The sequence below is a fragment of the Narcine bancroftii genome, chromosome 11 (assembly GCF_036971445.1).
Source record: "Narcine bancroftii isolate sNarBan1 chromosome 11, sNarBan1.hap1, whole genome shotgun sequence".
Classification (NCBI taxonomy): domain Eukaryota; kingdom Metazoa; phylum Chordata; class Chondrichthyes; order Torpediniformes; family Narcinidae; genus Narcine; species Narcine bancroftii.
In genome coordinates this window covers 11,378,222-11,522,400 of record NC_091479.1, presented here as the reverse complement: position 1 = coordinate 11,522,400, position 144,179 = coordinate 11,378,222, and the positions used below count along the sequence as shown (strand labels likewise).

The 144,179-nt window shown below is 44.3% G+C and overlaps 1 protein-coding gene across 2 annotated transcripts; it reads right to left on the bottom strand.

The window, feature by feature from the left end:
* Positions 1-29,590: 29,590 nt before the first annotated feature.
* On the bottom strand, positions 29,591-142,609 carry LOC138745519 (collagen and calcium-binding EGF domain-containing protein 1-like). Of its 2 annotated transcripts, XM_069902614.1 has the most exons (10): positions 142,587-142,609; positions 94,785-94,837; positions 84,247-84,381; positions 81,941-82,078; positions 67,960-68,066; positions 66,910-67,027; positions 47,475-47,623; positions 44,433-44,468; positions 40,747-40,782; positions 29,591-30,468 (listed from the first exon to the last, which is right to left on the bottom strand). In XM_069902614.1, the coding sequence occupies exons 3-10, from the start codon at positions 84,371-84,373 to the stop codon at positions 30,277-30,279; spliced, it is 903 nt and encodes a 300-aa protein (XP_069758715.1). In that variant the 5' UTR covers positions 84,374-84,381; positions 94,785-94,837; positions 142,587-142,609; the 3' UTR covers positions 29,591-30,276. The 2 variants fall into 2 exon arrangements, with proteins under 2 accessions (XP_069758715.1, XP_069758716.1); XM_069902615.1 differs by lacking the exon at positions 40,747-40,782.
* Positions 142,610-144,179: the final 1,570 nt, after the last annotated feature.

Genomic DNA, 144,179 nt, shown 5'->3' with positions numbered 1-144,179 from the left:
CCCATTATCTCTGGTGTAGCTAAATCTATTTCTCAATGATCCAGTATCTCAATCTTGTCTTATATTAAAAATAAATTAATGTCACAATTGTCATGATAATGACATTTCGGGCCACAAATGTGACAACAATCACTCACACGATGGTTACAATCCACAAGATGTTTCCTTGGCATTTACCTGCCACCTAATTTGGTGTCCGCTTCATCGGAGAGACTGGGCGACGGCTTTGTCGAGCAACTTGGCTTTTTCCACCTCAATAGTGTGGATCTTCCAGTGACTACCCATTTCACTTCCCCGACCCATTCCCTCGGTGATGTGTTTGTCCATGGTCTCACGCTCTGCCAGGCTAAGACCACACGCAAATTGGAGGAACAGCACCGCATCTTCCATCTGGCCACCCTCCAACTGGATGGCATTAACATCGACCTCCCATTTCTGTTCCACCCCCATCTTCATCCCTCTATCTCCTTTCCTTTAATTTTCTCTCTCTCACACTTCCTTCTGCCTCCTTTCACAGAGCCAAAATCAATTCTCACCTTTCCTCTTATCATATCCAATTAACACCTTTTGTTTGTTGGTCTGGTCTCCCGCCCCCCACCCCCCACACCCTTTCTCTCCGTAATTTTTATTCAGACGCCTGGCTGCTTTTTGCTTACTCATTAGAAGGAGGGCTCAGGCCTGAAATGTCCTCTGGATGCTGCAACACCAGCTGAGTTCCTCCAGCATTTACTGTGTGTTCATACCTAATTTGAGTTGGTTGCTCATCCCTCTAGTTGGAGTGTGGGAATTGGAGCTGATCTGAAGCTGACTTGTATAAGGGTCGGTCACGATCCAGTGGTTTCAAATCAGTCTGGTTGTAATGCGGGCCTCTGCTTTGTTGTTTTACAGTGATAAGTGTCATTCTTCTCATCCTACAAGCCTGTCTTGAATGCATTCTAGAAAGGAATTTCCTTTACCTTGGGGCTGTTACGATTCTCCCGGTCTAACAGAAGTTAAAGCTGCAAGTTCTCCTGACAGCATTGTACCACCAATCAACCACAATCAGACAGAGTTGTGATTAATAGGCTTTAATCACATTAAAGTCTCAGCACAGCTTGCATGTCGCTGGCCCAGTTCCAAGGCAGGTACTGAGGGAGGAGTTTGGGTGAGACGGCCTTTATGGGGATACCTGGGAGGGAAGAGTCACAGGTTCAGGGGGCGGGCCAGCCCCCACAGTACATATATACATAATGGTAGCACCTCAACCATTTCTACACGGAAGGAGGGAGATGTGAACTTCTTTAGGAAATTCCAAAGGCCTTAAAGCAAGCAGCTGAAAGCATGCCCCCTTTCCAGCTGCTTCTTGGCAACTTTTAAAAAGTGATTTTTTTTTTCATGCTACAACACACCTAGCCACAATTAGCAAAGTTTTTAATGGAAAAGATACTCGATTTTGGTTGATTGGTAAAAAGCCCCCAAGACTCATCTGATTTTCTGTTTGGGCCTCTCCAGATGACGTCGATATTTCCAGTTTCTGCTAACCTACTCTCCTCTTCACCCTCCCTCCTTCCCTTCCCCTTTCTGATTCTCCTTCCCCCCCCATCCCCCTCCCTTCACCCAGCCATCCCTCCTCCCTTGATCGCTTCTGTCTCCTCCCTCCCTTCTCCACCTCTCACGTCCTGCCTTTGCGATCACACCTCTCCCACCCCCCAACTCCTTTGTTCAGATGACGGCCAACATTTTTCCATACCTCGATAAAGGGCTCAAGCCCGAAAAGTCAGTTAAGTGTTTTTAACGATGCTAATATAAAGGACACTGTTTGACCAGCTGAGTTTCTCCAGCTTTGTGGTTTTGCATTACTCATGGCCAAGAGAGTTGCCAGGAGGTCGTTTACATCCACCCAAGATCTTCCAGCAGTTCTGTGTGTTTTGACTGCAATCGCAGCATGTTTCACTCTACATCCACCCAAGTGAACAGGTAGAATCTAAATTTTCCTTCTTCCTCATACCCAGGAATGCAATAAACAGATTTGTGCTCAGATTTCTCCTGAGGCTGAGATTTGCCTCAACATTTAAATACATCATTCCCTGAAAGTGGGGTCACAGGTAGACAGGGTTGTATAAAGAGAGCTTTTGGCACATTGGCCTTCATCAATCGTAGTTTGAGTTGTAGAAGTTGAGATGTTGTGGTAAAGTTGTATAAGACATTGGGTGAGGCTAAATTTGGAGGATTGTGTGTGGTTTTGATCACCTAACTACAGGAAAGATATCAATGACTGAAAGAGTGCAGAGAAGATTGACTAGGATGTTGCCTGGACTTCAGGAACTGTGTTACAGGGAAAGGTTGAACAGGTTAGGACTTATTCCCTGGAGCATAGAAGAATAAGAGGAGATTTGATCGAGGTATTTAAAATGATCAGAGGGACACACAGAGTAAATGCAGGTCGGCTTTTTTCATTGAGGTAAGGTTAAAGGTGAAAGGGGAAAAGTTTTAGTTTAAGGGAGGGATTTCTTCACACAGAGAGCAGTAGGAGTGTGGAAGGAGATGCTAGCTGAAGTGTGAATATGGGCTCAATTTTAACATTCAAGGTACACGGATTGGAGGGGTATGGAGAGCTATGGATTGGGTCTGTGGGACTAGGCAAAATAATTCGGCGCAGACTTGAAGGGCCGAAGGGCCTGTTTCTGTGCTATTAATATTCCCCTATTCTTTCTCTTTCAGCAGACTGCAGGTTTTCACTTTCTTAAGATAAGCGTGTGGCTTTATCTTTGAGCGAGATGTGTCACGGCACTTGTGGGATGATTCCATCCACCAACAAACATTTCGACGGAACCTGTTTAGCTGTACAATGGAACATTCTGTTCATACTTCTGTATTCACAAAGGATTTGATCCTGGAACGTTTCGGGTTTGCACACACGCTAACACACACACATATATATAAACACCCCCCCCCCCATATATGCACACACCCATATACGCACACATATGCACACACACATATATAGACACACACCCGCACACACACCCACATACACATATATATGCACACAGATCCCGCACATAGATACGCACACACACCCACACATAGATACACCCAAATGCACACACACCCACACCCACATGCACACACACCCACACATAGATACACACAAATGCACACACACCCACAGACACACATGCACACACACCCACACACACCCATGCACACACACATATATATACACACCTACAAATGCACACACACCCACACACACAAATGCACACACACCCACACACACACATGCACACACACATATATATACACACACCCACAAATGCACACACACCCCACACATAGATACACACAAATGCACACACACCCACACACCCACACATAGATACACCCAAATGCACACACACCCACACCCACATGCACACACACCCACACATAGATACACACAAATGCACACACAGCCACACACGCAAATGCACACATACCCACACGCACACATGCACACACACATATAGATGCACACACCCACAAATGCACACACACCCACACACACAAATGCACACACACCCACACACATATATATACACACACACCCACAAATGCACACACACCCCACACATAGATACACACAAATCCACACACACCCACACACACACATGCACACACACACATGCACACACACCCACACATAGATACACACAAATGCACACACACCCACACACACACATGCACACACACATATATATATATACACACACCCACAAATGCACACACACCCCACACATACACACAAATCCACACACACACACACACCCACACATATATACACACAAATGCACACACACCCACACACACACATGCACACACACCCACACATAGATACACACAAATGCACACCCCCCCACATGCACACACACCCACACACACACATGCACACACACCCACACATAGATACACACAAATGCACACACACATATATAGACAGACACCTACAAATGCACACACACCCCACACATAGATACACACACATATATTCGCGCAGCCATATTTCTGCACCCCCCGTCCACCCCGCCAGTGTTTTGTGTGAAAGGCTCAAGTCCTGTTCCGGGAATGCCGGTGAGCAGCGGTGGGGTCGGAGATTGATGGAAAGAGATTTCGTGTGTAACAAGATCCAGGAATGGAGTAATTGTCCGGCCTGAACAATTGGCTATCGTGCAAGGGAGACAAAAAAGCGGGATTGCGTGCGAACGTGACTGGAGGGGACGTGAGATGCCAGAAATCTGATGGCAGGTACAGCAACTGGAACTATGCACACTTAGTCACGCAACAGCTCCGGAACACGCCTCTCCCTCCCCGACACCCTTTCCTCGCCGCGGGCATCTGCAGCCAGTTGGTGCTGCAGCTTCCAACTTGTGAAACCAAGCTCTTGCTCTCCCTGGCTGCTGCCTGGACTGCGGACTTCCCACTCTCTTGCAGGGAGATCTTGGCATCAGTTCACTCTCTGGTCCCAGATTGACAGTTCCCTTGCACGTCAGTCATTCTCCTTGAGTTATTGCAACTCTAAAGTGACAGACAACATCACATCCAACCCTGAGATTCCTTCTTTCCTGAGGGTCCTACCACTTCTGGGCAGTGCAAAAGCAAAAAGGACCAAATGTGAACAAACTGTGCACACAGAGGGGGGGCGAAACGCAATAGAGGGCCAAGGGTCCTTAAAAGAGTGAGTTTGGGGTGGAGGAGTCTGACGGCGGAGGGCGAGCAGCTGTTCCTGAACCTGATGGTGCGAGTCCTGTGGCCCCGAGACCTCTTTCCTGATGGCAGCAGCGAGAACGGAGCGCGTGCTGGGGGTGGGGATCCTGGATGATCGCTGCTGCTCTCCGACGGCAGCGTTCCCCGTAGGTGTCCTCCATGGTGGGGAGGGTTTTGCCGGGGATGTCCTGGGCTGTGTCCACTACCTTTATGCTCAGGGGTATTGGTGTCTCCCAGACCAGACCATGATGCAGTCGGTTCACACACTTTCCACCACATATCTGTAGAGATTTGCCAGGGTTTCGGGTGTCCTACCAAACCTCCGCAAACTCCTGAGGAAGTAGAGGAGCTGAAGTGCTTTCTTCGCACTGCCGTTCGTATGTTGGGTTCCTCCGAGATAGTGACTCTTGAGAACGCAAACACCCTCTCCCCCAATGATCACTGGATCATATCCCTCTAGTTTCTCCTTCCTGAAGGCAACAATCAGCTCCTTGGTTTTGGGGACATTGAGCGCAAGGTTGTTGTTGGTGCACCGTTCAGGCAAGTTTTCAGTCTCCCTCCCGTACGCTGACTCATCCCCTTCCTTTATACAACCCACTACCGTGGCATCATCAGCGAACGTCCATGCTCCTCACTAGCTCCTCTCTTTGCCCTTCCAGACCCCCCCCCCCCCATCTCCAGTCCAGATGAAGAGTTATGACCCATTACATTGGCTATTCATTTCCCTCCACAGATGCTGTCTGACCTGCTAATCTTCTCCATTTTTTTTGTTGCTTCCTTACCTCCTCTTGCAAGAGTTATGCAATATCTCACTCCAGCAGGGCGTGGTTCCCATCTGTTTCAAATAGACATCAATCAAGAAGTGTGTAATAACCTACCTCAATGACTATCAACCAGTAGAACTTACATCACCAGTGAGGAAGTGTACTGAAAGGCTGGTGATGTAGCAGATCAGCTCCTGTCTGAACAGTGACGTGGATCCGTTCCATTCGCCTCTCGTAGCAATAGGTCTACAGCAGATGCCATCTCACAGGCTACACACAAAGCCCTCGAACACCTGGACAGCAAAGGTGTAGACATCAGGATGCTCTTTATCGACTACAGTTCAGCATTTGACACCATCATCCCCTCAAAACTGATCGGCAAACTCCAAGACTTGGGAGTTAACACCCCACTGTGTAATTAGATCATGGATTTCCTCACGTCCAGACCACAATCAGTGAAGATCGGGTAAGAACTTCTCCTCCGCAATCTCCATCAGTACCAGAGCACCACAGGGCTGTGTTCTTAGTCCCCTGCTCTACTCACTTTACCCCTCCGACTGTGTGACTTGGTACGACAATAACATTATCTACAAATTTGCCGACGATACCACAGTAGGGGGTTGTGTAAAGGAAAGCGCCGAGTCTGCATACGGGATGGAGATTGAAAACTTGGCTGAACGGTGCCCCAACAACAACCTAACTCAATGTCACCAAAACTAAGGAGCTGATTGCTGACTTCAGGAAAGGAAAGCCAGAGGTGAACAATTCAGTGATCATTGGTGGAGAGGGTGAGCAAATTATAAGTTCTTGGGAGCCAGTATCTCTGAAGTTCTTTCCTGGAACCAACACACCAATGGCATTGTGAAGAAAGCACATCAGCACCTAAGGAGTTTGCAGAGGTTGGGTATGACATCAAAAACCCTGGGAAATTTCTGCAGATGTGTGGTGGAAAGTGTGCTGACTGGCTGCATCACAGTCTGGTGTGTGGACACCAATACCCCTGAGCATAAAGCCCTGCAAAAGGTAGTGGACATCACAGGCAAAACCCTCCACATCTACAGGGAACGCTGCCATTGGAGAGCAGCAGCGATCATCAAGGACCCACACCACCCAGCACACGCTCTGTACTCGCTGCTGCCATCAGGAAAGAGGTGTCGGTGCCACAAGACTCGTCCCACCAGGTTCAGGAACAGCTGCTCCCCCTCCACCATCAGACTCTTCAACGACAAACTCAATCAGGGACTCATTTAAGGACTCTTACTTGTGAACTTTATTGATTCTCTCTGTACTGCACAATCAGTTTGTTTACATTCATTATCTGTTTACAGTTCTTTATTTACATTTTCGGACGCTGCGTGAACTGCCCCTGGTACGGACCCGTTGGGACCGAGGAGCGGAGATACAATGTTCCTGCAGGGTCCAACTGCCCGGTTAACTGCCATCATCTCCACCCAGTCTTTAATGGAGCTGATGGTAGTTTTATTGAAAATCCCACGATTGCAGGGTCTGTGCCCAAGATAGCGGCACCTGTGATTGGCAGCAGCCATGAGGGGTCGCAGTCTCCAGGGGGGTTGAGGACTCCAGACAATGGGGAGACCATCCTCCGTCTGAGAAGGAGAAGCAGAGGATGCGACCCAAGGGACGGTGACCACAGCGGCGGACCCGTGAGGGGGCTCTGCAGTTGAAAGACCCGCGCATGCTGGCGACTCGAGGTGATGAACCCACGGAAGCCGGGTGCCACTGGAGACAGCGCCGGGCTGCAGACTGCTGGAGACTGGCTGGAAACTGGTTGAAGGGACGGAATCTGGATGCGAGGGGGTGCCGAAGGCGCTGAGGGGTTCCTGACTGATCTGGAGCTCGGGTTGCCAATGGTGTTGGCTGCGCAAGCTGCAGAAGCACTGGAGAAGAATCTACAGACACAAGGTGACTCAGGTTGGGATGGCAGGGGGGGTGGGGGGAGACTTTCCCTTTGCTTCTATTTCTCTGTCAGAGGCGCTTCGGGCAATTTCTGCCTATGGTGAATCTGTCTGTCTTACAGCAGGCTGAAACAAATTCATGTTATATGACCCTGTTTTATTACACTGGCAATTAATTGAATCTTGAATGTATGTGCTGTGTACAGGTTTTTTTTGTACTACCAATTAGTGGTAATTCTGCCATGCCCTCAGAGAAAGGAATCTCAGGGCTGTATGTGATGTTGTGTATGGACTCTGACAATAAATCTGAAATTGAAATTATGCAGAGGGCAACCCAGCTCAGGAAGCTCCACTCTTTGATCAGGTCCAAAACATTCCCCAGATAAAAAGAAAATCTATTGATCTTGTAACATTTTTTTTCAGGATGTGAGCTTTAATGGGTGTTAGCATTTACTGTCTAACCCGAACTGTCCCTGTAAAGGTTGTGTAAAGCTATTCTCTTCAACCACAGTGTTGTTGGATTAAGCCCCAGTGGAGGAGACAGTGAAATACAGTTCCAAGTGAGGTGCATGTGAGTTTAAGGGGAACCTGCAATTTTCTTGCACCTACCGCCCTTGGTGTTGGAGATCACACGTTCAGGAGGCGCGACCTGGAATTAGATCATGGCCTGGGTACAGTCGTGACCTCTGTCACTGTGCGGAGCTTGCACAGGTTTCCTGTTACTTCATGGGTTCCTGTTACTGCATGGGTTCCCTTCCAGGTGCTCCGCTTTCCCTCCGTGTCCCAAAGACCAGTAAGTCGGCAGATTAAATTAAATTTTAATACAGGGCGGTAACAGGCCATTTTGGCCCATGAATCTATGCTGCCCAATTTATACCCAATTAACCTACATCCCCGGTACATTTCGAACGGTGGGAGAAAACTGGAGTCCCTGGGGAAAACCCACAGAAACGAACAAACTCCTTACAGACACCGTGAGATTTGAACCCCAGTCCCGATCGCTGTAACGGTGTTGCACTAACCGCTACGCCAACCATGCCGCCCTGACTGTGTTGGTGAGTGCTTGAATCTGAGGGAGATGTCACTCCACCAAGGGCATCTGCAAGAGGTGGGGTCTTAAAAACGCAGCCTCTCTCTTCAAAGACCCCCATCACCCTGCCCATGCCCTCTTCACTCTGCTACCTTCAGGAAAAAGGTACAAGGGCCTGAGGACGAGCACTTAGCGGCACAAGGACAATTTCTTTCCCGCTGCCGTCAGGTTCCTGAATGATCAATGAGCCAAAGACACTCCCTCACTCTGACTTTTCGTGCAATATTTTTATTTATTGTTGTAAGATGGTTTATGTGAGTGTTTGCCCTGTGACGCTGCCACAAACAACAAATTTCATGACTTGTTCATGACAGTAAATTCTGATTCTGAACCTTTGGAGATTAAAGAGTTGAGGATTAGTGTAAATGGGTGTTTGACATGGGCTGAAGGGCCCATTTCTGTGTTCTGTAGCACTGTGATTCTTTGTGTCACAACTATTACTGAAAACATGCATATTTTGCTGTATTTGCAAATTGGCTGAATAAAAAGACATTTGGAGGACGTCCACTTTTGGTCTTACAGTGTATTTCGCAAGTGCAATTAATATCTTCTCTCCTCAGAGTAGATCTACTTCAACAAATTTGGCCTTTTGGACATGCGGGGTAGCCAACCTTTTACCATATATTTCGGTGTATAAGTCGACCGGCGTATGTCGACCCCCATTTCTCAGCCTAATTTTAAGGGTTTTCTGGTATATCTGACGTACAAGTCGATCCTCATTTTTCAGGCTGTCTGAACCTCCCAGGAACAACTCAAATTTTTTTTTTAAAGCACCCTAATCGCAAAGCTGTAAATTAAGTAAACAAAACCCTCGGCCCACCAGGCAGCAGTGGCGACGGCCCGCAGAGCTGGAGCAGTGACATTGCACTCCAGGCGGGAGCAGGAACCTCGGCCTATCAGGCAGGAGTGGTGACAGCGTGCTCAAAGTCCCAGGTAGGAGCAGTTATAGCAGTGCCCATCGGTGGGGAGGTGTCAGGGGAGTGGCAGCGCCAGCAGTGGGGAGGTGCTTCCAGCCTCGACTTGTACACCGAATTGACGTCAGTCTATTTTCTTTTCAATGACTTTAAAGTATATCTGGTATATAAGTTGACCCCTCATTTTTGAGAATCTTTTTTGGGTTTCATGACTCGACATATGCCAAAATATACAGCAGTTTTTAAATTTAGACACACAGTGTGGTAACGGGCCTTTTTGGCCCACGAGTAAATACCGGGGGTGTAGGTTAATTGAGTGGCACAGACTTGTTGGCCGAAATGGCCTGTTACAATGGCATATGTTTAAATTAAAAGTTAAAAGGTTGGCCACCCCTGCAAGTCTAGATTATTTGCTGTTCCTTCAGCTGCCCAGATCCTGAGCTCTGGAATTCACTCCTTAAATTTCATGGACTCTGCTCCTTCACAACATTTTGTTTTAACCACCTACCTCTCTGGCCAAACATTTCGTCACTGGTCCAGTATCTCCTGTGTGTTTTGGTGTGAAATTCCATGCAGTAAAAACAGCCTGGGATATTTTATCTGAAATACAGACTCCATATGAATACTACTTGTCCCAGCCACAATTAGATCAGCTCGATGAGTGGTGTTACACCAACCACCCTGCACTCAATGTTAGAAAAACCAAGGAGATGATTGTAAACTTCAGAAGGAAGTCAGGAGAGCACGAATCAATCCACATTGAGGACTCATCAATGGAGAGGGTGAAGAACTTCAAATTCCTGGGTGTCAACATCTCCATTTCTCCTGGAACCATCACGTCGATACATTCACAAAGAGGGCTTGCCTTATGAGGAGTTTGAGGAGATTCGGCATGTCACCGAAGACTCTCGTGAAGAGCATATTGGCTGGTTGCATCACTATCTAGAACAGAGGTGCCAATCTCCAGGGGGTTGTTAACCAACAAGGAAAATCTTGGAATTAACTGTCTGCACGGATGGCATAGAGGGGGGCATGGTTGGCGTAGTGGCTAGCGCAATGCCTTTACAGAGCTGGCGATCGGGACCGGGGTTCATACCTTACGCTCTTTGTATGGAGTTTGTACCTTCTTCCCATGTCTGTGTGGGTTTTCCCTGGGGGCTCCGGTTTCCTCCCCACCATTCCAAACGTTCCGGAGCTGTAGGTCAATTGGGTGTAATTGAGCGGCACTGACTCATGAAAACTATACTTGATTTATCCTTGCGCAGAATGAAAGAAGGTTAAGTGTGTGGAAGCTTACCTCTGCCTGGTATTCCAAAGTGCTCTCTAGTAGCAGAATCAGGTTGTATTCTGGTTGTGGTAAATCAGAATGTGGAGATTTCAGATTTATTGTCAGAGTACATGCAAGATATCACATACAACCCTGAGATTCTTTTCCTACGGTTCAGGCAGAATTACCACTTATTGGTAAGGCAATAAAAAAAAAAGAAATGAAACAAACTGACTGTGCAAGACTGAGAGGGAAAAAAATCAATAAAGTCCTTAAATGAGCCTCTGATTGAGTTTTTCGTTGAGGGGTCTGATGATGGAGGGAGACCAGCTCTTCCTGAACCTGGTGGGGCGAGTCTTGTGGCACCTAGACCTCTTTCCGATGTCAGCGTTCCCTGTAGATGTTCCCGATGGTGGGGAGGGTTTTGCCTTGATGATCTGGGCTGTGTCCACTACCTTTTGGAGGGCTTTATACTCAGAGGAATTGGTATCCCTATACTGGACCATGATACAGCCAGTCAGAACTTTCCATCACACATCTGTAGAAATTTGCCAGGGTTTCCGATGTCACACAAAACCACCGCAAACTCCTGAGGAAGTCAGGGTGCTGATGTGCTTTCTTCATGATGTTATTGGAATGTTGGATTTTGGAAAGATTCTCTAAGATAGTGACTCCCAAGAACTTAAATTTGCTCACCCTTTTCACCTTTGATCTCCCAAGGATCATTGGATTGAACACCTCTGGTTTTCCCTTCCTGAAGTCAACAGCCAGCTCCTCATCAAGGGCTCAGTATTGGAGAATGTAAAGAAATTCAAATTCCTGGGTGTCTGCAAGACAGGAAAAAACTCCAGAGGGTTGTTAACTCAACCTACGACATCACGGGCACCAGACTTCACTCCATCGAGGACATCTACCAGAGGTGACGTCTTAAGAAAGCAGCCTCCATCCTCAAGGAGCCCCATCATCCAGGCCATGCACTCATCACTCTGCCACCATCGGGGAAAAGGGACAGGAGCCTGAATATGAGAACAGTGGCACAGGTTCCTCCCCTCGACCATCAAATTCCTGAATGAACAATGAACCACAGGCAGAACCTTATTCAACTTTTTCTTGCACTATTTTTTATTTATTTTGTAAGGCGGTTTTTATATAAATGTTTTGCTACTGCAAAAGAACAAATTTCGTGACACGTTCATGACAATTCTCATTCTTATTTGCTGCCTAGATCCTGAGCTCTGCAATCACTCCCTAAACTTCATGGACTCTGCTCCTTCACAACAATTTTTTGCCACCTTCCTCCCTGGCCAAACATTTTGTCAGCTGGTCCAGTATCTCCTGTGTGGTTTGGTGTGAAATTCCATGCGATAAATAGAGCTTGGGATGGTTTATCTGCAATACAGATTCCATATGTATACTATTTGTCCCAGCTATGACTTCATTGCTCTGGCAGAAGTTGGAATTGATCAGCTCTCAGCTATTTATGGTTCAGCTCATTTCGGATTTCAATTCACCATCGGCCAAATCTGGAAGTCTGAACCATCAGTCAGGTTGCCCCGTGAACAGATGGGGGTCATGTTCACTTGAATGGGTAATTTTCCTTGACAAATCCTCTCTTGTCTTCATCATTTTGTTCAGGCTGTCCCCCAGCTAATGAATGGGTTGGTTTCTGGACTTCAAGACTGCAGTGTGACCAGGTTGGTAGCAGAATGTCAAGCACCGTCCACACTGAGCACTGGCGCACCTCAGGGCTGGGTGCGCAGCCCGCTCCTGTTCATTCAACTGACTCGCGACCGCATCACCAGATCCAGCCCCAACAGCGTGATCAAGTTTGCAGATGACACAACAGTCGTCGGCCTCATCACCAGCAACGATGAGTCGCCCGGCAGAGAAGAGGGGGGAAAATCGCGTGAATTGGTGCGAGAGGAACATCCTGAGTCTCAACGTGGACAAGACAAAGGAGATGTTCGTGGACGTCAGGAGGACCAGGAATCAGAATCAGGATTTATTGTCATGAACAAGTCATGAAATTCGGTGTTTTGCGCTAGCATCATAGGGCAAATGTTCATATTATGAACATCTTATGACATGATATAAAATTATAACATTAACAGTTCACGAAAAGTGAGGTCGGGTCTGTGGTTCATTGATCATTCAGGCATCTGATGGCAGAGGGGAAGAAGCTGTCCTTGTGCCGCTGAGTGCTCACCTTTAAGCTCCTGTCCCTTTTCCCCGATGGTAGCAGAGTGAAGAGGGCAAAGCCTGGGTGGTGGGGGTCCTTGAGGATGGAGGCTGCTTTTTTAAGACACCGCCTCGTGTAGATGTCCTCGATGGAGTGAAGTCTGGTACCTGTGATGTCACAGGCACCGGACAATATTATAGTGGAATGACCAGCCTCCACTATATATTAACAATTCTGTAGTGGAGGATGGTCCTTGGAGATCACTTACCTAGTCACCTATTGTGGACACACAACATCTCCTCAGTTGTCAGGAAGGCACAACAGCAACTGCACTTCCTGCGAAGATGGTAGTGGGCCAGGCTACCCGCCACCATCACGTCAACCTTCTACAAGAGCTCGATCGAGAGCATCCTGGCCGGCTGCATCAAGGTGTGGTATGGCTGTTGCAGAGAAATGGATCCAAGGTCAATCCACGGGACTATGAGTGGCAGAGAGGATCACTCCCTCCCCTCATCCACATAATCTACAAGGATCACTGTCTGAAGAGGGGGCACAAAGTCGTCGAGGACCCCTTCCACCCCGCACACAGCATCTTTCAGCTGCTCCCGTCAGGGAAGAGATCCAGGAGGATCAGAGCCAGCACCACCAGGCTGAGGAACAGCTTCTTCCCACAGGCAGTGAGAATGGTTAATGACCAAAGGAACTTCTCACACTCACCTTCCAAGACTCTCATATTTACAAAGCATTTTTTTAATTTGTACATATGAATACACGTCCTGTGTATGTATTGTTTGTCTATATGTGTTAGGTCTGGTTCTGTGTCAGCATGTTTTGCACCGAGGACTGGAGAATGCTGTTTCATTGGGTTACACTTATGTAATCAGATGACAAGAAATTTGACTTTTATAATGTCCTTAAGTGGATTCTGGCCTTGTGTCAGAAAATTCACAAAAATCACTTCGTGGCATCCTTATCTCTGAAGTATCTGCTCGCCTCCTTACAGAAAAGATGTGTAAGCTTTGGAGAAGATGCAGAGGAGATTTACCAGGATGATACCTAGATTGGAGAATGTGCCTTATGAGACAAGGTTAACAGAGCTGAGGCTCTTCTCATTGGAGCACAGAAGTACGAGAGGTGACTTAATAGATTACGAGAGGCAGAGATAGCTTGGGAAACCAGGAACCTTTTCCAGGGGCAAGGGTAGCAAACACCTGAGGACATCTGTACAAGATGAGGGGAGGAATGTTTAGGGGAGATGTCAGGGGTAAGTTTTTAAAAAAAAAGTTTATTTATAATTGTAATATATTTAATAATCAACAATAATACCAAATGTAAAACATCAGGAAAACCCCTCCCTCCACCACCCTCCCCTCTACATGTCCTATTAAACAGAGAAAGAACAAAGATTATCCCATTGTCACTGTGTACATTGTCAAAATCTTTACAGAGGTTCTACTGGCTAGTCAGTAGCGATTGTAACTCTATACTGGCACCAATGAGGTGCTTATATGCTCTAAATAAGGCTGCCAGATTTTTAGGAAGGTGTTAATATACCTTTGTGAGATGGTATGTAACCTTTTCAAGAGGGATGCAACTATTCATCTCTGAAGACCACCTATCCATGAGTAGATGGGAGTCAGACTTCCATGTTTCTGCTACGCACTTCCTGGCCACACATAATGCAATTTCTGTGAATTTAATTGGAGAATTAGTTAGTGATCTACCAACTGTGGTAAAGTTCCCCAGAAGCCAAGGCTCCTGGGAAGTTGACTCCCGTGATTTTAGTTCAAGTATCGCATAGGTCATACCATAAGAGCCTCACCTTCATGCAAAGCCAGGTAGAATGTAAAAAAGGAACCAACCTCTATACCACACCTAAAGCACATCTCTGATAATTCAGGTTTATATTGGTGTAATTTCTGTGGGGTGATGGAGAAAATTATAATGGACCAATCTATACCTGGTCTCTGACCTAGATCTGACCAGAGTTTTTCGTCAATTGTTGTGTCTAGGTCTGACTCCCATTTCACCCTAGTCTTATGTTCTCATTCAACAATAAAAAGTACATTCTAGAAATAAACATATACATTTCCTACATGGAGTAGTCATTTCAGGGCCATAATTGGGCCCTAAGCAAGGATCACAATTCAAGGTAACAGAAAAAGATCTTATTGGACAATTCATATTTCTTCTTTAGATGTTCAAGTGACATGAAAAGTCCTTTTTCGTAACAATCCTCCAGATGTTGGAATCCCTTATGATACCAGGCTTACAAAATGTTATCTTTCAAAGTCATGGATATAAGTTCATTTTGTCTGAAAGGTGTCTTTGATGGCAATCCTCTTTTCAGTCCAAAGCCTCCACCTATATTTTAACCAAATGTTTTAAAAGGGGTTGAGGGGTAAGTTTTTCTACACAGAGAGTTGTGGGTGCCTGGAATGCCTTGCCTGGGGTGGCGGTGGTGGTGGTGGAGGCAGAAACATTAGGCGCAGTTAAAAGACTCTTGGACAGGCACATGGATGCAAGGAAAGTAGAGGGTTATAGGTGTAAGGTAGGGAAGGCTTAGATAGTTAAGTATGCTTATATAGGCCAGCACAACATTGTGAGCTAAAGAGCAGTGTTCCCTCTAATTTTTAGTCGTCAGTGTGCGCAAAAACCTTACGTTGTGCAGATTATTTTCCTGCGACAAAAGTCTGTGCGCACTGAAGGCTTGTGCAAATGTGAAATTGTTTCAAGATCACTTTGGCACAGCCTCTCTCTCATGGCTAATAAATCTGTATTGGCATGCTTTAATATGATTGCATGCTACGAAGTGACGTATTTAATTAATTTAGATTTTATTCTATTCTTTATTGTTCCATTAAATAAAACGTCAGTGAGTATTTCTTATTTTTAGTGATGCAATGTTGAAATTAATTAACAATAACACCCATCAATTCACAGATTGCAACCAGCACACGTTCATTTCCTTCGTGCGCTGGTTGCAAACCGCGGGCGCATGCGCCCGCGTGCACTGCTCAGAGGGACCAGAGCCTGCACTGTCCTGATCTGTGAATGGGAGGCAAAAAATGGGAAACTCTGGGTGAACAATTCAATTATTCTTTCTTTTATTTAGTATTTATGGCAATTGTAATTTAATTATAATCATTATTATTAAGTCTTTTGAAATTATTTTTAATTTGTTCGCTTTTTAAAGGCTGGGGCCATCAGAGACATCTACAATATTTCAAAAGCCTTTGACAGTGGTATAGAGTCATCCATGTGGAATGTAGCAGACATTAGATCATGGAATGGTGCATCCAAATTCCCTATCTAAGTTTGTTGGTAATCTTCTGCTCTAATGACCCCTAGTCGTGAGTAAGTTTAGTGTGAGCGAACATCTTTTGAGCCTTCGCAGTGAGGTTTTATAAATGAATCACTCCCATGTCTGCAGGTAATACTTTAGCAAGAACGTTTTTGGAAGGAGCTGCTATTTATCTCTGTCTGAAACTCTGCCTAAAGGTTTGAAATGGTTACGCGATAATTACCTGGTTGTAAGGAACTAAAACAATTCTCTTAAAGGAAGTATCTTGACATTTTGATTATTTTTACCATGAAGCACCTTAAATGTAGATGGATCTCAGTGGGGTTGAGCAGCATCAGTAGTAGAGAAAGAAAGGTCGACATTTCTGATTGTAACCGCTCATCAAGGGTTTCGTGTTGAGCTCATGGACTTATCCAACTTCCATCCTGACCTCAAATTCACTTGGTTCATTTTTAGCAACATGCTCTCTTTGCTCAGTCTCTCCATCTCCATCTCGGGAGACAAACTCTCGACAGACATCTTCTGCAAACCTACCAACTCCCACAGCTACCTTGACTAAACCTCTATCCCCTGTAAGGAGTCCATTCCTCTGTCCCCAGGGCAAGGTCTTCCATGTTAGATCATTAGCGATGTCCTCCTTCTTCAAACAGCATAGCTTCCCCGCTACCCGCGGCCCTCACCCGCATTCCTCCATTACCTGCACATCTGCCCTGGCCCCCTCCACCCCATTGTCTTCTCCTATAATCCCACCAGCCTCTACATCCAACATATCCTGCTCTATAATTTTTTCAACCTACGTGATACCACCACCAGGCACCTATTCCCCTCTCCTCCTCTCTCTGCCTTCTGCAGGGACCATGCCCTCCGACACCCTCGTCTACTCCTCTGTCCCCACCAATTGTCCCCTTCGCACCTACCTCTGAGACTGCACTTGAGTCCACAACTCCTCCCTCACCACCATTCAGGGCCCCAAACAGTTCTTCCAAGTGAAGCAACTCTTATTTTGTGAATCTGCTGGGGTCATCTAATGCATCCGGTGCTCCCATTGTAGTCTCCTCTACATTGGAGAGGCTGGACGCACACTGGGAGATCACTTCGTTAAGTACCTCGGCCCTGTCCGCTGCAATAGCAGGAATCTCCCAGTGGCCACAATTCTTCACCCTATTCCCTTGCAGACATATCTGTCCATGGTCTCATCCACTGCCAGACTGAGACAGCTGCAAATTGAAGGAACAACACCTCATTTTCTGTCTGGGCAACTCCCAACCGGATGGGATTAACATCAACTTCTCCAGTTTCTGTTAAAACCCACCCCATCCTTGTCCCTCATCTGCTTTCCTCTAGTTTTGATGTTTTCCCTTTTCCCTCCATTTCACTGAGCCAAAATCAATTCTTGCCTTTCCTCTTATCATATCAAATTAACACTTTTTGACTGTTGGTCTGTACTGCTCCCCCTCCCATTCTTCCCCCTATTTTACCCATCCTTAAATTCAGTCACCTGAATTTTTTCACTCATACTTTGAGGAAGGTCTCAGGCTTGAAACATCGGTAATATATCTCTACTTCTTATGGATGTTGCGAGACCCGCCTAGTTCCCCCAGAATTTCTGTGTTTTGACTGCAATCGCAGCGTCTGCAGATATTCGAGTTTCAAGCCTCTGACTCACCAGGCCCATCACTTTTTTTCAATACCCAGCGCTTCATTGCTCCAATCCAGGGAGACAATTGGCTGTAGTAAATGATGAGCTGAGGAGCTGGGATTGGGCAGCAAGTGATGACTGAGAAGAGGTTGAAGGCTCACTTAACTTTTGTCTGCCCTAAGGCAATAGAGTGGCCATTGGCATTGCCTGACGCCCCTAACAATAGGAGAAAGAGAAGCAAAAGGGAATACCTCCAGTCCTCCCACAGCCTCTGCAGCCACACAGATTCCTGTTCAATCCATCGGCCACCCAGGTTCCAGATCTGACATAATCAGGAGGCCTTTAGCGCCCGAAGCTCTTCTTGCCCTCTCAAATCCCAGCTTTAATATCTGGTTCCCATGTGCCAGTGACGAGCATCCCACAGCCCGTCCGTGACTTCTGGAGCAGACAAAATGAGGACCAAGTTGGACAATTGCTGCAGAGTTCAAAATATTGTCCCTGATATTCTGGAATGTGTAATATAATTTAGAGTGGCATAATCACTTTTCTGGCAATTATGGCAGATAATATAATTCATCAAGGGTTTCGCGTTGAGCTCATGGACTTATCCAACTTCCATCCTGACCTCAAATTCACTTGGTTCATTTTTAGCAACATGCTCTCTTTGCTCAGTCTCCCCTTCTCCATCTCGGGAGACAAACTGTGTTATCCTGAATTTAGTATTCGTTGTAACTTATTGGGATCCGTGTGTTAAAACAGGATGGCATGGTTGGAGTAGTGGTTTGCGCAATGCCTTTACAGGTTCGAATCCTGTACCGTCTGTAAAGAGTTGGTATGTTACACAGAAACATAGAAGATAGGAGCAGGAGTAGGTCATTCGGCCCTTCGAGCCTGCTCCTCCATTCAATGAGATCATGGCTGATCTTAAAGTTCAGTGCCCCTTGTCTATGTGGGTTTTCCCCCGTGGGGCTCCAGTTTCCTTTCACCATTCAAAACATACCGGAGTTATAGGTTAAATCGGTCGAAATGGCCTGTTACCATGCTGTATGACTAAATTTCAATTTAAAAATCCTGCTCCACCATGCAATGAGATCGTGGCTGATCTGATGATGGGCTCATCTCCACCCACCTGCCTTTTCCCTCTCTATGTAGAAATCTATCCTTCTTTTCTTCTTTGGCTTGGCTTCGCGGACGAAGATTTATGGAGGGGGTAAAAGTCCACGTCAGCTGCAGGCTCGTTTGTGGCTGACAAGTCCGATGCGGGACAGGCAGACACGGTTGCAGCGGCTGCAGGGGAAAATTGGTTGGTTGGGGTTGGGTGTTGGGTTTTTCCTCCTTTGCCTTTTGTCAGTGAGGTGGGCTCTGCGGTCTTCTTCAAAGGAGGTTGCTGCCCGCCAAACTGTGAGGCGCCAAGATGCACGGTTTGAGGCGATATCAGCCCACTGGCGGTGGTCAATGTGGCAGGCACCAAGAGATTTCTTTAGGCAGTCCTTGTACCTTTTCTTTGGTGCACCTCTGACACGGTGGCCAGTGGAGAGCTCGCCATATAACACGATCTTGGGAAGGCGATGGTCCTCCATTCTGGAGACGTGACCCATCCAGCGCAGCTGGATCTTCAGCAGCGTGGACTCGATGTTGTCGACCTCTGCCATCTCGAGTACTTCGACGTTAGGGATGAAAGCGCTCCAATGGATGTTGAGGATGGAGCGGAGACAACGCTGGTGGAAGCGTTCTAGGAGCCGTAGGTGATGCCAACCTTGTCTTAAATATATTTACTGAGGTCATCTCCACTGATTCAATGGGCAGCGAATTCCACAGATTCACCCCCCTCTGGGAAAACCAGTTGCTCTATAGCTTTTCCTGCAATGGATGACAAAGTAAAATTCTGAGCAAGCATTATCCATTGGCAAAATAAATAGACGTTGGGTTTCGGGTTAATTTGATCACTAACTGGTTTGAAAAAGAATTGCTCTTTAATTACCAGTCATTATCTGTGCCGTATCCTAATTCACGAGGAAACTTTCAAGATCGCTGACTTCATTCACAAGAAGACTGTTGCTTCAAGAATTTAATCGCTGTCATTCAGAAATAGTTCAGCTAGTTTGCAATCTGGTTCCCATTTGGGCTCTGCTTGTTTGAGAATAAAAAGCCCTAAATGCTGGAGGAACTCAGCCAGCCTCAGTCTCCATAGAAGGTAAAGATATATCACCAACGTTTTGGACCTGAGTCCTTCCTCAAGGTATCTTCAAATAATACCTTGTTTAAGGGCTCTGGCCTGAAATGCTGTTTATATACCTTTTCCTAGCTCTATTAGCCTCTATCCTCCACCATCCAGTCGTGCCCTCTTTAATCTGTTCCCATTGGGGAAAAGGTCCAGGAGCCTGAAGACGAACACCCAGCGGCACAAGGACGGCTTCTTCCCCGCTGCCATCAGATTCCTGAATGAACCGTGAACCCCAGACACTGCCTCACTTTGACTTTTCCTTGCATTATTTTTATTTATTTTTGTCAGGTGGATGAAATAAATGTTCGCCCTGTGACGCTGCCACAAAACAACGAATTTCGTGACATGTTCATGACCGAAAATTCTGATTCTGATTCTTACCTCCTGTGGACGCTGCAAGACTGGCCGAGCTCCTCCAGCATTTCTGATTTTCTTTTCATTACAATCACAGATTCTGCAGATTTTCGTGTTTCACTTGGGCTTGCTTTTGTGTTTTCTCTTTGAAAATTTTATTTATTAATCATAATAAATCATAACCCAACCCCCCTCTAAACTACCCCAAAAGAAAGATAGAAGAGAAAAGAAAATCAAATGACTTGGTTATTTGCCATGGATTGAGACAACACCATCAGTGTGTGGGAGAAAAAAAATATTAATGATTCAACCGCATATATTCCAAATACGGGCTTCAAGTTTAAACAAAAAAGGAATAATTATTACGTGAATTATATGTTATCTTTTCCAACGGAATACAAGATCTCATCTCCAAATGCCATTGTTGAATTCTCAAGTCAGTCTCATTTTTCCAAGTAATTGCCAGACATTTTCTAGCCACGGCTAGAGCCAGTCTCAGAAAAGCAATTTGAAATTTATCTAATTTTAGCTCCAAACTCAATTTCTTAATCTAACCCAATAAAAATACAAAAGGATCAAGTGAAATTTGAAAATAACTTCTAAAAATTCCCTAAAGGTTTAACCGTGTCACATAACCAAATGGAATGTAAAAAAAGAACCAACTTCCTTATGGCATCTAAAGCATATATCAGAAGAAATAAATTTCCTTAATTTCTCCGGAGTTGAATACAATTGATGAATAAAATTATAGTGGACCAATTGGTACCTTACATTTACAATTTTAGTCATACTACCCTCACAAAGATCCATCCAATCATCCTGAGAAATAGATAAACCCAAGTCTTTTTCCCACTTTAATCTAGATTTATGAACATCCGTCTTTAGCATTTCATCCCGTAATAAAGCATACATCTGAGATTTAAATCCTATCTTGCCACCATCAGTCAGTAAAATTTAAAATTTAGACCATCTCGGTAGCCTTAAGGTATGCCCAAAATTGCCCAACAGTAATGCTTTAACTTGATAATAAGAAAAAAGAGTGTTCGAAGATATTTCATACTTTCATTTTTTGAAAGGAAATAAAATATCCCGCTTCCACCAGGTTAATTCCTTTCGGTTTCCACAACTTCAAAAGTTGATTATTAACCGTAAAAGGAAAAACCTTATTTTGAAACAAAGGTGTTTTAGCCGAAATTTTACCTTGAGTACCCATAGTTTCATTTTTTTTATTCCATAATTCCATTAAATGTTTTAACACGGGCAAATTATAATTACTTAATAACTGAGAATTCCATCGATAAATAAATGGATCCATCTTCTTCTCACCAATCTGAGATCATTCAATATTAGCCCATATCAAAGGGTTATTCACTTGAAACATCCGAATGCATACTTCCAAGTTAACTTCTGTAATGACACCCTTTCCATTTTGTCTTTCCACAGAAACTTCCTCACCAAAGCATTCAAATCTTTAAAAAGTTTTTGAGGAAAAAGATATTGAATTTGGGGAAAGATGTTAATTTTATTACGTGAATTATATGTTATCTTTTCCAACGGAATACAAGATCTCATCTCCAAATGCCATTGTTGAATACTCAAGTTAGTCTCATTTTTCCAAGTAATTGCCAGACATTTTCTAGCCACGGCTAGAGCCAGTCTCAGAAAAGCAATTTATAATACCTAACCTTAGGTATACCTAACCTTAGGTATTATAAGGTATTATCAGACCATTTAAATTTCTCAACATGCCTCCAGTTTTTGAGTGTTTGTGAAGTTAGTCTTGCACTAGAGCCTTGATAAGAGCAGTATTGCCAGAATTGTACCTGCGTCATTCAGGATAAATCAATCAGGCCTCCAGCTTCTGCCCTCTAGTGACCCCTTCTGGACTGGATTATAGAGGAAGCCCATATACCTTCAAAACTAGTCTGGAGCAGTGAAAAAATACTCGAGTTATAAGGCTCCTTTATGGAGGAAAAAAGTTGACTGTAAAGGCTGATAATCTCCGCCCTCACCTTGCTGAAGCTACCTCCATAATTGCTCGGTACGCGGTTCCAAGATCCCAAATCCGATCCTTCCTCAGGGTGGTCGCAGAGGTGGAGTGGAGTGGGGCGAGCTGATGACATCGCGATGACACTGTCTGCCCGTGACCCAGGGGTGGCAGTAACACCCCATAAGTAGCAATAGCAGTAACACCCCATAAGTGCTGGAGGTCGGAGTCCCTTGGCGTTTCCCTCAGCTGGGCAGAAGGTGGTTCAATGGCCGTCTTCGTTACCCACAATACCCCCCGCAGCTGGAACCGGTCTGCGTTTCCCAGAGTGGTTCCGGCTGCGGGGGGGATTATGGGTAATGAAGACAGCCATTGCTCAGCATGTATGTTTGACCTCACAGCGATGGGTGGTGCTACTGCACCGCTCGGCCCCCACCTCCCTCTGCTCCAGAGGACGGCTCCCGATGCCGCTCTCCATAAAAGCAACGCTGGAGCAGCATTATAGGCCTTCTCCGTAAAAGGAGAGTCCGCCTTTTTATTTTCTTCATTCAGCTGGTTGCAACACGGCATCGCTCCATAAAAAGGGCTATAGAGTCTTCATTACAAAAATTCATTACTCGTTCAGAAAAGTGAAAAACTACTTAGCGTCATAGAGTCTTACAGCACAGATTGTTATGGGGTTTCCCACAAATCTTTTGAGATATTTCAAAGCACTTTACAGCCAATGAAGAACATTGGGAAGTGTGATTACTGCTGTAAGGTAAGAGAAAGCAACTGCAAATCTATGCCCTTTATAAATTTCTCCTTCGCTCCAAGAAAACAAAACTCAACCTGTCCAATCTCTTTTCGTAACTAAAGTCCTCTAATCCAGGTAACAGTAAAAACATAGTGCTGGACAAACTCTGCAGGTCAAACAGCAAAGATTAAGATAAATAATCAATGTTTCAGGATTGAGCCCTTCATCAAGGTGAGGAAAATGCAGACAGGCGCTCGAACAAAATGGTGGGGAGTGTGGGGGAGTGGGGGTGGAGAAGTGGAGAGGAGTACAGTCCTACAGGCAGAAGGTACTGTAGGTAGATAACCACAAAAAGGTTAGGTCAAGAGGATTTTGTTTTTTGGTTTGCATCTGGGCATCAGGTGAGAAGATTTTGGGATATGCAAGAATTCTTGGGGACCTCTGACCAGTTCACATGGCATTATAGTGCAACAGAGAAGGCCTTCTCTACATCAGAGAGACTGGGCACAGACTGGGAGATCGCTTTGTGAGCATCTTTGCTCTGCATCAATGACAGGGATCTCCCAGTGACCAATCATTTCAATTCTGCACCCCACTCATGCACTGACATGTCTGTGCATGGGCTTGTGTACTGTCAAACCAAGGCCACCCATAGATTAGAGGAGCAACACCTAATATTTCCCTCTGAGCACTCCCCAACCAGATAGCATTAACATCAACTTCTCTGGATTCTGCTAGACGTTCTCTCTCTCTCCCTCATCCCTCTGTCTCCTTCCCTCCAGCTCTCCACCCCCTTCCCTCTCCATTCACAGAGCAATCCTTCCTCCCCCTGTTTGCTGACATGCCCTTACCTCCTGCCTGTAGGACTGTGCTCTTTCCCCTGCCCATTCCACCCCCCCCACCATTTTGTTCAGATGCCTGCCTACATGTTGCTCATACCTTGATGAAGGGCTCAAGCCCGAAATGTTGGTTTTGTATATTTATCTTTGCGACATAAAGTTTGAGGTGCTGAGTTTCTCCAGAGTTGTGTTTTCACTTCCACCACAGTATCTGCAGACTTTTGTGTTTTACTCTAATCCAGGTAACATCCTACTGAATCTTCTCCATCATGCAATATCTCAATTTTTGTTTTCTGTGCCCTGACCCATGAAGACAGTCGTGCCATATATCTTTTTCACCACCTTATCTACTGTATCTGCCTTGCCACTTTTGGGAACTATCCTTAGTGCCCTACCACTTACTGATTGAGTCACCCCTTGTGACCATCCCAAATGCATCACTGTTCATTGGTCAGGGGGAAGAAATTCTTGTAAAATAATGTCATGAAATCGACTAAATCAATCTCAGTAGGTCATCAAAGTCTTGGTTTTAGCATCTCATTCAAAAGATAGCACCGGCCACAATGTTCTAGTCTCACATTGGGCTGGGCTGTACTGAAGTTACTGGACCCAAAGCATCCTTAGTGAAAGAACATAAGAAATAGGAGCAGGAGTCGCCCATCCGGATCAATAAGATCGTGGCTGATCTGATGATGGGCTCATCTCCACCTACCTGCCTTTCTCCCATATCCCTTAATTACCATACTATATAGAAATCTATCCAACCCTGCCAAAACTGTGGTAGTCTCCTCTGCTTCAATGGGAAGTGAATTCCATAGGTTCAGCACCCTCTGGGAAAAGCAGTTTCTCCTCATCTCTATCCTAAATCTACGACCCTGAATCTCGAGGCGATGTCCCCTAGTTCTAACCTCCCCCAACAATGAGAACAACTTACCTACCTAAGGAAGGAATGTGATCAGCCAAGGTACCATTAACACCATTGGTATATATTAGATCCAGTGAGCTGCCTTCCTGCTGGATTGATGTAAAAATACACACCTAATGCAGCCAAGTGCATTAGCAAGGTTTGACAACACTAGTAGGTGCAGATCCATTTCACCCACTCAATCTGTTCTGCCATTAAGTATGATCAAGACTTAGCTTTGTTCCAACCTGACAGAAGATGTGACATCAAGGAACTGAATCAGATTTGTGGAGCTGGGGGAAGGAGATGGGTAATGTTATGTGGAAATTGGCAGGTCTAACGATTGAGTAGTCATGTCACCTTGCAATCTCAGGTGATGAAAAGTTATCAGCTGACTTGGTTGTAATCATCAAAATCTGCTTCCAGATACGTGGAATCCTTCACTGGCTCACCACCAGACCATTATCCAACTACAAATTAACATCAAGATACCGTACAACTCCGATTAGCCAAAATAGTTGGGACTGGGCCTATTTTGGATAAACGATATTTTCAGAGAACCGGTCATTTTTTTAAAACAGCCCAGTAGCAACAGCAAATCACTTGTAAAAGTGTTTAAACAACACCAAACAACAAGGGAAGGCTTTTAAAGCATGAAATAATATTTAATTCTCACTAAAATAAGATCAATCCAACACCAAAAAACTCAAAATTCTACTCAGACGTTTTTCCAAATTTTTTCAACCAGAACCATTTGGCTCTGAAAAAGTTTTGGATAACTGAGGACTAATGATTGTTTCCGACATCTTCATTTATCCGAAAATTTTCTAGAGGCGAAATGACATAATTTCGGCTTCGAAAATTTTTGGATAATGAGGATTTCTGATTTTAATGAAATTCTCACTTATCTAAAAATATTTTTGGAGCTAGACAGACGGGTCACTTCCGGCTCCAAAAAATTTCGGATAACCGAGGAATTTGGGTAATCCGATTTCGGATAATCGGAGTTGCACTGTATTTAAATATATAAAATTGCTGGAGAAACTCAGGAGGTCCCACAGATTCCATAGGAATCAAAGATGCATAACCAACGTTTCGGGGCTGAGCCCTTCATCAAGGTTTGAGCAAAAAGCAGGCCGGAGTCTGAATAAAAAGGTAGAGGGAGAAGCACAGGCCAATAGCCAAGGGCCATGAGTGGACATGGATGGGGGGGGGGGGGGGGCACAGGAGAGAAAAGCTGAGAACTTCTCAGGGGAAGGGGGTGGTTCTGTTAATGCAGAGCTGGAAGGAAGTGAGAGAGACAGGGGAAATTGGGATTTCCTTTATCCTTCTGTCTCCTTTCTCCGAGCTCTGCATTCACCCTCCTCTCCCAATCAATTCTGAGTTCTTCTCTCTTGCCCCCACCTATCATAGGCTGTCAGCCTATGTCCCTCCTCTGTCCTTTCTTCCTTGCTCCCCCTACTTTTTTGTTCAGATGCCTGACTACTTTTTGCTCATACATTGACAAAGGGCTCAGGCCCAAACATTCGTCATAGACCTCTATGGACACTGAGTTTCTCCAGCATGTTTATGTATTTACTACAATCACTCTGGAAGCAGACTTCCTTGTTTCACATTAAGGTACTTAAAGATACATTCAACAAAAACCTTGGTCAAAGGCATAGGTCAGTGGTTCTCAACCTTTTTATTTCCTGCTCACGCACTACGGTTAGCGTAGTAATTAGTGAAGCACAGTTTCAGCGCCACTGATCCCAGATGGAATCTGGCGCTGTCTGTATGTTCTCCCCGTGTCTGCACGGGATTTCCCCCGGAGGCTCCAATTTCCTCCCACTGTTCAAAACGTACCAGGGATATCAGTCAATTGGACAGCATGGGCCAAAAGAGCCTGTTCGTGCTGTGTCAAAATTTAAAAAAATAATTAAGTGATCCCTTACTTACCACAAAGCACCTATGGCTCAGGTCCAAAACATTGGTTATTTACAGTGCTGTCCATAATGTTTGGGACAAAGACACTTTTTTCCTTTATTTGCTCCACTTTTAAATTTGTAATCAAACAATTCACATGTAATTAAAGTGCACATCCCAGATTTTATTCAAGGTTATTTGTATACGTTTAGAAAGTACAGCACTTTTTATTTATAGTCCCCTCATTTCAGGGTGCCATGGGACATTTGGCTTCACAGGATGCTATAAGTGCTCTGTGGTTAGTAAGGGATTACTTAAGGTGGTGTACAAGGGAGAAAGAAAGGTTGAGAACCACTGTTTTAAGTAAAAAAGATGGGAGGAGATTCAGGGAAAGAACGTCAAAGCTCAGAACCTTGGAAGCTGGAAATGGCAGAGGTCTATGTTTAGAACTAAGTGAGAGGCAGAAACATCTTCGTGGGTACAGGTCAGGGGAAAATATTGTTGAGCAGGAGGAACAACAGCAGGGAAGGATTTGAAAAGGTGGCCAAGAGTTTTGACCACTGAGCCAACGGAACTGAGAGCAGAATGAGGAATAATGACCAGTTGGGAATAAAAGCAGGAATACTCAGCAGATCAAGTAGCATCTGTGGAAAGAGACACAAGAGAAAATGCCTCAGGCCGTGAAATATGAAGGTCTGCAGATGCTGTGTTTGTAGTAAAAAATGCAGAAATGCTGGAGAAACTCAGCCGGCCTCACACAACGCAAAGATAGCCAATTACATCCATTTGACCTAAGACCCCCGGTATGTTTTGAAGGGTAGCTCCCAGAGGAAACTCACACTGACTCAAGGAGAACGTACAAACTCCTTACAGACAGCGTGGGATTCGAATCCCAGTCTCGGTCACTGGCGCAGTTACAGCGTGGCGCTAACCGCTACGCCAGCCATGCTCCCCTTATACCTTCTTCAAGGAATAAGCAAAGAATGGGAAGGTGTCAGAAAAAAGACTGAAGATGGCAGAGGGAGGTGTTCAGACCAACAAAAGGATGTGATGAGAGGTGAGAAATTGATTTTGGCTCTGTGAAAGGAGATAGAGGGAAAAGGGAAGAGAGAGAGTAAGGGGAAAGGCAACAGGGGAAGATCGAAGAGCCTTCATCCTAATGAATAGGGCCTGTAGAAGTGTAGTTAGCAGTATGGATAAAGCCTTCATCAGGAGATGAGCTGATCAGTGAATATGTGATTGGCAGTGGTTACTGATGTTTGGGCAGAGTTACGAGGGAGCTATAGCCTGTGTTAGTGATGTAATGATCTCTGGGCACTCTTGGCCAGCAGGTTTATACAGTGAATGTCTTAGAGTAATTAATTGAACAGCTTTTGCTTTTTTTGTGGGAGAAATCTCCCATACTCACCTCTCACCTGAACAGCAGCTCTGTTTCTCACGTTTAGTGGGTGCTGAAATTTGATAGCAACCTTGGAAGCTGGAATGGTATATTCCATTATATAACAAGGTTACCACTTAACCATTCGGAGATCAGACAGTCTGGCTCTTTTCTTTGCCCAGATTGTAAACCAGACACTTAACGTCTTTGTTCATGTTATCATCTGCTTCTGCCAAATTGAGTTGAATGTGGTCTCTAACCACTATTTACTGCATTTTCTCACTCTTTATTGGCTCAGTAACATGTCCTTTATGGCCAACCCTTTCATGCAAATTGGCACTATATTAGAGATTGAAACACGCCGCTTAACATCCACGATGCGTTCTGTGAAATTGGGCATTATGCAATGTGGATGTTGTGCGAACACCATGTTATATATTTAGCAAAGCTATATGGGATACTGTAGAGTACCTGTAAACTTTTTAATTTGTAAGTGGAGATCAGTGTGGCGACCGACTCAGGGCTGTGGAGAGAGACGGGGTAGTGGGATCATTGTGGGGACCGACACAGAGATGTGGGGAGAGCACGGGGCAGTGGAATTAGTTGGAACTGATAAGGTCTGTGGAGAAAGAGTGGGTCAGTCGGATCAGTTTCAGACCGCTGGTAACTGAAACTGTCGAATGCGAAATTGAGGATGGGGTCTCCACTTTACGTCCCTATGGATGCTATGAAACAAACTGAGTGCCTCCAGCATTTCTCTTTGTTTTTACTAATTAGAGTTTCTGGCTAGTCAATGGGTAAAGGTAAAGGTTCCATTATTGTCAACCTCCGTGAAATTCTTTAACTTTTGTCTACCATAAGGCAGACAGAGAGTCGCCACTTTGTCCAGCTCCCCTCACAGAAACCCATAGCGCCTGGTGTTCCCGGGCGGTCTCCCCTCCAAATACTGACCAAGCCAGAGCCTGCTTAGCTTCTGAGGTCAGACCACCTAGGCGCTATGAGTTTCTGTGAGGGGCGCTGGACAAAGTGGCGACTCTCTGTCTGCCTTACGGTAGACAAAAGTTAAAGAATTTCACGGATGTTGACAATAATGGAACCTTTACCTTTACCCATTGAGCTTAGACATATTAACCAACAATCAGCAAAAATCAGCCAGGAGCTATTTATAACAAGCTTTTTAATAAAATAAAACATACCAAGTGCTTCATCTGTACGGTAGAAGTGACCAAAGATGTGGTCAAGGAGTAAGGACATCGAGAAGGGTTTGGGTCAGAATCAGATCCAGGTAATTAGCCAAAGATGTAAAGGGTAAGTGACGCTGTGTGGGACTTTGTAAACAAACATAAGGACCTACAATGGACAACAATTTTTTTTTCAAAAGGTTTGGTTCCTGAAAGAAATTGGGGATTATGCTAGACAACTTCAAGCTGAACACAAAAATAATTTCAGATTTATGTCATGTAGGAAGTTGGAGAAACATAAAATTAACTTTTATTGAATTTAGCGTGTTTAATCCCATCGTGACGCTGACACATTGCGTTAGTTCAACCAACCTAAAAATGCTTTGCTGCTGGTTTTCGTTTGTACTCAGCATCTGATGCCTCTTGTGTCAGTGTCCAAGAATAGTCGCCCAGTGTCGATGGATTCCAATTGCCTGCTTTTCTTTGGTCGCAATGTCCTGGTGAAACCTTTCACCGTGTTCGCCACTGACCGCACCAGGATCAGCCGGGAAGGAGTCCAAGTGTGAATGCAGGCAATAGATTTTCAAATGACACTTGAAGTAGACTTAACATATAACAGGAAATCATAAAAAATAGATTATACACTGTATCTAAAAAATGCTACCTGACCGTGATCAGCGGCTCAAAATCCATAAAATACACCCAAAAGTGTTCAGGAAGCAAAATCTTCGTTGTCCAGAGTTATTGAAGTAAGCATTGGAGTACAGAGTGATAAACGACTGGCTTCTAAGTGGGAATGCATGACAGTAGAAAAGTTTAATGTTCCCTCCTTCAAACAAACAAATATAAGCTAAGCATAGCACGTTCACTTCATTTATATAAATAGTTTGTGGAGCAATCCGTGGATTGAGCTGACGACTTCTCACAAGAATGCAACGAGAGCAAGGCGTGCACTGTCAGGCCGAAGGGCTGGTCACCTATCGCGACTGGCTGATTCCACGGGAAACACCTCTTCGTGCCCGGATCCCGTGTCTTGTGCATCCAGGGGCAAAGTGTCGATAGTGATACCCCGTCGTTCACCAAATATTCGCTCCTGCAGTTCGATTATGTCGTGTCTGATGTCAGCCATCAACAGCAGGAGAAAATCAAATGACCCTGGGGGACCCTGCCAAATGAAAGGAACTCCAATGCAGTAACCAATAATATTCTATTAGCCATTTTTACAGCATTATTCTCCATATTGGCCATCGATTTAATGCCAATGAGTAGGAAGCGTGCCAGCATTTGTGGCAAACCCAGTAGGTTGATCAGGATGGACAAGATTAAAATACCTCTCGCAGAACCTTTTAAAAAAATCTTAAGATGCAGGCCCTTCCAGCCTACAAGACCATGTTGCCAAATTACACCCATGTGACAAATTACCCAACTAACCCCTAATATTCCGGCTGGGCACACTCCAACCAGATAGCATTAACTGACCTCCAGTTTCCATTAGGCCTCTTCCCTGTCTCTCTTTCCCAATCCCTCTCTTTCCTTTCCTCCAGCTTCCTGCCCCTTCCCTCTCCACACAGAGGCTACCCCCCTCCACTATAACTTCTCAGTTTTTTTCCTCTTCTACCCTTCCACTCATGACCTCTTGCCTGTTCACCTTCCCTGCCGCTTCTTCCCTCCTCTCCTACCTTTTCATTCAGGCATCTGCCTGCTTTATTACTCGAATCTTGAGGACTCAGGCCCGAAACGTTGGTTTTAACCCTTTGTCTCCTATCTGCCGTGCGACCTGCTGAGTTTCTCCACCACATTGGAGCATTGTCAGTAGTTATCTTGTGCTGTAGGCGGCACGGTCGGCATAGCAATGCCTTTAAAAAGCCAGAGGTCGGGACCGGGGTCCAAATCCCGCACTGTCTGTAAGGAGTTTGTATGTTCTCCCCCGTGTCTGTGTGGGTTTTCCTCGGGTGCTCCAGTTTCCTCCCACCATTCGAAACGTACTGGGGTTGTAGGTCAATTGGGTGGCACAGACTCATGGGCCGAAATGGCCTGTTACCGTGCTGCGTGTCTAAATTTTATTTATTCTTAAATTTAAAAACCCCATATGTCTTCGGAACATGGGAGGAAGCCGGAGCGCCCAGAGGAAACCCACGCAGGTCGCAGGAAAAAAACAGACAAGCTCCTCACGGGCAGCCCCAGAATTGAACCCAGCTCACTGGCACTGAAATAAGATTGCGCTCACTGCTAAGGCCACGCTCCATCCCTGAAAACAGATGATTCTGCAACACGTTCAGTTATACTTGAATTTGCATCGGCAATACACAGCTCAGCTGTTGAGCACAGTGAAAGCATTTTACCGTGCCAGCTCTTATTAACCTTTCAATCCTGCGGTAATCCACTTCATATATTATTTGTTCAATAAACGTCTGTTTTCCTCATCGTTCGTTAACTGAGGAAACGAAACTTGTATGCTCCCTGAATTTCAGCATACCGTTTCACAAACGCCAATGAGAAAGGTTAAAACAAACTTGCTGGAATTTCTCAGTAGCTTTTCATGGCCCCACAATTTCCTCTAGCACTTCAGAATCGACAAAACACTTTTTAAGTGTTGCATTATTATAACGTTGGGAATTGGGATATGCAGATTATAATCCCAGGTACATGCGACAAAGATAAGTGTTCCACTCCTTTAACCTGTTTGTCATTCCCGGAGATAAGTTTAATGTTCCCTCCTTCAAACAAACACATATAAGCTAAGCCTAGCACACTCACTTCATTTCTTTAAGAAGTTTGTGGAGCAATCCGTGGATTGAGCTGACGACTTCTCACAAGAATGCAACGAGAGCAAGGCGTGCACTGTCGGGCCGAAGGGCCGGTCACCTATTGCGACTGGCTGGTTCCACGGGAAGCACCTCTTCGTGCCCGGATCCCGGGAGATCATTTACTTGGTTATCCCTAAAATCCCACTTTAAAATGACAGTCAATCCAATATTTGAGGATTTCCAAATAGGCGTCCAGGAGTGCTTCCTCAAGCCACTCTTGGAAGCCAAGGCCCTGACTCTCCAATCAACAGAAATCATCTCTCTTTCCACTCGATCATATGATCTGAAGCTCACAGGAATATCTGCATGTGGTGGGGTTTGCTAATTTAGTTTTTCCAGTCAGAAATGCTGTTAAACCACATTTAGATTCCTACTTAATGATACACGGTCAGTTGCTAATGTGTTGTACGGGTCAGAATAGTTGGCGCAATACCTTTACAGCGCCAGCGATTAGGATCAGGGTTTAAATCCTGCACTGCCTATAAGGATTTTGTACGTTCTCCCCATGCCTGTGTGGGTTTTTCTCGGGGGCTTCCGATTTACTCCCATCGTTCAAAACGTTCCGGGGGTATAGGTTAATGGGGTGTAAATTGGGCGGCACAGACTCGTGGGCTGAAATATCCTGTTGCCGTGCTGTATGTCTAAATTTAAAATTAAAATTTGAGCCGCATTAGGCTAAAGCAAGAATTTAGGTTCCTTCATCCCTCAGTGCAGTAATTCAGATTTTGCCCTGCCTGCGGAACACACCATTGCAACTGCTATCACTGATCACTTCATGTCGCTGATACTGAAGGTAAAACCGCAATTAAAATATACGGGTAGTCCCTGACTTACAATGGGGTTCCTTTCCGGCACTCCCATTGTAGGTCGAAAAAAATCATAACTCGAAAAAGAATTCCGCACCTTCCTTTTTTATAATTAAGTGTTGAATACAACGTGTTGAGTGTTGAATGCAGCGACCGTGAGTGTAGTTGAGTCAGCATCGCAAGAGAGAATGCTGTACGCTACTCTCGTGCGTGATGCTGTCATCGCCTAAAATTGTGCGAGAGTAGCCTGCCTCATATCACAAGCACGGGGACGTCAGAACTTGAAATCAAAAGTACGGATCTGGACCATTGTAACTTCGAAAATTCAAAGTTGGACCATCGTAGATCGGCGACAATCTGTAATTTCGATGTGCGGAGTTGAGACAGCAATTCATTTTGCACGTGATTCATACACGGACAGACTGATCTTTTCTTCCTATTTCTTTCAAATTCCATTTCTGTTGTCGTTTCATCTCAATGCTTTTGTAGACTTCCTGTGTTGAAGTTAAAAGCACTTGTGCATGTCAGTAATCTATGCGGTGTACCATCAAAGTTGCATTAAACTGGAGAGAAAACAAAATATTTCCAGGTGTAGCAGCTGTTGCTTTTGTGCAAGTGCTGTTGAGACGGCATAAGAGGCTTCTCCCTACACGCAATTCTAGGCATGGGCATGAGTTAACATCTTATGCTGGAAACGCTCAGCACGTCGAGGTATTGATGGAGTGTATAGGTGTGGAGTCTTTAGCAGAATGGGGATTGCAGGACATACCACACACACAAAAGCTGTACAGTAAAACCCCTGTTATCCAGAATTCAAGCAACTGGCAAAAGAATAGGTACAAAATACAGCTTTAATTTGGTGGGCTTTGCCAATTAAGCAACACGCAATCTCAGACAACTGGAATATTCACTTATCCAGCACCTACCATTCCCCATAGATGCCAGATACCAGGGGTTTTACTGTATATAACACAACACACACATGACTCGTGTGACATATAGACACACGCATATTCATCCAGCTGCGCTGGATGGGTCACGTCTCCAGAATGGAGGACCATCGCCTTCCCAAGATCGTGTTATATGGCGAGCTCTCCACTGGCCACCGTGACAGAGGTGCACCAAAGAAAAGGTACAAGGACTGCCTAAAGAAATCTCTTGGTGCCTGCCCCATTGACCACCGCCAGTGGGCTGATAACGCCTCAAACCGTGCATCTTGGCGCCTCACAGTTCGGCGGGCAGCAACCTCCTTTGAAGAAGACCGCAGAGCCCACCTCACTGACAAAAGGCAAAGGAGGAAAAACCCAACACCCAACCCCAACCCACCAATTTTCCCCTGCAACCGTGTCTGCCTGTCCCGCATCGGACTTGTCAGCCACAAACGAGCCTGCAGCTGACGTGGACTTTTTACCCCCTCCATAAATCTTCGTTCGCGAAGCCAAGCCAAAGAAGAAGAACCTACTCAATGCACACATCAAAACAAAATATCTGGCACAGGGTTTAAATGAATAATAGTTGTTTTTTCCTTCCATACTGTAAAGGGTGCTGGGCGATATACTAATGGCGTCAAATGCAATTGACCTACGGACTCGGTATGCTTCAAATGGTGGGAGGAAACTGGAGCACCCAGAGGAAACCCACACAGACACGGGGAGGAACGTACAAACTCCTGACAGAAAGTTTGGGGTTCGAAACCGCGGTCCTGATTGCTGGAGCTGCAGCAGTGTGGCGCTAACCGCTACCCTAACCGGCCAGTAAACCTGATTCTGATTTTGTGAGTGATCAAAGCCCATGCCTCTCAACCACAACTTATGCAGATCACAACCACAGGGAGCATCTGTGGAGAGAGAAACCGAGTTAGCATTTCGGGCTCGCCACCCTTCTTCAGATGTTGCCTGATGTGCTTAGTGTTTCCAGCCCTTTGTTTCAGATTTCCACTGCCATTTATATAGCATAGGAGCAAAGATAAAGCAAAGAGCTTTATCAAACAAAACATGAAACAGAGAAACACAAATGTATATTCAAGTGAAGAACATTTAAAAAATAACTGGTGCAGAATTGGAACCTGATGCCTGATTTTGGGAGCTATCTATAAGAATCTAAGGAGGCTTGCAGAACATATTGAAGGATAATTATCAGTTTTGCAGTAAATATAAACCCTCTGAGAAGCACAAGAGGATGTTCATTGTTCAAGACATTTTTTAAAAATCAAAGCAGACTTAGGCCGCATGCCCGCTCTGCCACTCAATAACATCTTTTACTCTCAAGGGCCCTCACCACCCAGGCCATGCCCTCTTCACACTGCTTCACAGGGGCCTGAAGACGAACAGCCAGCGGCACAAAAAAACAGATTTCTGAATGGACAATGAACCACAGACAACATCTCACTTTCTCTTCTCTTTGCGCTAATTTATTTTTTAATGTAATTTATTGCGATATCTGCACCACAACATAATGAATTTTGTGACATGTTCATGATAATAAAATTCTGATTCAGCGTCAGAAACATGCCCCATATTTATTGGGCCAGAAAAAAGTCCATTTCCCAACTAATGCTTTTTCTCTGATCTCGTTCTCCCTACAAACCCGTCACTTCCACTATATCCTGCTATTCACTTGCACGACGGGGATAAGTTGGAGAAATACATCTTTGGATGCGGGAGCAGGCTCGATGGGCCGGATGGCCTGCTCCTACTTCTTATGAGAATAGGAGCAGGGGTAGAAAAGCATGCAAACTCCACACAGACAGTGTCACAGGTTGGAACTCCGAGAACATAAGAAACAGGAGCAAGAGTTGGCCATTCGGCCCATTGAGCCTGCTCTGCCTTTCAGTGAGATCATGGCTGATCTGACGATAGGCCCATCCCCACCTACCTGCCTTAATTTCCCTACTTGGTAAAAGATCTATCCAATCTTGTCTTAAAATATGTTCACAGAGGTCGCCTCCACTGCTTCAATGGACATCAAATTCTAGATTCATCACCCTTTGGGAAAAGCAGTTCCTTCTCATCTCCGTCCTAAATCTACTCCCCTGGATCTTGAGGCTGTGTCCCCTAGTTCTGGTCTCCCCCACCAATGGGAACAACTTACCTATCTCAATCTTATCTATGCCTTTCATAATTTTATACATTTCTATCAGATCCTCTCTCATTCTTAAATTCCAGCGAGTACAGCCCCAGACAACTCAATCTCACCTGATAGGTTAACAGGAAATAACCTCTAGAATCAACCTGACGAACCTCCTCTGAACTGCCTCAAAGCCAGTACATCCTTCGAGGCAGCCCCTCCACTCGCTACACCAGTGAGCTGCTGCCCCATTTACATACAAAACTCCAATACCCAAAAGGTTGGTCAAAGAGGTAGATTTGTAAAGAAGGAATGGGAGGTGGAGAGGTTTAGGGAGAAAATTCCAGAGTTTAGGAATTCGGCAGCTGAAAATACAACTTCCTTTGTTGACGCAATTAAATTTAGGGTTGAGGAGATGGTTGGAGTGAGAAGAGTCAGGGATCACAGAGATAGGAGGCCCAAGGTCATAGATGGATCGAGGCCTTTAAAGTCAAGTCATTGCTAATCAGAAGTCACCAAATGCCTTTTAACACAGGGATAATGGACACAAGAGTTGGCATGTTAGGACACAGACAGCAGAATTTTGGATGAATTCTAGTTTGCACAAAACAAAATGCTGGAAAAACTCAGTGGGATTAACAGTACACTTATGTAGCAAAGGTAAAAATTCATCACCGACGGCAGGCATCCGAACAAAAAGATGGGGGCGGGGGGGGGTGGCAAAGGCAGGAGATGGTAGGTGGAAAAAGGAGGTAGGGACAGCAGCGATTGGGGGGGGAGGAGGGATCACTGGGTTAGTAGAGGGAGGGAAAGAAGGGGAGAACTGGAAAGGGGGAGGGGAAAGAAAAGGCGAGCAAGTTTAGAGGAAAGCAGAGAAGCCATCTGGCTGGAGGGTGCCCAGATGGAAAATAAGGTGTTGTTCCTCCAATCTGCGGGTAGTCAGGGTGGAACAGTACATCAGGCCATGGAATGACATGTGAGCGAGGGAGTGTGACTCAGAATTGAAATGGTTGGCTACTGGGAGGTCTCTGTTGTGGCAGAGTGTCTACAGATTTTTGTGATTTACTTCTAGCTTACAGAATCTAGAAGAAATAGACCACAGGATGATGGCTAGAAATAGTCATTTCTTGAGGTAACAAATGCTTGGGTAAGGGTGTCAGCACCTGATGAGCTAAGGGAGTGGGAAGGGCAGAATGGAATTCTTCAGAGGTGGGGGCTTACTGCTGGAGTGGATACTTGTTGTGAAGTGGATCTGAAGATGAAATTTGATACCGAGATTGACAACAGACTGGTTCAAATTTAGAGTGTTGCCAGAGCAGTTAGAGGTGTGGGAAAAGAACTGCAAAGAGGGTTTATATTTTGTGGCATTGATGGTTACGTTTACTTATGCAGTTTATTGTCTGTCAAGGCTAGTTAGAAATAGATAGAGCAGAGCATTTATATTCGTCTCAGATATCACGGTTATAAAACATCACCACATGTTTTGCATGACTTTGCTCCCTGGAATGCTCTCACTTCAGTCTATTTCACGTCATTCTTTTCACCAGGCCCAGTTCGCTTGTTTCCCCCGCCTTCTGTCCCAATGTTCCTCACACGAGGAAGGCTAGTGAGAATCCGGGGAGAGTGTTTACTGAAAACACCACAACTGAGGTTGCGAGGCAAGAGTAAATAGAATTAGTAAACCGTTGTGAGAAATCAGGCATGATCCCATTAAATAACAAAATGGATTTTTTAAAAATTCATCAATGGATTCCAAAACATTGTCAAATTTTAGCTTCCCTTGAAGGTAATGCCGAGCCACCTTCCTCAATCACTACGGCAATGGCTGACCCATAAATTCCCTTTGATAGGACCACTGGCCCAATCAATATGGTGTCATGAGTCACCATTTTACAGTGAGTGTGGAATACAGTAAAACCCCTGGTATCCGGCACCTATAGGGATTGGTAGATGCTGGATAAGTGAATGTTCCAGTTGCTTGTGGTGAGACTGGTGAAATAACAGCAAGGTGCGCTAATTTTAAACCTGTATTTTTTTACCTGTTGATTTTCTGCAATTTATTTTTTGCCAATTGGTTGAGGCTACCAGTGCTTGAATTCCAGATTATAGGGGTTTTTACTACACCTGAAACAATGAATTTCCTCCCTGATGTTGGTGAGTGAAGTGGGTTTGACAATAATCTGGTCACTTTGTAGTCACCAATGCTAAAACAAGATTTCTTTTAATTAGACCATAAGACATAGGCCCAGAAATAGGCTATTCAGCCCATCGAGACAACCCCACCATTCAATCACAAGCTGATCCATTTTCCCCACTCAGTCCCACTGCCCGGCCTTCTCCCCATTACCTTTGATGCCCCAGCTCATCAAGAACCTATCAATTTCTGCCTTAAAAACCCCCAATGACAAGGCCTCCACAACCACCGTAGCAGCAAATTCCACAGATTCACCACCTTCTGGCTGAAGAAATTTCCCCGCATTTCTTCTCTGAGTAGACACCCTTCAATCCTGAAGTTGTGCTTGCCTGTCCTAGACTCTCCCACTGTCGGAAACCACCTTTCTGCATCTACTCTGTCCGTGCCTTTCAACATTCAAAACGTTTTAATGACTTCCCGCCTCATTCTCCTAAATTACAATGTTATTCTTGGATTTGAGATTTTTTTTTAAACTGTATTTAAATTGCACCATCCCATGGTGGGGGATTTGAACTTGTTTCAAAAAAAAATACCGCAGACGCTGGAAATCTAAACACAGGAAATACTCAACAGGCGAAGGCTCGTCTATATGAAACATCGGCCCTTTTTCTCTTCCCACCGATGCAGCCTAACTTTGTGAGTACTTTTAGGAATTTATGTTTTTATTTTGAGCCTGTTTCCCTGGATTGTTAGCCCAGACTTCTGGGTTGCATGTCAGTAACTTAATCACTGCACATCTTAAGACTGTGTCAATGGGACTAACTGAGGTGCTTAACTGTAAGTCAGCATGGGCAAGTTCTCGGAACAGCCAGACTCGAAGCTCTGTTTCTGAGCTGTAAAGCCCTAAGTGTCTACTCAATTGTCGTACAATGTTGCGGTGCTAATTCATTTCTCAAAGTGCCCCAACCGAGGACCTTCCCTTATCCACCTCCTACCTCCTGCCTTTGGGGGCCATGCTCTTCCTTCTGCCCCTTCCTCCCCTCCCCCACCATTTTGTTCAGGCGCCTGCCAACATTTTTCCATTCCTTGATGAGGGGCTCAAGCCTGACACGTGGGTTATGTATCTTTACCTTTGCTACATAAAGAGCTCTACTTGAGGTGCTGGGCTTCTCCAGAGTCGTGTTTTGAACTTTATGCTGTTTCCTAATTCTAAGTAAGATCTAAGCCAACCATTCTCAACCTCTTTTTTTGGCCAATTAGGACTCTGCTCAAAATTTACGGACTACTTTCCCTGTGAAGCAGACGTTTAGTTGGTCTTTTATGTACTTTAATCCTACCGACTGCAGAAAAAACATTTAAAAAATTTTATGATTTCAGTCTGTGACTCCTCCCCACCCCCCCCCCCAACTTAAGAATGGCTATGGTCCCCATTAAGAAGTGGCTGATATTTCAAAGCTATTCTGAATTATGTGCCACGGTCAGTATGCCTGGGCACCAAAACAGAGATGCTTTGTTTATTGTCCCAATGAAGACAATAATGTTCATTTATAGGTTCATGAACAACTCCAACATTCGAACTTGGGGATTGCGCAATTAATTTTACAAATATCTTGTCTAAATTCTCAAAAATCTTTTCATTAATTGTTGTTCCTTTCAAAGCCAACTTAAGAATATAAGAAATAGGAGCAGGAGTCGGCCATTCGGCCCATCAAGCTGCTCTGTTATTTAATGAGATCATGGCTGATCTGATGATAGGCTCATCTCCACCGACCTGCCTTTTCCCCATATATCTTAATTCCCCTACAATGTAAAAATCTTCCACTCTTGTCTTAAATACCATATAGACTTGTGTAATAGTTGAGTTTAGGGGACCAATTTTTCGGGTCAAATTTGGGTATTACTTTTGACCACAGTAAGTACCTGAGAGGTTCAAGGTGTTGCGAGCTTGGATGTCTGGGACCGGGGCATTAAGTCCGCATTCGGGGCATTGGTAGGTCAGCTGGGGCAAGGATCCACAGTCGGGCCGTCAGGAGCTCGATGGGCAGGCAGTCGGAGTGTCGGGAGCTCCGCTGGGTGGGTGGCCGGGGTGAGGATCCGTGGTCGGGGCATCAGGAGCTTTGGTGGGCAAGGGCCAAAAATGCGGGGGGGTGGAGACTCATACAGAAGACATGCTATTTTTGGGCCAAAAAAAAGGTGGGTCGACTGTTCCATGGGATCGACTATTACATGAATAAATACGGTGTATCTACTGGGGTCGCCTCCACTGCTTCATAGATTCATCACTCCCTGGTGCTTCCCTTGCTTCTTATTACAGAGCCACGGCAAATCTGGATGATGCCGTTCATTGCTGGTTTGCTAATTTGGACTGTACGTTAAAGGACAAACTGTGGTAATAGTATCTATGTCACCCAATTGCAGGTTTAGTTGCTGTTAACAGATGAATACTTCCTTTCAGTTTCCCTGTCATGTAACAATGAACCTGAATTTGACCCCCGCATGAAATGACTGCCTTCCTTTCAGTGTTCTTTGACTGGAGGGAATCCACAGGCATTCCTTTCCACATTTCTGTGCTGATCTTGAAGTGCACAAACAGAGGGCAAATTATTCTAAGACACTCTTGGTTCTCTTACTGGTAAGCCCCGCGGTCCAGGAGGTCCCCGCTCACCCTGGAAGAGAACAGTAAAGTTTATAAATTAATGGTTGGCCCTCAAACTAAACACCAGGTCTAAACTGCTCACATTTCTTCATGATCACTGAGAACAGAAATAGAACGCACTATGCAATATCACCACTGAACCATTTATTAATTGAAGATGCCGGTGTTTCCAAAGTTTAAACTGAAAAGGAAACCTCTTTGTAAAAAGAACAAAGGATTGAACCAAAAAACGTTTGTGATTGGCATCAGAAATTTCACTTCTGCGATGGTCCTCTTACGTTTTAAGGAGTTTAAGGAAAATCACTACGCTGTTGAATATGGTGGCGGACTGCTGGACACTGTCTCAAGACTGGCTGGGGGTGGGGGGGGGGGGTGGTTACCAGGTATCGGAACCGGGACACCAAAGGCGCTGCAGGCTTCCGAATCATGTTGCCGGTCTGGATCTGGAGCTCGGCTCGCCGATGGTTTGCACTGGGCTCCGTGTGGGCAGCAGAGGCTGCGGGAGCGCTGGAGGTGAATCCCCAGACACTCACCGACTCTGGGGGAGGAACCCTCTTTTGCTTCCCATTCTCTGACTGTAATATAACACTGTTTTTATTACATGACAATACAAGTGCTCCTTGACTTACATTCCAGCAAACCCATTGTAAGTCAAGAAAAGAATACCGCACCTACCATTTTTATAATTAAATTTATTCCACACTGAAAAGGAACCATTACCGTACACAGCTGAAAGCACGCTGGGCATGAGGAAGGTTTGAAACATCGAACTAAAATTAATGGCTGGATGGTGAAAGTAGGATTCTGCATCTCACAAGCGTGGGAACAGATCAGATTTTGAAATTGAAGGTATGGATTCTAACCATCTTAACTCTGGACCTTCGTAAGTAGGGGAGCACCTCACCTGTAAATTGAATCTTGAGCCTTGAATTCTCAAAATTCAAAAGTTCAAATTCTATCAGATTTCTACTGGCATGCCATGCTGTGGAATGTACTGCATTTATGCCCTGGTTTGGCAACCTCAATGGCCAGGAACACAAGTAGCAAACATAGCCAAGTCTAAACATGGGCACCGACTTCCCAGCCATTGAAGTCATCCACGTGAGGAGCTGCCTCAGGAAGGCTCTATTCTCGCTGGTACCTTCAGTCAGAAGGAACACCAGCTTGAAGTCTGGCACCTCCGGGCGCAAAGCTATCACTACCCTCATGGAAAGATGAATTCACGATCACCAAAGATCCAACTGCACCACCGACTCAGGCCATTTATTGTACTTTGGGCAACTGAGGATGTTTGTTAATCATTTTTAATTTTTTTTTCTTTTTTTTTCCAATCTTTTTTATTAATCATGTTATAGGGGGACAATATGAGGAGAAAAGGAGAACATAATCAAAAGGGACATCATATAATATAACATATTGCATTACAGCATAATGTTCTCATCTCAAACTGAAATCTTCAAAAAAAAGATAAAATTATGATATAAAATCCCACCTCATCTAAGAAAAAAGAAACTGGGCAGCCAATCCTGAGAATTTATTAATAAAAATTAATCACCAACAAAGAGAAAAGAAATAAAATTAAATATAGTCTGGGAAGGGAAGATATTTTTAAAAATCTCTGTCGTTACCGTGTGTTTTATGTACTTGGGAGGCTGCAGTAACTAAAGACTTTCAAGGTACTTGGGTTTATGTATTTATGTTTAGAAAAGGCTCCATAAGTAACCCAGGAAATTGTAGGCTGGTGAGCCTGACGTCAGTAGTCGTTAAATTATTGGCATCCTAAGATCAGATATACAAGTATTTGGAGAGCCAGAAACTGATTCGGGATGGTTAACGTGGTTGGCTGTGTTTAACCAATCGGTTAGAGTTTTTCGAGGAGGTTACCAGAAAATTTGATGAAGGAGAGGGTGTGGATGCTGTCTACATGGACTTTAGTAAGGCCTTTGACAAGGTTCCAGATGGAAGGTTTGTCAGTGTTCTTGATGAGATAGTAAACTGGATTCAATAATGGCTATACAGGAGAAGCCAGGGTATGGTCGTGGATGATTGCTTCCGAGACAGGAGGCCTGTGACTAGTGATATGTCTCAAGGATCAGTCCTGAGACCATTGTGGTTTGTCATCTATATCAATAATCTGGATGATAACGAGGTAAATTGGATCAGCAAGTGTGCAGACGACACAAAGGTTCGAGGCATCGTAGACAGTGAAGAAGGTTTTCAAAGCTGGCAGAGGGATCTGGACGGGCTGGAAAAATGGCCTGAAAAATGGCAGATGGAATTTAATTCAGACAAGTGTGAAGTGTTGCATTTTGGAAAGACAAATCAAGGTAGGACATGCACGGTAAATGGTAGGGCACTGAGGAGGGTGGTACAACAGAGGGACCTGGGAATACAGATACAAAGTTCCCTGAAAGTGGCAGGGTTGTAATAAGAGAGCTTTTGACACATTGGCCTTCATAAATCAAAGTTCTGAGAATAGGAGTTGGGATGTTATGGCTAAGTTGTATAAGACATTAGTGAGGACAAGTTTGGAGTACTGTGTGCAGTTTTGGCCACCGAACTACAGGAAAGATATCAATAAGATAGAAAGAGTGCAGAGAAGATTTACTAGGATGTTGCTGGGTCTTCAGGAACTAATTTACAGGGAAAGGTTAAACAGGTTAAGACTTTATACCCTGGAGCATAGAAGAATGAGGGGAGATTTGATAGAGGTATTTAAAATTATGAGGGGTATATACAGAGTAAATGCAAGTAGGCTTTTTCCACTGAGGGTGGGTAAGATAGAAACCAGAGGACATGGGTTAAGGGTGAAAGGGGAAAAGTTTAGGGGGAACATTAGGGTTAACTTCTTCACACAGAGGTGGGAGTGTGGAACGAGCTGTCAGCTGAAGTGGCTCAATTTACACATTTCAGAAAAATGTTACTTGGTACATGGATGGGAGGGGTATGGAGGGCTACACAGGTCAGTGGGACTTGGCAGAATAATAGTTTTGCACAGACTAGAAGGGCTGAAGGGCCTGTTTTCAGTGATGTAATGTTCTATGGATCTATGTATAGGACAATCAACAAACTTAACAATGGATTCGGTCCAAATAAAAAGTTCAATAAAGACTGATCATAAAGGAGCAATAAAGTTTAGAAAACATCTCAGCTTCTAAAAAGTCCTCCAAGCTAAATTCCGTAATTGGATGTTGGGTTTCCATTTGGTAACCATTATCTCGTGCAGATGAACATTGCTCAGGTCACTTCCAATCTACTTCAATTTAGTATTTAAATTAAATTTAAATTTAGACAGGCCCTTCCGACCCACAAGCCCGTACTGCACAAATACCCCAATCAACCTACAACCTCCTACATGTTTTGCAAAGTGGGAGGAAACCGAAGCGCCCAAAGGAAAGCCACGCAGACTCAGGGAGAATGAACGAGCTCTTTACAAGATTCAAACCCGGGTCGCTGGAACTGTCATAGCATCGTGCTGACTGCCTATTTCTCCAGGCCTCTAGATTACTAATAACTGGCCGTTACTAAAGATCTTTGCTGTGTATTAATTAGTCTGCAATATTAGATTTGGCAGCATTGATTGTGCAACTCCGAAGCAGGCTGCAAAGATTTTCTGTAACAATAAAGTTGCTAAAGTAAAGGAGCCAAATATGACTGTACCTTCATTCCATTCTTTCCTGGTGTGCCAGGTGAACCCTAGAAATAAAATAGATATATTTAAAGTGCATGATATTCCTATCTGGGCAGTAAATCAGAAAATTCTGCAAAATGTTTTACAATAGCACCAGGGAGCATTTTCACCAAAGGGACAGCCACGGAGGTAGCTGACCAGCACCTTCTTGAGGGAAAGGTAAAAATGAACAACTGAAGTTGGTGATGCACCCGTAACATTTTAAAAAGGTTGGACAAAAAAGATGAAGCCAGGGCATATTTGAGCTTTGTAGGCAATGCACGAAATGTGGGACTGTCTGGTGTGGTGCAATAAATTTAACAATTGAATATTTCCATTAAAATAATGATCAGAGGAGTGGCAAACATAATGCATGGAGCATTCACACTGAAAGCATCTTACCGTAAAAACACCACGCTGGAGAAACTCAGCTGGTCAGTGTACTTTGTGGAGCAAAGATTTCGGGCTTGAACCCTTCATCAAAGGATGAGCAAATGTGGGCAGGCACCCGAACAAGATGGTGAGGGGGTGGGGAGGAGGAGCACGGTCCAAAAGGCAGGAGGTAATAGATGGATGAAGGTGGGGGAGCACGCCAGCAAATAGGGGAAGGAGGAGGGATGGCTCGGCGAACAGAGAGGGAAGGGGAATGGAGAATAGGCTGGCAGGAACCGGAGAAGTCAAGGTTAATACCATCCAGTTGGAGAGTGCCCAGATGGAAAGTCAAGTGTTGTTCCTCCAATTTATGGTAACTCAATTTATGGACAGTCTTGTGAGTCTGGGAGTAGGATGCAGAATACAGTATTGTGGTGTTTCTATTATTCTTTCAACATTAAAAACCCACATTTTTGCCGTATACTCTGGAGGCCAGCTTCCTTGTTCACACAGATCAAAAGAAATGCCAGCTCAATTAGTCCTTTTACACAGCAATCCTGCTTCCCGGAGCAAAAGAGGCAGGATGTGTAGGACAGTAGCATTGGTGTCCCACAGTGTGTTGAGGGTGTGGGAATAGGGACCCCGATGTGTTGGGGGTGTGGGAATAGGGACCCCGATGTGTTGGGGGTGTGGGAATAGGGACCCCGATGTGTTGGGGGTGTGGGAATAGGGACACCGATGTGTTGGGGGTGTGGGAATAGGGACCCCGATGTGTTGGGGGTGTGGGAATAGGGACCCCGATGTGTTGGGGGTGTGGGAATAGGGACCCCGATGTGTTGGGGGTGTGGGAATAGGGACCCCGATGTGTTGGGGGTGTGGGAATAGGGACCACGATGTGTTGGGGGGATGTGGGTATAGGGACCCCGCTGTGTTGGGGGTGTGGGAATAGGGACCCCGATGTGTTTGGGGTGTGGGAATAGGGGCCATGATGTGTTGGGAGTATGGGAATAGGTACCCTGATGTGTTGGGGTTGTGGGAATAGGGGACCCTGTGTGTTGGGGATGTGGGTATAGGGGCCCCTGTGCGTTGGGGATGTGGGAATAGGGTCCCCGGATTCTACCTGGGCTGGCAACACGACTCGCCCTTTTACACTCGCCCTGCTTCACCTCTGATACTACCTCACTTGGTGGATAAAAGATGGGTCTGAATTGACCCCCCAATCCACCCTTGTCATATTTATACTGGGTAGGCGAGGCTTATTAAAGGCAGATTATACCTGGCTTGAAGTATCAGTTTAAAAATTATGAGGCATTGATATTCACTCCTAGAAACAGTCACTTTTGCCTTAAAACATGATGGACTTGATTCTCACTCCCAGGACCAGAGCACAAAACTCTGCGTAATCGCTGTGATGCCGAGGGAGGTCTCGTGTTTGATTTTATGTGAGACAACCTCTGCATTGTTTACAGTGGAGTTTAATCCACACTGTTCCCAGATCCAGGTTGAATCATCTGGAATACCTTGGTGTTGTGGCGGACTTGCAAGGCGGTGCAGGCATGTGTGGCAGCCAGAGATTAGTAAGGGATTGCTTAAGGTGGGATGTGAGTGGAAAGAAGAAGTATGAAAACCACTGTTTGAATCGTACCTCATTGACTCGTCATGTGCACGATTTCAGAGCTCCAAAGAAAATGGGCCAATGACAATTTTTCTCAAGCAAAATATTTCTGTAACAAATGGGTCCAGAGCAGTGGTTCTCAACCTTCCCTTCCCACCCACATCCCACCTGAAGCCATCCCTTACAAATCACAGAGCACCTATAATTTCAGGTAGGATGTAAGTGGAAATAAAATGTTTGAAAACCACTGGACCACATTAACCTGTCATTCTGAGTATGCTGGATTAACAATGAGACTGTACTCTTAAATAATCTTTGAGCTCAGCGAATGCTTTCGAATCATTATGAAATTTGCAATGGAAATTCAGGTCTTGGTTTTACAGGAGGGAATGATTCTTCTTTGCCTCCGGATCAGAGTCATGCTATCTCTTTTGCCTCTCTTCTGGCGAGGCGCGTGATTTTACTTAAACAGAAGGATGCTGCCCTGCCTACTCATGATCAGTGGTTGCAGGACACCATGTCGTGCTTGAACGTGGAAAAGATTCGTTTTTCAATTAATAAATCAGATACAAGATTCCAGATGTTATGGGGGGTCATTTATGACTCACGGTCTTACTTTATAATTTTACCCCAATGTACCGGTAATTAAATTGTTTGACTTGTATCTTTTCCACATTCCTTATATTAATTTTTTTTAACCTTCATTTTTCTTTTAATACCAGTCATATACATCTGGCCACGCGGTTCAGTAAGGGGTTTGAGTTTTTCCTCTACTATTTTCTTCTTTCTTCTTTTTATATTATTAATGTTATTTTCTATTATTTAGAATATGAATTATGCATATGATTTACAATTTATGAATGTTAGTGATTTACAGAATATCTTTTTTAGTTTATGTAACTGCCCATAATCTCTTTTCTGAACTGTACCCATTTTGTTTGTAGAAGTTCTTTATTAAAATCAATAAAAATATTTTAAAAATAAAGGTTTTATGACGAAGGTTGAGATGAGAACCTTTGTTGCCAGGCAACTGCAGCTCACTTACCACCGGACCTCGCCTTCCTCTCTTGATGGAGGGCAGATCTGGGGTGGGGCCCATGGGCCCCATGTCACCCCTGGGCCCCGGTGGGCCAGGGACTCCTGGCGCACCCACCTGCCCCATGAGGCCTCGAGCGCCTGGGTTTCCTGGTGGGCCTGGGAAGAGAGAAATCAGGACAAGGAAAGTTCACTGAGCTCAGCCTCTGATCATGTTTTCACCAAGGCCAGTCTAAGAATCGTACAGAGGCCACTGAATCTAACACTTTGCTGCCGGTGTTCCTACTCCACCCTGATCACCCCAATGCTCTCAAATTCCTGATGAAGCCAACTCCAAATCTATCCACACCTGCCCTCAGATTTTATCAATCTCAGAGCATTCACAGCCACTGAAACAACAAAACGGCAGATACTGAAAATCTGAAACAGATTGATGAAGGGGCTCAGTCAGCGAAGCATCAACTCGGTTTCTCTCTCCAATGATCACGCCTGACTGGAACGTTTCCTGCTTTCCGTGTTTACAGTTAAATGATTTGGTTAGATTTTCTTCGATGGTTGTGGCCGCAAACATTATTTATACAATATACTTTGAAAGTATTTCCATTATAATCTACTGAAGAGAGAATGCAAACTGTGAATGCAGCACTGCCCTATCATGTTCTATGGTGTTACATCTTGTCATGTTACATTCAAGTCTTATTATGTTTCACCTACTCATCTTTTGTTCTTGTCATGAGATGCTACACATTGTTAAATAACACTGCACATGCTCACAGCCCATCACGTTAAGGAATTCACTTCAGTCCTTGTGTAGATCAATCAACAGACCATGCTTTATTTCAAGCTTTACATAGAACATTACATCCTACCAAAAAATATACAAAACTCCTCCTATTTTTCTTTCATCCATGTGCCTGTCTAAGTCTCTTCAATGCCTCTAATATTTCAGCTTCCACCACCATCCCACAGGATTCCAGTGAGACTCACAACTCTTACCCCTGATGTCTCCCCTTCACTTTGGTATTTGCTATTCCTGCCCTGGGAAAAAGCTCTGGCCGACCATCTTACCGATGCCTGTCAGAATCTTGTAGATGTCTATTAAGTCTCCTCTTATCCTTCTAAGAGAAAAGTCCCAGCTCTGCAAACCTTGCCTCATAAAGACTTATTTTCCAATCCAGGCAATGCTCTGGTCAATCTCCTCTGCACCCTCTCCGTAGCTTCCACATCCTTCCCATAATGAGGTGACCAGAATGGAACATAATACTCTTAAGTGTGGTCTTCCAGTGCTTTGTAGAGTTGCCTCATGACATCAAACTAAAAAAAAAATGTGGATCATTTAAACATTTGGATGAAAAGGTTGACCAAGGTCTTGGGCAGTCTCCACAACTCCTTTTCAAGTTGCTTCATAGAGTCATAGGTTCACGCTATCCATTGGTCGCACATTTATATTCATGCCCATATATTTCGGCGTATAGCGACTCTTGAAATCCTCCAAAAGCACAAAAAAATCAGGGGTTGTCTTAAACGCCAGATATAAAAATGAGACATTAGATTCGGTGTATGAGATGACCCGAAACACCAAAAAAAGAACACAACCTACCACAAATTTTCAAGCTCCCAGTATATTAGAAGTAATTTTTTTAGTTTAAAATCACTAACATCTTCTGAGGCCAAACCTTAGCAAGCACACCTGGAGTCTCATTGTTTACACTGACATCATACGGGTCCCAGCCTGCATCTGAGGAGTCTGCTTCGTGGTCAGTATCCCACAGTAATTCGTCCTCAGTTCCATCCCATTGCACTAGAGATACTGCACATTTTGAAAGATTTTATTACAGTCTCTACTTTCACTTTATCCCATGCCTTGAGGAAGTGATACAGCACGCAATGCCTGCATTTTGCAAAGGAGTTTTCTACATTCGACATCCATGTATTCCATTCCTCACGCACATGAGCTTTAAATGGCTCGTTCAAGAAGTTGCAATGTCGAAGTCAAACCACCTGGGACAACAGCAATCACAGTATTATTTAGTGCTAATTTATTTTTAGTTAAGTGGCTATCCCAGTCCAACAAACGCCATTCCTTGCATAAACCGCCTGGCCGCTTGTTCCACACATTGTCTCTCCATAGTTTTACATTACTTTCACCCTTTTACATGAAAATGTACGAAAATGCCTGCTTGGAATTTTATTTTAGGTTTAAGCTTGTGCTTGAAGATTACCATGGGTCTTAACTTTGTCCCATTGGCCAAGCATGACGGTAAACCTGGTCCTTTTGTGGCCTGTACCTGGGGTTTGCACAGCTTTCCACCCACGGTTCTATTGCCTATCGTGCCAAAACTCATGGGGGTTTTGTCCACGGTCCCAATATTTGCCAATGCAAACTGGCGTTTCTGCCCCAGACGTATAATAAACTGATAACTTTACGATCAAGATCTTTCGGTAGTTTCTGAGGAATTTTTGCTTCTTGTCGTAATACCAGATTTTTCCTGTTCATGAAATGCCTGCACCAGCCGACTGCACTGTGTCCTGGGTGTATCTCGGCCCACTTCTGTGCATATGCTCTGATTTTATTTCTCGTGACTCTGTAGCGATCTCGCCTCTGTTCTGCAACGTGATTTTCCAACTCTGACCAACGAAGGAGTCCTCTTCTCATCAAACATTGTTTCTTTGGTGTTTTTCTTAAAACATCTTCATTCTTTCTCCAATCTCTCACCATCTTCTCACTTTTCTCAAATGTCCTTGCCAGCAGCACAATTGGTAGATTCCTTGGCCACTTTCTATGACTTTTAACTTAAGACTTGCTTCATACTTTCCTCATTTCTTCATACGGAGGCTCCTTGTTAACACCCACCTTCTGTCCACACCCAACAGCTCAGTCAACACAATTTTTGAGTCATCCTTATATACCCAATATATGATCAAACCATGAACATGAGGCTGAAAATGGGGACCCGTCTTATCTGAAGGTCGACATACGCTGAAATATACGATCCTTTAACTTTGTCTTCTCGTGTTCCCATTCTTCCCCCTCCCTACAATCTAGGGTAACTTACAGGGGCCTGTTTAGAATCAGAATTAGAATCATGAACATGTCACAAGATCACAAGGTATAGGAGCAGAAGAAGGCCCATTGGCCCATCGAGTCTGCTCCTCCATTCTATTCATGAGCTGATCCATCCTCCCCCTCAGCTCCACTCCCCTAAACCCTTGATGCCCTGACTAATCAAATACCTGTCAATCTCTGCCTTAAATACCCCCAACGACCTTGAATCCACAGCTGCCTCTGGCAGCGCTCCACAGACTCATGACCCTCTGAGTAAAGAAACGTTTCCGCATCTCTATTTTAAATTGACACCATTTTATCCAGAAATATGCCATCTTGTCTTAGACTCCCCTACCATGGGAAACATCCTTGTCACATCTATTCTGTCCAGGCCTTTCAGCATTTGAAATGCTTCTGAGGTTCCCCCCACCCCAACCCACCCTCATCCTGCTGTACTCTGAGTACAGATCAAGAGCTGACAATCGTTCTTCCTATACTAACCCTTTCATTCCTGGAATCATTCTAATAAATTTTCTCTGAACCCTCTCCTATGTCAGCACGTCTTTTCTTAAATACGGCGCCAAAAGCTGTACACAGTATATTTTCTTTAAGTTTTAAGAAAATGCAGAATATAGGTCTCAATTAATATAATAATAAAAATACATTGAATATAAAAATCATAGAAAAACATTCATAAGGTACAAAAAAAATAAAAAGGAGAGTCCCTCTTCTCCCAGTGCCGCCTGCCCCCCCCCCCCCCCCACCAATTCAAAAGTAAAGGGGACAGCAGGAAATTGAGGAAGATAAAAAGAAAAGATAGAAAAGAAAAAGCAATGGGAGCAAGGTTCAACATCTTAGAGTCACATCATTTTAAAAGCATTAAATTTCTAATAAAGAGTATACTAATTGACAATATCAAAATAAATTATACTATCTGGGCATTTAAGTAATCTAAATAAGGTTGCCAAATTTCGATGAACATACTATATCTATTCCTAAGAATATAAATAATCTTCTCAAGGGGAATATAACTTTACACGTCCATGTTCCAACGATCAATGTGAAGTAGGGAATTTGATTTCCATGTTACCGCTATACATTTCCTGGCTATTGTCAACACAATTTTAATACATTTAGATTTACTTTTGGAGAAGTTAACTTTTATAACTGCCAAATTCCCCAGAAGAAACAATTCTGGGTCTAGAGCGGTGGTTCTCAACCTTTTTCTTTCTACTCACGTACCACCTTAAGCAATCCTTTACTAATCACAGAGCTCTGACGACATAGGGATTACTTAAAGTGGTATGTAAGCAGAAAGAAAAAGGTTGAGAACCATTTATCTCGAGGGAAGTTCGCCCCCACAATTTTTGTCAATACTTCCCTTAATTTTATCCAAAAGGGTCGTAATTTCGTGCATAACATATAAACATAGAAGATAGGAGCAGGAGTAGGTCATTCGGCCCTTTGAGCCTGCTCCGCCATTCAATGAGATCATAGCTGATCTTAAAGTTCAGTACCCCGTCCCCGCCTTCTCTTCGTAACCTCTAATTCCCTTATACTGAAGAAATATATCTAATTCCCTCTTAAATATATTTAATGAACCTGCCTCTACTGCCCTCTGTGGCAATGAGTTCCACAGATTCACCACCCTCTGGGTAAATAAGTTCCTTCTCATCTCAGTTCTAAATGGTTTGCCTATTATCCTCGAACCATGGCCCCAGGTTCTGGACTCCCCCACCATCGTAAACGTCCCTTCCGCATCCATTCTGTCCAGTCCTGCCAGAATTTTATATGTCTCTATGAGATCTCCTCTCAATCTTCTAAACTCCACAAGTACAATCCCAATTTACGCAATCTTTCCTCGTAAGTTATTCCTGCCATTCCAGGTATCAGCCTGGTGAATCGCCTCTGCACTCCCTCCATTCCAAGAACATCCTTCCTTAGATAAGGTGACCAAAACTGCACACAATACTCCAGGTGGGGTCTCACCAAGGCCCTGTACAGCTGCAGTAAGGTATCCTTATTCCTATACTCAAATCCTCTTGATATGAAGGCCAACATACCATTTGCCTTTTTAACCGCCTGCTGTACCTGCATGTTCGCCTTTAGTGACTGGTGCACAAGAACCCCTAGGTCTCTCTGCACTTCCCCATCTCCCAATCTATTGCCATTCAAATAGTAATCTGCCCTCCGGTTTGTATTACCAAAGTGGATAACCTCACATTTATCCACATTGTAGTGCATTTGCCATGTATCTGCCCAGTCCCCCAATTTATCCAAATCACACTGGAGCTTCCTGACCCCCTCTTCCGTGCACACAACCCCTCCTAGCTTAGTGTCATCTGCAAATTTGGAGATATTACATCCAATCCCCTCATCCAGATCATTAATGTAAATTGTGAACAGATGGGGTCCCAGTACAGATCCCTGTGGCACCCCACTGGTTACCGCCTGCCACTCAGAAAATGAGCCGTTTATCCCAACTCTCTGTCTTCTATCTGCCAGCCAGTTCTCAATCCACATCAATACCTTTCCCCCAATCCCACGAGCCTTGATTTTGCATGCCAGTCATTTATGTGGAACCTTATCGAAGGCCTTTTGGAAATCCAGGTTCACCACATCCACTGGCTCTCCCCCATCTATTTTACCTGTCACCATCTCAAAGAATTCCAATAGATTTGTCAAGCATGATTTACCTTTTGTAAATCCATGTTGACTCTGTCCAATCCCTTCTCTGCTAGTCATATGCTCCGCTATTAAATCCTTAATAATGGATTCCATCATTTTGCCCACTACTGATGCAAGGCACACCGGCCTATAATTCCCCACTTTTTCTCTACCCCCCTTTTTAAATAATGGGGTAACATTAGCTACCCTCCAATCCATGGGTACTGATCCTGAGCCTATCGAGTTCTGGAAAATAATTTTTAAAGCATCTGCTATCTGAATGTCCACTTCTTTAAGTACCCTAGGATTTATCAGCCTTCAATCCCTTCAATTTCCCCAAGACCATGTCCTTAGAGATACCGATTTCTTTCAGTTCCTCCCTTGCATTAGTCTCTATGTTTCCCAACATCCTTGGGAGGTTATTTGTATCCTTTCTTGTGAAAACAGAACTAAATTAAGAATTTAATTGGTCTGCCATTTCCTTATTCCCCATTATATATTCCCCTGATTCCGACTGCAAAGGACCTACTCTGGATTTCACCAATCTTTTCCTCTTGACATATTTATAAAAGCTTTTGCAGTCGGTTTTTATATTTGCCGCAAGCTTACTTTCGTAATTTATTTTTGTCCTCTTGATTAATCCCTTTGTCCTCCTTTGCTGCATCTTGAACTGTCCCCAGTCTTCGGATTTGGTATTTTTTTTTGGCCACTTGATATGCTCTCCCTTTGGACCTAATGCTGTCTCTAATTTCCCTTGTTATCCATGGTTGGAATGTAAAAAGGTACATCTATACCACACCAAAAAAAAACACCTATCAGAAAATTCTGGTTTATTTTTATGTATCTTTTGAGATGGGCGATATAATTAGTGAAGAAAATTATAATGAATCAGTCTATACCTAGAATTAATTAAGGAAGTCATACTTAGATCTGACCAGCCTTGTGGATCAATTACACTGTCCAAATCAGATTCATGTCTCTCCCTCGATCTATGTAGTCCAGATTTTGGGCTTTGATCTTGGATCAGAGCATAGATATTAGAGATAAATTTGGTTTCATTCCCCTTCCAAATTAGAATTTCCATGTCTGAGCACATTGATCGGATCATTAAGGGGTCCCCACTTTTCCCTCAAAAAAGAATGCAATTGGAGATAGTAGAAGAATGTGTTGTTGGATAAATTATATTTTCTTTTAAGTCCCTCAAAAGACATAAATTGCCTCTCTGTTGATCATAACCATCTTCAATGCACCCTGATACCATGTTGGTACCAGGGAACCAAGATTCATGGGTATTAAACTGTTTTGAGATAGAGGCATCTTTGAGGATAATCCCTCTATTAATCACGCAAATTGTTTAATTTTATCCCAAATATAAATTACATCTTTCAATAATGGCTCATTTGTTTTCCTTTTAATTATTTTAAAATTCCATTTATAAATAAATTCTTCTGCCATCTCCTCTCCTTCCATGTGAAAAGCCAATTATAGCCCAGGAAGGAATCACCTCATTAAACAAAGCAGCAACAAAATGAATTTGTGCAACAAAATAATATTTTTTAAATCTGGTAATTTTAAACATCCAAATTTATAATCCCAAGTAAATTCATCCATGGTATTCCAGAAACTTTACTTGACCAAAGGAATGATCAAATGTGCCCATTAAGAATTTTTTAAAAACTGATGAGGAGTGGATTGTTGACTCCAGAAAGGGAAAACCTGAGGAATATGATCCTGTGATCATTGGGCGACCAGAGGTGGAGAGGGTGAGTAAATCTTTCCTGAACCCAACACGTTAATGGCATCATGAAGAAAGCACATCAGCGCTTCTACTTATCAGGTGTTTGCGGAGGTTTGCTATGATACCAGAAACCCTGGCATATTTCTACAGAGGAGTGATGGAAAGTGTCCTGACTGGCTGCATCGTGGTCAGGTTTGGGGGCATTAATTCCCCTGAGCATAAAGCTGGAAAAGGCGGTGGACACAACATAACAGGTAAAACCCTCTCCACCATGGAGAACATCTACAGGGAACTCTGGCGTTGGAGAGAAGCAGCAATCATCAAGGATCACACCATCTAGCACATGCTCTGTTCTTGCTGTTGCCATCAGCAAAGAGGTATAGGGGCCACAAGACTCGCACCGCCAGGTTCAGGAACAGCTGCTCCCCCTCCACCACCAGACTCCTCAACATCAAACTCAATCAGAGCTTCATTTAAGGACTTGATTGATTTTTTTCCCTCTCGGTATTGCAGACTGTTTGCACATTTCTTTCATTGCTTATGTTGTGAATTTTTTTTTGCCTTACCAGTAAGGGGTAATTCTGCCTCAACCGTAGGAAAAGAATCTCTGCTAAACTGCTCACCTCTCCCCCTCCTTCCCTTCACCCTTCCAGCTCGCTTCCCCTTCCCTCTTTATTCATCCAGCCATCCTTCCTATCCTTGATCACTGCTGTCCCCTCCCTCCCTTCTCCACCTATTACCTCCTGCTTTTGTTCAGAAGCCTTCCGACACTTTTCCACATCTTGATGAAGGGTTCAAGCCCAAAACGTCGGTTATGTATTTTTACCTTTGCTATATAAAGGACACTATTTGACTTGCTGAGTTTCTCCTGTTTTTACTTCAACCATGGTGTCTACAGATTTTCGTGTTTTACTTCCAAGATATTTCTGGCTGGTTGGCAATCCTAATGTATTGCTACTTGACAGTGACAACTTCCACTTTCTTAGTCAAAACATCCCTGGATGCTTCATGAGAGTGTGTCGAACTGAACTTGCCAACAAGCCATGTAAAAAATTAGGGCAGATGGCCAAAAGTTTAGTCAAAGAGTTAAGGAGTTGTTTAAAGGCGGATAAAGAGAATTAGAGAGGAAATTCCACAACTTCAGTCCTTGGCAGCTGAAGGAACTGTTGCCAAAGCAGGTGTGATTACAACTGGGTTGAGCAATAGGGCAGAAAATTTGCTGGGTTGTGGGACAGAAGGTTAAGAGACGAGACGGAGGGAGTCCGTGGATGAATTTGAAAACCAATGTGAGAATTTTAACATCCACAGCAGTCTCTGGTGAGGCCGCATTTAGAATATTGTGTCCATTTCTGGCCACCTAATTATTGGAAGGATGTGGAAGCTATGGAGAGGGTGCAGATGCAGAGGAGATTCACCAGGATGTTGCCTGGATTGGAGAATGTCTTATGAGGCTTTTCTCTCTGGAAGAAAGAAGGTTGAGAGGAGAGACTTAATAGAGATCTACATAGATAAAGTAGACAGCCAGTGCCGCTTTCCCAGAGCAGGAATAGCAAACACCAGAGGACAAAGTGAAGGGAGGAAAGTTTAGGGAAGACATCAGGGGTTAAGTTTTTGTTTAAAACAGAGAGTTGTGGGTGCCCAGAATGCCTTGCATCAAGGGCTGAAGGGCCTGTAGTGTAGTGTTCTATGTTCTAAAAGAAACAAGCTGTAAGTGAGTTAAAGGAGTTAAACAGAATAACTGGTGATGCTGGAATCCTGAGCACAGAGAACTAATCCAAAAGGTTGACTGACCATTTCAACCCATGGATGCAGCCAGATATGCTGGGTTCTCAAGCAACTCATTCTTTAAGTGAAAGGAACTGTGTTTGGTGTGGGTTGGGACATGGGTAGCAAACCATATATATGTGTTTAATGGCCGGATTTTGTGGACCAGTGTTTTGGGGTTAAAATTTAGGGGCTCCACCATTACACACATATTACTTCCAACTGAGGTAAGTGCCTGCATCACCCAAAGTGTTGGGAGCTCCAGTGGGCAGGCAGCCAGAGTCTAGGTGAGAGACCACCAGTGGGGCGCAGGGAGCTCGGATGGGTGGATGGCTGGAGCTTAGGTGAGAGTCTGTGGGGTGGGGCAGGGGGTGTCGGGAGGATGGGAGGCAGGAGTCAAAAGAGGGGTGTCGACTTTTACATGTGGAAAACACATTTTAGAACCAAACATAGAGGGGGGGGGGGGTAGTGTGGGAGTCGACTTTTACATGCGTTATGTACGGAACTTCGTTACAGGTTTTTAAAGCAGACAAAATGGTCAGCAGGTCAGGAAATTGCAGATGACAGTCGAGGCGGGAGGTGACCGAAGCTCCGAGGTGGTTGGTGTGTGTTAGCAATGTGCATGGCAGAGCAGGGGGAGAAGTGAGCGATCGTGTAGGAACAGACAGTTTTGGTGATCAGGTGAGTGAAGGTGCCAGAAGCTTCAAACAGGGCCTAAGGCCTCAATGCAGCTAAAAACAAATTGGTTTAGCCTCAAACTGCAGATAAGGGCCAACCTGGTGACTGCACACTTTTTAGGCAGACTCAAGAGATTGCAGATGCTGTAATCTGGAGCTGCTTTCCAGCACTGTCTGTAGGGAGTTTGTACATTCTCCCGCGTCTGCTTGGTTTCCTCCCTCCATTCGGGGGTTGTAGGTCAGTTGGGTGCAATTGGACAGCATGAGACGGAAGGGCCTGTTACTGTGCTGTATGTACAAGTTTAAATTTAAAAAAAACCTGGAGGAACACTGCAGGTCAGGCAAAAGCTGCGGAGGGAAAGTAATGGTCAGGGTTTCAGGTGTCAACCCTACAGCAGGACTCATCTGATTTCACAAGGCAGAGTGCTACATTTACCTCTGAAATCCCAACATGTGATTAATTGTTCCAGTCTTTCTTCCCATTTCCCGAATTGAACCGGAGGTATCGATAATCTAACCTCCTCTTTAACGAACACAAATTCCTTCCTCCACTACGCCTGCTCCCTTTCGGGAGATGAAATTCCTCCGATTCCATCACTCGTGGTAGTTGTCAACTGGAATTGGGTGACAAGTTGACAACGAGTCTCCTGGCTGCTTAAGTGTGCATTGGATTTCAACCACAACAATTATACACATTTCGATTAGTCACGAGAGCATTCTTGAAAGACATTAAAAGTACAATTGTGATGGGAGTGGTTGGATGGTGTATTATGTCATCTTCTTTGGCTTGGCTTCGCGGACGAAGATTTATGGAGGGGGTAAAAAGTCCACGACAGCTGCAGGCTCGTTTGTGGCTGACAAGTCCGATGCGGGACAGGCAGACACGATTGCAGCGGTTGCAGGGGAAAATTGGTGGGTTGGGGTTGGGTGTATATAGTAAATGTTGTTTCCAACTTTCCGCATAAGTGCAATCAACCACTTGCATAATTTGGATTCTTGCAAGATTCCCATTTGAAATTCTCAACTCTGAGGACATTGAGGTCAGTTGCATTATGTTCTAATGGGCCTCAGCAGAATGGACAAAACACTTACTTCCCTGAGCACAAAGTTGAAGGAATTAGGAAAGAGAGAGGAGAAATTATTTTCACCCAAAAGGTCCAGAATTCACTAGAAGGAAGAAGCATGAAAATCTGCAACCACCGTGGGTGAAGTTAAAAACATGACGCTGGAGAAACTCAGCAGGTCAAGCTGTGTCCTTTATATAGCAACGGTAAAAATACAGAACCAACGTTTCGGGCTTGAGCCCTTCATGAAGGGCAAAATATTGGCAGGTGTCCGAGCAAAAGAGTAGGGGGAGGGGTGGTCGCAAAGGTGGAGGAGGGAGGGAGGGGACAGCAGCGATCAAGGGGAGGGAGGAGAACTGGATAGGGGAAGTGGGGGTGGGGTGGGGGGGGAAAAGAGTAGAGCAGTTTAGCAGAAACCGGAAAAGTCAATGTTAATGCCACCTGGCTGGAGAGGACCCAGACGGAAAATCAGATGTCGTTCCTCCAATTTGTGGGTGGCCTCGGTGAAATAGTACGTAAAGGCCATGGACAGATATGCAAGCGTGGGGGTGTGAAATGGGAGGTCTCTGTCACTGGAGTGGATGGAGCGAAGGTGCTCTGCACGAAGAACTAATGGAAGAAGAAACCTTCAAAGCAATATGACCAATATGACTTCATCAATGGACTGTACTATATCTTCACATATGACTCTGGTGTTCTGGATGAGGGGAACGTGATGCACAATCCATTCCCAGTGCACTGTTTGACAGTCCTTTAGGCACTGAGCCCATATCCACTGCTGGAGCGGAACGCCAAAGTCTGCAGACTGTAGTAGAAACACAGAAATGCTGGAGGAACTCAGCAGGTCTCGTAGTGACCAAAAGAGGTTAAGACATATAAAATATATATGTTTTGGGCCTGAGGTATGAGTAAAAAGCAGGGAGGCACATTGGGGAGAAGGACGGACAAGGCAGGGGAGGAGTGCAGGTCAATAGACAAAAGATAAAAATAAACAAAGGGATGGCACTGTTGGCGTAGCGGTTAGTGCAATGCCTTTACAGTGTTAACAATTGTGACCAGACCAGGGTTTGAATCCCGCGCTGTCTGTAGGGACTTTGTACTTTCACCCCATGTATGCGTGGGTTTTCTCCAAGAGCTCTGGTTTCCTCCTACTGTTCAAAACATAGGCTAATGGGGTGCAGATTGGGTGGCATGGGCCGAAATGGCCTGTTACCATGCTGTTTGTCTAAATTTAAAAAAAGATATTAATTGGATATGGTCTGAGGACAGGAGATGAAAGTTGAGAATTGATTGGGGAGTGGATGATTTGACTTTGTGACAAAGAGACAGAGGGTAAAGGAAAAAGACAGAGAGAGAGAGAGAGAGAGAGAGAGAGAGAGAGAGAGAGAGGAGAGAGAGAGAGAGAGAGAGCAAGACAGGAAAAGAGACATGGGGATAGATGGGGGGGGGGGGTGAGTTTCAGGGCTAAAAGAAACCAGAGAAGTTGATGTTAATGCCATCCAGTTGGAGGATGTCCAGCTGGAAGACAGAAGACACTGCTCGAGTGTTTGCATCTCCCATCTAATGAGTTGCTTCTGGGCTTGGAGAGATCAATCCTGGTCAGGAGTTGACTTCTATCACTCCCACCGACTGTTGCTGCTACTCAGTACATGGCAGCATTGCATTGGCTGGATGCCCCATGCCTGCATTATATTCAGCAGTACCTGTGAACTCAAAGGTCTCATATCCATCACGCACACAAGGCAATTCTCTACGTGGCTCGTATTTTTGAGCACCATTCTTCTATCTTCAACCTGGACCAATATAAAGGGCAGAACGGTCTTCCTTTAAATAAATACATTTTAAATAAATTTTATTTACGGCACAGTAGAAGCCATGCTGCCCAAATTAACCTACAACCCTGTACGTTTTGGAGGGTGGGAGGCAATCGGTGAAGACCCATGCAGGTACGGGGAGAACTCATTACAGACAGCGCCAAATTCAAACCTGGGTCACCAGCGCTGCAATAGCATTGCGCTCACCGCTTTTCTGCTGTGAGTTCCAATTCTGAGACGTGGAAATTGGAACATGTTCCTAAAATACTCCTCGGGCTGCATTTTAATGTGTGGTGTGAAAAGTACATCGCTTCCCAAGAAAACAGGCAGACGTTGAGAAAAAGTGAGTGAAGCAGTTTTTTTTCCTCCTTTGCCTGTACTTGACTTGTGTTCCTGATCTCTGATTTGTTAATCTTATTAATGCATTCAGTTATCCTGCTTTTTACAATGTGTTAATTCCCTAACGTCGAAGTACTCGAGATGGCAGAGGTCGACAGCATCGAGTCCACGCTGCTGAAGATCCAGCTGCGCTGGATGGGTCACGTCTCCAGAATGGAGGACCATCGCCTTCCCAAGATCGTGTTATATGGCGAGCTCTCCACTGGCCACCGTGACAGAGGTGCACCAAAGAAAAGGTACAAGGACTGCCTAAAGAAATCTCTTGGTGCCTGCCACATTGACCACCGCCAGTGGGCTGATAACGCCTCAAACCGTGCATCTTGGCACCTCACAGTTTGGCGGGCAGCAACCTCCTTTGAAGAAGACCGCAGAGCCCACCTCACTGACAAAAGGCAAAGGAGGAAAAACCCAACACCCAACCCCAACCAACCAATTTTCCCCTGCAACCGCTGCAATCGTGTCTGCCTGTCCCGCATCGGACTTGTCAGCCACAAACGAGCCTGCAGCTGACGTGGACTTTTTACCCCCTCCATAAATCTTCGTCCGCGAAGCCAAGCCAAAGAAAAAGAAGAATTATTCTGTAACTATCCTGTCATCTGGTTGTCAAAAAATTAATAAAGACTGGTGAAGTCGAAAGTTGATTTGGCAGAGAAAAATGACTACATTTAAGTAGCAGCTTCCTCAACATATTCTGAAATGCTTTCTAGATTATAAAATACATATTAGGGGTTTTCAGACTGCGGGCATGTAATGGCACAATCAAGGAATTTTGCTGCTACATGGGCCAGTCTTAAAAGGAATGTGCAGGAATTTTGAGTCAATTCCTGCCCCGCAATTTACCCTACAACCCTTTGGAGGAAATCGTACCGAAAAATTTGTTGAACTCGACTGCATGTCCAGCCCCCAGGACTGTTGCACTTGGGTACTTGCAGTCTAAAAAGATGCCCAGTGTGAACGACCACACAGGCAATTTTTTTCTGCGATTTTCGCGACATTGCAGTCCGAAAAAATATCGTGGACTCATTGTTGCGACTGTTAGTGGAGGAGACACAACAGCCAATTTACAAACAGCAACCTCCCACAAGTATCATATGACAGTGATTAGATTAGTTGTTGGTTGAGGTCTCCCCTGTTCTCCTCTTTGTAATTGGCACTTTGGAGACCACCCGTGACGTTTAACCTCTCATCCAAATGCAATACCAAACTGGTCAATCTAGTTATCTGCTTGGGGCTAGAGTGTAGGAGTTTGAGAAGATTCGGTACGTCACCAAAGACTCCTGCAAATTTCTACAGGTGGACCATGGTGGGCATTCTGACTGGTTGCACCACTCTCAGGTATGGAGGTGCTGAGGCCCAGGTCAGAAAAAGGCTAAGAGAGTTGTGAACTCGGCCATCATGGGCATTAGTCTTCACTCCATTAAGGATGTCCACAAGAGCCAGTGTTTCAAGAAACCAGCCTCTAGCCCAGTGGTTCTCAACCCTTCTCTTTCCACCTTAAGTCATCCCTACACCATCGGTGCTCTGTGATTAGTAAGGGATATTTAAGGTGGGATGTGATTGGGAAGGGAAGGTTGAGAACCACTGCTCTAGCCTCAAGGACCCTCACCACTCAGCCATGCCATCTTCTCACTGCAACAGTGCACAGGAGACTGAAGACCAACACCCAAAGTTACAAGAAGAGATTTTTCCTCTCTGCCCATCAGATTTCTGAATGGACAGTGAACCACAGACACCACCTCATTTGTTCTCTTCTTTTGTACTACTTATAAAAAAAATGTAATTTATAGCAATAATTTCCCTTGATGCTGCCACAAACAATGAATTTTGTGACATGTTCATGCCAATAAATTCTGATTCTTATGCATAGTTTTTCTGTCTAGTGCCCTTGAACTGAAGTAGGGGAAGTTTTCCAATGGACATGGAAGGAACTCCACTGAGATAGATAGATCTCATTTCATTTGGTGTAGAAAAGACATTCTTCTCCAGGTTTATCAATGACGTTCCTTCTGTCGCGAATGTTTGGCGATCATTGCACAATTGTAAATTGCATTTGGGAGTCCTTATCCAGTGAAGCAGTCCTTGTCTACAAGCACATTCCTTGAGCATGAGTTAACGTGGGAAGCAACATTCTCACCAGAGACAGTTAATGACCATCTCAAAAAGAAAGAGTATTTCCATACACTGGACAACAATTTTTTTCAAAAGATTTGCTTCTTGAAAAAAAATTGGGGATATGATAGGGAACTTCAAGCTGCATCACGTAGGAAGTTGGAGAAACATTAAATTAACTTTTATTCAATCTAGCATGTTCTGACACACTGCGTTAGTTACAACTGACCTAAAAATGTTTTGCTGCATCTGATGCCTCTCGTGTCAGCGTCCAACAAAAGTTGGCCAGCTTTGATGGATTCCAGTTGCCCTGATGCAGCTTTTCCATGGTCGCAACCTTTCACCGTGTTCGTCACTGACGGCACCAGGGGTCAGCAGGGAAGACATCAGAGTGCGAATGCAGAAAATGAATTTTCAATGACATGCTGCGCCTCATGGTTTTGTCTGCTCGAAGTAGACTTAAAATTGGACAGGACATCACAAAAGAAGCAGGTTATATCTAAAAAAACGGTAAGTGGTAGGAAAACCTTCAGGTGATCTTCATGAACAGAAGCCCAAAATCCATAAAATGCACCCAAAGTCTTCAGGAAGCACAATCTTCAATATCCAGTGTAATCCCTTTCATCTCCACCCCAAGGATCAATACTGAACAGAAAGTTGTAAGGAACAGCCATATAAACATAATGGTTACGTGAACAGGTCATATGAAGTGCTAAACCCTTCCAACCTCGTAAAACTCCATTTTTTCTTTTATCCCTGTGCTTAATAGTCTCTTAAATACCCCTAATGTTTCAGCGCCCCCCCCCCCCAAACAACCACCACCCCTGGCAAGGCATTCCGACACCCTCAACTCCCTGTGTAAAAACAACTTGCCTCTAAAGTCTCCCCTAAACTTTCCTCCATTCACTTTGTAGCGATGTCCATGTGTTTGCTACACTTGCCCTGGGAAAAAGGTTCTGGCCGCCCACCTCATCTATGTCTCTCAGAATTTAGTAGACCTTTATTAAGTTTCCTCTCATCCTTCTATGCTCCAAAGAGAAATGTCGCAGCTCTGCCTCACAAGACTATTTCCAATCCAGGCAACATCCTGGTAAATCTCATTTGCACTCTCTTCATAGCTTCCACGTCCTTCCTAAACATACAGAGAAATGATGGAGGAACTCAGTTGGTCTCACAGCATCCATAAGAGGTAAAGATATATTACTGCCATTTCATCCCTGAGTCCTTATTCAAGGTACAAGGAAAAAGCAGGCAGGTGCCTGAATAAAGACAGAGAGAGAAAGGGGGAAGAATGGTAGGGGAGAGAGTCCAGACCAACAAAAAGGTGCTAATTGGAGATAAGAGAACAGGAGAGAGGAAAGGTAAAATCAAATGATTGGGGGAAGGAGGTGATTTGGCTCTGTGAATGCAGAGCTGGGGGAAAGGAGACAGAGGGAACAGGAAAGAGAGTGAGAGAAAGAAAGAGGCAGACAGAAGTAGAGGAAAGGTGACAATGGGCTAGATCAGGGGTCTCAAACTCAAATTCACAGAGGGCCAAAATTAAAAACTTGGACTAAGTCGTGGGCCAAACTAAATATTTATTGAAAATTTTCAACAACATCTGCGTGTTTTCTCTTCTTTCAACATATGTAATGTTAAACTTTTTCTTATTAAAATAAATGGTTAATAATAGTTTTGGTTAAACTCTTTCCAGAAGAAGCATTAACAAATGAGAAATAAAATATTCAATAAATAATATTTCTCTATAGCCTTTAAGCTCTTAAATGTATTTTTTTTCACAAGCCAACAAGTCAAAAAAATAACAACTTGCTTCAATGACAAACAGGTTTGTCTTTTAAAATGATGAACATATAGTCTGCCTCCCACCTGTCTTGAAAGGTCCTGTTTTCTGTCTTTCGTTTGGCCATTTTTCGTAAGGGGTTTATTACATGTGAGTTAGGCGACAGGTCGCAGATACTAATGAAAGTAAACAGAGGAGGTGGGGGCGATTAACGGGCTGACGGGCCGGCGCCAATGCATTTGCAAAGCATTTTGGGATTTGTAGTATTAGCTGTGCATGTGCTATACTGGCGTGGCGGCCAGCGGGCCAGCTCTAATACATATTTGATATGATCTTGCGGGCCAAATATAATTATATCATGGGCCAAATTTGGCCCGCAGGCCTGAGTTTGACACGTGTGGGCTAGATGGAGAGAGGGGATACAGGAAACCAAATGAGAAGATGTCGATGCCTTCCTGTTGGAGGGTGCCCATACAGAAGTTGATGTTAATGCCATCCGGTTGGAGGGTGCCTAGGTGGAAGAAGGAAGACTCCGCATCTCCCATCCAATTAGTAAAGTGTTCCGAACGTGCAGAGATTGTTCCTTGTTTCATTAGGAAGGTCTGAGGTTGACTTCTATCTTCTAAATTAGTTAATGAGGGTGTTTGCCGCACTCCCACTTACAGTTGATGCTCAGTGCATGGCAGCATTGTATTTACTGAATGCCCCGTGCCTGCACATGTACTCAGCAGTGCATGTCTCATTAACAAGGCGATTTTCTATGTGGCTCCAGCTAGTAGCTATCACTCTCTTCAACCTGCAGGCTGAACAGCCTCCTTCTAAATAAATACATTTAAATCAATTTTATTTACAGCACCCTCGAGGCTGATTTGGCCATTTAAACCCATGCCTCCCACTTGATTTTGATTCACCTCCTGACGTGCCAAAGCCCTACCAAGACATGCAAGGAATGCAATGGACAACTCAATACCTACCTCTGCAGGTGCAGGTTCAACAACTCGCACAAAGCTCTGCATAATTCAGTAACACACAATCCCCACCCTGAACATTCATCCTCTCCGACATCAGCACACAATGGTTGAAATATGTGCCATCTCCAAAATTCATTGTGGTTTCTAATCCAAGTCCTTCAGGAACACCTCCCAAAACAGTGGCACCTTCCACTAAGAAGAACAAGGGCAATCATTGCCGGGGAATATTTCCCACAGGGTTTCCTTCCATCCACACATCATCCTGACTTGCAAATATCCATAGGGTTGAAGCTCTCTACCCCAGCATACTGTGGTCCATATCTTGTGGTCTGCATGTTTTGAATCTGCAGTACTGACACATTCTTATGAACTAATTCTAACTGGCATCTATACAAATCTATAGCTAGACGTGGTTGAAGAAAAAAAAACAAATGCTGGAGAAACTCAGCAGGTCAACTGTGTCCTTTATGTAGCAAAGGTAAAGATACATGACCGATGTTTCGGGCTTGAACCCTTCATCAAAGTATGAGAAAATGCTGGCAAGCGTCCGAACAAAAGAGTAGGGGGGGGGGGGAAGAGAGGGTGGCAAGGCAGGAGATGATAGGTGGAGAAAGAAGAGGGATGGTAGTGCTGTGTGAGTGAAAGAAATGGAAGGCCAGGAAAAGGGAGAGGGAAAGAAAAGGTGAGCAGGTTTAATGAAAAGAAATAAAATTAATATTCATGCCATCTGGCTGGAGGGCACCCAGACGGAAAAGAAGGTGTTGCTCCTTCAGTCTGCAGGTGGTCAGGTTGGGACAGTACATCAGGCCATGGACAGACATGTGAGCATGGGAGTCTGACCCAGAATTGAAATGGTTGGCCACTGGGAGGTCGCTGTGGTTGCAAACGGAGAGGAGATGCTGAGCAAAGCAATCTCCCAGTCTGTGACCAGTCTCTCTGATGTAGAGAATGCCACAAAGGCTGCACTAGATGCAGTAATTAAGTCCTCTGGATATTCAAGTGTGAAAGGCCTGCTTGGGATTGTGATGAGGGAGGAGGGTGGTGAATCTGTGGAATTTGCTGCCCATTGAAGCAATGGATGGAGGTGACTTCAGTAAATATATTTAAGACAAGGTTGAATAGACGTTTACATAGTAGGGGAATTAAGGGATATGGGGAAAAGGCTGGTAGGTGGAGATGAGCCCATCATCAGATCAGCCGTGATCTCATTGAATGGTAGAGCGGGCTCGACGGGCCGAATGGCTACTCCTGCTCCTATTTCTTATGTTCTGTAAGAATGGCCCAACATATTGCTGTCTTTTGGATCAGTTCTGTGAAAAGTTTCCCCCAACCCAGCACTCTCAAAACAGGAAGGGAGCAAAGTTGGATTGGGATGGACCCACACAAAACATTCACTACCCATGGAAGAAGTCCTACCAGGAGGTCCAGGGGATCCAGGCCGACCCATCATGTGTGGCAGGCACTGCAGCCTGTCCGCGCATTTCTTCAACAATTGTAATTTTTCACTGGAGTTGTCCAGGGTTGTAAGCAGCAGCTGGGAAGAGAGAAGGATTTGGTCTTTAGGCCAAAAGAAACTAAACATCCTGCTATTACAGACACAAATATCCTGAATTCAAATGGCGGAAATAATTTCTTGATTCTCCTAATGTTTTATGTTATAATTAGTCTCATGGGTGTATTTGGGAGGTGGGGGATGGAAGACCCTCTTACTGCGCTAAATCTCTAAATGATACGAAAATACTTCCACTTGTCTCCCACTTCAAACGTGTTTTAACGTGTTTCACAATCTGATATCAAGCCACATTGGCAATTGTTGGGACAGATGACCAAGGATTGATCAAAGAGGTGCAATTAGTTCTATTCGAGAATAAGGAATGTTTTAGATAACCTAAAAAATCACAGCCTGTGCAATATAGGAGAGCGGTCAGAGCTGAATAGGAATAGTTGAGTAGGTAAGGTAACATCACTGAGAAATGTATTTTAAGGTAAAGGTGTGGTGCAATTCCACCAAAGTTTCTGAATAACTATTTTTAATGCTGTATTGGAAATGAAGGAGCAATGCTCAGTGTAATTATTATCTTCATTTATCAGGAACTTTTGATCAACAGAATGAATTTACAAAGATGTAACAAGAAATGACTAATATTAGTGAAGCATTATGGAAAAGTATAGAGAAGTAATTTATCACATTTTTTAAAAATGTAGACATACATCATTTCAGCCCATGAGCCCGTGCCGCCAATTACACTCAGTTAAATGACGCCTCCGGTATATTCTTGAATGGTGGGAGGAAACCGGAGCCCCCAGGGAAAACCCACGCAGACATGGGGAGAACGTTCAAACTTCTTACAGACAGCGCAGAATTTGAACCCCGGTCCCGATCGCTGAATGGTGGCACCTTTACAGTGAACAATGGAGAGTAGGACAAGGTTAAAAGATGACTCAGTGATAATTGCGGCACATTACCCTCTGCTTGAGTTGTACCAAAGTCTGCTTCATCTGTTGAAATTCTTCACAAGTGACTGAACAAGCACCAGCGTTCATCAGATACTCAGATTTAATTGCACTGCTGTCTGAAAGAGAGAGCAACAGTTAACACCTTCTGCAGGTGACCAGGTGAGATTCCAGCATTGAAACTCGGGTGACGTTATGGCAAGAGGTTCACCTCGTCCCTCCATCCCACGAGTCTATTCCATGACTCAAGGGAGTTAGGGGTGTGGCAGATGCAAGTCCATGAAAGTGGCAACATGAAGAAGTCATTCCACACGCTTGGTTTCCTCAACCATGGCACTGAGTACAGGATTATGGACTTCATGTTACAACTCTACAGGCTGTTGCTGAGACAACACCTGGAATATCATGTGCAATTCTGATCGCCTAGCTATCGGAGGGACGCAGAAAAGAGACACGAGAATGTCTGGTTGGTTTGTATTATGAGGATAGGCCTGGTTTTCTCTTTTCTCCCTGGAGCATATGAGGCAGAAGGGAGACCTTTTGGAGGCTTATATAATAATGGGGTGGGGGTAGCATAGATAAGACATACAATCAGATCATTTCCAGAAGGCCAAAGAATCTAAAACCAGAGGAAATAGATTAAAAGTGAAAGGGAAATAATGACCTCAGAGACAACAATTTTGTACTGACAGTACCGTATGCATTCATATACAGTGTCATAGTCGACACCTCCCTCCTCTTTTGGCCCAAAAGTCAGGTGTTTTTGGTATGATCTGTGTAAAAGTCAACCTCTCTATTTTTGGCACCCACTGCCCACCCATCTGAGCTCCTGACGCCCTGCCAGTGGATCTTCGTCCTGGCTGCTCACCTGCCAGAGTTCCCGACGCCCCCACCGCAGATTTACCGCCCGGCCCTGGCCATCCGAGCTCCCAATACCCTGACCATCGCAGGTACATACCATGGTCAAAGGTTCGACCAGTGTAAAAGTCGACATCCCCCCTCCCCCACTTTTCTGCCCCGAGAAAGGTGGTCCAAAAAATTCACCGATTACACAAGTATATACAGTTTATAAAATGAGCTGGCTAAGGAAGTGGTAAAGTTGGGTACAATTGTAAGAGTTAAAATTATTTATACAGGCCAAGAGGGATATGGGCCGAATACAGGAAAATGGAATGAGCTCAGACAGAAAAGAAGAGCTGGAAAGCCTAATTTCTTGCTGTACAACTCAGTGACTAAAAATACTATGGTAAAACCCCCTTGTATCCGGAATTCAAGCCATTGCTAAAAAATAAATAATTAAACTAATTAAGAATAAAATAATAGGTAAAAAATACGCAAGTTTAAAATTGTAAAAGTTATCTGAAGCAATGATTCCTACTTCTACATTCTTCCACAAAGGGAAATACAATTTCCGCATCTAATTTATCAAGATGCCTCAGGATTTTATATGTTTTAATAAAATCACTCAGTCTTCCAGATTGCAATGTACACAACAAGCCTAATCCTCACTAACCTATCCTTTTCAGAAAACACACCCATTCTCAATTAAGTAAACTTCCTCTGAACTGTTTCCAGTACATTAAATCCACCCTAAATTCAAGTTACCAATGCTGTAGGCAGGACAACGGAGGGAAGGACGGATCTGCAGAGGCAGTGATTTTTCTAAAAACACCGTGCTGGAGAATTCCGTGGGCAGCACTAGGCCATTGCAGCGCCAATGGCTTGAGTTTGAATCCCGCACTGTCTGTAAGGACTTTATGTTCTCCCTGTGCCCGCGTGGCTTTCCTTCCACCGTTCAAGATGTGCCAGGGATTGTAGGTTAATTGGGTGTAATTTGGGTGGCATTGGCTCGTGAGCCAAAAGGGCCTGTATATGTCTAAATTTAAATCTAAATTTAAGTGCCTGTCAACATTTTGTTCATACTTTGATGAAGGGCTCAGGTCTGAAATGTTGGTGATGTATTTTTATCTTTACTATATAAAGTACACTGCTGAGTTTCTCCTGGATTGTGTTGTTGCTGTTTGCAGTACTCAAGGTATGGATCTTAAGCAAAACATTCCTGCTTTCCTGTGCAATTCCCCTCACAACATTTTCCTAATTATTTGCTGTATCTTCATTCTAACTTTTAAAAGACCCAGATCTCCTTGCACTTCACAATTCTGCACACTTGTTTCTGCCCAAGTTTTATATATTTCCATGCATTGCACTCCATTACTTGGATCATTTCTCACTAACCACCAGCCTGGATCCCATCAGACTCCTGAAGGAATGATGCTGCCTTTGCTCTGGACCGACTGATCTATTGACAAGGTTAGCACAACGCTATTACAGCCCACCCTTCAAAACGTATAGGGGTTGCAAGGTCAATTGGGTGTAATTTGGCGGCATGGGCTTGTGGGCCAGAAGGGCCCGTTACCATGCTGGATGTCTAAAGAAAAACATGAACATAGACTAATACAGCACAGGATCTAGTCCTTCTGCCCATGTGACTATGTTGATGTCCAAATTAAATTTCCTCTCCATTTCCTTCACAATCATGTGTCCATCTAGAAGCTTCTTAAATGCAACTATAATATCTGCTTGATACCCAGCCTCTATCCTCAAGGACCCCACCCACCACCCAGCCTCTTCACTCTGGTACCATCAGGAAAAAGGTACAGGAGCCTAAAGATAATCACTCAATGACACAAGGATGGCTTCTTCCCCTCTGCCATCAGATTCCTGAATGATCAATGAACCAAAGACACTGCCTTAAACACTGGAGGAGAAGTTGGTAAGGTGTGCACTACACAGGGATTGGGGCTGTTAGATAGAACTGGAGCCATGCCCATGTTAGACAAGGAATGATGGGTAGCGGATTGGTTGTTATAAGACTGTAAATATTTGCTAGTGTCTGTAGTGTTAAAGTATGATGTGACTGGTTATACTGTGTTGTGTAATTGAGTGTACTAGTGTGGTTATCCATGATGCTATCCCCTTACATGTGTTTTAATAAAGATCCTTTCTGTGTTCAACCTGTGTCCAGACTCGTTCTTTAAACCCACCAACATTTTTCCCTTCCCACATAGCTTGTAACACAGAACCAGGCTCTTTGACCCATCTCATCCACTCTGACGAACAACCATCCACATATACTCATCCTACACAAATCCCTTTATTAAAAAAAAACCTTCACATTTTTATTTGACTGTTGTGCATTGGCCTAATGCAAAGATGAACAATCGTTAATGGGAATATAAGGAGAATACAGACAGTCCCCAGGTTACAAACGAAAGCCATTCCTAAGTCTGTCTTTAAGTCAAATTTGTTGGTAAGTCAGAACAGATCATATGGTTTTTATTTAGTGTCAGTTAGTCAAATGTTTGTCTTTGTATATAGTATATATTTTACCTTTCTATATGTATGTAGATATGGAACTAGGCACACTCAACACGGTGTTAACACCACTCTGATCTGACTTAAAATAGCAGATGGCATTCTCTTTTTTCAAGCCAACGCACCGCAAGTTGCATATAGACCACTCATAAGTACGAGCTGTCCGTACGTCGGACGTTCGTAACCTGGGGACTGACTGTAAAATGAAATTCTACAACGCAGCAATGAGTATTAACATTTGTCTCAGTAGATATCCAGCACAGATCTCGCGGCAGGGATTCTGACAGGAGGGTGTCATTAGCCTCGATTTTGAGACAGTGCCTGCCATTTTTTTTTGCGAGTCCGTATTTGTGGATTTTTGTGGTTACGAACAAGCCTTGAGTAACAAAACATCGATGCTCTCAAAGTCGCAGTTCATCATTGGTAAGGCACTTGTTCTTTCTTTCTTCTTCTTTGGCTTGGCTTCGCGGACGAAGATTTATGGAGGGGGTAAAAAGTCCACGTCAGCTGCAGGCTCGTTTGTGGCTGACAAGTCCGATGCGGGACAGGCAGACACGATTGCAGCGGTTGCAAGGGAAAATTGGTTGGTTGGGGTTGGGTGTTGGGTTTTTCCTCCTTTGCCTTTTGTCAGTGAGGTGGGCTCTGCGGTCTTCTTCAAAGGAGGTTGCTGCCCGCCAAACTGTGAGGCGCCAAGATGCACGGTTTGAGGCGTTATCAGCCCACTGGTGGTGGTCAATGTGGCAGGCACCAAGAGTTTTCTTTAGGCAAAACGGTCAACCAGTTTACCTATCTCGGCTGCACCATAAGGCACTTGTTATACTGTTACAAACTAACAACTCTTAATTTTTTTTTGGACTAAAGGGACTTTGTTAGCACTAACACAGGAACAGCAATGGAAAATTCACCAGACAATGGTAAATTCAAGATAATAGTTTATTAAATTAAACTTATTAACAACAAAACATTTATTACTTATCTCTAAACTGACTTAATTCTCAACTTATCCCCCACTATGCGCAAATGTGTGTGTGTGTGTGTGTGTGTGTGTGTGTGTGTGTGTGTGTGTGTGTGTGTGTGTGTGTGTGTGTGTGTGTGTGTGAAATTAAAGTCCCACTCTGAAAATCAATCTTTAAAATTTCAGCATCATTTTAGTTTTGCTTGAAGGTCTTAAATTCTCATTTCAGAAATGATTATAAAGTGCTTTGAAACATTATATCTTCAGGCCTTTTTATTCAGGATGTGGTTATTTTTTTTCCATGATGAATTCACAAGCCCAGACAAGGTTTAAACAAATGTGGTTATCTTCTTCCACTATGAAGTCACACAAAGTGGGCACACAAAAAAAAAATAGACCCAGTAGAAATCTGTCCTCTTTTCCAGAGAATGTGAAATGGTCTTCCTATTTCAAAAGTCACTGATTCTCCTTTTCTCAGGAGTAACACACAATAGCACCAATTCTGGTTACTGTAACTCAACCTTGTCTTTCACAAAGTTTCAACCCTTGTGTCACATTCGCAGGGGTTTTGACAATTATCCTCTCCAAACTGAACTCTTCCAAAACTCCACTCAAAATTTCTGAATTCAGTAATATATTTCTCCACATTATGTGACCACTATGCCATCAAGAAGAGTCCCAATTCTTGGAAACCACATGACCATCAGTTTTATTTTTTAACCATAATTCTGTTCCTTTTTCAAAACTGTTCCATATCTATAACAACCTCTGACCTCATCTTTGTTTAAGTGGCTTTGTTTAAAAACAGATGGCTTCTTCAGCAGTTCTTGAATAATTAAGAGCCACTTCATCCATGAGCTCTGTCTGTCCAAGACACATCAGCTCAGAGAATGAACACTCTTCTCAGAAAACAATGGTCCTGTATAAATGTGCTGTGAGCAGTGTGTGACCCTTACTAAGGATGCAGATACTGTATTTTTAACTCTATAATTTACTTTACTAAAACATTTTTATATATGGGAAATATAGTTTAACATTAAATTAAATATTAACACAATTCCGTTACAGCTCCTTCCCACAGAGACAAATTTTGAACTTCTGTCAACATTTTAAACTGCAATCTAGATTTCACAGCCTTAAAGAATATAACTAGAACATATAAATTCAACATCTAGATAAGTAATCAGCAATGATAATGTCTTATACCCAAGTCATACTCTTTTAAAATTAAACTCCAGTTCAATAATCGTCTCTACTTATTTTTAACTTTACTGATAGATTATGGTCAATGTAAACATGTAAACAATGCTTTATCCCATAATGTTGCAAAGCTAATACAAGAGGCAATAATTATTTTCCAATAGCAGAATGTCTCTTTTCAGTGTTTCTTGAATTTCTTAGATATATAAACCATTGGATTATCAGCTCCAAAAAAGATCGCCATCTTTTTTTAATAATAATTCAGCACTGGCTGAATTTTAAGCACAGGTTTATGACAGAACATGTCTTTCAGTTTGTCAAATGCTTTTTAACCTGAACATGCTCCCATTTTCCTTGGCTAAAAACATAACCAAGGGAACTCACTTAAGCATGACAACATTCAATCTTAGCTAAATTAACATTGGCCCTCAAAAATCTACCAAACAGCTTGTCTTTAAAATCCTGTGTGTTCTCACATCCCCTCTCAAGAGTTTTAATGTTAGCTTTATTTACCTTAGATGTTATCTGGTGTTCCCAGAAAGTCTTGCTCTAAGATGATTAGACATTGTTGAGAACAGAATTAACACTTCATCTCCTGGCTTAAAACTTCTCTGTTTTGCTTTTCTATTATTCCAACCCTTCATTTTGTCTTGAGCCACCATTAAATTCTCTTCAGCTACCTTACAAAGTTTTCTTCCAGCGATCTTTGAAATATAATCCAACAATTTCAACTGTATATCTTCATTAACCGACTATTCTTTTAATAACATTAGAGGGTTTCTAACCTCATGACCCCTTACTACAAACAAAAGTAAATCCTAATTCTTTTCATTTTCTTAACAATGTCCTCATTGTAGTTTTCAAAGTTGAATGGAACCTCTCCAAATCTCCCTGCGATTCTGGGGGTTTTGCAGATAATGCAATTTGTTTAGCTCCCAGTTTATAAATTAACTGACATAAAATTCTTTCCCTGATCTAATTGTATTTCTTCAGGCAAATGAAATGAGCTGAAATTTTTTTCAAGAGCCGCAGACGCAATTTTTTTTTGCTTTAATGTTCCTGAGTGACCTGGCTTCTGTAAACTTGGAAACGGCACACATAATAGTCAACAGACATTCATTTCCAGTTTTTGTTTTGGGCATTGGCCCAACTTTAGAAAAAAGGTCCTCCAAACAAAGATTTTAAAGGTCCTACTTTGGGACCTTCATTATATTTTCCCACAACTTGACAAGTGTGACATGTTTTACAAAATCTCTTAATATCTTTTGTCAAATTAGGCCAATAAAATTGTTTCATAATTTTGTAGACAGTTTCTGTCTGTCCACCTAAAAGTTTTCTATGAGCCATGTTCAAAATCTCATCTCTATAGGCTCTAGGAACTACAACTTGGTGAACCACTGCCCATTCTTCATTGGCAATAATCTCATGTAACCTATATTTTCTCATCAATGAACCTTTTTTTTTTAAACTTTATTTAAAATTTTATGACATGAATAAAATAAAAATTACATTTAAAGAAATAATAAAAAATAAGATAATAAAAATTAGAATAATACATCATTAAACTACACAAATTAACCCCCCCAATAATTATAACACAACATTAATCATCTAATTTAAAATTAGTCCAACCCTCCCCCCCAAAATAAAGAGTGAAGAATTAATTAACAATATTGTAAATAAAATAGAAAAAACCCCACTTACAAAAAAAGGATAAAACTTAACAACAAAAAAATTACTAACAACAAAAAAAATATCAATACTAAAATAATACCCTTAAACATATATTTAAATCAAACATAATACATGTATTTAACAAATGAAATCCACTTTAAAATTAAGTTCAAATATTAAAATCATATATCAACCACATATCTGTTATTCCAAAAAATCATAATTAATAATACATAAATACAGAATTTCCATTAATACCAAGTTTCCTTTATAATTCATCGAGAGAACAAAAACATCCCTTAGAAAAACAATCAGATAAACTTTTTATTCCCTTCCCCTCCCCTTATATAAAAAAGAAAAAAAAAGAAAAAAGTTCAAACTCATAAAATTCTCCATATTCTTCATTTATAACATCTTCAAAATTCTCTATCGAAATTAACTTAATTTTATTAAACTCTTCTCCCTCAATGTATTTGTACTTCTTTTTCTTCTTATCACCTTTCCCCTCATCTTCCTCTTCATCCAATTCAACATCCTCAATTTTTGACTTATTATCTTCTGTGACATCATCCTCTTAAAAAAGAAAGAAAAAAGAGAAACCCCCCCCAAAAAAAAGAGAAAAAAAGGAGAGAAAAAACCTCCTAATTCCCTCTCAATTACAATCAGAAAACAAAAAGAGTTAAAAAAAATTAATTATTTTAAAAAAATAATAAAAAAACCTTCACTTCTTAACCCAAAAATTAAAAAGAAAAAAAAACAGGTCGGAGGTCACGACTACCTACTCCTGTTTAAACCGCCCAAAGCGGTAACTCCCCCAAAATATTGGGTGTGAGATAACTCACAGGTAGCTGATGACTTCTGGAAACTAGTGCCCACCCAGTTCCCTCTCCCAACTCCCATTTCATTAAACTATCATCATTATTTAAACTATTTAAACTCTTCTCAAAAAAAAGATAAAAGATTTATTTTTTTAAATCAACGTTACCACTTCGGTCACCATTGCTTCCATTTCTTTTAAAAAACTGGATCCCACCTTACATCTCTACTCTCTTTGGAGACCTTGAAGGACTACATCGTTCCTGAAACTGCATGATTGGTAGAGACTGAGCAAAGTCCATAACTTCTTTAGGATTGTCAAAGAACTTTGGCTAATTTCCATCCTAAAAAATCTTCAGTACTGCAGAATACCTGAATGTTCCCTTATGTCTTTTTTTCCACAACCGTTCTTTCACAGAATTAAATTCGCGTCATTGAAACATAATTTCTTGACTCAAATTTTGATAGAAGAAAACAGGATTATTCTGAACCATCAAAGGAGATCTATTTTGCTGGGCATTTCTAATAGCCGTACGTAAAATTGTCTCTCTGTCACAATAGTTTAAACAACGGATCAGAACAGGTCTTGGATTCTGTCCTGAAAAAGATTTTCTTCTTAAAACTCTATAAGCACGTTCCAGTATTAAACCTTCAGGGAATTTATCCTGTCCTAACACTCGTGGAATCCATTCAGTAAAAAATTTTCTTGGATCTGGTCCTTCTATGCCTTCTGGCAAACCAACAATTTTCACGTTGTTCCGTCTAGATTGATTCTCCAAATAATCAACCTTTTTTGCTAAATTTTTATTTTGGATCTGCAATGTTTCAATTATTCTATTTTCATCTTGCAGTTGATCCTGTGCATCAACTAAACCTTGATCACACATTTCAAATCTTTCAATGGTTTCAAGCTTAAAAGCTCCATTAATGACTTCCACCATCGCATTAATCTTGGAAATAAACGGGTTCACAAAATTAGCTAAGTGACTCGATAAAGAATATATCTTATCTTCAAGATCCTTAACAGACATTTCAACAGAAGTAGATTCAGGCATAATGGGGTCTTGCTGTTCCTTAGAGACCACGGGATCTTCTGTCCCTTCCCTTAATTTAGTATCTTTTCTAGCAGTTTGACTTCGTATAAAAATCCCTCTCAAAGTCCCCCCAGCAATGCCAGGAGACTGAAGATCAGGGTTATCTTTAAGCCAAATCTCTTTAATCATCTTCACTGAATCGATGTCTGGAAAAACCGTTGTAATTGAAGATGCATTTTGCAGCGCCACCACTGTAGCAGTCGAATGACAGCTCTTTAACTCTCCAGCTGGTGGCGCCCCAGCTGATTCAACTGTCAAAGACTGAGTAACAGCACTCACAGTGGCCGTTGTGTGAAACACTGGCACCCGTCCAGCCCCTTGTTCTGAAAGCTGCTGAGTGCGACCTTCAGAGAGCCTCACCGGCTTAAAACGGAGTTTCAATGCCGAACTCTGCACGTCTTCCTCTGGATCCATTCTACGCTGAGTCCTGGCTTCTTGTAAACAAGTAGGCTCAGACAATTTCGGAAAATGTAGTTTTTTAACAGTCTGTTGATGTTTTCTTTTACCTTTTTTTGCAGATAAACCATTAGGCACTAATCCAGCACCTCATTATTTATAAACTTTTAAAAGAACTTTAACGGGCACTTAAAGACAAAACAATAAATCAGAGTCAGGAGAGGTGTGGAAGGCACGTCTGTTCCCTACGCCATCTTGCCACGCCCCCCAATGAACCTTCTTTGAAATAATATCCAACTGATACTGTTTTAATTCAGCAAGACCACTATCTTTTTTTTAAATATTTTATTTATGATTTTCCAAACTTAAGTTCAAACATTGTCAATGTCAATATTAACAACATCAATTGTCAATTTTATACAAATTTCCTGTAGAGTTCAAGCTTTTCCCCTTCCCTTCCTTCCTCTTCCCTTCCTTCCTCTTCCCTTCCCTCCCCTCCCCTCCCCTTCCCTTCCTTCCCCTTCCCTCCCCATCCCTTCCCTGCCCTTCCCTTCCTTCCCCTTCCCTTCCTTCCCCTTCCCTTCCTTCCCCTTCCCTTCCTTCCCCTTCCCTTCCTTCCCCTTCCCTTCCTTCCCCTTCCCTTCCTTCCCTTCCTTCCCCTTCCCTTCCTTCCCCTTCCCTTCCCTCCCCTTCCCTTCCCTCCCCTTCCCTTCCTTCCCCTCCTTCCCCTTCCCTTCCCCTTCCCCTTCCCTCCCCTTCCCTTCCCTTTCCCTTCCCCTTCCCTCCCCTTCCCCTTCCCTTCCTTCCCCTTCCCTTCCTTCCCCCCCTTCCCTTCCTTCCCCCCCTTCCCTTCCTTCCCCTTCCCTTCCTTCCCCTTCCCTTCCTCCCCCCCCCCATACCCTCCACATTTAACACTTAACACAATTACACAAAACACTCAGGACATTCACAACAAAGGTAGAAAAAAATGTATCAGGGGTTTATGGGTTTGTCATGTCACAGGTTAAACAAGACCACTATCTTCGCTTTGTTTCTCTATTAATTTTGTTCTGGATGCTAACAAATATTTATCCAGCGGCTGTGCGCGGTCACAGACTTTTCAATCGTTTTGGACATCACTGCCTTCAGTGTCACTCCTTCAAGTTCAAAATCAGAATTCTGACTTTAACAAGGAAATATTTAGCATGACTGGTGATTCACAGTTTACCTCTTTAATCTCACAATCAGTTCGGCTACTGCACCTGACAACTTGTTTGTTTTATCTCAGTCTGTTTATTTCTGGACCTGACCGTCTGCTTCTTTCTGCTGCTACACCTTTCAAACTTTCTTTCAATCAATTTTCCCAGTACTATCTTCGCTGTCCAGGGTTTTAGATATAACTTTTAATTCAGGTTACACAGCTTTTTCTATACTGACAACAATTGGAGACTTTACTCCAGAGACAACCTTATCTCTCAACACAAAAGATTTAAATTCCTTCCTACTTTTACCAACAAATTCCTTTTTTACTTCCCTGTATTTCACCCCTTTTAACAAAAGCTTCTGGTGCTACTGGTTCATGCACTCTCTCTTTTCAAGAAAAAGATCAATTTCACTTGGCCCACACATAAGTTTCGTTTTCGAAACCCACTCATCTGTATTTTTTACAAAATTTGACCAAGTTTGGAAAGTTGCACTTGGCCCATAGAAGTTAGAGAGAAGGCACTCTCTGGTGAAGGAATTGGTTTTGGGGTTTGAAACAATCTCATCTGCAAATTCTGCAGAATCTGACCAAGTCTCACTTTCAAATCTACACAGATCAGTGTTGCCAAACACTTACTAAAATCCATTGCTGTTGTTTATCCAGACACACAATAAGCTTTTTAATTAGCTTTCAAAACGATTTTTAAATAAACAAATCAAATATTTATTGATCACATAAGCTCTAATTAAGTTCAAAACTTTGGTTTTCACCCCAGTACCTCTCTCAAGAGCGAGATGAGACAATGGTAAATTCAAAATGATAATTTTTAAATTAAACTATTAACAACAAAACATTTCTTACTTATCTCTAAACTTACTTAACTCTAAACCTAACCCATGTGTGTGTGTGTGTGTGTGTGTGTGTGTGTGTGTGTGTGTGTGTGCCACTCTGAAAAGTCAATCTTTAAGAGTTCAGCATCATTTTAGTCTTGGTTGAAGGTCTTAAATTCTTAGTTCAGAAATAATTATAAAGCACTTTTAAACATTAAATCTTCAGGCCTTTTTACTCACGATGTGGTTATTTTCTTCCATGATGAATTCACAACCCAGACAAGGGTTAAACAAATGTGGTTATCTTCCAATATGAAGTCACAAACCAGACAAAGGTTAAATGAAGTGGCCACACAAAAAATAGACCCAGTAGAAATCTGTCCTTTTTTCCAAAGAGAATGTGAAATGGCCTTCCTTATTTCAAAAGTCACTGATTCTGTGCTCTCCTTTCCCCAGGAGTAACACAAAACGGCTCCAATTCTGGTCACTGTAACTCAACCCTGTCTTTCACAAGGTTTCAACCCCTGTGACACAGGGGTTTTGACTTTTGTACTCTCCAAACTGAACTCTTCCAAAACTGAACTCAAAATGTCTGAATTCAGTAATACATTTCTCCAAATCATGTGATCATTACATCATTACCAAGGTGAGTCCCAATTCTTGGAAACCACATGACCATCAGTTTTATTTCTACCAAAATTTTGTTCTTTTTTTCAAAACTGTTCTATATCCATAACAACCTCTGACCTCATCTCTGTTCAAGAGGCTTAAATGGCTTTGATTAAAAACAGATGCTTCCTCACCAGTTCTTGAATAATTAAGAGCCACTTGAAATCCATGAGCTCTGTCTGTCCAAGGCACACCAGCTCTGAGAATGAACACTCTTCTCAGAAAACAATGGTTCGATATAAATGTGCTATGACCTGTGTGTGACTCTGTACCAACTACAGCTAACTTCTAAAAATAGATACCATATTTTAACTCTATGGAACACACCTTGAGAGTGAACAGATTCATTGCCACTGAACTGCAATTCACTCCTTCAAATTCAAGGGAAAGATCACAAGAGGCCAAATATAGGGTAAGTTCCAGTTACTTGAATTAGTTGCACTTAGTTGAATATTTTAATTGTTCTACTCAGATCATTGTCTGAAGATGGGGTGCAAAATCATTGAGGACCCCTTCTACCCCACACACAGCACCGTTCAGCTACTCCCATCTGGAAAGAGATCCAGGAGGATCAGAGCCAGCACCACCAGACTGAGAGGCAGCTTCTTCCCACGGGCAGAGAGAACGCTGAATGACCAAAGGAACTGCTCACATCTGAGATGCCCATATTCACGAAACAATTATAAAGCACTTTTAAACATTAAATCTGGCTGGAGTCCAAGAGGTTAAATGCCAAACACATCGTTTATTTATCTATTTGTGTAGATGAATACGGCATCACCTACAGCTCCTAGAACGCTTCCACCAGCGTTGTCTCCGCTCCATCCTCAACATTCATTGGAGCGCTTTCATCCCTAACGTCGAAGTACTCGAGATGGCAGAGGTCGACAGCATCGAGTCCACGCTGCTGAAGAACCAGCTGCGCTGGGTGGGTCACGTCTCCAGAATGGAGGACCATCGCCTTCCCAAGATCGTGTTATATGGCGAGCTCTCCACTGGCCACCGTGACAGAGGAGCACCAAAGAAAAGGTACAAGGACTGCCTAAAGAAATCTCTTTGTGCCTGCCACATTGACCACCGCCAGTAGGCTGATATCGCCTCAAACCGTGCATCTTGGCGCCTCACAGTTTGGCGGGCAGCAACCTCCTTTGAAGAAGACCGCAGAGCCCACCTCACTGACAAAAGGCAAAGGAGGAAAAACCCAACCCACCAATTTTCCCCTGCAACCGCTGCAACCGTGTCTGCCTGTCCCGCATCGGACTTGTCAGCCACAAACGAGCCTGCAGCTGACGTGGACTTTTACCCCCTCCATAAATCTTCGTCCGCGAAGCCAAGCCAAAGAAAGAGAAGATGAATACGTATTGGTGATGCAAGGCGTGGCACCGATACCTCTTTCGTGATGGTAGCAGTCAGAACAGAATGTGGGCTGGGTGGTGTGGATCCTTGATGATTGCTGCTGCTCTCCGACAGAAGTGTTCCCTGTAGATGTTCTCGATGGTGGGGAGGTTTTGCCTGTGATGTCCACTACCCTTTGCAGGGCTTTACACTCAGGGCTATTGGAGTTCTCAAACCAGACTGTGATGCAGCCAATTTAGGCGGAAGTCGTAAAGCAAGGAACCTGACCAACTCGACCATGCTGACCAAGTGTTTTCAGAATGTTAAGTACAACAGAGGGAATTGTTAATATTGAACCCATATGCTTTCAGAACTAGATTTTATTATAATTTGAAACTGAGCACAATCTTTCAAATGCCCTTTTGTAAAATTCATCAGATCCCTCCAAAGGAACATTCACTCTTACCGTTAAAATCTCTGAGACAGGACTTGCCATCAACGCTCAAGTAAAATCCTTCTTGACACTCGCAGGTGTAGCTTCCACGTGTGTTGATGCACTTGTGATCACAAAGTGTGCTGTTATGCACCGAACACTCGTCTATATCTGTGGAGGCCGGGGGGGCGGGGGGTAAGTCACACATTATGCATCTCAAACAAGCCCACGTTTAAATCCCGAAAGCTGTATGTTACTCTTGGTGTAAAAATGACAAATGATTTCTCTGTAAATCTGTACCCAAACAGAGGCAAAATCAACACAGGCTGATTGTCTTTGGGCATCATGTGACCTTTCTTGCTCCAAGACTATTTGGCCATTTTTGGATTTTTACCCCACTGCGCTATTTAACAAGGTAATAGGATTTCCCACAAGCAACTTTCAGAACTGTTATCCTCCTCTACACTCAGTCCTATTGCAGCATCTTGACCTCTGTGTCCCGGTTTTAAGGCGCCTATACCCCGTGTCCCCATTTCCCATGACCGGTTTTATACCCAACCACCAGCTGGTTTGTACTGGTGTTCGTCCTGTGGTTTACCCATGGACCCAGTCTGGAGTATATATTATGAAAGGTTAAAAATGGCTGGAGTCCAAGAGGTTAAATGCCAAACATCCCCTTACCTCCATCGATGTTGCTTGACTTACAGGCTGGAGTGTAGAGACTCGCTCACCAGAGCCTTTCCATCATCTACAGGCCAGGTCTGTGATGAATTACTCTCCATTGTCTTAATGGAGTCAATACCATCCAGGATAAAGCTTCATTACCATCCCAATCACCATCTAAGAATTCATCAGTGGAGCATGTCCAACCTTTCCTTACTGTATTACTTGAACTCCATGTCCCAGATTCATGATCTCTGCCACTAAGAACATCAAATTCAGTATTAGAACCATAGAGTACCACAGCACAGAAATGGTTCTGTCAACCCATCTAGTTTGTGCTGCGATTATAACCCTCCATACTTCTCCCATCCATGTACCTGCCCAAATTTTTCTTAAATATCAAAAATGAGCCCACATTCACCACTTCAGCTGGCAGCTCATTCCACACTCCCACCACTCTCTGAGTGAAGAAGTTCCCCCCAATTTCTCCCTTAACATCTGTGATGGTACAGACCTATCACCAATGTACATAGTGTATATAGTTACTGTATCTAGACTGTGCTTACAGCGATTGGCTGAGAGCTAAGCCACGCCTACTGTCTGGGCCTTAAAGGGTTGTGTCCCTAGCCAGGTCGGATCATTCCGGACTGGTCGGCCACCTGTGAAGAGCTCCTGTCTTTTGCTAATAAAAGCCTTGGTTTGGATCAACAAGTCTTTGGTTCTTTCGACGAGCTCTACAACATCTCACCTTTCACCCTTATCCCATGTCTTCTTGTCTCACCTACCCTCCGTGGAAAAAGCTCATATTTACCCCTCATAATTTTGTACACCTTGATCAAATCTCTTCTCATTCTTCTATACTCCAGGGAATAAAGTCTGAACCTTTCCCTCTATCTCAGTTCCCAGCAACATCCTTGTATACCTTTCATGAACTCTTTCAATCTTATTGATATGCGGGGAAGCACCAACCATATGCAGGTCTCCCCGTTCCTTCATCCTCACCGGAGCAACAAACCCAACGTCAAAGAACCTTCAGCAGGAGGTCTGCAACGTTTCCCACAATATCACCGCCTTGAGGGCAATTAAGAATGGGAAACTGTCACTGCCAGCAATGTCCATGCCACAAAGTGAAGATATAAAATCTACAAAATGTACTACAGCAACACATAAAGCTTTTGAGGGACGCAAATAAACTAAAATGACATCTGAGTTGAGGAATATTTACGAGGGGACTGTAATCATTTTCCTGCAAACAGAAATGTTTCAGAGGAGATTTATTACTGGATTACAAAAACCCGAGGGAGCTAAGTAAAGTAAACAAGAAGCAAGATATGACATGACAATTTTCTTTTTACACATGATTCATGGCCTGATTTCCCTCAACGGCTTTTTACCATCGACAAAGCACAGCACCAAATTCAGGAGGCATGGAATACTCTCCACTTGTCCATAAATTGAGAATGTTCTCACCATTCAGCCTATTCACCACCCTGCATCTTCTCTTGCCCTTCACCACAGTGTGTGCCATCCACATAGATCCAGCCCACAATAGGCCAAACGGCTATCTTCTACACAGCAAGTTTCTGGTCACAAAATGCCACATAAACACATTGGAAAGTAGCGCCCGGGGTTGTAGCACCTATCATTTCTTTTGGAAAAAAAAATAAAGATCTCACCTAGGCAGTAAGGTGTCTGACGATTTCGATGCCGCTCTCGGTCAAAGCGGTATCCTGGATAACACGTACACACCACACGCCCAAAATTGTCAGTGCATTGCTGTTCACAGTGTGAGGCAACACACATATCGGTAGCTGGAGGCGAAAGACACCAAGTTAGTACTTGGGAACTCTCCATGAGAGTTCTCAATGCTTTTCTGATTAAGTTCATACGATCACTTCTGGGTTCAGATGACACGCTGCATAACAATGAAGGTTCAGGCGGAACCCTGAGATTCATTTTCCTGAGGGCAAAGCAGAATTACTACTTATTGGTAGTGCAAAAGCAAACTGTACACAGTGTATACATGGAAACACATAGAAATGTAAAAAACTGACTGCAATACACGGAGGGAGAAAAAAAAATCAATAAAGTTTGAGTCCTTAAATGAGTCCTTGATTGAGTTTGATGTTGAGGAGTCTGATGGTGGAAGGGGAGCAGCTGTTCCTGAACCTGGTGGTGCAGTGGCACCTATACCGCTTTCCTGATGGTAGCAGTGAGAACGGAGCATGTGCCGAGTGATGTGAATCCTTGATGATTGCTGCTGCTCTCCGATGGCAGCGTTCCCTGTAGATGTTCTTGACGGTGGGGAGGGTTTTGCCTGTGATGTCCTGGGCTGGGTCCACTACCTTTTGGAGGGTTTTGGTGTCCCCGTACCAAGTTGTGATACAGCTGGTCAGCAAACTTTCCACCACACATAAGTAGAAATTTGCCAGGGTTTCTGATGACATGCTTTCTTCAAGATGCCATTAGAGTGTTGGGTCCAGGAAAGATCCTCCAAGAGAGTGAATCACAGAACTATCAGGGTCTAATAAACGTCGACTTGATTCAGTCATCTCCTTCAGAGAAAACACCTGCAATCTTTTCCTAGTCTGGCCAGATGTTACTTCAGTTCAAGACAAGACAGGTTTATTGTCATCTGATTACACAAGTATAATCCAAAGTGTTTTTCGATCCTCGATCCAAAAAATGTAGATACACAATCAGACTTAACGCACATAGACAAGCAATACATACTCAGGACGTGTATTCTTATATACAAATAAATAAATAATTATTGCTTTGTTAATATTAGAATCTCGGAGGGTCAATGTGAGCAGTTCCTTTGGCCGTTCAGTATTCTCACTGCCCGTGGGAAGAAGCTGTTCCTCAGCCTGGTGGCGCTGGCTCTGATCCTCCTGGATCTCTTTCTGGATAGGAGCAGCTGAAAGATTCTGGTGTGCAGAGTAGAAGGGGATCCTCAATGACTATGTACGTCTTCTTCAGACAATGATCCTGGAAGATTCTATTGAAGGGGAGGTGGGGGGAGTAAGGAGATTCTAGTGATCCTCTCTGCCGCTCTTTTGGTCCAATCCGTTTTTCTGAAGCAACTGTCACACACTGTGATACAGGCAGCCAGGACGCTCTCGATAGAGGTCCTGTAGAAGGTTGCCAGTAGCCTTAGCCCCGCAAATTGAAGGAACAACACCTGATTTTCCGCTTGGGCACTCTCCATTAACATAGTCTTTTCTGGTTTCTGTCCTCCTCTTCTACCTCCCAGTTCTCCTTCCTCCCTTCACCCAGCCATCCCTCCTCCCCTTGATCACTGCTGTCCCCTCCCTCCCTTCTCCATCCACCTCCTTGCCTTTGCAACCACCCCTACCCCCTTTCTCTTTTGTTTGAGCACCTGCCAACATTTTTCCATACCTTGATGAAGGTATGGCATCATAACCTTGACGTCAGTTCTGTATCTTTACCTTTACTAATATAAAGGACACTGCTTGACCTGTTGAGTTTCTCCAGTGTCGTGTTTTTACTTGTCTTCTCAGGGAGTGCAGTCGCTGTTGCACCTTCCTGACAATGTTGTGTGCCCAGTTATTGCCCAACAAGCAATAATTTCAAGAACAATTAATCATTGCCAATAGTTGATGCACCAACACCCTGTGAAGACAGGAGCGGAGAATTGGTTAAGTCTACTGGTGGGGCAATGTCAAGTTTTTAAAGATGTTGAATGGAAAGCGAAACATGTGAGGTCTTGTGTGCAGCACCAAGCACAGACCTGAACTCAGTTAAGTATGCAAGGTTCAGGTTGCATCAGGTTATTCCATGCTGGTTACTCCAATACAGGTGCTTCTCAACTTACAATGGGTTATGTTCTTGCAAACCCATTGTAAGCTGAAAAATCGTGTCGATAAAGAATACAGGTATACCTTGTATAACACCAACAGTCCTGATCCCACTGCTCCGCTCTCTCCCCACGGCCCTGTATCAGTCCCTGCAAGCTTTCCGTCCGAACGAAAAGAAGTGATTGACCAAGGAGGCTACAAAGAATTCATCTTCGAGGAATTATCAATGTTTATTGGAAAAATTAATGATGCTTGGCAGTGTGGTTACTGTTTTATGACTGTACATCGGAGAGACTGGACGCCGACTGGGAGATCTCTTCGCTCTGTTCGCATCCTTGGATCTCCCAGTGGCCAACCATTTCAATTCTGTGCTGCACTCCCAAGCTCACGTCTGTCCATGGCCTCATGTACTGTCAAACCGAAAACCATCTGTAAATTGGAGGAGCAACACCTGATTTTCCACCTGGGCACCCCCCATCTTATGGCATTAAGATCGACCTCTCCGGTTTCTATTAGCCCACTCCCCATTCTCTCTCTCTTCCCCCTTCCCTCAGTCTTCTTTCCTCTAGCTCCACCCCTTACCTCTCCATCTCCCCCCTCTCCTCCCCCACGCCCCGTTTACTGCTATTCCTTCCCTCCCTTATCCACCTCCTGCCTGTGGGACTGTACTCCTCCCCCCCTCGACATTTTGTCCTTACCTTGATGAAGGGCTCAGGCCTGAAACGTTTGACCTGCTGAGTTTCTACAGCGTTGACTTCAATCATGGTGTCTGCAGACTTTCGTATTTTACTCTGGCATTCAATTTACACAGGAATTTGTGCCATTCACATTCTCTTCTCATCTCCACCTAAAACATAATCCATCTCTCTGACTTTCTCTCTGGGTTTCTCTCTGACTTTCCCTTACTGCCCTATTTAACTTTTTAAAATTTGTTTCTAACTTTTTCAGTTCTGTTGAAAGGCCAACAAACTGAAATATTAAAGCCAGTTTCTCTCTCCCAGGAATCCCTGAAGAGGAATAGATTATAAAAGCAGGGATGTGATGTTGAGGCCTTGGTGAAACCTCACGTGGAGAACTGTGAGCAGTTTTTGGGCTCCTCAATTATGAAAGGATGTGCTGACGTTGGAGAAGGTTCATTACAGGTTCACAAGGATGATTCGGGGAATGAAAGGGTTATCATACGAGGAGCGTTTGACAGCTCTTGGCCTGTACTTGTTGGAATTTAGGAGAATGAGAGGGGATCTCATCGAAACATTTTGAATATTGAAGGGCATGGACAGAGTAGATGTCGAAAGGTTGTTTCCCACGGTGGGAGAGTCTAGGACAAGAGGGCATAACTTCAGGATTGAAGGGTGTCTGCTTAGAACGGAGTTCCATAGGAATTTTCTCAGCCAGGAGGGTGGAATTTTTTGCCACAGGCAGTTGTGGAGGCCAAGTCAGAGAATGATAAGTGTTTGGTTAGCCAGGACATCAAAGGTTATGGGATAAGGCCGGGCAGTGGGACTGAGTGGGACTCCTGATTGAATGGCGGAGCAGTTCTCGATGGGCTGAATAGCCTGTCTCTACTCCTGTGTCTTATGGTGTGCAACATTTCCCTGCGTCACCTGGTTTTATTTCAAATTTCTGGCATCTGCAGCACTTTGTTTGCAGAGTACTAGTTGCTTCCTTCTTTCTTCTGATGCAACCTGCTGCAGAATGCGGTAGTCTCCCAAGCAGATTAGGGGCTAGTCTGTCATCCCTTTCCATTATAGTAGCATATAGCAACAGTAGATCCACCAAGTCGTCGCGGGTAGCAGTTTCTACCGCTCCCATGGGTTAAATATGCAACCATCAAGGTGTTAAGCGAGTCCTCACGCAAAGCAAGCTGCCAGGTTGTTTAGATTTGATAAGATAAAGTTTATAGCTGGCAACGACACAAGTGAGCCTAATTATGTTTCATACAACAGAGATAGGAATACAGGAAAGAGGGGATTAAGGATCAATACCTGAACAGAGTTCCTAACATGTTAATTCTGACAAATTCTTGCCTTTACCTATTAAAAGCACAGATTCACATCTTATGCAATAATTTAATTGCATGACAGGACGAGGACGAGGATTCACATGCCAAGGTGCCTTCTGCCGCAGGACAAACCAGTGGAACACTTCCAGAATAGGGCTTCCAGTTCCACAAGCATTTTTCACTCAGGCTCTGTCAGAACTGGAGGTTGGAGCAGCTGAACTTGTTTTTCCTTTTCTCCACGTCCGCAGTCCCTTGTTTTAATTTTTAAATATTTAAAAATTTAGACAAACAGCACGGTTACCAGGTGGGCAGTGCTGCCCGAGCTCAGTGGAGCGCCACTCCGGCACCTCTGTGAGAAAGGCAAAACAAACAAGTGGGGAATTTTAACCAGTGGGCAATTTAACAGCGGCCGCATATTAGATACGGGCAAGGCCAGCGTCACGGCCCCGCTGAGCACTATTCTGGACATACAAGGAACCGGTTTCTTTCACGATTGGTTCACTTGTCCTCCTTCCTCGTCCTATCGTACGCTCTCAATTATACAACGCCAAATATAACATGGCAGCCAATGAGGCCAGGTCTCGCGAGACCTCCCTGTCGCTGTTTATTTTGCTGCCACTGGCGCCCCCCCGCCCTTGGCGCTATTTTGTGTTGATATGCTGGTGGGCCCCATCCTCCAAGGTTACCCTAATGCCCCTCTGTTAGATTTGTCCTGACCCTGACTCGGAATACAGGGGATTTGACGGAAGCAGGTGTTGGGGTGGGGGATGGGGTGGTGGCTGGTGGTGGAAAAATACCACTTAGAACATTTGATCGCTTTTGGTGACACCTAAAAAATATTAGCACTGCGCCCCTGACGGTAACAGGCCCTTTTGGCCCACCACCCAAATACACCCAATTGGCCTACAACCCCTCAAATAATTAATGAACCTCCCGCGATGCTGCCACAAAACGTTGAATTTCATGACTTGTTTGTGCCAATACATTCTGATTAAACAGGCTAAATTCAATAAGAATTAATTTAATGTTTTTCCAACTTCCTACGTGATACAACAAATCTGAAATTATCTTTGTGTTCAGCTTGAAGTCGTCTATCACAATCCCTTTTTTCGGGAGGCGTTCCTTGTGAAAATATGTATTGTCCAGTGTTAACTACATTCATTTGCTAATAATTCCCAGAGTTAGTCTCTTCACTTTCTCATACTGAGTTCCCTGAAAGGATTCTATTCCTTTTCTCTCAATTTCTCCATCTCTGGAGTCTAGGATGGAGATGACCTTTCCTCAGCCTTCGCTGGGCTTTCTTGGCTATTGAGCTGGTGTTGAGGGACCAGGTGAGATTCTCCGCCAAGTACACACCAAGAAACCTGGTACTCTTGACAATCTCAACGGTAGAACCATCAATGGTCAGCAGAGAGTGATCCCTCCCTGGGCCCTCTTGAAGTCGACAACCATTTATTTTGTTTTATTAACTTTCAGTTAGCTCTGTACCAGTCTGTTAGTGACTGCACCTCATCTCTGTACGCTGACTCATTGTTCTTGTTGATAAAGCCCACCACAGTCATGTCGTCAGTGAACTTGATGAGGCAGTTCGAATAGCGTATTGCTGTACAGTCATGACAGTGGGCTGACGTAGAGTTGTTCTGCCAGTGAGGTCAGAGACACAAGGGCGAGTGCATATGTTGGAATCTGAAGCCGATCGCAAGCTGTTGGGTGAACTCAACGTGTCAAGTCGCATCAGTGGGAGAAAAAGGAGGGTCAGCGTGTTGAGCTGAAATCATTTTTAATTGAGACTGGAGAATAAAAACACAGAAATGCTGGAGGAACTCAACCTTTGGTGCTTCACTCCTACGCTGAAGAGAGCCCAGTGCACGGAGGACTGGGGTGGGACAGAGCCCCGTGTGGAAGGGGCGAACCAGGTAGAGGCGAGACATAGCGGACAGAGGCAGGGGAATTGGAAGATGCCAGACAAAGGGAGAGAGAAACAAAAAAGTCAGGGGGGGGGGAGTGAGTCCAGGGAGGAGTGGGTAATTGGAAGATAAAGACAGCCAGTGCTGGAATCTAATAAGAAGTTGAGAAAGGTGATAGAAAGAGAAACCAAATGGAACAGCAGAAAATCTTGGGGCTGAATGACCTTCTCATATGTTTCTTATAGAATGGAATCTAATATCCTTATCTATCATCTCCGTCATCAGTCTATCAGAGAATCAGAGCTTTTGGATTGATCTCATGCCAAAGAGATATTTCTTATTTATGTTAAATTGGTCCTAGAACCTACTTAAATTTAAAATTTAAATTTAATGGCTTAAATTTTAAATTTAGACATACAGCACGGTTGCAGACCCTTTCGGCCCACGAGCCCGTGCCGCCCCATTGACCTAAACCCTGTACGTTTTGAAGGGTGGGAGGAAACCGGAGCACCTGGAGGAACCCACGCAGACACGGGGAGAACGTACAGACTCCTTACAGACAGCGCCAGATCTGAACCCCGGTCGCTGGCGCTGTAATAATGTTGAGCTTCCTGCTATGCTAACCGAGCCATCCCAATACTTGAACAACATTTAAAAAATATATTTTGTAACTGCAATAAATATATTAATGTCAACCACCATTTGGTTCAGACGTGGCTTTCAAACTGTGGATATTTTGATTAGATGGCTGACCAATCACGTTTGCAATGGAATCTGCTGGTCTGCCACCTAACTGCTTGACATGTGGAATCTTTGAGGGTTACGAGGTAGCGAGGGTTTAGTACTTTTTTTGTTAGGTATATATCGGTCGGCTGTGATGCAATGTTCTGTATTATGTTTCTTTCTGGTAGATGCTCCCGAACATGCTGTCCACTCCCCTTGCTTGAATCATCAATAAAAACTGTAGAAGGTCAAAGGGTCCCAAACCTGAAGGGTTTCTCTTTCCATGGATGCGTTGAACTGGAGCTTGTGCAGCTCCAGAGATGGTGGGAGCGCTGGAAGAAAATCCCCTCGATAAGGGACTCTCTCCTTTGCTTCTCTTTCTCCTGTCGATAGGGGTGCCGGGCAATGATTACACGATGAGCTTGGATCCTTGAGATGCTCGCCGAACCCCTGAGTGTTTGCAATATTTTCCCCCGTTGTTTCAGATTTCTAGTCCCTGCAGTTGTTCGAAATTTCAAGTGCTTGGTCTTTCGAGCAGCGAGCAGCCTTTAAGTCCTGTGAAGCAACAGCAGGTAGCAGCCCCACCTAGTGGTTTATGGGCAGATGCCTGAAACTTCCTTATTAACTCAAGCAGGCTCTTCAGGTCATTGGACTGAAACTGGACTACTGCAAACTTCTTATAGACAGCGCCAGATTCGAACCCTAGTTGCCAATGCTATAATAACATGCTAACTGTGTCTATAACTGACAAAACGATTACTTTGTGGTTAAAAACAACGCTGGAGAAACTCAGCAGAAACTTTATATCACAAAAATAAAGAATCAGAACCAACGTTTTCGGCTTGAAAAAATGTCGGCCAGCTCCTAAACAAAATGGTGGGGGGGGGGTAGGAGGAGGAGGAGCATGGTCCCAAAGGCTGGGAGTAGTAGATTGATAAGGAGGGCACATCAGTCAACAGGGGGAATGGCTCTGTGAATAGAGAGCAAAGGGAAAGAAGGCAAGGGGAAAGGGAGGGAGAGCGGCCGAGCAGAAACAGGAGAGGCCGATGTTAATGCCATCCAGTTGGAGAGTGCCCAGTGTTGTTCCTCCAATTTACAGGGGGTCTTGGTGGGATAGTACACGAGGATAGATATGTCAGTGTGGGGCTGAGGCGCGGAATTGAAACGATCGCCCACCGGGAGATCCTTGTCACTGATGCGGACAGAGCGAAGGTTTCATGTTTTACTTCTATTACTTTGTGGGTTCTTTTCAATGACCTTGAAACTTATTCCTCCACTGAGACATGGCAACAGCGTCCTGTTCACATTAGTCCATTAAGGAAGTAAAGGTAAAATAGGAACTGCCAGACATGTGGATTCTGTTCATTAGCTCTTCAGATGGACGCTGAAGGAATTCAAGAGGGAATTCAGCTGGAGCTTCTGCTGTGAGCAAAGAAGGTGGAGAAGAGGCCTGGGTGCAGGTGCATCTGAAGGAAGCTAGATGTGTCCGTGAGGGAGAAATAAATCAGAGGATCTCTTTATGGGTTATATCAGGGGTAGCCAAACTGCATCCCCCGGGCCAACTGCGGCCAGTTGCCCGTTTTTAAGTGGCCCGTGAGAACAATTGGCACTGTGTGTACATTGTACTTCTTAGTGTCAACACTAGATGTCATTTTGAACAACTACTACAGTGACCACTGAAATGTTACTCCTCGATGAAAACATTTACCACAGTTAAATAAATACGTTTACCTCAGTTGATTAAACACGCTGGAACCGAAAAGACAGAAAATAGCAAGGGAGCGCCAAAAAGTACAAAACACGTTGGGAAAATTAATACTTTTTCCACAGAAGTCAAGGGGAAATGCGTTTGTTTGATTTGCAAGGAATCCTTTAACTTTAGTCACCTCTCTCCAGATTTACACATTGCATCCTAATCATTAAGGTGGACACTTGGGCCGCGAACTGTACTCATTGAGAGTTGCGGAGGAAGGTTTCTTGATCTTTTTCTCCTGTTCTTATTTTGCCCCTGGCTTTTTATTTTTCACCACTTTGTGACTTGGGTGGCCAAATTTTTAGTTTTTAATTTAGACATGCAGCACATTAACAGGGCCATTTTGGCCCGGGGTGCGGGCAGCACGGACACGTGGCCTGAAATGGCCTGTTACCCTGCTGTATGTCTGAATTAAAAACTAAAATCCCCATAGACTTTTAAAGAGCTTTATTGTTTTCATTCACATTAAATTTAAGAGCAGCAGATACAGAGATGGCGACTGTAATATGTGAGCACATTAATAAACTACTGAAACGTCAACAGTTAAACTGTTCAGTGGGCTTTCTCCAGGGGCTCTGGCTTCCACCCACCATTTGAAATGTACTGGGGGGGCTGCAGGTTAATTGGGTGTAAATTGGGCGGCATGGACTAGTGGGCTGAAATGACCTGTACATCTAAAAAAAAGGGCAGGACGCTTGATAACATGAGGCCGCCGTAAATCTGCTCTTCACTCCTCCAAAGCTCTTGGAGCTTTCTGCCACTTTAAAGGCAGCAGAGAAATGCAATATTAAATGAAGACTTAGCAGGACAGATACAGATCTTCCAGGATATCTTCTGATTAGATTCGTCAGTGTTAATAAGGAATCATATGTGCCTTTGCAACAAAAAATACTCTGTGCATGACATGGTACCATGTCAGCTCTGCAATAAAATCATATTGAGAGAGCCAACATAAAGTTGGTAGTGGAGGGAGGAAGTTAGACCCGTGGTCCTTTTTCTTTCCACTCGCATACCACCTTAAGTCATCTCTATGCCATCAGTGCTCTGAGATTAGTAAGGGATTGTTTAAGGTGGGATGTGAGTGGGAAGGGAAGGTTGAGAACCACTGCTCTAGACCCAATTGTCACTGAAATATTTTGCTTGAGAAAAATTGTCAATGGCCCATTTCCTTTGGAGCTCTGAAACCATGCACATAACGAGTCAATGAGGGACGATTAAAACAGTGGTTCTCAACCTTCCCTTCCCTCCCACATCCCACCTTAAGCAACCCCATACTAATCACAGAGCACCGATGGCATAGGGATGACTTAAAGTGGTGTGTGAGTGGATAGGGAAGGTTGAGAACCTCTGAATTAGACAAAGGCCTGGATTAAACCACATCTGGGTGGCACGGTTAGGGTAGCGATGCTTTAATAGCACCAGCAACCTGAGTTCGAATCTGGCGCTGTCCGTAAGGGGTTTGTACGTTCTCCCCGTGACCTGTGTGCGTTTCCTCCGGGTGCTTCAGTTTCCTCTCCGTTTTGAAAACGTACTGGAGTTGTAGGTTAATTGGGCGGCACGGGCTCGTGGGCCCAAAGGGCCTGTTACCGTGCTGTATGCCGATTTAAAAAACAAACTCACTACAGTTCTGTATGTCACACCTTAGAAAGACTATAACAACAGAAATTCACCAAAAAGTTACCAGGTCTCCACGACAAGGATAGATTTAAACAACCTGGCATTGTATTTCCCACCTAGAGTACGAAAGGTTAAAATTAAAAGAGTTGAAAGCATTAGATGAAGAGGAAACTCTCCCTGCTGTTATTCAGAACAAGGTATTCAGCGAGATTGGGAAATATCTGGTTATTTAAAAGAGTGAGATGTTATCTCCCCTCCCTTAAAATAAGGCTTAATTCATTTTTTTTTGTCAACCTCTGCTTGAAGCCAAGGTCGTTGGTCAGGTTTCAGAAACAGATTGCCCATGGTCTCAGCAATCTCCCAACAGGTGAACAAACAAGGCTCAACTTACCCTCAGGAATACACTGGCCTCGTGCAAATCTGTAACCTTTGCAACATTTCTTCCTGAAGATTGGAAAGGAAACACAATTAGCAAGATTGCAAATCTACTCGATACTTTTTGATGCTGTTGTACAACACCTAATATTGCATCATCTATCACAGTGCAGCAGACTGCAATGGGCAAGGCGACCGGCCACCATCACTTCAACCTTCTACAGGAGCTCTAACGAGAGTGTTCTGGCCAGCTGTAGAGAAATGCATCAGAGGTCAATCCACAGGATCTTAACATTGGCAGAGAGGATCACTGGAGTCTTCCTTCCCCACTAATCTATGAGATCTACTGGGATCGTTATCTGAAGATGGCGCGTAAAATCATTGAGGATCCTTTCCACCCTGCATCTTTCAGCTGCTCTCATCGGGGAAGAGATACAGGAGTATCAGAGCCAGTACCACCAGGCTGAGGAACAGCGAGAATGCCGAACAACAAAGGAATTGCTTACACAAACCATCCATGACTCTTACATTCATAAAACAATACCTATTTATTCATTTGTATCTATGAATATTTGTCCTGCATATGTATTGAATTGTCTGTATGTGTGTTATGCCTGGCTGTGTGCACTGAGGACCGGAGGACGCTGTTTCGTCAGGTTGTAATTGTACAATCAGATGACAATAAACTTGACTCTCTCTGATAATCTCAATGACAAGTCCTTTCATCTCTAAGGTACTAGGTTGTTGGTTCAAATGGGTGTTTGATGGACAGTGCGTACTGTTTGGGCAGAAGGGCCCCTTTCCATGCTATAGGACCCTACAGCGAGTTGACAGGCTGTGGGTTGTGTTCCCAACTTAGAATGGGGAGACCAGACTGTACTCCTGTCACTACTGAGTTGTCTTGCCAGTTGACATATACTGGGTGAGTGATGGAATAACTAAATGGGAATAACTTGAATATATCTTTACCTCCTGTGGACATTGCGAGACTGGCTGATTTCTCCAGCATTTCTGTGTTTTGAGTGCTGGAATGACCATTGTAAGATGAAATGCTCTTGCAGTGGCTCATTTGGCAATAGATCATTGATGAAGCACCGGATTGAGAGAGAACTGGCTGATCGGACCTATCCCTTTAACTTGCTCCAGATCTCCGAACCCTGCTTTCCTCCCACTGGCTGCTTTAGTAGAAAAATATAAAACTATGAAAGGGATGGATAAGATAGAGGCAGGAGAATTGTTTTCACTGGTGGATGAGGCCAGAACTAGGGGACACAGCCTCAAGATTCAGGGGAGAAGATTTAAGATGGGAAAAACTGTTTTTCCCCCAGAGTCATGAATCTGTGGAATTCCCTGCCCAGGGAAGCGGTTGTTCTCTTTCTTTCTTCTCTTTGGCTTGGCTTCGCGGACAAAGATTTATGGAGGGGTAATGTCCACGTCAGCTGCAGACTCGTTTGTGGCTGACAAGTCCGATGCGGGACAAGCAGACAGTTGGACTATTGCTCTAGCATTTCAGCTGTCCAGGCCCCAACTCTTATATACGTCCTAAAATTCTTCCCCTTTAAGGCACTTCTTTGATGAGGCATTTATTCTAATATATTTGTATATGCAATGGTCAATCAGAAACCCAGAGTTATGAAGGATGGAACAAGCCAATTTTTCTACACTGACCAGGTTGGCATTCTGGCCTGGATCCAATTATCTGCACTGAAGCCCTTCCCACCCTTTTATCAGGATATTAACAAGGGAGAGAGAGTGCAGAGAAGATTTACAAAAATGTTGCCTGGGTTTCAGCATCTGGAAAACAAGGAGAGATTGAGCAAATTAGGTCTTTATTCCTTGGAACGTAGAAGGCTGAGAGGGGATTTGATAGAGGTGTTTAAGATAATGAGAGGGGTAGATAGAGTTGATGTAGAAAGGCTTTTCCCATTGAGAGTAGGAGAGATGGATACAAGAGGTCATGGGTTGAGAGTTGACGGGCAAAGGTTTAGGAGTAACATGAGGGGGAACTTCTTTACTCAGAGAGGGGTTACTGTGTGGAATGGGCTTCCGGGAAAGGTGGTGGAGGCAGGGTCAATTTTGTCATTTAAGAAAGAGTTGGATGAGTAGATGGATGGGAGGGGGATGGAGGGATATGGGCAGAGTGCTGGTAAGTGGGATTAGAGGAGGGTACTTGGATCAGTGCGGACTAGAAGGGCCATATTGGCCTGTTTCCGTGCTGTAATTGTTATATGGTTAATCCAAAAGTAATTTTGAATGTCAAAATTATGCCTGCTTCTACAAGGTTCTATTTACTGTTGTACATAAATATATTAAAAATATTGCATACATGATATCCAATTAAACCCCTGTATCCAGAATTCAAGCAACCGGCAGCCTCAAGCAATGGGAAAAAAATAAATTGGGAAAAGACATGGAAGTTTAAAATTGGTGCCGTTAGTTCGCCAATCTATGCAACACACAATCTCAAACAACCAGAAAAGCCCCTGGTTTCCAGCATCTACCAATCCCCATGAGTGCCGGATACCAGAGGTTTTACTGTACTTTAACTTTTGTCTGTTGTAAGAGTCACCGTGAGCCCAGCACCCCAAACAACAAGAGTAAGAGAAGCAAACAAGTCCCTTCAGAGTCACCGAGTGTCTATGGGTTCACCTCCTGCAGCTACTGCAGCCATGTGGACCTCTCTTTGATCCATCGGCCATCCGAGCTCCAATCCAAACCTCCAACACCATCAGGAACCCTCCAGTGCCTGAGGCCCCCTTCTTGCCCTCAGCACCCACTCGATTCCCAGCTCCAATACCTGGATCCCACGATTCAGTCTCCAGCAGCCCATGCGGGTCCCCTACAGTTCCCTTCAGCAGCTTATTCCGGGTTCAGACCACACTCTGAAAGCGAATGTTTCCCCTCTGATCCTCCTTAACCCTCTCAAACCTATGCCTCCAGTTCTCGAATCATCTACCCTGCCAACCTTCACTTTATCCGCGCCTCTCGTGATTTCCGAAACCTCTCTCAGGTCACCCCTCAGTCTCCTACACTGCAGGGAATGAAGAAGATTCTATCCAAGCGGTGTCTCAACTTCTCACCTCATTGACAATCCTATTTTAAGACAAGTTGATATCGATGATGATTTCAGAAACCAGCAATCAGGTATCTCAACATGTGACTCAACGTCTACCAGTGTTCCTGGGAAATATCACAGAAATATTTTACTATCATAAATAGAAATTGTTTATCTTGAATCCAGTCCAGACATTTGAGATAAACATCCTCTCTGCCTTCCAGCTGGACTTTTCTAACGGGAGATGATTTAAAGAGGCCCCCCAAGTCTGCTGTCAGGAAATATTCACAGCCTGGTCTGCCTTCACAGTGAAAATAATATCTGTTAAAGAGGATGCAGATTCCCTGGTCTCAGAATGACAGTGACCTTGCACACAAGCATCCAATACAGTGTTTTACTGAATCATTCTCTGTCATTCTCCTTGGGTTATTGCAAACTCTACTGTTTGGATTTAGACTTATTGTCAGGGTACATATATGACATCACATACAACCCTGAGATTCCTTATTCCGGCGGGCGAGGCAGAATTACTACTGATTGGCAGTGGAAAAAAAAAATGACTCAACGTGCATGTTAAAAAAAAACCCAACAATACATAGAAAAAAATTAAAAAGTAAGAATCCTTAAATGCGTAAAAACTCATCAAAATGCTGGAGGAACTCAGCCGGTCTTTTAGCGTCTGTAGGATACAAAGATACATTGCCAACATTTTGAGCCCTTCTTCCACTGATGGATCTGCAATCACAGCATCTGCTGCCTTTTTTGTTTCACCCCGTCCTTAAACGAGCCCCTGATTGAGTTTGTCGTTGAGGGGTCTGATGGTGGAGGGGGAGCAGCTGTTCCTGAACCTGGTGGCGCGAGTCTTGTGGCACCGAGAGCTCTTTCCTGATGGTAACAGCAAGACAGAGCATGTGCTGGGTGGTGTGGGTCCTTGATGATCACTGCTGGTCTACGACAGCAGCATTCCCTGTAGATGTTCTCGATGGTAGGGAGAGTTTTGCCTGTGATGTCATGGGCTGCATCCATTAAGTTTTTCAGAGCTTTACGCCAGGGGTTTTGGTGTTCCCATATCGGGCCACGATGCAGTTGGTCAGCACACGTTCCACCTTACACCTGTAGAAATTTGCCAGGGTTTCTGATGCCATTCAAAACCTCCGCCAACTCAAGTTAACTCATTTTAACCCATGCTTTAGGTAAACAAGAACTCTGTGGATGTTGGGGTCCAGTGCCATACACAGAAGTATTGGAGAAACTCAGCTGGTCACTCAGCGTCCATAGAAAGCAAAAGGCAGTTGACGTTCTGGAACCGAGCTCTTCTCCAGGAATGGAGGAACACTGGCTAACAGGTGGGCAGAGGGCTGAGAAATAGGAGAAGGGAAGGGGTTGGGGAGCCAGTGGGATGAGGGAAAGTGACAGACTAGGGCAAGGGGCTACTGGAAAGTGGAGGTCGATATTGATGTCTTCTGATTGGAGATTGCCAAGATGAAATATGAGGTGGTATTTCTCTAAGTTACAAGGAGTTTCAGTCTGGCAGTGTGCGAAGCCAGAGAAAATGACAGCATAGCCATGGGGTGTGAAATTGAAAGGTTTGGCCACTGGAAAGACCTTGCTGTGGTAGTGGACAGGACAGAATGAAGCCATTCTCCAATCTGTCTCCCTGATGTGGAGGAAGCCACATCGGGAGCCCCGAATGCAGTCAATGACCCCTGCAGATACACTGGTGAAGCGTCGCTTCTCTTGGCAAGGACTGTTTGGAGCCCCGAACGGTGGTGAGGGAGGAGGTGTGGGCGCAAGTGTAACTGTGGCTGTATCGGTGGATTGAGGCTGCACCCAATCAAAGCAAGGTGAGTGGAGAGGGCATTTGGTGGTGAAATACAAATGATTGATGGAATGGAACACCTGGCATTTCTCTGAAGTTAGATGACAGCTCATTCTGTCACGTTGGTCTGAGGTCTCCAGTGTTGGACAAAATATTTATTAAATTCTTTGCTTTGATGCAGTTACAGTTATAAATCTGACCATGTTGTGCCCTCCGCTGTCCAATTTTTAAATGTATTCAGTCTATGGATATGGGCAAAGTTTCTATTTACATCCATTTCAAATCTAGGTGGTTGGTGCACTGGGTAGTTTCAGAGAGCTGATTATAAAGTAACCAGCATCGGAGGGTCAGGAGTTGTACATTGGTCAGACCAGGCAAGAATGGCCAATCTCCCATTCTTAGTGAACCAAGAAATTTGGATGGCAGTTCAATCGCTTCTCAGATCCCATTACAGCAGCAGGTTCTTTATTCCATTGGTCAATTGGATTTAGGAGCAGGGTACTGGTGAGGCTGCATCTGGAGTAACAATTCTGGTCTCCTTACTTGAACAAGGATGGACTGGCTTTGGAGGCGGAGCAGAGGAGGTTCACCAGGTTGAGATTAGGGGGTTGGCCTATGAGGAGAGATCGAGTCCATCAGGTACTCACTGGAATTTAGAAAAATGAGAGGGGATCTGATAGAAATGTCTAAAATTATGAGAGGCATCAATAAGATCGAGGTAGGTAAGTTGTTTCCATTGGTGGGGGAGACCAGAACTAGGGGACACAGCCTCAAGATCCAGGGGAGTAGATTTAGGACAGAGATGAGGAGGAACTGCTCTGTTTAGTACGGCTCGTATAGAGGAGAGGTCCTGAGGTTTTGCATTTGGGATGATCGTTTAATATTTTAAAAATGATAAATAAAACATTACAAAATAACAGGGATGGAGGAGGAACCGCTTTTCCCAGAGGAGGGGGGGTGAATCGGTGGAATTCACCGCCCATCGAAGCAGTGGAGGCGACCTCAGTAAATATAAGGTTGGATAGATTTTTACATAATAAAGGAATTAAAGGCAGGTTGGTGGAGACGAGCCCATCATCAGATCAGCCTCAATCTCATTGAATGGCGGAGCAGGCTCGATGGGCCAAATGGCCGACTCCTGCTCCTATTTCTTATGTCCAGGATGTTAAATGCTCGTTCAGTAATTTCATCATTAATGGGTTTCTAGACTGCAATGTCAGGAAAATTGCTGGAAAAAATTAACATAATTACTGTCAGTGTGATCATTCACACTTGGCGCCTTTTTAAGACTGCAAGTACCTGAGTGCAACAGTCCCGGGGGTTGGACGTGCAGTAGAGTGGATAACCATCAATGAATTTTTCTGGTACGATTTACACTGCAGGCTTCCTCCAAAGAGTTGGAGGGGTCCTGCAGGATAAATTGCAGTGCAGGAATGGACTCAAAATTTTTGCACATTCCTTTTTTAAGCGCCAAAATTTATTGATTGTGCCATTACATGCCTGAAAAACCATAACTCTGATACCATTCCCTGTATTGCATTCCATGCATCCCTGTGCTCTACATGAACTACTTAAAGGGCAGGGAAATGTCAATTACGTTCAGTGTGGACTTACCCTTCCAGCCCCATTCTACCCGGCTGGAACCCATACGCAGGGAACTGCTCAGATGTAATCAGAAGTGGAACCCCTCGAGCCAAGAAGCACTGACACAGTCTGTATTGAAGTGCTTTTTGGGAACAGATTTTTATTCAGTTCAGTGAAGAACCAGACCACCCAACCAAAAATCAAAAGCAGCTGGTGTCATAACTGTCGAGCCAGACAGATCACAGATACAACTGAGAACGCACTGCAGCTCTTCGTAAGATGGGATTACAATAACTTGCAAGATATGCAGACCAAACAAAGAACAAATGCTTGAGGATAAATCACACAGCTGTAATTATTGCAAGTTGCCTCAAAAAGAGTTTAATCCAAATGGAACAGAGTAGGTTTTTAAAATTTAGACATACAGATATACTGCAACTTTCGGCTGACCCAGTACATTTTTCAAGGGTGGGAGGAAACCAGAGCACCCAGAGGAAAACCCACAAAGTCACGGAGAGAACGTACGAGCTCCTGACGGACAGCTGCGGATTTGAACGCCGGTCGCTGGCGCTGGAACAGTGTTCTGCATCCCACTACCCTAACCGTCCTGGACTGAAAGGGCCTGTTATCGTACTATATGCCGAAATTTAAATAAGTAAGGTGCCCAAGCTGCTTAGATTTGCAATACTATCTGTTTGAGGCACAGTTATAAACCTACAGCCAGTACTGTAGAAGATTAGAGCACAGAAACTTGACCTTTTATAGTCTGTCCAAACTAATATTCTGCCGTCACACTAACTCTGCACCTGGACTATCTTCTGTGCCCATCCCATCCATGCACTGGTCTAAATTTTTCTTAAATGTCAAAATTTCCATCAGTACCGCTGCACCGCGTGGTATGACACTAATACCCCTAGTGGACAGCCCAGGACATCAAAGGCAAAACCCTTCCCAACCATCAAGAACCTCTACGGGGAACGCTGCCGTCGGAGAGCAGCAGCGATCATCAAAGATCCACACCGCCCAGCACTCGCTCTGTTCTCGCTGCTGCCATAAGAGGTATCGGTGTCACAAGACCAGGTTCAGGAACAGCTGCTCCCCCTCCACCATCAGACTCTTCAGCGATAAACTCCATCAGGGACTCATTTAAGGACTCTTGCTTTTGCACTTTATTGATTATTTTTCTCTTTCTGTATTGCACATTTGTACATATCTTTTCAGCGCAAACTCCGGGAGATCCAAAATGAGTGGTGGACTAACCTCGCCAAACGAACCCAGCTCAGCGCGGACATTGGCGACTTCAGGGGTTTCTACGAGGCTCTAAAGGCTGTGTACGGCCCCTCACCCCAAGCCCAAAGCCCGCTGCGCAGCTCAGACAGCAAAGTCCTCCTCAGCGACAAGATCTCCATCCTCAACCGATGGTCAGAACACTTCCAATCTCTTTTCAGTGCCAACCGCTCAGTCCAAGATTCCGCCCTCAACAGCCCCTAAGGCTAGAGCTGGATGAGGTCCTCACCCAGGATGAGACATATAAGGCAATCGAACAACTGAAAAGTGGCAAAGCAGCAGGTATGGATGGAATCCCCCCCAGAGGTCTGGAAGGCTGGCGGCAAAACTCTGCATGCCAAACTGCATGAGTTTTTCAAGCTTTGTTGGGACCAAGGAAAACTGCCTCAGGACCTTCGTGATGCCACCATCATTACCCTGTACAAAAACAAAGGCGAGAAATCAGACTGCTCAAACTACAGGGGAATCACGCTGCTCTCCATCGCAGGCAAAATCTTCGCTAGGATTCTCCTAAATAGAATAGTACCTAGTGTCGCCGAGAATATTCTCCCAGAATCACAGTGCGGCTTTCGCGCAAACAGAGGAACTACTGACATGGTCTTTGCCCTCAGACAGCTCCAAGAAAAGTGCAGAGAACAAAACAAAGGACTCTACATCACCTTTGTTGACCTCACCAAAGCCTTCGACACCGTGAGTAGGAAAGGGCTTTGGCAAATATTAGAGCGCCTCGGATGCCCCCCAAAGTTCCTCAACATGATTATCCAACTGCACGAAAACCAACAAGGTCGGGTCAGATACAGCAATGAGCTCTCTGAACCCTTCTCCATTAACAATGGCGTGAAGCAAGGCTGTGTTCTCGTACCAACCCTCTTTTCAATCTTCTTCAGCATGATGCTGAACCAAGCCATGAAAGATCTCAACAATGAAGACGCTGTTTACATCCGGTACCGCACGGATGGCAGTCTCTTCAATCTGAGGCGCCTGCAAGCTCACACCAAGACACAAGAGAAACTTGTCCATGAACTACTCTTTGCAGACGATGCCGCTTTAGTTGCCCATTCAGAGCCAGCTCTTCAGCGCTTGACGTCCTGTTTGGCGGAAACTGCCAAAATGTTTGGCCTGGAAGTCAGCCTGAAGAAAACTGAGGTCCTCCATCAGCCATCTCCCCACCATGACTACCAGCCCCCTCACATCTCCATCGGGCACACAAAACTCAAAACGGTCAACCAGTTTACCTATCTCGGCTGCACCATTTCATCAGATGCAAGGATCGACAATGAGATAGACAACAGACTCGCCAAGGCAAATAGCGCCTTTGGAAGACTACACAAGAGTCTGGAAAAACAACCAACTGAAAAACCTCACAAAGATAAGCGTATACAGAGCAGTTGTCATACCCACACTCCTGTTTGGCTCCGAATCATGGGTCCTCTACCGGCATCACCTACGGCTCCTAGAACGCTTCCACCAGCGTTGTCTCCGCTCCATCCTCAACATTCATTGGAGCGCTTTCATCCCTAACGTCGAAGTACTCGAGATGGCAGAGGTCGACAGCATCAAGTCCACGCTGCTGAAGATCCAGCTGCGCTGGGTGGGTCACGTCTCCAGAATGGAGGACCATCGCCTTCCCAAGATTGTGTTATATGGCGAGCTCTCCACTGGCCACCGTGACAGAGGTGCACCAAAGAAGAGGACTGCCTAAAGAAATCTCTTGGTGCCTGCCACATTGACCACCGCCAGTGGCCTGATCTCGCCTCAAACTGTGCATCTTGGCGCCTCACAGTTCGGCGGGCAGCAACCTCCTTGGAAGAAGACCGCAGAGCCCACCTCACTGACAAAAGGCAAAGGAGGAAAAACCCAACACCCAACCCCAACCCACCAATTTTCCCTTGCAACCGCTGCAACCGTGTCTGCCTGTCCCGCATCGGACTTGTCAGCCACAAACGAGCCTGCAGCTGACGTGGACATTTACCCCCTCCATAAATCTTCGTCCGCGAAGCCAAGCCAAAGAAGTTTCTTGCACTACCATTAAGTGGTAATTCTGCCTGGCCCGCAGCAAAAAGAATCTCAGGGTTGTATGTGATGTCATGAATGCACTCTGAATAAATCTGAGCTTTGAATTGAGCCCACATTCCCCACTTCAGCTATCTACTCGTTCCACACTCCCACCACTCTACGTGAAGAAGTTCCCCTTGATGTTCCCTTTAATCTTTTCCCTCAGCCCACGTCCTCTAGTTTTTAAATCTCTCCTAACCTCAGATGCAAAATTCCATTCCTCTGGAGGGGATCTCAACATTCAGTCCAGGCTGTGAATGGGTCATGTCTAACAATTTAGACTAATTACTATTAAGGAGTTAAGTGTGACACACAAACTAAGGGCAAGGGTCTCTGCAACTAATTAGCATATCAGACATGGCATTTTGTAATTGAACTTCTTCTTTCTTTGGCTTGGCTTCGCGGACGAAGATTTATGGAGGGGGTAAAAAGTCCACGTCAGCTGCAGGCTCGTTTGTGGCTGACAAGTCCGATGCGGGACAGGCAGACACGGTTGCAGCGGTTGCAGGGGAAAATTGGTTGGTTGGGGTTGGGTTTTTCCTCCTTTGCCTTTTGTCAGTGAGGTGGGCTCTGCGGTCTTCTTCAAAGGAGGTTGCTGCCCGCCAAACTGTGAGGCGCCAAGATGCACGGTTTGAGGCGTTATCAGCCCACTGGCGGTGGTCATTGTGGCAGGCACCAAGAGATTTCTTTAGGCAGTCCTTGTACCTTTTCTTTGGTGCACCTCTGTCACGGTGGCCAGTGGAGAGCTCGCCATATAACACGATCTTGGGAAGGCGATGGTCCTCCATTCTGGAGACGTGGCCCATCCAGCGCAGCTGGATCTTCAGCAGCGTACTTGCCCACAAGCAAATGAGCAGTCAATGAATCACCAGTCAGAATGTTGCTTAAAAGTTTTTCCTCACATGGGAATCACTTTTGGGTTGATGGTATTTATATAGAGTCAACATTTGATTTGCACCCTTTGTGAACCATGTGTAACTTAAGTCTGATTGCACAAGTACTACCCGACGAAACACGTTCTCCGGTCCTCGGTGCAAAACACGCAGACATAACGCTCCTACGGACAAAACAATGCATACGTAGGACAAGTAACAAATCCCTCTTTGGTCGTTCAGCGTCCTCATTGCCCACGGGAAGAAGCTGCTCGTCAGCCCCTGGTGGAGTTGGCTCTGATTACTCCCGTCACTCTTTCCCGACAGAAGCAGCAGAAAGATGGAAAGGGTCAACGATCCTGGTAGATCATGCCAATGGAGTGGGGAGGGAGACTCCAGTCAAGGTTAAGGTTACCAGATGCTCCACAGTTCAAGATTTCTTGCTGAAGCCTTTGGGCCATAATCCAGACTGGCACCCTTGTGCTGGAGCAGAGGAGTGAATGGATTTCAGGGCCCCGTAAAGCCAGGGCATTTTTTGTTCTCTCAGGTGACATTATTTGGAAGAAAGGTTGAAGCGTTCTCTCTGGTGCCCTCCTCTTTCTTTGGCTTGGCTTCGCGGATGAAGATTTATGAAGGGGGTAAAAGTCCACGTCAGCTGCAGGCTCGTTTGTGGCTGACGAGTCCGATGCGGGACAGGCAGACACGGTTGCAGGGGAAAATTGGTTGGTTGGGGTTGGGTCTGGTGCCCTAACCAATGTCTATCCCCCAAATAAGTCATCATTGTTTGTGAGAACTAATCATTAATTACAAGGCAGGGAATCAAAGGTATGGGGATAAGGCCGGGCAGTGGGGCTGGATGGGAAATGGGATCAGCTCATGATTAAACGGCAGGGCAGATTCAATGGGGTGAACAGCCTATTTCTGCTCCCATGTCTTACAGGTTTACTCCTGTGTTTTTGTGTGGGCGCACATACATCCAGGTGCACATGCGCTGATACATGCGTGTTTTGACCCCCGCGATGTCCAACACCCATTAGATCAGTTGACACTCATTGCAGAAAAGTTGGTATGATATCCCAGGAGGTTTCCAGGGCCCATTCTCGTTAATACACTTGCTCCAGAGGTCCTCGCTACAGTCATCCTAACTGAATTTCACGGATGGATTGCTCATGGAGTCTATAGAGAGTTAAATGTGGAGGATGTTGCAAAGGCATTTGAGCTGCTAAAAAAAATACAACTTCCTTTATAATCACATAGTATTAAATCATCCATTCTCAACCTTTTTTCTGCTATGGACCCCTTAGGACATAGAACATTACAGCACAGTATAGGCCCTTCAGCCCTTGGTGTTGTGTTGACCTATATATTCCTTACAAAAAACTAAATCCTCCCTACCATCATAACCCTCTATTTTTATTTCCATCCATGTGCCTGTCTAAGAGTCCCTTAAATGCCCTTAATGTTTCAAGTGCCACCAAGGCATTCCAGGCATTCACAACTCTAAAATACTTTCCCCTGATAACTCCCCTAAACTTTCCTCCCTTCACTTTGTACAAATGTCCAGGTGTTTGCAATTCCTGCTTTTCTCAATCCTCTATTAAGTCTCCTCTCATCCTTCTACACTCCAATGAGAAATGTTGCAGCTCTGCCATCCTTGCCTCAAGATTTATCTTCCAATCCAGGTAAAGTAAATCTCCTCTGCATCCTCTCCATAGCTTCCACATCCTTCCTGCAATAAAGTGACCAGAACTGAACACAGTACTCTAAGTGTGGTCATACCAGAGCTGCAACATGATCTCTTGGCCCTTAAACTCGATTCCCCCTATTAATGAACCCCCATCATCCCATAGATCTTCTTAACTGTCCTATCACCCTGCATGGCGACCTTGAAGGATGTATTTATTTGGACCCCAAGGTCCTTCTGTTCATCTATAGTCTTAAGAAACTGACCATTAACTGTAACACAACCTTCTGGTTTGTCCTTCCAAAATGCATCACTTTACACTTATCCGGATTGAACGCCATCTGGCTCTTCTCCACCCAACTCTGCATCCTGTCTTTATCCTCTTGTGACCTTCGACAACCTTCAGCTCCATCCCCAACTTTTGTATCATTCACAAACTTACTGACCATCTTTCTGCCTCTTCATCCAGGTCATTTATAAAAATCACAAAGAGCTAGAGTTCCAGAACAGATCCTTGCGGAACTCCACTAGCCACGGACCTCTAGGCAGAATAGTTTCCTTTCTCCACTACTACCTGCATACCAACTTTTTATCTACACCGCCAAGGTTCAATGCCTCATATCTTTCTGAATGAGCTTTTTATATGGGAACTTTGTCCAAATGTCATGCTAAAATCCATATAGACTTCATCTACCTCCCTACCCTCATCAATTTCTTGTTTCCTCCTCAAAAAAACTCAATTAGGCTCATGAGGCATGACCTTCACAAAGCCTTGCTGACTATCCTTCAGTGGACTATACTTCTCCAAATGCTCATAGATCCTATCCTTAAGGATCCTCTCCAATAGTTTGCACACCATTGACACACTGGTCTATAATTCCCAGGATTCTCCTCATTACCTTTTTTAAAAAACAAGGGGCTAAATTTGCCGCTCTCCCATCCTCCAGAATCTCCCCTGCAGCCAAAGAGGACACAAAGATTGTAGCTACTGCTCCAGACATCTCTTCCCTCACTTCCCACAGCAACTGAGGGTTTATCACATCTGGCCCCTGAGATGGATGAATCCTAATGTTTTTAAGATCCAACACTTACTCTTCCTTCATCTTCACGTTATCCAGCACACAAGCCTGTTCTATTCTGACCTCACCCTAATCAAGGTCCTTTTCTCTTGTGAATACTGAAGCAAAGTATTCATTTAGGACCTCCCCAACCTCGTCCACCTCCAGCCACATGTTGCCTCCTTTATCCTTCAGCGGCCCCTCCTTCATTCTCATCATCCTTATACATAGAACCCCTTGGAGTTCTCCTTAATCCTACACACCAAGGCCTTCTCATGGCCCTCTTAGAGCTCTCCTACAAGATCCTTCCTGGCTACCATAAACTTCTCATGAGCCCTTCCCGTTTCCTGCGTCCTATATCTAATGTATGCTTCCTTCTTAACCAACCACAGTTCCCTTTTCCTACCATTGTTTCCTTGTCCCAGTGTGACAAACCTATACTGAACCCTGCACAAGTGGTCCCTAAACTACCTCCACCTTAGTTCTGTGCTTCAACCCTTGAACATCTGCTTCCAATTGACCCTCACTAGTTCCTGTCCATCATAATTAGCCCTTCCCAAACTCTGCTCAAAGTTTATGGGCCCCCTTCGCTGCAAAGCAGACAAGTTTAGTTGGTTTCTTCCATACTTTTCTCTTACTGACTGCATGAAAGACATTAAAAATATTTTATGATTGCAGTTTGTGGTCCCTCTTAAATGCGCCATGTCCCCCAGGTGGTGGCGTATGGCCCCTGTTGAGAATGTCTGCAGTTCCGATATTAATGCTACTCCGTGGACCTTTTATCATTGCTCATTAACTCATCCTTCTACACCTTTCCTCCCCGTGTGTTATCCAGTGAAGGGGAGAAAGTTTAGGGGAGACATCAGGGATAAGTTTCTCCCCCCCGCCTCCCCGCAGAGAGTTGTGGGTCTTGGAACACCTTACCAGGGGTGGTGGTGGAGGCTGAAGTATTAAGAGACTCTCAGGCATGGTGGTCACCAAGGATTTAGTATTTTTTGGTAGGTATGTATGGGTCAGTGCAGCATCAACGTGGGCTGAAGGGCCTGTACTGTGTTGTTTCTTTTTTTTTTCTTTGGCTTGGCTTCGCGGACGAAGGTTTATGGAGGGGGTAAAAGTCCACATCAGCTGCAGGGTCGTTTGTGGCTGACAAGTCCGATGCGGGACAGGCAGACACGGTTGCAGGGGAAAATTGGTTGGTTGGGGTTGGGTGTTGGGTTTTTCCTCCTTTGCCTTTTGTCAGCGAGGTGGGCTCTGCGGTCTTCTTCAAAGGAGGTTGCTGCCCGCCAAACTGTGAGGCGCCAAGATGCACGGTTTGAGGCGTTATCAGCCCACTGGCGGTGGTCAATGTGGCAGGCACCAAGAGATTTCTTTAGGCAGTCCTTGTACCTTTTCTTTGGTGCACCTCTGTCACGGTGGCCTGTGGAGAGCTCGCCATATAACACGATCTTGGGAAGGCGATGGTCCTCCATTCTGGAGACGTGACCCACCCAGCGCAGCTGGATCTCCAGCAGCGGTGTTGTAATATTCAATGTACTCACTATGAAGTGTGACTATTTGAGGAAACACATTGTGTATCACACAAACCTGTAACCTCAGTTACAGTCTTTCTCCTACCCCTAAATACGAAAGCAGCCTGAGGGAAGAGTCTGAGGGAAAACCAACCCTATAATTTACAGTTCACCGCAAAGGGATTAGACTCCCCTCCTCTCCCCCACACCACCACCCCGAGTAAATTGGCAGAACGGCTGAATTCCTTTAGGTATTGGTTCAAAGCAGCAACTAATTACAGTCAATGGACTAACAATGGCAAGTGCTTTGCTCACACTTTGGTGGCAAGCAGAATGTTGCAAAAAATACCAAATGGTTTATTCATTGTTTGTGTAAATACATCTCCTTGTTAAACACAGCAGCCTGGTGACAAACAGCACGCACAATAAAGGTTCAGAGAACTTCAACATGCTAAATTAGCATGCCACTGACCATATTAGTACACATATATTCATTTATCTGTTTCAGAATCTTTGTGTAATAGAGTGCACAGACTAAACATTTTCCTGAATATGTCACAGTGGGCCTTTTACATGCACACAGCATTGTGCAGGCAATTGGAGTTGATAGAGATGCCCCCGTTATTCAGGGCCCCTGTTATTCAGGGCCCCCGTTATTCAGGGCCCCCGTTATTCAGGGCCCCCGTTATTCAGGGCCCCCGTTATTCAGGGCCCCCGTTATTCAGGGCCCCCGTTATTCAGGGCCCCCGTTATTCAGGGCCCCCGTTATTCAGGGCCCCCGTTATTCAGGGCCCCCGTTATTCAGGGCCCCCGTTATTCAGGGCCCCCGTTATTCAGGGCCCCCGTTATTCAGGGCCCCCGTTATTCAGGGCCCCCGTTATTCAGGGCCCCATTCTCAACCTTATTTTTGGCTATGGCTCCCTTAGGACTCTGCTCAAAGTTTATGGACTCCCCCCACCCCCACCCCCTTCCCTGTGAAGCACTCAAGTTTTGCTTTCTTCCATACTCCTGCCGACAACATGAAAAAATATTTCTCTGACGGGAAGTGGAAACAAGTTCTTTTTAAAATACTTAAGCCTTTGGACTCTGTGTCCCTCTTTTTCAGGGACTGCAAGATACTGCCGATGTTTCGGGCCTGAGCCCTTCAAGGAATAAACAATCTTTGCCTGTTCCTTGAAGAAAGGCTCAACCCCCAAATGTGGGCAATATATCCGAGTCCTATGGTCGCTTCAAGACCAATGGAGTTCCTCCAGCATTTCGGTGGGTCCTTACTGCAATCACAGCGTCTGCAGATTTCTATGCTTCACTCAGGGACAACCAACAAGCACATATACTTTGTCGCCATTTTCCAGGACTGGTTTTAATACCCAGGCACCAGTTGGCTCACCCTGGTGTTTGTACTGTAATTTACCCACAGTCCCAGTTCAGAGTATATATATATATATATATATATATTGAAAGATTGAAAAAGGCCAGAGTCCAAAGGATTAAATGTGCTGTGGTCCTGGGGGCTGTAGGGCCCCTGTTGAGAACAACCAGTTCACACCACAAACCAGTTTAACCTTGCCAACCACCTACCCTTGACTCTTAATGGCACGGTCATTTCTAGGACCTTCATGAACATTGTAGCAGGTATGAATTATTTAACTGGATCATCCACATAAATACTGTGGAATCAAGATGGAGAATGATGGATATTTGAGAGAAAATAAGTTGTGCAATGTAGTGGTTACAACGTTGTTACCAGGCACCAGCAATCAGGACTGGGGTTAAAATCCCACACTTTCTGAAAGTTTCTCCCCCCCCCCCCCCCACTTCTTCAGGACCTCATCCCCACTTCTAACTATGTCATTGGTCCCCACATGGACCACAACTTCCGGCTACTCACCCTCTCCCTCGGGAATGTTGTGGACTCAAGACACATCCCTGATCCTGGAACTTGGGAATGAACATACCAACCAGGAGCCCCAGTCTCATCCAGCAAACCTCCTATCTGCTCCTCTAACCAGGAAGTCCCCAACTACAAGAGCCTCTCTTCCCCCCCCAACTACAAGAGCCTCTCTTCCCCCCCCACTACAAGAGCCTCTCTTCCCCCCCCACTACAAGAGCCTCTCTTCCCCTCTCCATCCCTTCTGAGCCAAGAGCCAGAGACCTGACCACTGTGACTTATCCCCCACAGATCATCCTCCCCACACAAAAATTTCCAAAGCAGTATACTTGTTGAGGGGAACAGCCACAGGGGTACTCTGCCTGTCTCCCCACTTTCCCAGGTCACCCAGTTCCCTGATTCCTGCCTGCTCGGGGTGACTGCCTCCCTGTAACTCCTATCTATCACTGCCTGCCTCCCTTACATCCACATCTCATCCAGCTGCACCTCCAGTTCCCTAACACAGTCGCGCAGGAGCTGCAACTGGATGCACCATTGCAGGTGTAGTCATCAGGGAAATCTGTGCTGTCCTTCACCTCCCACAATCAGAGCACAGGACTAACTCAGCTGCCTCCATCACCTGCCTCTTTATTTAAATTAGAGTAAAGAAAGATAAACTCAAAACAGACTTACCCAACCTTACCTCACAGGGAGCTCAGCCTCAGCTCACCAAAGCCCCCCAAAAAACCTTCAGTGCTCCCACTTTCCTTCCCTTATCCACTCACTCCCTGGCCAATCCTTTACTTTTTTACCCTCCTTTTATTGGCCCTCTACTAATGAACTTAATTATTCACTCCTACAAATCAACTCCCAGCTATCTCTCTTTTAAACTACTCACCAACCACTCACTCCTCCCAGTCCATCTCTGAAAATGAAATTCTATCTTGAGATATATATATGTATCAAGATAAAACTTCAAACTGTATGAACTCGGTCCCCTCCTCCACTGCACTGGAAGAAGACAGATTCCCCCATCTCATTAGGTTCCACACTTGGACAGCCACTTTGATCTTCTGCAGTGGTTCTCAACCTTTTTTTTCCACTCACATCCCACTTAAGTAATCCCTATGCCATTAGTAAGGGATAACTTAGGAGGGATGTGAGTGAGAAGGGAAGGATGAGAATCGCTGCTCTATTCCCAATTGCGACTGAAATATTTTGCTTGAGAAAAATTGTCGTTGGCCCATTTCCTTTGGAGTTCTGAAACCCTGCACATAACGAGTCAATTAGGGGTGATTAAAACAGTGGTTGCTAAACTTTTTCTTTCCATCCACATACTGCCTTAAGCAATCCCTTAATAATCACAGAGCACCTATGACATAGGGAATAAGTGGTATGTGAGAAGAAAGAAAAAGGTTGAGAACCACTGGTCTTGGGGACCAAATTTTGTCCCTATTCTTTTTTTTCTTAACATACTCGTAGAAACCCTTCGGGTTTACCTTCACATTATCTGCCAAATCAACCTCACGTCCTCTTTTTGGATCCATGTGAATCAAGTTTTCTGCCGAGATAGTGATTGGGACATTAACATTGGAGCTCTGGTGAGTATAAATGAATGCGTGAGGCCTTTGACCACAGCAGAACCAAACATTCCGAGCTGTTTATTCACCCTTCCACGGTGTGGAGAAGGAACATTTATTTCCACTTTGCAATCTTGTAATTCTTCAGCTCATGAGCGTGTCTGTGTGTTGACATTTAACCCTGATGTGTCCTGGCTCATGTGACTTGCCCTTTTTTGAACAGCTCATTAAACAGCACAATTTAATGCTCACTAAGGGTTGCATGGTTTTGTTTACAAGCTGACGCCAAGATTCCAGCAACCTCTGATAAAGTAATTATGGTCATAAAATCGTTAGCCAAAGAAACACACTATAAAAATAATAAGGATTGAGGCAGCGTTGGACACACCTGAAGGTCTGCTGTGCCTGAATATTTGCCAGTTCTGCAGGATCACAGAAACCTTTGGAAATGGATCCACTCCCCACTCATCCCCACTGTCCATCGGGCCACCCGTTCAGGTCACTGAACAGAGCTTGTAAGAAAATAAACAGCAGAATTGTACAGTTTTGGCACCTTTGCAGTGATTTATCCCAGCATCAAAATGTAATTTCAGTATTTTTTTTACATTTTTAATTTAGAGACAGCACGGTGACAGGTCCTTCCAGCCCACGAGCCTGCGCCACCCAAATACACCCATGTAACCAATTAACTTTATAACCCTGTACATCCTTGGAATGGGGGAGGAAACCGGATCACCCGGAGGAAACTGGAGCACCTGAAGGAAACCCAAGTGCACAAATTCCTTATGGCCAATGGTGGATTCAAAATCGGGTGGCTGGAGCTAACCACGAAGTGATTCTACCAAGTAGAAAAATGTAGAGCGATCTGCCCAGGGGTCTGTGATGAAGTTGAGCAACTTGACAGGCTTTTATTTACTATAGAATAATGGCACATCCATGCTGCCTTACTGTCCTGCGCTGGGGAGGGGGCTACGGAGTCACCTTTATTTACGACCCTGTGGGAGAGGTACAGTCGGCCAATGTGTTGTGCCAAAACAGATAAATATATACATACAGTGGTTTACCATAGTCTGAAACAAAAAAAGTATTTTTTTAAAAATTAATTGAGATATACAGCATGGTAACAGGCTCTTTCAGTCTACGACCCTGTGCCACCCAATTGACCTACATTTTGAAGGAAACCGGAGCACCCAGAGGAAACCCCACGCAGACACAGGGAGAACATACAATGCCCTTACACCGGAGGCAGCAGGCGCTGGAACTGGAGCAACAAACAATCCGCTGAAGGAACTCAGCAGGTCGAGCGGCATCTGTGGGGATTGCCAAGCTTCCTGCTTCCTGAGCTGCTGTACTCTTTGCGTTGAGAATACTCACCCTCTTCTGTTGGGTTGGGAGTTCCTGGATCCCGATGCACCGGAGATGGTGGAACAGCCAGTACCCGTTCATATGCATGCAATAGTCGAATTTTGTGGACCAATTTTTAGGATAAAATTTAAGGGGTCGGCTATTTACATGCATACTACTTTTGACTGTGATAAGTCCCCACATCATTCGAGATGTTGGGAACTCGGATGGGTGGGCGACTGGGACCAGGAGTTTGGGGTCTCAGGAGCTCGGATGGTAGGGCAGCCGGGCGTTGGGAGCTTGGATGGGTGGGGTGTTGGGGGTGGCTGGGGCCTGGGCAAGAAACATTGGTTGGACCATCAGGGTGGGCTGGGGCCTGGATGAGAGATGGCAGCTGATGCATCAGGAGCATGGATGTGCGGGCAGTCGGGGCCAAAAGTAGGGTTGCCCTTTACACGTTATTGATTATATTTCACATCTACACTATACATAAAGATTAGAATGGTGGGAACCTACAAGAGCGTCCTGGCCACTGCATCACTGTTGCTGTAGAGATATGGACTGCAGGTCAATCCACAGGTCCTTAAGTGTGGCAGAGAGGATCAATGGAGTCTCCTCCACCCCCCCTCCATCGAGGTCATTGTCTGAAAAGTGAACTGCCCACCCTAACTGTCCGAGATTCATATCGAAACAAATTTTTAAAATCAGTCACATCTTGGAATGGAAGTAAGTCGGAATTTTGCTGAATAACAAGGTAAGTACACACATTTTGGCTCTTACATGCCCTGTTATAGTTTGTCAAATATGACATAACCGTATAAATTTTATATTTCTTCTTTATATATTGTTTTAAATTTCGGCCGTACATGCGGATGGACCTAAGTCATGTAGGTTGTAAGTCGGGGAGTACCTGTTAATGAATACTTGTCCTGCAGAAGTGTTGTTTGTCTGCATGTGTGTTATGTCTGGTTGTGTGTCTCAGTGTTTTGCACCGAGGGCCAGAGAACACTGTTTCGTCAGGCAATCAGATGACAATAAACTTACTTGACTTGAGAATATTCACCCATGAGATGTAAAGTTGCTCAAAAATCATTGTTGACCTTGGGGAGAAGTAATGGAATTGGATTTGCTTTTTATGTTCCTTGCCATGTCCTCAGTTCTTTTAATGCTTTCCAGTTCTTTCTTTTAAGCAGGAACATATTTACATTATTTTCACCCAGTGTAGAGCGCGTCGAAAGAACCAAAGACTTGTTGATCCAAACCAAGGCTTTTATTAACTAAAAGACTGGAGCATATCACAAGTAGGTCGACCAGTCCAGAATGACCTGGTCTGGCTAGGAGCAAGACCTGACAGTAGGTGGTGCTACGCTCTCAGTCATCCTACACGACCATCTATACATAGACACATTGGTGATAGAATCTGTGCGATCACACCCAGCTATTTACATTACTCACATTATATCCCTGACCAGCACTTCAAAGTTCAAGGTACATACATCGGCATCACATACAACCCTGAGGTTCTTCCTGCAGGCCAGAATAGCAATAGGTGTCTTCACTGCCTGTGTTTTGTGTGTGTGTACAACTGTAAACTGAACTCAAGAAGAAATATACATGAAATAAATGTAACCAAAGGAAAGAAATGTAAATAAACTGATTGTTTATTCAATAAATATTCAATAATAAATTCTGGCAAAGTAAGAGTCCGTAAATGAGTCCCTGATTGAGTTTGTGGTTGAGGAGTCTGATGGCGGAGGGGGAGCAGCTGTTCCTGAACCTGGGGGTGCGAGTCTTGTGGCACCGAGACCTCTTTCCTGATGGCAGCAGCGAGAATAGAGCGTGTGCTGGGTGATGTGGGTCTTTGGCCATTGCTGCTTTTCCTCGACGGCCGCGTTCCCTGCAGATGTTCTCGATGGTTAGGGAGGGTTTTGCCCGTGATATACTGGGCGGTGTCCACTACCCAGTACCCAACAGACCTGGAAGGCCTCTAGATCTCTGCAAGTAGTTAGCAGTGAGTTCAGGGAGTCAGCTTGGGCTGACCTCTTGACAGCCTTTGTCTGCTCCGAGTCACAGGAGCAGATCAGTGAGAAGCTTCCCTAATCCACTGGCCTAACTACTCCACACCACACGTCCAAAGATTGGGAGAAGGGCAACCGGAAGTCTCCTCCAATGTTGCAAAAGGAGTTGCAACCGCCGTAAAAAAAAATGGCATCACTCCAGACTGCTGTAATGGACCCAGGAGAGCTGAGGGTGGATCCACAGCGCTGCTCCCAAGAGTTCAACCGCATGGTCCTAATGCCGACGGTTTTATACGGGCTGTAAATGACCTGCTAGAGGAGCTCACGATCTTTGTAAGTAAAATCCTGCAACCACGGCCGTCTTCGTCTCAGATGACAGCACCTGTGCTCGGCAGTGGTCATGAGGGATTGAGTAGGAGAAGCAGGGGAGTGGTCACGGCGGTGAACCAGCAGGGGGCTCAACGGGTGAGGGGCCCATACGGGCCGCTGGCAACTTGCGGTCGGGGGACCTGGGCGACTGGTGTCAATCAGGTATCAGAACTGGGATTCGAGAGGGGGCTCCCAAAGGGCCTCGGGATCTGGAGGCTTCCCTGACCATGTCGAAAGTTTGGATCCGGAGCTCGGGTGGCCAATGAGTTGAACAGGAATCTGTGGGGCTGCAGAGGCTGCGGGAACGTTGGAGGCAAATCCACAGACACTCAGAGACTCTGAAGGGCCTCTCTTTTGCTTCTTACCGTTAGGGGTGCCATCCAACATTAATGGCAACTGTTGCCTTATGACGGGCGAAAGTAAACAATGAATATTATATTTTTAATGTATCATTATGTGACAATAAAAGGAACCTTGAACCTTGTACACACATGAAACTCATTAGTGAAGATACCTATTGATATTGTTCTGGAAATCTGAGACTGGAGTGATGCCTGGAGCCAAATGGTTCCCACTGATACTATTAAGACCATTAGTGAGCAGATTAATGTTGAGTAAGTGCTATTTGATTTCAGTATCATCTCCCTCTTCCTTCATTAGTGATACACTGATGGGTTGTAATTGGTGAAATTGGAATTACCCTGCTTTTTAAAACCGTTTTATTACTTGCAGAAAGTCAATGGTTGGATCTATTGTTACCTAAGATCAAAGGTTATTGGTAATTCTGACTAGTTAAATCCTGACAACCAAGTTCAAGGTTCCAAATGTTCCTTTTAGTGTCACATAATAATACATGAAAATGTATTACACATGATTTACTTCGACTTTTGTTTCTCGTGAGGCAAACAAAGAGTCACCATGAGCTTAACAATTGAAGAAAGAGAAAAAAAGAGGGTCTCTTCAGAGATGCTGAGTGTCCGTGGATTCGCCTCCCGCAGCCTCTGCAGCCGCACAGACTCCTGTTCGATCCATCGGCCGCCCGAGCTCTGGATCCAGATCCTCCGACACGATCAAGGAGCCTTCAGCCCCCGAGGCCCGTCGCGAGCCTTTCTGTCCCTCAGCTCCCTCTCGAATTCCGGTTCCGATACCTGGTTCATAAGAGCCAGTCTTCAGCAGCCTGCAGCCTGGGTGAATCCTCCAGCCAATAAGTCCTTCACTGGTTCGCTTCTGTGGTCGGCTTCCATGTAGGGTCATCTCCCAATTTTCTCCTCTCAACAAGGGCGGATTTTTTCCCCGTTTCTGGTGCCCTGTAGTCTGCAATCCCTTGTGATACGCCGCCCAGCACAGGCACGGCCGTCTTGTTCCAGGATCTTAAAATAAAACACCGTCTCTTTCCTTTAACAGGATGTCTAACGCCAAAACGGAGCCGTTGACACCTGGACCGAACAGTAGGTCCTTGCGGAGCAGCACCGCATCTCCGCTCCCCGCTCTCCTGGGTCCGCCCCAGTGGCAGTGCTGTCGTTACCCTTGCAATACACGACATATCAACCAGCAATCCACATACGAATTTCGCTCCTGTGTTGACGTTATCAAACTAAATAAATGAACAGTCACAAAGGAAAGCATAAAGCTGTTTAGATTTCAGATCACTTTCTAAAAATTTTCAACTTGAAAGTAATTCTTGAACTAGTTCAATATTTTTTGTGCAACACAGGTCTCTATTTATCCTTCTCCAACAATGCCCGGAGTCTGTTTGTCATTAACTAATCTACAACACAAACTGAGCCTTCCAAGATTCTTTTGCTTGCCACAGGCTTGAGTCATGTGCTGCAGAGTGGGCCATTTTAAAAAAAAACTGGTAGAATAATTGTTAAAGAAAACACATTATTGGTGATGATAAACAGCCAGATGTTTTACATCTATGTTTGATCGAGCAGTGACCTCTTGTACATCCACAATATTTAACTGCTTTGCCATTGGTAGCTATCCCTCCGATGCTTGGCCCTAAGCTCTGGAATTTACTCCCTAAATCTCTCCACCTTCATTTCATCCTGTTAAGATCCCTCTTAAAGCCTAGCTGACATGACTGTGATAAATTATGGCTGGGTAATGCTCTCAGAAGCACATGGGGACCTTTCCATTTCCTAAAGGCGTATATTCTCGGTTCATTTCTTTCGACCTCTGGTAGATTCCTTCTAATTATCTCACACCCCAATCTTTCAGATGAGGATGAGCGGATCTTACTGGGCCAATGGCCAACAGGACTTTCCCTTGATTTTCCCACCTCTCAGTCAAAGTGTGACTGATATTATTATCATTTGAAAGTAAAACACGAGAGTCTGCAGACACTGTGGTTGAAGTAAAAACACAATGCTGGAGAAACTCCGAAGGTCAGACAGTGTCCTTTGTACAGCGAAGAAAGAGATATTAAACCAACATTTTGGCCTTGAGCCCTTCTTCAAGGTATGACATTGTCAACTCAAGTGTTACTGTCATCTGATTGTACAACCTGACGAAACACTCTTCTCCGATCCTCGGGGCAAAAAAATCCGGACAGACAAACAATGCATCTGCAGGCCAAGTATTTAATCTATATAAATGCATAAGTAAATATTGTTTCATGAATAGGAGAGTCTCGGAGGGTCTGTGTGAGCCGTTCCCTTGGCCGTTCAGCATCTCACTGCCCGTGGGAAGAAGCTGTTCCTCAGCCTGGTGGCACTGGCTCTGATCCTCCTGCATCTCTTCCCAGACGGGAGCAGGGTGAAAGGGATCCTCAATGATTTTGCGGGCCCTCTTCAGACAACAATCCCAGTTGATCTTATGGTCCTGTGGATTGACCTCCCATCCATTTTTCTGCACAGTGTGATGCAGCTGGCCAAGACGCTCATTTTGTCAAACCTTGATGAAGGGATCAAGCCCAAAACATTGATTCTGTATCTTTATCTTTGCACGATAAAGTCCACTGTTTGACCTGCTGAGTTTCTCCAGCCTTGTGTTTTTATTATAATCATTCCTGCTTACTTTTGAATTGAGGTCACTTTGACTAATTGGGTAAAACTGGTGACTGACCCTCTCACATAACGAGGTCCCAGCTACAGCAAGTGAACAAGTGGCGACAACAGATTACTGGGTATTTTCATCTGGAAAAGTAGTCTCATGACAGAGGTGCTCAGGGCAAAGGGGAAGTAGTTCTCAGGATTAATGAACTAAATGAATTGTAGCTTTCGTCATATAATTTTTTTTTAAACAAAGGATTATTCAAAGGACAAATCTACACAAACTACACACAGAATTTCATAAAAAAAGACTATGGAAAGTTGTGGGATGCGTTAATCAATACTGCCACTTGGTTAGATACAAAACGATTACAAATATGCAATCAACTACACTCTATTTACATTTTCAAATTAAAATCCTGGCGTCACTTTTTACCATGTGCTTGATAGTCTGTACACGTCTATTATTCTTCCCTGAAGGTTCACGAGAATGTTGACAGGATTTCAGGGTCTGAGTTCCAGGGAAAGGTTGTGCAGACTGGGGCTTTTTTCTCTGGAGCGTAGAAGATTGAGAGGGGACTTGATCGAGGTGTTTAAGATTTTAAAAGGGACAGACAGAGTAAATGTGGATAGGTTTTTTCAATTAAGAGTGGGGGAGATTCAAACTAGAGGACATGGTTTAAGATTGAAGGGGGAAAATTATAAGGGGAACATGAGGGGAAATTTCTTTACGCAGAGGGTGGTGGGGATGTGGAATGAGCTTCCGGCAGACGTGGTCGAGGCGGGATCATTGGTTGCATTTAAGGAAAGACTGGATCGTTACATGGAGAGGAGGGGACTAGAGGGGTATGGACCGGGTGCTGGTCAGTGGGTCTAGGAGGGTGGGGATTTGCTACGGCATGGACTAGTAGGGCCGAACTGGCCTGTTCTGTGCTGTAAGTGGTTAGATGGTTATATGGTTATTGATAAACTCCCTGATCTCATTGAATGGCGGAGCAGGCTTTACGGGACGGATGGTCTACTCCTGCTTCTGCTTCTTATGAAGAAGGGAGAAAAATTTAGGGGTGCCATCGGGTAATTTATTTTTACACAGAGAGTTGTGGGTGCGTGGAATGCATTGCCAGGAGGCTGGAACATTAGGCAGTATTGAAGAGACTTCCAGACATGGATGAATGAGGGTTACGGGGTAGGAATGTGTGGTAAACTACTGTCATGGTAAAGCATACCCATTGGCCGGTTGTACCTGTGGCCCCTCCCTTTGATCTTAAGGTGACTGCTCCACAGCTGAGGGGATCATAGAACTGAGCACATGCCCCTGGGGAGCGCAGGTCATGGTGGTCAAAATCTCCGCAGGGTTGTTGACTACAGTCAAATCCTAAATGACTTCGATAAAATTTTAGTGCAGTGTTTTTATAAAACTATCCCATCCCAATGTCATTGATGCTTTGTATCATGAAGTTTCATCTGCACACACTACAACGGTAAAGGTTCCATTATTGTCACGTAATACCGGACCAAACAGTAGGTCCTTGCATCTCCGCTCCCTGCTCTCCTGGGTCCGCCCCAGCGGCAGTGCTGTCATTACCACTGCAATATACACGACGTATCAACCAGCAATCCACATATGAATTTCGCTCCTGACGCTATCAAACTAAATAAATGAACAGTCACAGAGGAAAGGATAAAGCTGTTTAGATTTCAGATCACTTTCTAAAATTTTTCAACTGGAAAGTAATTCTTGAACTGGTTCAATAATGGTAAAAATAAATTACCCGATGTCACCCCTAAATTTTTCTCCCTTCTTCATAAGAAGCAGAAGCAGGAGTAGACCATCCATCCCGTAAAGCCTGCTCCGCCATTCAATGAGATCAGGGAGTTTATCAATAATATCAGGGAAGAGTAACAGACCTGCGCAGAGTATCAATGTTAATATTGGACATTTTTAAGAATGAAACATGCATGAAGTTCTTTAACTTTTGTCCACCGTAAGGCAGACAGAGTCGCCACTTTGCCCAGCGCCCCTCACAGAAACCTACAGCACCTGTTCCTGGGCGGTCTCCCCTCCAAGTCCTGACCAGACCTGTGCCTGCTTAGCTTCCGGGATCAGATAATCCCAGGCGTATTCAGCGCTGTCAAGCACACGCTTGTTTTTGTCGCTGCTGGTATTTTTAGAGTCACTGCTTTTGCCAAAATTTCTGGTATTTTAGCTACAATATTGTGGTAATTCGTATTGGCGATTTACAAGTCCCATTAGTTAAAAAAAAATATTACAAGGATTCTGTATGGTTTGGTATGGCAAGAGGTCCATGGGGGGGGGGGGGGGTGGCACCCTGAGTTATCGAATCGGGTGACATTGGCACTGCCTAGACATCCATTAGCAATGCCGACGTATCTTTTGAAAATTACTTGGTTTGCTTACTGATGGACGACATCAGTCCTGCTTTCATTTTCTCTGGGAGACTAACCTGAGTGCTGATGTTACAATTTTACAAGCTGTTCCAATCTTGGCTGCCCTCCAGGAAAGCTATATCATCTGTAAATATTTACGCTAACCATTAAACTGTTAATGCAATTATTTCTCAAGGGGTTGTCCTCCTTTGGGGAGACAATCTTGGCTGTCAGGCACTGCCAGGATTACTGGAGACAGCAAATATGTTCCCTTGCTCCATCAACTTGGCTATTCTTCAGCAGACTGATCAAACAGTTAACTTCTTTGCAAATAATTTCTTCCAAATTCCTCAAAACCATTTCAGGAGGCCTGTCGCTGCCTCCCACCTCTGACTCTCTCCTTAGATGTGAAAGTTTTATTAATTTTCTTTTATTTAAATTTTTTAAATTTCGGCACACAGCACAGTATCAGGCCCAATTATACCCAATTAACCTACAACCCCCATACAATTTGAAGGGTGGGAGCATCTGGAGGAAACTCACGCAGACACGGGGCAATGGACAAACAAACTCCTTACAGAGAGCCCAATGATCCAACGTGGTGGGTGATGGAGCCACTCAAGAAGTTGGCTCCAAAGGCAGATTCCCGAGGTAAATATCGGACCCATTTTGAAGAACAAGGGGAGATGTCTCTGAAAACTATGGGAAGCTGGAGGGACACAGCAACGACAGAGAGAAATAGTCGGTCAATCTTTAGGTACTTTGAAGAAGTGACAAGCAGGCCAGATAAAGGAGACATGGTGGATGTTATGTATTCGGATTCTTAGAAGGTTTCACATGAGGCTGCTTAACAAGAGTCCGTGGTATAACAGGTAACATACTAGCATGGGTATAGCATTGGCTGAAGGTCAGGAAGCAGAGATTATGAAAACAGGGATCATATTCAGGTTGGTTCCCAGTTGCTAGTGGCGTTCCACAATGTTGGGGGGCGGCCACTTCTTTTAATGTTGTATATTAATGATTTAGATTATGGAATGAATGGCATTATGGCCAAGTTTGCAGATGATACGAAGGTAGGTGAAGGAGCAGCTGATGTAGGGGAAACATGGAGAAGGTCTTCAATGGATTAGGGCAGAAAAGGGGCAAATGAAATACAATGTCAGAAAGTGTATGGTCAAAAAAGGGCAGATTATTTTCTAAGTGAGGGAAAAAAAATTGAAAATACCAAAATGCAAAGGGACCAGGGAGTCCTCATGCAAGGCAAAGTGTGGAGTTGGTGGTGAAGAAGGCAGGAATGACGCTGGCATCCATTTCAAGAGGAATGGAATATTAGATCAGGGATGTGATGTTCACAAGGCCCTGGTGAGACCTCACCTGGAGTATTGTGAGCAGTTTTGGGCTCCTCATTTAAGAAAAGGTGTGCTGATGTTGGAGAGGATTCAGAGGAGGTTCACTAGGATATTCCGGGAATGAAAGGGTCATCATATGAGGAGCATTCGCCAGCTCTTGGCCGGTACTCGTTGGAATTTAGGAGAATGAGGGGCGATCTCATTGAAACATTTTGAAAGGCATGGGCAGAGTAGATGTAGGAAGGTTGTTGCCCATAGAGAGAAAATCCAGGACAAGAGGGCACAGCTTCAGGATTGAAGGGCATCCGCTTAGAACAAAGATGCAGAGGAATTCCTTCAGCCAGAGGGTGGCAACTCCATGGAGTTTATTGCCACAGGTGGTTGTGGTGGCCAGGTCATTGGGTGTATTTAAGACAGAGATTGATAGGTTCTTGATTAGCCAGGGCATCAAAGGTTATGGCGAGAAGGCCGGGCAATGGGGCAGAGTGGGGAAAATGGATCAACAAGATCCACGTGGGGCAGACCTGATGGGCTGAATAGCCTATTTCTGCTTCACTGTCTTTTGATCCACTCTCACAAATTGAGAAATGTCTGGAAGGTACTGGTCAGAGCATTACCAGGAATGGTCCAACCGCTGGAAGCGATCCCTCCTTCTGTGCTATCAGGAGACGAGGTTGCCCATGGGGAGCACCGAGTCGGAAAATTATCTGTGATTTTCGCTTCTGAGCACTAGGGCACGTGTACATGTGTGGCTCAATGATTCCAGTTAGAATTATTCACCAGCAAGAAAAGAGAATGTTTGTGGTCAAGAACTGATTTCAATCTCACCAAACCCACGTTGTTTAACAAATGACTGTTCGTTAGAAATAATTCCAGGCTTTCCCTCCCTTCATCCAACGCGCACGTCCTAATTTTATTGCTCAGATTGGAAAACAAGCAGTAACTTCGTCTCTTCCCTAAATACCCTGAAACACGAAGCAACAGTCTCTCTCCACGATATTACATGATTCCTTTCCGTGCTTTTGCCACTGATTGCTGTCATGACTTTGTTTCTGGGAACAATTATTGTTGCATAAAAAAAGCAAAGATTTTATCCGACCTCCACATTATTCGAGAAAAGCAAATGTTATGCAACCCCATCGGTTCTTGAAAATCTTTGTTTTCGTTTCTGAGGTTTAATATTCTTTCAGTTATTTTTCTTTGGATTTTTCCAGCCTCACCATTGGTGGACCTATCCTCATCGGAGTTGAGTTGAGTTTGAGAAATATTGGATTCAGATAGGTCTCAGTAGTTGGGTGCAAAAGTTTATCTTAACAAGCTCATCTTATCTCCTACTTTTCAAAGTACAAAGCTCAGATTTATTGTCAGAGTACATACATGACATCTCATACAACCCTGAGATTCTTTCTCCTGCAGGTCAAGTAGGACTTTGGCATAGCGGTTCGCGCAATGCCTTTACAGTGCCAGCGATCAGGACCGGACCAGGGTTCGAATCCCGTGCTGTCTGTAAGGAGTTTGTATGCTCTTCCCGTGTCTGCGTGGGTTTTCTCTTGTATTGCCCCAGGTCAATGGGGTGTAAATTGGGCAGCACTGATTCGTGGGCCAAAATGGGCTGTCACTGTGCTGTATGTCTAAATTTTTTTTTTAATTCTACTGTACTCAATAAAAGATACCTATGATAGTGTGATGCACTGTCGTGACAGGAAGCAGACACAAGATTCAAAGATTCAAAGACTGAACAACAGGCTTTATTCAGCTTAAAGTCTCTGCTGTGCCTGCTCCCAAGTGACTGACCTTGAGAGGGGTCGGATGTGGCTTATATCCCGGGCAGATGATTGGCAGTCGGCCAGGTGGGGTTTGGTCCATTCAGGTCGGCTGATTGACAGCCGGCCAGGTGTGGTCTGACCTCTGGTGATCTTCCTGCAGGTACAGTGGTTGCCCCCTCTGCAGTCGGCTAATGCAAACAATCTATCTTTCTATTTAAATTTAAGCACACAGCACAGTAACAGGGCCTTCCATCCCATCAGCCCGTGCCACCCAAATACTCAATGAACCTTATACATTTTGGAGAGTGGGAGGACACCAGAACACCTGGAGGAAATCCACGCAGACACAGGAAAAACATACAAACCCCTGAGAGACAGTGCCGGATTTGGAAACCGGTCGCTGGCGCTGCAACAGGTATTGCTTTAACCGCTACACTAACCGAGCCACCCTGATTGTGCACTGCAGAAAAAAAAAATTCAATCATAAATAATGGGCAAAGTACGAGTCCTTAAATGAGTATCTGACTGAGTTTGTCATTGAGGAGTCTGATGGTGGAGGGGGAGCAGCTTTTCCTGAACCTGGGGGTGCCAGCGAGTCTTGTGACACCGAAACCTCTTTCCTGATGGCAGCAGCGAGAACACGGTGTGTCCCTTTGACCATTTCTTCTTCTGGGCTTTGCCTCCACTGGATCTTGCCTCCTATTTTAGTACTTCTTGTCATCTTCGCGAGGCATATTGCCACTTCAAAATGTCAGAGCAGAAATATCGTCAACTTGGAGAGCATGGGCTAGAAGGTGAGGGGATGCTTTCCTCTGTTAGGGGGATCAAGAATAAAGGGCCATCATTTCAGATTAAGGGATTACTGATTCAAGTAGGTCAGTCTTCTTTCCGAAAGTCGTGATTCTTTGCAGTTCTCCCTCCCTGGAGTACCATGTAATATACAGCAGAATCCCCATTATCCGGAGTTCAATCAACCAGAAGCCCAAACAACCGGCCATAAAAATAATAAAATTTAAGATAAATAAGTATAAATAAAAAGTTAAATAAAGGTTTAAAATTGTAAAAGCAAATGTTCTGCGAAGCAACACACAACCCCTTGGCGAAGACGGGAGCAAGTCCTCAGCCAGTGGAGCGCTCCGGTCACATCTTGCGCACAGCAGCTGTTTGTATACAGTTGTGTTTGAATAAAATGGGGGCGCCTGGGATGAAGAGCCGGCCGATGCTGCTCAACGCTGGGGTGAACCTCCCAAAGTATTTCCCTGTCCCTGCCCAGTAAGAATATTTATCTTTGTTAGTATTAGAGTATACTAGTTAGGTTTTATCTGTAAACCTGGGGGAGAACAGGGTTAATTATGGCGGTGGTGTTAGCAGATCACTGTTATAGCATCAAGAACCGGGATACAAGTTTAAATGTAAATTTTGTAAGTTACAGAAATTACCTGATTAAAATGAACTTTACATAATTAAAGACTACAAGACTTTTTTTTTCTGAATTACATTTTGCACTATCTTTGTCTATTAACCAGTTCATTCTAAATGCAGCTGTATGAGTTTGGCATTGTTGGAGTGTGTCTCAGTCAACGGGAAAATTTCCATTTCCTCATAGGTGCCGGATAACGGAGATTCTGCTGTATTCACAGCTGAGACAGACAGATATTTGGTCCGCAGGGGAGTCAAGAATTGCAGGAAGTAGGTTGGAAAGTGGAGTTAAGGCCTGATGCTATTGGGATAGAGCAGGTTCAATGGGATTGACAGGTCTATTGATCCTGCTTTTACTTGACTGGGAAATGAGATCTACCTACAGGGGTGTTAGAAGGACCAGCTATGAACCGCTTGGTGGCAATCGTCTTTCGGAGTCAAAACGTTGTGGGCATCAATCCCCATTTTTTCTGAAGTGGGCTTGCAAAATCATTGCGCACTTTCACCCCACATGGCTATTCCTGAAGGAAGATCAGAGCCAGAACAACCAGGCTGGGAAACAGTTTCTTCCCACGGGTAGTGAGACCACTGAACAACTGATGCACTGCTCATACAAATCCTCCAAGACGCCTTGCAAGACTTGCTTGTTTTTGAACATGTATGTAGATTGTATGTGTTATGTCCGTATGTATGTTTGCATGTTCTTGCACCGGAGAACATTCTTTCATCGGGTTGTTCTTGTACCATCGTATAATAATCAATCTGAACCTGTTCTTGAACCCACCGGATACTTAGGTTGTTAGTTTCAGTTGAGTGAATGCTGCAGTGCCATAAGTTCAAACCTTAGCTGCTCAGGTTTTGCCAAGCGTTTCCTGGTATTCTGGCCAACACTTGTCCCTCAGTCAACATTAGCAAACTCCATTATATATTATCCATCCAATTTGTTTCCTGTGACGCCACGATTCATGCAAAGTGGGACTGTACATAACAATGGTGATTGCACTTTCAATGTGTAATTTGAGGCACTCAACAAGCAAGGATCTGACCATTGACATATAATAATGGCGTCATCAATATCTCTAGTCTCCCAGAATGTGGTGCACAGATCAATAGGACAATGAGAAATGACATGCTTGCCTTCATAGGTGGGGGCTTCAGATATTCAAGTTGGGATATTATTTTACAACTGCTCAGGCCACACATGGAGTATTGTGTGTAGATGCTGCAGCTGCCCTTTAGTGACGATGTGACTGCAAAGGAGAGGGTGCAGAGGAGATTCATCAGGACCAAGTCAAGAGGGCCCCTTCCACCCTGAACATAGCATCTTTCAGATGCCCCTGTCAGGGAAGAGATCCAGGAGGATCAGAGCCAGCACCACCGGGCTGAGGAACAGCTTCATCCCATGGGCAGTGAGAATGCTGAACGACAAAAGGAACTGCTCACACTCACTGCCCGAGACTCTCAGACAGTACGCACCAAACAATATTTATTTGTATGGATGAATTATGTGTTGTTGTCTGTATGGGTATTATGTCTGCGTGTGTTGCACCGAGGACCGGAGAACGCAGTTTAATCGGGTTGTACTTAGAGCAATAGAGACTGATGGATAAGTTGATAAAAATAGATAAAATTTTGTTACCTAGATGAAGTCATCACTGTTTTAATCATCCCTCATTGACTTGTTATGTGTACAGTCCCATAACTCTAAAGGAAATGGGCGAATGACAATTTTTCTCAAGCAAAATACTTCAGTAACAATCGGGTCTAGAGCAGTGATTCTCAACCTTCCCTTCCCACTCACACCCCACCTTAAGTAATTGCAGAGCACCGATGGATAATAAGGTGGGGTGTGAGTGGGAAGAAAAAGGTTGCAAACCACTGGTGAGAGGAATGAATTTTAAAAGGAACCTTGAGGGGAAAGTTTGGCACCACATAGGTCATATTTGGAACTCACGAGCAGAGATGGTGGAGTCAGACACAAATTTATTTTTAGATAGCTAAAAAGGCAATGGAACTAATGCAGGCAAGTAAATGATTATAGAAAGATCAGCATAACTGTGGAGGGCTGAAGGGCCTCTACCTGCATTACTTAACCATATGACTCTAGGACACTCTATGGACAACATGGCTTTCCCTTTAATACCATCATCCACATATCCTCCATTACCCACATATCTGCCCTGGCCCCCTCAGCCACCATGTGCAACAAGGACAGGATTCACCCCACCAGCCTCCATGTCCAACATATCCTCCTCTGACATTTCTGCCACCTATTGTGTGCTCCTACAGCTAGGCACATTTTCCCTTCTCCCGCCTTTCACCTCCGAGACTTCCTTGACAACTCCTCCCTCCCCACCCTTGGCACGTACCCCTGTGTCCGCAGGAGATGCTCCATTTGCACCCACACATCCTCCCTCACCACCATTCTGGGCCCCACACAAGTGAAGCAACATTTCTGCAGGGGGTCACCTACTGCATCCGGTGCTCCCATTGTGGCCTCCTCTACATCGGAGAGACTGGACACAGACTGGGAGATCGCACTTTGACTCTGTCCGCTACAATAGCATGGATCTCCAAATGGCCACCTAGTTCAATTCCCTATTCCATTCCCATGGCCTGATTAAGACCACCCACAAATTGAAGGAACAACATCTTATATGTCTGAACTCCCTCCAACTGGATGGCATTAACATGGACTTCTCTGGTTCCCATTAAACCACCCTCTCCACACCCCAAGCTCAGTGTTAACTACACTCAACTGGGGCTTGTATTGTTCTTTCTGGGAACAGCGTGCTCTTTCTGAGCTAACCGGCTATAACCTCTCCCGTGCTCTACATTCCACAGAGTTATAGCTTGTAGCAGCCATCTACGCTATCAAGAGGGCAAATACTTTTTTTGTAAAGATTAGAATGACATTACAAATTAGAACGCTAATATTTTGTTGGGGTGTTACCAAATCTCCATTTCACTGACTGGAAAAGTTCGAATTAAATCACTCTGAGTAAGCTCTCAAAATCCTGGAGCCTAGCTTTCAATTTGCATTGAGCAACAATTTGTAACCTCATCAGTGTCTTTTACCAGATTTGTAGCTCTGTTTCCTTTAAACCCCAACCCCAACCCCCCACACTTCTTCTAAATCCTGTCACCTTTCACCCGGCTCGGTCTTTCTTTGCCCTCTGTCTCCTTTCACAGAGCCAAAATCAATTCTCACCTCTCCTTGTGTAATATCCAATTAACACCTTTTGTTGGTCTGGATTCCTCCCCTGGCCAATCTTCAGTCTTTAGCCTTACACCTTCCTATCCTTTACCAAAGTTTCGGGCCTGAACCCATCTTCAAGGAATAAGGAAAGGATAGGAAGGTGTAAGGCTGTATCTTTACATCCTCTGAATGCTGTGAGACCAGCTGACTTCCTCCAGCAATTTTTATACTCTCCAAGTTAAGTTTCACAGTAAGTTTTCCCTGAGTAGTCTTCTGTCCTCACGTCCTTAGTGGATGAAATAACAACTGCCTCATACTTCGATTCCATGGTTTTAGATAACAGCCCTTCCCCCCCCCCCCCACCCACCTTGCCTCCTAAAGGAGGTCTCTTAATGCCCTATCGTGGGGCCACATTACCATGGTTTTCCATTTTGGGGGTTTAATTTCCTCTGGTTATGAATCCACAATTTTCCAACCACGCTCCCACATTTGTTAAAACCATTTGGATAAATACATAGAAGGATGTGGCAATGAATCACAAAGTCTTTGCAATTGATGACAAAGAGAATTAGACGCCAAGTTTAAAGGAAACAGAGCTACAAATCTGGTAAAAGACACTGATGAGGTTACAAATTGTTGCTCAATGCAAATTGAAAGCTAGGCTCCAGGATTTTGGGAGCTTACTCAGAGTGATTTAATTCGGACTTTTCCAGTCAGTGAAATGGAGATTTGGTAACACCCCAACAAAATATTAGTGTTCTAATTTGTAATGTCATTCTAATCTTTACAAAAAAAGTATTTGCCCTCTTGATAGTGTAGATGGCTGCTACAAGCTATAACTCTGCGGAATGTAGAGCACGGGAGAGGTTATAGCCGGTTAGCTCAGAAAGAGCACGCTGTTCCCAGAAAGAACAATACAAGCCCCAGTTGAGTGTAGTTAACACTGAGCTTTATTAGGCTCACAGCCCTGGTGGTATTCTCAAGCTGAGGGGTGTGGTCAAAGCCCCCTCAGTGCTGATGGGTGCATTTGCGATCCGCTTTCCTTGATAGGCCAGTTGGGCTCCTTTAGTTGGCCTCGTGCAGCCTGCCGGATCATCACGTCTGTCCTTCCTTTTGTGAGCCACCCCAAGGGGGCTGCGAGGGGCCACCACAATATCATATTTACATCAAATTCCATCAATGAGTCATTAACACCAGTCTGTGTCTAGCGGATGTCATTCACCAATTGAGCCAAAAGTTCAAGTCTTCTCTTTTTCCAAGAAGACACTGCTTGGGTAGTTATCGGAACACAAATGGATCAGAGCATTGTGGGTACATGATGACATGGAAAGATCAATGTTTATGGTATTAATTGTGCCCCACCACACACCTTTGTATTCACCCGCAGAACATTATTGAAATGGCCAATCTTGTCCCATGATTAGTTGCAAACAATCAAGTCACAGATAGACATGGTCCCGACTTACAATATTTCCAAGTTACAATAGTCACAATCCGGTTCTTTCAGTTTCATGTTTCCCCGCACTTGCTGAACGGAGGGCAGTGATGCAAAAATGCTACTCTTTTGCGATGTTGGGCAAGTCCAGCATGGTGCGAGAGTTAGTTCAGCATACGCTAGCAGTCACGAGTGCACTGTGTAGAACTGTACAGCAAACTAGCCATCATGTAAAATTCATGTCGTGTCAGATTTGCGTCGCTTCAAAATAGTGTCGTGTAAATTTGCATCGTGTCAAATTGTGTAATAAAGGTTTTCAGTATTATATTAAACTTTAATTTAAAAAATGGTTGAGTAAGGTAGTGTTCAATTACAATAATTTCAACCTATGCTCATTTCAACTTACAATGCGAGTCCCGAAACGGAAATTTATCGTAAGTTGGGGTCGACCTGTATTTTGATAATGAAGTCTGAGACTTTGGCTTAACTTTACATCTTGAATTGCGGGTATATCTTAGATTTAGAGATTAATGAATGTTGAATTTCAGTTTCAAGCCTCCCCAATTTTCAAAGTTCAACAATTCTTTTGGCATAATCGCATGCAGAACTTCTAAAGGATGCCATTTTAACAGCTTGTAATGTCCACATATAGTCATAAAACAAGGGAGAAAGGTTTTATCCTAAGATATGACTTAGACGCTCTTTCATTAAAGCAATCAATGAGCTGCTGAAGGAACTCCCTGTGGCTCAGCCAGCATCCATGGAAAGAAATGGTCAGTCAATGTTTCGGATCGGGAGGCTTTATCAAGACTAAAGAAGGAAGGGGAAATATCAGGTGTATCAAGGCAGAAAATTCATTCCACAAGTTCAATGGCATGAGCTTAAAAGCAGAATGCTAATACTGTGGGCAAAGCCCACTGTAAATTGGAGCAAGCAACATCTAATATTCTATCCGGGCACTTTCCAACATTAACCTCCACTTCTCCGGTTTCTGTTACACCAATCTCTCTCTCTTTCTTCCAGCTCTCTGCCCCCTTCCGTCCCCATTCGGCAAGCTACCCTTCCCTGATCACTTCTCACCTTTTTCCTCTTATGTCCTACCTCCCATATTCACCTATGACATCCTGCCTGTGGGCCTGTGCTCCTCAGCCACCCCCCCCCCCCACCCACCATTTTATTCAGGCACCTGCCTACATTTCGCTCAGACCTTGACAAAGGCCTCAGGCCCAAAATATTCATCATCATCATTGCCAATTAAAGTGTGACTTGTTACTTTTCTCCAACATTTTTGTATAACCAGCATCATGTTCTGTAAAGCATATCATGGCAAGTACTGGTGTGTGTTGAAATAGATCTAAAAATTAATTCAACAAGGAAATCTGTAGCCAACTATCTACAACACTGAGGTCAGCTTGTACATTGTTACCTTTTTCAGAATCGTAGAGCATGACTTGGTCTCACAGGAAGTTGAACAAAATAATCTGCTATGCTCACTAATAGTATAGGAAGCAATTCCAATTTCTGGAATAAGTTCATTTCATTGCTAAATCCATAATTCATGTTCTGTTCCTGTTAAAATTATCAACGTTATGTTAACACGGATGCTAATTAAGTGGAAATGACACGCCAGATTACCGATTAATTCTGATAGACAGGGTGAAACTTTAATTGGGCTGTGTTTCCAACCATAAGGCAATAAGATAATAGGAGCAGGAGAAGGCCACTCAGCCCATCGAATCTTCTCCGCCATCCATCATCAGCTGATCCATTCTCCCACTAAGGCCCCATTGCCCTTGACTATTCAGATACCTATCAATCTCCACCTTGAATAGACCCAATGACCTGATCCCCACAGCCACCTGTGGTAGCAAATTCCAGAGGTTCGCCACTCTCTGGTTGAAGGAATTCCTCCGCATTTCTGTTTTAAATCGGTCAGAACGGAACTTGGGGAATGGTTGTAGTTCTGTATCTTTATCTTTACTCTGTAAAATACACCGTCTCCAGCTTTGTATTTTTATGTTAATTACAAGCAGCAGAATTTTGATTTGATTTGGCATCATGTTTGGCACAGACGCGTGGGCCTGCTCCATGCTGTACTCTTCTACGGTCTCTGCTTTAACTGGCGCTCAGACGTACAATGACGTTGGTTGGTTTAGTTATTACAACGCAGGAGGATTTTCAGCCTCTTGGTGCCCTGCTCGCTCCCTGCAGAGCAATCCCATCCATCAGGGATCCGATAATTCCTGATGAAGGGCCCAGGCCAGAAAAGCTGCCTGCCTTTTACTTCCTGTGTGACCTACTGAGTTCCTCCAGGACTTTTGCGCCCTCAACCCGAGGCCTGATTAAGGCCAACTGATGCCCATACCGCAGTCCAACAGTAGTTTCCCCCTCTACCCTTCCATTGTCTAACTGACAAAAGACATTAAGACTCAATAAGCACTGAATGTGAAATGATAGATTAAAAATTCAGTTTTCTTCCAGGCCGGACCCCACAACTGTATTAGAATGACGGAGAAGACTCGAAGGGTGGATTGGTCTACTTCCTCTCTTACATCTTGTGATCTTGTGCGATGGGGGGGGGGACCAATTTGTGGGGAATATTATTCAACACCTGCCTGCCACTGTTGGCATGTTGTTGAAACACTGGACTCCACACTTCAAGACTTAAACTTAACGAGAAATATTGTGGCTGCTTTACTCAAACATTTCTTCAGACATATAGCACCACTCACTCAGAATTGTGCAAAAGGACCACAAACTTCTGGCAGTGCATGAGATGACGTGTCATCAAAACATCCTTTGTGTTAGAGGGGATGCCAAGTTTGAGGAACACCACACATTGAACACATGTGTCAGCACTGGCGACAAGTATTCTTGAATATGGCAACAGATTTTTCTATTGCATTACTTAAAACTCCTACCATTGGTTAGTTAACATGCCAACACTCATGATGTCATGCTTTCTCCACCAATTGGAAAATGGAATCAATGAGTTAATATTCTTAACGATCAACCTTTTCTCTCACAGTCCATTTGCAAAATGAACTGACCAAAGGACTGAACTCGTGATCACGTTTCTTCAGAATCCCAAAGATTGGTAACTTTGATTAATCTTTAACGTTTTGCAAGTGGCTATACTTCGTGAGGCGTTTGAGGAGATTTGGTATGTCGCCAAAAACTCCTGAAAATTTCTACAGGTGTACCGTGGAGAGCATTCTGACTGGTCGCATCACTGTTTGGTACGGAGGTGCCAATACTCAGGACGGGAAAAGACTATAGAGGGTTGTGAACTCGGCCAGTGCCATCATGGGCATCGATCTTCACTCCATCGAGGACATCTAAAAGAGGCGGTGTCTCAAGAAAGCACCCTCTATCCTCAAGGTTCCTCACCACCCAGGCCATGCCCTCTTCAGAGTGCAACCATCAGGAAGGTAGTCCAGGAGCCAAAAGACGAGCACCCAACGGTACAGAACCAGCTTCTTCCCCTCCACCATCTGATTTCTGGGTGGACAATGAACCACAGACTCTACAACACTTTTATTTTCCTCTTCTTTTGATTTAAAAAAAATTGTACAGAACTGTAATTTAATTTTTTTAATTTAACATTAACAGGCCACTTTGGCCCACGAGTCCGCACCGTCCAATTTATACTCAATTAACCAACACACCTGTTTTTGAACAGTGGGAGGAAACCGGAGCCCCTGGGGGAAAACCCACGCTGTCATGGGAAAGAACGTACAAACTCCTTACGGACAGCGTGGGATTCGAACCCCGGTCCAGATCGCTGACGCTATAAAAGCATTGCGACAACCGTGCTGCCATAATCTATAGCAATTTTTGATGAGCAGTAGAGATCTTCCTGATGTCCACTGGTAAAGAACTACCTTAATTGTGCGATAAACTTAAAAAAATTGTGGAAGGCAAAATTGCAGTGACTTAATATCAAAGAGATACAGCACAGAAACAGACCCTTCAGCCCATTAAGTCCCTGCCAACCACCATCCACCCATTTACTCTAATCTTACACTAATCTCATTTTTTATTCTCCTCGCGGCAGATTCGGATTCAGATTTCAGATTTATTGTCAGAATACATACATGTCATCACATACAACCCTGAGATTCTTTTTCCTGCAGGCGTGAGATAATTTCTACTTATCGTAATACAGAAAAAAATATATGCAACGTACACACGTAAAGAAATAAAGAGATGTAAACTAGCAAAACTGAGAGAGAAATCAATAAAGTGCACAAGTACGAGTCCTTAAATGAGTCCCTGATTGAGTTTGTTGTTGAGGGGTTTGATGGTGGAGGGGGAGCTGAACCTGGTGATGTCAGTCTTTCCTTTCCTGATGGTAGCAGCGAGAACAGAGTGTGTGCTGGGTGGGGTGGATCCTTGACGATGGCTGCTGCTCTCCGACGGCAGCGTTCCCTGTAGATGTTCTCGATGGTGGGGAGGGCTTTATCTATGATGTCCTGGGCTGTGTCCATTACCTTTTGGAGGGTTTATACTTGGGGGTATTAGTGTCCCCATAACTCCCAGATTCTACCACTCATGGACACACGGAGTGCGGAAACCTAAAACTCCACATGGGCACAGCTGAGGTCAGGATCGAACCCACGACTCGGATGTGGCTCCACCTGTTATATCACTATGAAGCCCATTACTGCAATAGAGACACCTGATTGCTTCGTTCCCGTCTGCTGTTAAAGCATGATGCATAGACGGCCAAATGCTGATAAAAGAAGGATCTGTGTAACAGATGCTTGATAAGCAGCATGCATATGATGGGCTGAATGGCCTCTCTGTGATTTGATTTTATGAGAGGCGTAGATGAGGTGGGCAGGGCAGGAATAAGAAGCTCCAGAGGACATGTGTAGAAAGTGAAGGGAGGTAAGTTTAGGGGAGACATCAGGGGTAAGTTTTTTTTTTACCCAGAGTGTTGTGGGTGCCTGGAATGCCTTGCCGGGGATAGTGGTGGAGGCTGGTACAATAGGGGCAGTTAAGAGATTCTTAGACAAGCATAGGGATGGAAGGAAAATAGAAGATTATGAGGTAGGCCGGCACTACATTGAGAGTCAAAGGGCCTGTACTGTGTTGAAATGTTCTATGTTCTGGGTCTGGCAAGCCCTGACAGTACCTAATCAGGAGACTCTAGGAACAATCCAGAGAGAGCCAAGAAGAAGACCAAAGATGATCCAGTACTTGATGACTTGACTCATATCTGGCTGTGTGTCTCCATGTTTTGCACCGAGGACTGGAGGTCAGGTTGTACTTGTGCAATCAAATGACAATAAACTTGACTTGATCAAGACTCCAGGAGAGGGAAGGCATTGGATGGTCCAGCCTCATCGCTTTGTACTATGTTCAAAAATGTACTGGGGTGGGGGGGGGTGGTGGGTAGATCAATTTTGGGTGTAATTGGCCATCACGTGCTTTTGGGCCAGAATGTTCTTTGTGAATCTGTTCGTGAAAATGTCAATGAGCGTCATTTCCTGCTCTTGTCTAATTGACACCACTGTCATTGGGAAAGTCACATGACATCAAAATAAAATATTTTTAAAATTTCAATGTTTACAAAGCCATCGTTTTTCTATTGATAGACAACTGTAAGCAATGCTAAGTCAGATGGTCGGATGTCCTGCTACAGTTGAGTAAAGGTCATTTCACATTGTTATTCTAAGCACAGTTCCATTGAAAGTTTGCTTTATTAGATGCAGATTATTTCAATATTTTGAACATCTGTGAAATATTAAACACTCTGCATAATTCCTGTCCACAAATGACTGTTTCCATGCCTTTTCCTCAAATGTTTGAGTCAACAATAAAGGATACTTTCCTATTCCCTGTTCAGCTTCCCCGTGTCAAGGTAACTGCAGGCTCTGGGCAACGTGTGCCTCAGATCCCAGTTCCCAAATCACTCATCTCTGTCTCCCTCTTTGCGATGGATGTGACGATCCTAGAGGGGCTGCTGAATGGCCCCTAGGAAGGGGGCTTGCAGGCCCACAACCCGCTTTGATTCTGACCTCCAGTGCTGCCTGTGTGGAGTTTGCATGTGTCTATGTGGGTTGCTGTATCCAACCACAACCCAAAGATGTCTATTACATACATTGGATAAATCCTCAGTGTCACTGGGAGGTGAATAAATTGGGGTAAGTTGATTTGAGAAGGAATACCGAATATTCTCGTATAAAAGTCGATCTCATGTAAAAGTGGCCCAACAAAATCTGGTATTTTCCATAAGAGTTGACCCTAGTCTCTCCTGCTTCGGCCCCCGCAACCCAAATGCCTTGGTCGTGAACTCTCACCTCAGCCCCATCTGCCTGCCCACTGAAGCTCCCGACGCCTTGGCTGCAAACTCACGCCTGGGGCCCAGCCGTCTGGCCATCAGAGCTCCCGACGCTTCCAACATGGATTCTCTCTGCAGCCCCAGCCACCCAACAATCAGAACTCCCGACGCCTCCGACACGCAGATGGTTACTGGGGTCCCAATCTCCCCCATGTTGGGACATGCGTTTTGCTGCACACGTCCTGCATTATTATTTTCATTCATTGTGTTTTTGTTCTTTTGTTTGTTTGGAAATCATTTGGACTTCTGCTACTTTGAATTCTCGTGTGAAATTTCAGCCCCTCAAAAGTAGTATCCATGTAACAGTCCACCCCAGAAATCTAGCATTGAAAAAATGGTCGACAAAATTTGACTTTGTAAATCCCTGTGAGAAGACATCCCTAACAATTCTGGCCTCCTAAGCAAGGTCATTGCCTGAATCATTTGCATTTCACCCAGTAATTAGATAAGCATTTAAGCGAGAATAATTTGCAGGATTGTCATAACATAGTGTGAGGAGGGTGTGGAAAAGGATGACTGATAACTTTTTTTGTGATCTCTATTATGTCTATTACACATCTGCTGCGTTCTAGAAAATTGTTCCCAAAATTCCAGAACGCAGTCAGTGAAAAAGGTCCTGGAGGGAAAATAAAACGATATTTTACCTCCTGGACCTCTAGAGATTTTAATAGAACACTTGCAGTCTAAACGCAACTGCAGGCGTTCGGCAGCAACGGGGGTGTGAATGGGATGTTTGATGACGAGTAGTGTAAACGCGCGGTGAGATCTGAATTTTTGGCGTTCTGGTCGTTCGAGGGTGAACGGCCACTCCGGAAGGTAGGTGTGATCATTTCCGATGGGGGGGGGGGGGGGAAAAAAACATCTGTTGTATGTAAAAAAACATATATGATTCTGCCGAGCAAACTGACTCTGCAGGAAGATTGATCAAAGAACTGAGTTAGAAAGTTTTATTCATAAGATATTTATATTGTTGCGACTGTAAAAGTTCCCTGATTACTTGGAGAAAGATATACTACATTCAACCTTTTCAGATTTCCCAGAAGTGTGTCCAAAGATTGCATTAATGAGAATCTCTGCATGCAGTGGCCATTACCACATGGCAGTGGATTAATAATCATTCATGTGTGTTATATGATTGGTGATGGTGATCGAGGAACATCCTTCAAATCACATCATTGTGCCTTGGGAGTTATCTTACCCACCAGACCTGAGCTAAATTCACCACTGAAACACGCAAGTCTGCAGACACTGTGGTCGTAGTAAAAACACAGATGCTGGAGGAACTCGGCCGGTCTCGCAGCGCCCGTAGAATATATTACCGACTTTCATACATATTTTACTGACTAGAGCTTCAAGCTCCATCAGTGACTCCAGCTCTCGTGTTTTTGTCAGGTGCTTTCTCACACAATATGCTCCGTCTTCCGCCTTCTTGTTTACTCATTCTCCCTTCGCTGACTCCTTGCACCCACTTCACAACTTGCCTAGCCCACCCATCGTCAAGGACCCCCCACCACCCAGGCCACGGCCTCTTCACACTGCTACCGTCGGGAAGGAGATAGAGGTGCCTGAACACCCAGTGGTACAAAGACAGCTTCTTCCCCCCCTACCCCGTCATCAGAATCTTGAATGAACAGTGAACCGCAGACACTTCTTTTTGGACTAATTTTTAAAAAAAATTGTAATTATAGCAATATTTGAGCAATGAATTTCATGCCATAAATTCTAATTTTGATTAAACAGCAAATGCAAAACAGCGCATTTAAGTCCCTTCATTTAAGTCATCAGTGGTGATCACCACTTGAGGCCCCAGTGTTGTTTCTTGTTCTACTGATTACCAACCTACAAATGGTTCGTCGGGCACTGTAGTTAACTGAGAGAGATTGGGCCTGTCCAGTAATTTAATAGCTAATGTCACCCCAGCCCCGAAAGACAAGTAAAATAAAGAAAGACTTGCTTTATATGGTGCCCTGAGATGATCATGACTGCTCTGGAGTTGAAGTATTTTTAGAAATGTGGTTATTGTTGTAGTATAGCCAAACTTTCTGGAGAACTGAATATTAAAAATAAAGGAAGATTATTTATATTCACATTCCTCATTTATATATTCACATTATTGGTGTACCCGGTTCTATTTTGATTACTGTTTGCTTTCAAAAAAACATTTTTGAGTTATGTATTTAACACCAATAGAGAAATACAATTACATGACAAGTTAATCCGGTCAGATGATTCAAGGCAGCACAGAATTAGGTTCTGATCTGCGACTGATTATCATGGATTAAATGATTTTCCTTCAGTTTGATTATTGTGCAAGATTACTTCAGGAACGATTGAATATTTTTATATCACATCAGTAAGGTTCACTTTTGACACCTAGCTAGGCTCAGAAAATTGTGCATGAAGCAATGATGGTCCGTTTTATACTGTTAGATATCACGAGAAATCGCTTCTGTTAGAATCTTTTGCATTTATGCCATTGGGCACTTGGGGTCTTAGATAAATGCGCCAATCCGAAGTTGGCACCTGACAGTGCATCGCTCCTTCAGTGTTGCACCAGGGCCTAATGTTTGACATGTTTACAGGCGAGCAGGTCAAGGGCTTCAGGTGTAATGGAACACTACACTGGACAACATTTTTTCCCCCAAACGTTTGATTCCGGAGAAGAAATTGGGAATTATATTAGACCTATTCAAGCTGAACACAATATCAGATTTACTGTGTCACATAGGAAGTTGGAGAAACATCAAATTAACTTTTATCGAATTTAGTATGTTTAATCGCATCATAATGCTGAGACATTGCATTAGTTCAACTGACCTTAAAGAGGTTTTGTCGCTGATTTTCATTTGTACTCAGCATCTGATGCCTCTCATGTCAGTGACCGACAATAGTCGGCCAGCACTGATGGATTCCAGTTGACCTGATATGGCTTTTCCATGGTCGGAATATCCTGGTGCAACCTTTCACCGTCTTCGTCACGGACGGCACCAAGGTCAGCAGGGAAGGAGTCCCAAGTGCAAATGCAGAAAATTAATTTTCAATGACATGTTGGACTTCATGGTTTTGTATGTTTGAAGCAGACTTAAAATATGACAGGAAATCACAAAAATTATGTCTGAAAAATGGAGCGTACTAGGAAATTTTTTAAGGTGAGTTTCGTGATCTCCAGCCCAAATCTATAGACTACACCCAAAAGTGTTCGGAAGTAAAATCTCCATTGTCCGATGATATCAGCTGCAGGGACCCCTCCAAATCACCCACCAATGTTACTTGAACTACAGTAAAACCCTTGTTATCTGGAATTCAAGCAACCAGCAAAAAAATGGAAAATAAATTGGTGAAAAACATGGAAGTTTAAAATTGGCTCGCCTCGCCAATCCATGCAACACACAATCTCAAGCATCAGAAAATTCACTTATCCAGCACCTATCATTCCCCATAGGTGGCAGATACCAGGGATTTTACTGAGTCTAAATCCTCAAAGTTCAAATTTATTGTCAAAGGTAAAGGTTCCATTATTGTCATGTAATAGAAGCAGCAACATGAAATTCTTCAACTTTTGTTTGCCGTAAGGCAGACAGAGAGTCGCCACTTTGTCCAGTGTCCCTCCCAGAAACCCAGGCGGTCTCCCCTCCAATTACGGACCAGGCTTGAGCCTGCTTAGCTTGGAGGGGAGACCGCCTGGGAGCACCAGGTGCTGTGGGTATCTATGAGGGGCGCTGTACAAAATTTATTTTATTTGCAAGCTGGGCTTTCTCATTTCTATTCCAAGAATGGTAGACTATACTCCTCAGGGACTATAGACAAATTAACTGTGAAAGTTCAGGTGTACAGTAAGTATAATATTTACAGTAATAAATAATGAACAAAGTCTCTGAATGAGTCTGTTGTTCAAGAGAGTAATACTGTAGTTGAAGGGTAATAATTATTCCTGAACCTGGAGGTACAAGTCCTGTGATACTTGCACCTCCTTCCTGCATCAGTGGCAGGAGGCCAACCACCTCACAAACTACCCAACTGCCTGCGTCCTCAGCCACTTGCTGCCCCGTCTGTGAAGGAGGTCTGTCGTTCCCACACTGAGGTCATCGGCCACTTTAGAACCCCTCCAAACCTGAGTTAGAGACTCATCGTCAAACTCAAGGGATTGCCTGAAAGGAGGGTTCACAAATTGATCAGTCAGTTTTCACAAAGCAACATGATCACCTATTTTAATAATGTGGATTGAGGGTTCAAAGTTACCCAAAGTAATAAGGTAATTAGTAATACACATTGAAGTCGTGGCCAGGGATTTTTAACGCCTTCTTAAACAGAAGCTACCGTTGGTGACTAATCAGTAGCCTCTCAACCATTGTCGGCCCAGATATACGTGGCCACCTTCAAACTGCAATCTCATGGAGCTGAGCAAACCATTCAGCAAACCAAACCCAAGTGTAACGTCAAACAATCACAGCAAAACAAAGCTTGAATCTCATTAGTTCTGATCACCTCATTTCAGGAGGTTAGTTATGGAGAGGGTGCAGATGTTTTTTTATGTAGTCGGCAGAAGAGAATTATGGAGGAAACCAACTGAACTTGACTGCTTCACAGGGAAGGGGGCCCATAAACGTAGAGTCCTAAGGGGGGAGGGTCATAGCCAAAAAAAGGTTGAGAATGGCTGGACTAGACTATGGAAATGTGCACATTACACGTTCCACGTTACCAGTCAGGAACATAATTGCCAGGATTATATCAGTTTAAAGCTAATTTTAGCAAAGCAAATTTGTTCAAGCACAAGCAGTTATTAACTTCTTAAGTAAAATTGTTTTGCTACTTATCACCTGTATCAAGTTTCATCTGATTATTCCAGTGGGACTCAGAACAATCTCTCCGCATCACCAACATGTATAACAGGACTTGCACAAACTAGTTCATTGTCTCCAGAGTATACGGAAAAGAAATGGCAGGCGTTGTATTCTGCGGAGTACATTGAATAAGTGAATTAAGGGCACTAAATCAATTTTGGAATGTTGAACAGTATCGCATGTCACAGAAAACAAGCACCAACGTATTTACAACTTCCCATCCACATACTCGTTAATAACACAAATTCACCACTGCCCTAATTGTTTGGAGTTAATCATATATAAGAGGGTGAATTACTTCCAAAGAGATTTCCTCATGTTCCAGTGCCACTGGACTCCAGTTCTTTGATCTCATGATTATCTGATGCTGTTCAGCATTGTTCAAAGGATTTCCTCAATGTCCACAAACATGCTTTTGAAATTCTCACGGAACTGTACAGCAGAGTTGTGGAGAGGTGGATTGTTAAGATTTCCATTGCAGATGATGTTCTTCCAAACGCTTCTTTAACACAATACCGGATGAAGCCGTGATCAATACGATTTCGTCAGTAAAATAAATCCTCACCCATCACCGGCGTGAGATTAAGCGAAACCTCATCAACCAACAGAATGAACATCTTGGTCTATTTGAGGTCACTGTCACCTGGATCTGGCTGCACTGTTTGCAATTATGGTTCCCACTCTTCTCTAACTTTCTCCCAGCCTCTCCAACTCTCCCACCTCCTGGCCAACACTTCTTGGCCCATCCTCAATTCCTTTCACCCTTCATTGAAGTAATATCGCCCCCTTTTTACTTTAGACTCCAAGGGTGCTGACCTAAAAAGTTAAGTCCATTTCTACCCAGGCTTGGCGTAGCCAATGCAAGGGTGGTGAGGGGAAGGATCACCGTTTAGAGTCATTTTGCCACTGGGCACTGAGGGTCTGAGATCAATGGAAAGCCTCTCAAACACCAGAGGGGAGAGTAACGGCAAGATGCCAGTCCCCCCACCACGGGCCACAGCACAATTAAGGGAGCCCACAGACTGAAATCCTAAATATTTTTTGATGTTTTTTATGTAGTCGGTAGGAGAGAAGTATGGAGGAAACCAACTAAACTTGACTGCTTCACAGGGACGGGGGCCCATAAACGTTGAGCAGAGCCCTAAGGGGGGGTCATAGCCAAAAAAAGGTTGAGAATGGCTGGACTAGACTATGGAAGTGTGCAGAATCACTGTTACTTCTCTTGATAGTCCTGGGAAAGAAAATACCTGCACACTATTCCAGCTTGGTACCATTCTGTTGTCAAGATTCGTAACATCTCTTACTCTCATTTCATTATATCCACCTGATATTAACGGAGGAGCTCATCCACTCCGACATATTATGGGCATCAAAAAAGCCGAGATCAGGACCATTTCCAGGGGCGGAACAGTCAGCGTAGTGGTTAGCGCAGCGCCTTTACAGCGCCAGCGATCGGGACCAGTGCTGTCTGTAAGGAATTCTCCCCGTGTCTGCGTAGGTCTTCCCGGGGAGGGGCAGCTCTGGTTTCCTCCCACTGTTTGAAACATACCAGGGATGTGGGTTAATGGG

Bases quoted from the DNA above. Each gene is read 5' to 3' on its own strand.
- LOC138745519 (XM_069902614.1), bottom strand. From the start codon at position 84,373: ATGTGTGTTGCCTCACACTGTGAACAGCAATGCACTGACAATTTTGGG. The intron at 82,079-84,246 runs GTGAGATCTTTA...CGGCCTCCACAG, and splicing joins TCAGACACCTTACTGCCTAG to ATATAGACGAGTGTTCGGTG. The intron at 44,469-47,474 runs GTAAGTGAGCTG...TTTTATTTCTAG, and splicing joins GAGGAAGGCGAGGTCCGGTG to GGTTCACCTGGCACACCAGG.